General features: G+C 48.2%; 1 protein-coding gene across 5 annotated transcripts; it reads right to left on the bottom strand.

The window, feature by feature from the left end:
• Positions 1 to 24,492: 24,492 nt before the first annotated feature.
• On the bottom strand, positions 24,493 to 91,082 carry CACUL1 (CDK2 associated cullin domain 1). Of its 5 annotated transcripts, none has more exons than XM_040992035.1 (9): positions 90,531 to 91,075; positions 64,934 to 65,060; positions 63,094 to 63,196; positions 42,580 to 42,675; positions 38,697 to 38,799; positions 36,164 to 36,253; positions 32,398 to 32,536; positions 26,992 to 27,035; positions 24,493 to 26,629 (listed from the first exon to the last, which is right to left on the bottom strand). In XM_040992035.1, the coding sequence occupies exons 1-9, from the start codon at positions 90,889 to 90,891 to the stop codon at positions 26,442 to 26,444; spliced, it is 1,251 nt and encodes a 416-aa protein (XP_040847969.1). In that variant the 5' UTR covers positions 90,892 to 91,075; the 3' UTR covers positions 24,493 to 26,441. The 5 variants fall into 5 exon arrangements, with proteins under 5 accessions (XP_040847969.1, XP_040847973.1, XP_040847971.1 ...); XM_040992039.1 differs by lacking the exon at positions 90,531 to 91,075 and adding an exon at positions 67,924 to 68,615; XM_040992037.1 differs by having other exon boundaries at positions 26,361 to 26,633; positions 90,531 to 91,074.
• Between the last annotated feature and the right edge of the window lie 53,097 nt (positions 91,083 to 144,179).

The raw sequence follows: 144,179 nt of genomic DNA, 5'->3' as shown, positions 1-144,179 counted from the left end.
GGTCTGAGGTAGAGAGTCTTGTCCCTGGGCTCCCAGCAAACTGCATGGATGTGTGGCAGGAGAGGGTTGCAAGGCCAGCAGGACCTGCTATGCAGAGGGTGGAGGAGGGGTGCCAGCGAGGAAGGCAGAGACACCTGTACAGCCACTTTAGCAATACCAATCCTGAAGATTGTAACGGTTAGAAAACATGACAAGGAAGGGTCAGGCTTTGTTCCATTTCCTAGCCTGGGACCCAGACTGACCTGGGACCAGTGGGGTGAAGTGTGAGAACATCACACAGAAGCCAGGCAGGAAACTGAAGGCACGCACGGTGCATCAGTTAGAGAAACAAAGATGAACAGAGGAGACTTGAGGGCCCAGGAAAATAGATGGACAAGATGATCTTGATTATGAAGGTTTGTACAAATATACTCTTCATCTTCATTAGTTCATTATTTATGAACTAATGAAGAAGAGCATAGCCCAAATAATTGTTTATACCCCAGGTTTCTCTGTGCTAGATGTTTACTTCTGAGCAGATGCTATTCAATACCTCTTGTCCTAAGGCCATTGCTTTACCAATATTCTCTGATGACTACATCTGTGCCTCCCAGCCTACCCTCCCATCCCCTGGGGATGCCCTCCACACCCCCTGCCTTCCCTTGCCAAATTAGGCTGGTGCTGAGTTATACGGAAGAGAAATAAGGCATGGGGATTATTGGCTGGCTACCCGTCCAGCTGGCATTCACTGCAAGGGGTAGTTAATAATCAGGAAGCTAACTCATATGCAGACATCATCACCAACAATAATGCCCCTTGCCCTTAACCTAAGCTAGCTCCAGAATTCTCCCCAAAGGTTTCAAATTGGTAAAGAGAGACTTCCTGGGGTTAGAAGCCTTGTCAAGGGTTTTGCTCCCCACTGGGCGAGATCAGCCCCCACCGCAGGAAGAGACCTGCACCGCCCACCAGAGAACAGGGGCAGAGAGCCAGGGAAATGCTGGCCACTCTGCAGCCCACTCTTCCTGAAGCCCTGAGGAGGAAGTGGCCAGGTCCAGCCCACAGTGTGCTGATGCAGGTCAGGCCTGGAATGAAAGAGACAGGGAATGCAAAGACCTAACAAACCTGAGCAGCTGCTCCAGAAGAGCTTGGACAAAGTCAGCCATGAGGAAGGACAGGTGTGCAGGGAGGACAGCTGGGGACAGGGCCGTGCTGGAAGGAACCTATCACAGGACTAAGGGATCTGAGTTTACTCCCTAAGACCTTCTGGGGGATTTCCAGCCAGCAGAGTAGAAAGGCTGAAGCCTGGAGGGTAAACAGAGCAGAGCATAGCAGGAACTGGTGGACCCCTCAGGAGGTTTTTGAATGGTTCCAGGAAAGAGATGAAACAGACACGCAGGAGAAGAGAGCCAGGGTGTAGCTGACTCGATGGACCAGCTGCTGAAGGGACCAGCATCCCAAATCAGAGTGCCAGGAGTCCCTGCTGCTCTGCTTCTAATCCAGCTCCCTGCTATTGCACCCGAGAAAGCGCTGGAAGATGGCCCAAGTGTTTGAGCCCCTGTCATTCACATGGGTGACCCAGCTGGTGCAGTTCCATGCTCCTTGTTTCACTGGGTCCAGTCCAGAACCAGCCACTGTGGCCATTTGAGGGGGTCAACCAGCACATGGAAAATTTGTCTCTCCTTCTCTCTGGCTTTCCAAATAAATGTTAAAAATAAATAAGAGCAGGAGCCTTTGGCAAGAAGATGCTTGTCAGTAGGGCAATCCCCTGCCCCACTTCATGCATCTAACCTTCAGCCAGGATCACATAGTAAGGCAAATGGACCAGTAGAGAGCCGTCACTTTCTCTTACTGGCCTTTCGTTTGTACTCAAGTGAGAAAACCAAAGTGGGATTGTTGTTTCCAACTTGGCTTCTGGTTCTCAGTTGTGGCCATCTCCACGAGTGGCAGCTCACTGTCACTGTCTTAACTCAAAGGCCCCCAACAAGCAACCCCAGAAACCCAAATGCCACACGTTTAACTACTTCTCTCAGGTCTAATACCCAGCTATGTCTTCTTCTCAATCTCCTCCTCTAACTCTTTCTCCCCTTCTAGGCTTGCTGGACCACCAAGCTTCTCCCGAATTCAACACAGAACTTCAAAGAATTTCCGTTAGCCATGTAGACACCATCCTCTCACCCACATCCTCATTATGGCTTATCCTCAATTGTGCCAGGTAAACAGGCCACAGCCAGGAAGGATGGAAGAGTCCAGGGAAGGTGCAGTGGCTGTGGTGCTGCTGCGCCCTGGGACAGGTATGTGAGAGTCACTGGCACTCAGCACGGATTGCAGCACGGATTGTCTCCTACGCAGGTGGCATGGACCAAGCAGGCTGCTGCACCATGACGGCAGAGAGAGCCTAGGCGCCGTTGGGCTCAGCCCATTCTAAGCAAGGGAAGGAGGGGGAGAAGGGTGAGCCCCAGAGTTTCGCAAGGGACACCAGCTGAACACCCTGCGCTGCTACCCTTCCCCTGTGAACAAGCAGCAGAGCCAGCTCCCTTCCAGGTCACAGTGACCTCACATGGTTGCTCTCCACACCATAATGAGGGCTCCCTGGAAACAACGCCGCCATCATCATGTGGTCAAGCACTCACCGAGTCTGCTGCATGGAAACCTCACGGGCGAGGGGGCAGAGGAAGCAGGCCACAAGAGACCCAGCTGAAGGTGGAGCTCAAACAAATCAGCCACTCTGACTCAGAAACCTCCCTGCCTGCTAGAGACATCAGAGTCCCCTCCCCCTGCCTGCCCTCACACACATACTGACCCCTGGATTTGTCAGGACACAGTGGGAGCGGCTGTCCAGGCCACCCTGGTCCGAGAGTCAGCCGGAGCACGAGGAAGCCCAAGCAAGACCAGGGACCATGCGAAGGTCACTGGAACCCACGGCTCCCCTAGCCTAGGAGACCCTCCTGCCATAGTGTGGAAAGAGCAGAGAGAAAAAGAGGCCTGGAAACTGATGCCACATCTGATCCACGTGCTGTGTGACCGTGGGCAAATCACTGCCCCTCTCTGGACTTCTTCCTGAGATGTCCCAAAAGCCGGTCGCAGCAAATGCTCTGTGAATATTAACTATTTTAAGGAAGAGAATGCTAACAGTGTTAAGTGAGCCGGCCCCATTTCCAAGGTTCTTTCCTTGGATAAACAAATCACCTATTTCTAGCACACTGATGAAACAGTAAGAGCAAACGCTTGCACCACCCACTGTAGTCACAGCATTTCTTGTTAAAACAAACAAACAAAAACCAACAAAAACCCTGCAAAGTAGATATATTGTCCCATTTGGGAGGTAACACAGGGAGACCCAGAGAGGTGGAATAGTTTGCCAAGGTCAGCTAGCTCATTGGGGTGAGCTTGGATGGAAAGCACATGCTTTCATTAAGTCACAGAGGCGACTCCCCAGAAAGAGAGGCGCCCTGTTCCACTTAACTCACAGTGCAAACCAAAACATCTAGAGGGTGACCAGCTGTCCCGCCAAGACCAAGTGTCCAGCCAAGGGACTTTTTAAAAAGATTTATCTACTTTTATCTGCAGGGCATCTAGAGTGCTAACAAATTTACAGAGAGAAGGGGAAACAGACCCAGAGAGGTCTTCCATAAGGTGCAACAGTTGGAGCTGAGCCAACCTGAAGCCAGAAGCCACTTCTGCGTGTCCCACTTGGGTGCAGAGTCCCAAGGGCTTACGTCATCCTCCACAACCTTCTCAGGCTCTGCACAGGAAGTGGAGCAAGCAGCATTCACACCATCACCCATATGGCATGCCAGATCTACAGGCAATGATTAGCTTACCACACCATCATGCCAGCTCCCAAGGGACTTTGAATGACAAGACTGGTGCAGTCCCCCCAGACAGACACAGTGGGTCACTCTACTTTCACAAGTGGAGGGGCACCCTATTGTCATTCAATTTCAATCACTTTTTAATTGTCCTTGTGATTTCTTCTTTGGCCAATGAATTGTTGTTCTGGCTCTTGTTTTTTATTTCAAGTATAATTCCACAGTTGGGGTGGTATGAAGAAGATGTTGTATTGCATTTTAACCTGTTCATATTTCTTGTTGAGATTTGCCTTGTGGTACCACTCCCCAGCCACGTGGCATATGCTACACCTGTACATGGAAGGGTGTGTGTTCTGTTGTGGTTGGCTGGAACATTCTAGAACATTTCATAGATGTGAGCTAGGTCACACGGAGTGCATGCATTGTCCAGCTCTTCTCTGTTCATTGAAGATTCTTTGTTCCATCGATCACTGGAGCATTGGGGAGAATTTCCCTCTTGGATAGTCAGCTCTCTCTCCCGCAAGTGCTGTCCGTCACTGACATTTTGAAGCTCTGTCGCAAGGTCCAAGCACATTGAGAAATGTTTTGTCTGCCGATGATTGATTTTGGATTTATTTTTAGTCCGAATGAAAGGTCTCTCTGACAATGCTCTTTATCCTGAAGTCTAGGTTAACTCATTCATGAACTCCTTTCCACCTCTCCAAGTGAGAAAGAAAAGGAAGTTTGCAGGTCCCTGCATTGCCTGACTTCCTTAAGGCAAAGATTTCAAGCCCCCTCCCCTGCCCCAGTATCTAGAGAGCCTTTTATACATCAATGAATTGTCTACAAGGTTCAGTCCTCCCCAGATGTGAGGCTGGCTCTGCTGCAGGGGGAAGCAGCTGTTTCTGTCAGCTCAGCTGAAGAGGCTGAGGTCTGGGGAGAGGGTGACAAGCTGTCAGCTCCCAGGCCCCAGAAGGCTGGGCTCCTGATAGATGTGTGCCAGCAGACGCTATGCTAATGCTGTCCTCTCAAAACCTCAGGCACACAGGCAACCTGCTTTCCCGTGTCTGCACGGGGATAAGGTCAGATAGGATGTGGCCCTGAGTTCTTGAACCTGGGGGAACGGCCCTGGGGGAGAAGTGGCAAGAAGAGGAGGTGAAGGCCTCTGTTTCGCAGACAGAGAGGGAGGGAGGGGATGGTCATTGGGAGGAATGGGGAGCAGAGCCCGGCACACCACCAGAAGCCAGCCCTTGAGGACTGGCACCGTGCCTTCTGCTCCCATCAGGAACTGAGGCTGCAGAAAGAGACCTCTGGCTTGGGGGTCCACACCATGACTGATAGGGGTTCATATGCACGAATGTCAAGATCTTTGTGCACCAAAATAAGCTGAGAGAGAGACAGAGAGAGAGAGAGAGAGAGGCAACGCAAAAGCCTGCAACAACCAGAGCCAGGCTGGGTCAGGTCAAAGCCAGGATCCGGGCACTCAATCCAGGCCTCCCACAGCAGGAACACTACAACTTGGGCCATCATCGCTGCCTCTCAGGGGCCGCATTAGCAGAAGACTGGAGTCAGGAGCCAGAGCGTGGAATTGAACTTGGGCACTTGGATGTGAGATTTGGATGTCTTCACCTCTGTAGGAAACATCTGCCCTCATCTGATTCCCTGTCCCTCCTCACTCCACAGGTGGGCAGCACCCAGGGCAGCCTCCATCTAGCTCTGCTCTCGAAGTGAACTTGGAGCAACTCAGATCAGTGACTCGGCTTCTGTTGCCAAATTTATTATTTATTTTTTTCTAAGTGTGTTAGAAAAGGGAATGTTAACGGCTTCTACATTTAAGTGGAACCAATGTGAGTACTGATTACATCCTGTTTCTAGTTTTCTGTGCAATTTTGTTTCTGGAAAAGCAGGTTTCTTCAGGGAAGAAGTGATTCTGAAGTGGTGTTTCACACTGAATGAGGTTCGGCAGCGAGCATCTGTCTCCTGCTGACACATTTACGTTTGCCTCCCAGGGGGCCCTGCCTCTCCTGAGGACTAGGCAAGCAGGGGCTTCATCTCGCTGGGAGTCGCAAGGAGAACAGCCCCTCTCAGCGACAGCAGGGAGCAGGTGGTTGCGTGCGGGGCAAGTGACAGTTCCCCCAATTCCCAGCCCCTGGAACCTGGCTCTCAGGACCAGCGGCCCCTCCAGCCTCTCCCCCAGGGTGTTCCCTCCAACAGCTGGGAGTGAGCCAAGGAGCTCAGAGGCAAAGAGAGGTCCCCCCACCAGAGCACAAGGAGCGTCCACCCTGGCCTGCTGCAGCATTGGCGATGTGTCTCACGCTGTCCCCGTGATAAACTTGGATAAACTGCCCGCCCCGCAGAGATAAGCGGGCAGATCCTGGCTGAGAACATGCCAGCTCCCGGGCAGGTGTCTGGTGCTTGCAGTCTCCATCTCAAGCCTGCACGGGACATAGGGCTTTTTGCACCCCTGAATGTAAGCCAATGACAACTAGAAGGAGAAGGAGGATGGTGAGCCCAGCACTGCAGAAATGGGGTCAGGAGAGCACCCAGAACTAGGAAGACCCTAGGGACTGTACAAGCGTGACTGCTGGGAGCCCCACAAGGGTATGACACCACCAGCCGGCCCCAGGACCCCTGTGATCATACAACACCACCCCCAATGGGTGAGGCAGGGCACTCGGAAGAAAACTCGCCAAAGGAAGAGCTGCACAGTGACCAGGAGCCACTAGTGCCTCCCAAACAGATGAATGGGTTGGTTTTCATCATGACCATTTTATAAATTAGAAAACTAAGTTCCAGAAGGTTAAATCACGGTTCCAGAGCCATTTACCTGGGGTAGAACCAGGGTCCCAGCTCCAATCGTTGGGCCTCAGAGTTTCTATCGTTGCACTGGCGAGTCTCCCTAATCAAGGGACCACACAAGGCCTCCGCATCCCCACTCCCACCCCGGCCCCAGGACAGGCCCTGCTTGGCATTAGCTCTGGACACTGCACATCTGAGATCAGCAGCTCCCTGCCATGTCCGTGTTCCCTCAGCCCAGAGGGAAATTAGGGCTGTGACCAGGCTCAGGATGTGCTGCTGTGCCATGGGACACGGCTGGAATAATTGTCCTATTACAGCAGGTCCAGAGATGTAATTTCTCAGACCGTCTGGCTGCCGTACGTGCTTGGGAAGAACAAATTAAGATGCCCTTGGAGAGACTAATCAAATAAGAAACAGCGGACACACTCTCGAGAGCGCTGGTTCATGGACAAGCAGCCCTGGAAGCTGTTAAGGCCCCGAACCCAGGACACACAGGCTGCGTGCACCTGCCTGCAGCCCTCGGTTCCTGCAGCCATCAGCTCCCCAAGAGCCAGTGGCAGTGGGAGGCGGCGGGGGTTGGGGGAAGGGAGGTGAAGCTTTCAGCATACACGAAATGGACACATTTGTTTCTCTCCTGAAGAACCCAATTGATCACTCGTGGAATAAAACACGAAGCAATCCCCAGTCGTTTTGTGGCCGTGAAAGTAACGGGCATTCAGGCCATACTTCTCTCTTCCGGAAAGCCGAGAAGGCCACACATCTGCAGATTCACCTTCTGAGCAGCAGGTGGCTTGGGTCATCAGCTCTCAGGGTGGAGCAGCAGCAGAGCCACCAGCACCAGCATGGTACAATGCATGGGACAACCGTGACCAAAACCCAGGAGTTTCCACTCCCTGCGCGACTGTCCGGCTCTGCTGGGCGTTGCTTTGTCATGGGGCTTCTCTGTGCACTGTGGATGGCAGAGCAGCATCGTGGGGCTCCGCCCGCCAGAAGCCTTAAGCATCGACATGACCCGCCCCAGCCCACTCTAACCGCATCCTGCCCAAGCCAGCTGTCCAGCCATTGCCTGTGGTGCGGCAGGCTGAGTAATCTCTTGGGACACCCAGATTTCGTGTCCAAGTCCCGGGCAGTGAGTGTCCTTTCCACTTCCCAATGAGCTTCATGCTAACACGCACCCAGGGAAGCAGCAGTCTCTAGGGCCCTGCCACCCCCGGGGAAGACCTGGCCTGATTGCTGCCCCCTGCCTCCATCCGGCCTGGCCACTACTATTTCAGGTCTTTGTGCAGTGAGCCAAAGGATGGAAAAGTTCTCTCCCTCCCACCCCTTTTTCCATCTCCCCATCATCTTTCTATTTCTGTTGGGTTTTTTTTTTTCAAACAAATTTTCAAAAATGTTTTATAGAAAACTAAATTGCGGGTAGTCTAATTTGCTATGGGTTTTTGATACTTTAATCGTCTGCCCTCTGGTTGAATCTAGTTTCCAGGCTAGACTCCTCAGCTGGGGCAGACTGGGCTGGGACACCTGCAACCACGGCAACCCTTCAGTGTCCAGCCCCACCCTCTGCAAGGTGGCTGCTCTCCTTCCTTCCTACCCAAGGTTGCCCGAGACCTCACCAGCTCAGCCCTGCCCTCCCCGAACCAGCCTGAGGCCATGTGGGGGCTGGAATTCTCCAAAGCAGACAGCCAAGGCCCCTGGGACTGTGGGGGTTGCGGGACGGGTTGCTGAGTCCACTCTTAGCCCACACCAGGGCACCAAAGGCTGCTGGGCTGAGAGATGGCACCGACCAGAGCCCACAGCACCTGTCTGGGCTGATGGCTGGGCCTGTGCAAGCTCAGGCAAACTTGCCTAACTTCTCTGAGCCTCCTGACTCTCCAGCATTTGGATAAAAAGCAGCACTTTTTTCAAATAGAGCTTGGTGAACTTTGGGGGTAGGGGGTGGAAATGCTGACCTGGTTGGGGGCTCACCCAAACACTCACCCATGTGATCCTGTCCCCCCCACATGGCAAGGCCAAGAAGACTTCTATGTAGATACCAAAAGCAGCCGTTCACCAAAAATCATTTTGCCAAGTTCCAGATAATTAGAATCTCTTAGATGTGAATTTTCATCTGAATATTTTCCATGAAAAATTAGGATGAACTCTAGAAAAATCTCAATTGGAATGCAATTGGCAGCTTTCTGCTAATAGCTTCAGCGGGCATGAATTTCCCTCTACAAGCTACTCAACAACGGTGTAGCAGGATCTCCCAGGAAATCGGGTCATCAATGACTCTCAGGCTGTGTTAGGGCGAGAGATCTGGAGCTCCACCCCAGGGTCAGGATTGGTACTGCAGCAAGACCCCGAGCCAGGATGCCTTGGGAACAGTGGGCTTGAGCCACATTATCAGGGCAGGAGGGATGGGCAGAAGCTGATCGGCTTTAGGTGCCATGCCCCGAAGGTCCTATTTCCAGGCCTGGGCATGGCTCAGATGCCAGGTGAGCACCGGCCATACTGGCAGCAGCATCTCCCCACCCCTGCTGAGCCGGCTTGACTGTGGTTTCTCCATCTTCTCCCTCCTTCTCCTTCTCTTGGGGACCCTCGAGCGCCAGCTCTGCAGACAGCCTCGCTGGGCCCTGCTGTCATCAAAGGCTGACAGTCATCACAGCAAGCTGGGAAATGCATCCCGGTCCAGGAAGCCTCCCACGGGGCCAATTACTTGCAGGAGAAGAACTCTGAGGGCTCGCAGGGACAGGTACATCCAGCACCCCACCAACCAAGTGGATGAGCAGGTCTGACCTGTCCAGGCAGAGATCCCAGGGTGGCCTCTGAGAAAACCGGGGACCCCCAGGCTCTGTTGGCTCCTCACTGGAGGATGCCACACAGTGCCATACTCCCAAAAACAAAAGAAACGCCACTGCCTCTGGGAAGCAACTCCACCTGAGCCCGGGGAGGGAGCCTGAGCTACCAGCAGATCTTTCGTTCCCAGGAACCTAGCTGTCACCAGCATGAACCAGCAGGGGTGTGTCTGTGCCTCTGGCACTTGCAGGGCTCTAGGGCAGCTGACCCAGTTCTCACACATTACAGTGAAGGGGATGCTAGTGATATTGCCATTTTCCACAGCAGGGAGCCTGATCAGAGTCCAAGGTCACATGGCCAGGAAGGGATGGAGTCTGCCTGTGAAGCCTGGCTGCTGCCTCCAGGGCCTCACGGTCACCCTGTTCACAGCCACTGCACTGCTGGGGCCTCAGGCCAACAGCACAGGCTCAGGGCTTGTGTCTAGCAGGATCCCTCCCCCCCCCCCGCCCTTTTTAATAATGTTTACATAGTGCGCCTCTGATTAGGCTGGGAGGTTCAGCTATGGAGGAAGGATGGGCCAAATGGTTCACTTTTTTTTTCCCTCCCATGTCTGCAGGTGAGGAGGTGGACGGGGGCACTACATCAGACCCAGGCATGGAGGACGGTCACTTGCTGATGCCTTAATGACCCCAGTGTGGGGAAGAGCATCCTGAGGGTATTATTTGAGTGGTTTGGATAGTTCTGAGATACTGCTGACTTTGTTGCTTCAGGCTGAGAAAATCTTCCCAAAGTCCGTTGGTTGACAAAGTTCACCTTAGTGTAGCCACAGACCCCAGGAATACGCTGCAAAGCTGGGCTGGGAGAGTTGTCCAACATATTCTGCTTTCTATCTTCTAACAAGGCAGATGATGTCTCCTGCTGGCCCAGATGAGCTGGCCATCATGTGCCCTATGTACATCTGGACATGCTGTCCACCGCACAGGTATGAGCAACTAGGAGGCCCCCTCCCAACACATATACACCAAGGACCACACATCCTATGATTTTCCCTGTGGCCAGGGTAACAGAATCTTGACACACTAATAGGACAAAATTCCTTACAGTGAGGAACTCTGCAGTCAGACTGTCCAATAGCCACTGGCCATAGGTGGCTTGGACAAGCAGGAGGGACTTGGACTTGCGCTAGCCACCTGTCAAGGTCTCCACACCCACAGGTGGCTTACCCAATCTGGCCAGTGCAGATCTAGAACATTCTCCCCCTGTTGGATAGCAAAACTCTGAAGCTCTGTCCTGTTTTTCATTGTGCTTCCCTATATTTTACATCTTTCCCATTCTACAACCAAAACTGAATTGAAGTCCACTAGATTGTGTATCACTCTACCCAAGGGTTGAACACCTGGTCCATGGTTTCCCAACTCTGACCTCTGGGAGGTCAGAGTGAGACCTCTGGGAGGTGGTGAAAGCTGGTCCGTCTGTCTTGTTTCACAAACAAAATTGGGACCTCTCTGCCTGCAGGCACGAGGACCAGAGGCTGGAGCAAGGCTGAGGCTGGAGCCCTGGACCCATGCTCAGAAGCTTTGGGACCTGCACTGCTTGAAGAACAGTCCCTGGCACACGATAGATGCTTGGTCAGCAGCTAGTTTAGCGGGTGTGGCTGCCAGAGCTAAAGCACGCACGGAGGTTTGCATCCTCTCTGGCGGGCTGTGTGACTCTGGACTGGTGCCTCACCTTTCCAGGTCTCTTAGAGCTGCTGGGAGGATGAAAGCAGGCTCCAAGTGCAAGGATGGGGCTTAATATGGTTGTCAAGGAATTGCAGGGAGGTGAGGTGCAGACCACCAATTCTGGAAGGCTGGGTTCCGATGTCCAAGCTGAGCCAGCCATGTCCTTAGGGAGGACTCTAGCAGCTGGCTACATGGCTCAGAGCCTCTCCAGGGTCTGCTGGCCAAAAGTCCTCCCTCCAGGGTATCCAGGCTCGCCTATCTGTGCACTGCCAGCAACCCATCCCTGGCTCCTGCTTTGCCTGCAGTAGAAGATGGGGCCTGGTGCGCAGCACCCTGGAAGGCGCCCTCAGTCCCAGCCAGTGCCCTCCTCTCCAGCCTCCAGCTCTCTGTAAGTCATCCCCATGCTGTCCTCACATAATTGATGAGGCTATTTCTAACATTCATGGCTCCAGGTGACCTGTCCCACCCTCCTGTCCAGCCTGGCACTTCATGGGCTCAGGGCCTGTCCTGTCCACTCACTGCCTATTAGCTCATCCCTAGACCTGTTCTATCTCTCCTCAGGCCTGACCTGGTGCCAATGGGGCAGTGGCAACCCCTTCAGTGACATCCTGGTGCCCACACACTCACCGGCATCCTGCCGTGTCTGGCCCAGCTCCCTTTGGTAAAGAAGGGATCCAGGTCTTGTTGCCAGAACAGCCACCACAAAGCCTTCAAGACTCCCATTCCCACCCTCAGCTGCAGAGGGCGCCAGAGGCTCCATGTCACACACATTGCCAGCAAGCAAGAGGCTCCACTGGGCTGAGCAGTCCCAGGGTCATGAGGTCCCTGCCCGAGCTGCCCAGGCCTTGTGCGAAGGAAGAGGGTCCCAGTCAGACCCCTCGTGGGATCCCCATCACACGGCAGGAATTGACAGTACCTGCAGACCCAGCTCTCTGGACCCTCATTGAAGCACTCAGCTCTCCTACCACCACCTGGCTGTCCCCCAGGTTACCATCGTGTGAATGTGCAGGAGGCCAGGGAGCACCATGGCACCCACTCACCCCCAACCCAGGCCTGTTCCGCAGGAGGACTCAGCACGGAGCGGCAGGATGGAAGAAAAAGGCTCATGACACAGAGATTCAGACGTTGACCTGCAGATGAGAAAAGCTAAAAGATGCTGTAAGAGCTAGTCTGCAGTCTGGTGCAGGGATTTGGCACAATGGTTCTGTCACTGCTGAGGACACCTGCATCTTCTGCTGAGCTACCTGGGTTCCAGTCCCGGCTCTTCCACTGTTCACCTGCTCAGATCACAGTTCAGGAGCTTGAGTACCCACCACGCACATAACAGACCTAGACTGGGTTCTAGATTCTTGGCTTCTGTCTGGGTCAATCCTGCTGTTGGGGGCACTTGGATAGTGAATTAGCAGAAGGAAGATCTCTGTCTGGTCGTGTGTGTGTCCACCTTTCAAATAAAGCTGAGTCTCGGGGGTTTTCTGACCAGCAGGCCCCGGCGACCACTGAGGGGACAAGTGGCAGTAGTGTTCCTCAACACAAACCACCAGACAGTCTGATCAGACGCAGCTGTTTAGTGTAAAACAAGCACAAGCTTATGGCTAAAAAGGGGGCAGGCAGAAGGGTATCTGATAGTCCTCCCACCAAACAATGACGCTAATTGGCTAGAAGGTATGTCTATCTCTCTGGACCATCCAGTCAAGTCACAGGTCACATACTACATTTATGGCAGGCAGATCTGTTGCAGGTCAAGCTTACCCCGTGTGGCTGTGGGTCAGCTGAAGATCATGCATACCACGTGTGGCTGGCAGGCAACGCGGGACCACACCAACTTCTCAGAGTTGCTTATCAAGGAAGTCCCAGCACAGCTCGTCCAAGGACAGAGAGACTTGGGGTGCAGCCCACCACTCTTGCCTGTATGGCCAGTGATCAGGCCAGGTTGAGGTCTCAGTGAGCCAAGACCACTGTCAGGGGGTTTCCACACAGGTCAAACAGGCAGAGACAACCTTCCACAGCTGAAACTAAATTTTTTTAAAGAGTCAGTCTTCAACTAGACAACATGGAAGCTAGAACCAGAGACCTTGTCCAGCCCACGTGTGCCCACAAGCAGCAAGTGCCCCTATGCACAGCTGTGTCCACTGGAGCATGAAGCTAAACAGCAGGTGGGTCATAGTCTATGCCCACTGTGCCACCCTTAGATCAAAGGCGGCAGCCCTTGGGGTCAGCCCCGAGCTGAATTCAGCTTTATCCCTGGTGTAGGGACCCTAAACACTGCTGGATTTCTCTGGACACCTGTCCCATTGGTAGCTACTGAATGCCACCACATCCACGGTGCTCAGCTTGACAGCACCAGCTCTCCCCAAGGACATCCCTTGAGGGCCCACAGCCATGGCCAGGTGCCTTGGGGCAGAGTAAATGATGTGTGGGGGCCCTGGGATGACCATGGGCATGTTCTAACCACTGCGGGTGCTGCCCGGTGACTGTGGAGTGAGTTGAGAGCAAGTAAGAATCTAGCTGTATCCCCAAGAGCAGCAAGCGAATGCTGAAAATTCACAAATGTGAACGCATGTTGGTTTGGTAAGTTCAGACCCTCTGATTGGAAGGCCAACATTCAAATCATCTCAAAATAAGCTTTAAAAAGCTGTTTGTTTTCATTCTTATTTTCGAGGGAGGGAGGCAAAGCGGGAAGGGCATTGTCTATTCCCTGATTCACTCCTCAGACATCTGCAATAATCAGGCTGGACCACGTGGAAGCCAGGTTTTCAAGTACTTGAGTCGTTACTTGAGGCCTCCCAGGATGTACAACGGCACAGCGCTGGAAACTGGCATCTGAAGCTGGTGAACCAAGACTCAAATACGACGTTTTAATATTGAATGAAGGCACCCCAACGGGTGGCTTGACTGCTGTACTAAATGACAACTCCTCAAACCAGGACTCCTTATGACAGAGTTGGAAAGCCCAGTCACCAGGAGTCACCGCCACACACACACACTGGAGTTGCCGTCACTCCCCAACGGCTTCTGCAAGAGGAATCCGACATCCCGATTCCAGGGCTGAAGCAGCAGCGTAGCATGCTAAGCACATTGGGGCACCACTCCAAGTCTTGGACGCTCCATTTCCCATCCAGCTCCCTGCTTGTGGCCTGGGGAAAGCAGCAGAGGTTGCCCAAGTCCTTGGACCCCTGCACATGTGTGGGAGGTCCGGAAGAAGCTCTGATGGACTCAGCTCCAGCTGGTGTGTTCATCTGAGGAGTGAACCAGCAGATGGAGGATCTCTGTCTCTCCTTCTTTCTGTACCTGCCTCTCTAATAGAAGGAAGGAGTTCAGGTGCCACTGAGAACTGTTACTTCACACCCTTTTAGAATCTTCTCAGGAAACCATGGTATTGTAAAAGTAAATAAATAAGATTTACACTAAGATTGCAAACAGTTCCTGCAGATCTGCCAGCTTCCTTACGTCATTGTGGTCCATTTATCACAGCATGAGATGCTCTTTGGAGGCACTCACCAAGCCATAGGCTTTACCTGGATCCTACAGTTCCCACCAACAGTCTTTAGCCACTCCAGAAGCTCACCTCGGTCTCCCACCGACATCAGCCGTTCATTCCTTCATCCCCTTCACCCGTGGCAGCTTTTGGCTCTGCCCGGGTCTTCCAAGGCTTTGGCTTGGACGCAGAGCCAGTGGTCACGGATCTTGGAAGCACGATTTATCCCTGGCGATGTTAGCTGTCTGGCAGATTTCTCCACTGTGCGTCAACCATTTGTCCTTTTCTGGACTCCACCTGCTAAGACACTAGACACGAAGCCCAGTCTACTCTCAAGGAAGGCTAATTAAGCTTCCCCTCTTGGATGAGAATCAGAGGATGAGCAGACAGGGTTGGTGCTGTCACGATTTTGCACCTGGAGACATAACTCGTGCCTGCTGATGAAGCATCCATGAGCCAGGGTGGCCACAGCAGCGCTTACAATAATGGTTTGGTTTTCCTCACGTCTCCCACATTTATTCTTTGGAATCCTCCTGTAAGTAAATTTGATCTCTTCCTCCCCAAGCCTGCAAGAGTTTGAAGGCTGTAGACTTTCACTCTCTTTCCAGCTGGCTCTAGGCATTCCACCTGACTTTGTTTAAACCGCAAAAAGCAGGGGCCAGCACTGTGGCATAGCAAGTTAACTCTCAGCCTGTAGCACCAACATCCCCTATGGATGCCAATTTGAACACCAGCTATTCTACTTCTGAGCCAGCTCCCTGCTAACGTGCCTGGGAAATGCAATGGAACATGGCCCACGCTCGTGGCTCCTGCCATCCTGGTGGGAGACCAGGAAAAAGCTCCTGGCTCTGATCTGGCCCAGCCCTAGCTATCATGACCTTTGACTTCCTTCAGTCTTAGCTTCTGCCCTAGGTGTTGGTTATTGGCCCCAAGCTCTATCACACTGGTACAGATCAGCATGGACCAATGTGTTGATTCTGTATCTGTCCCGACTAACCCAGCACTTTGTCTACTATACCTGCTGCTCCACGTCCCCTACCGCAACTCCTGCAGGCCCCAGTCTCCTCCTTATTGCCCTGTATGACTGATAAGCATGACTTAGGCCCCCTCCTTACTGTCACTCTAATCAACTGCATCTCACAGGCAAGAGGGTTGATCGTAACAAGATGTTGCCATCCTTGTATCTTTGACACCAAAGAGAGAAGTCACTGGCTCACCACCTTGTCTCCTCCCATGGCTGTAAACACTTCTCAAAGCCTGCGCTCTGGCCCATTGTGCAAGTCAAAGGCTTCTGACAAATCAAACTCAGATGACACCGACAAGAAGCCTGGTCCTGAAGCCTCCATCGAGCCTCTTGGAAGGCCCTATGACATGATTTTACTGTCCCAAAACAGCAGCCCCTCTACCCAAAACTTGGCAGCAGGCCAGGGACCACAAAGAACTGGGGGAACCAGCTGAGGCCTTTGGCTGGGCTGGTGTGCAGCTGTGGGTCTCAAATGCTTGGGGGGATCAGTGCCTGGCACCATGTGGGGGTGACCTCACAGCTTCTCCTTTTATGCTCAAGCAGTTTGTGCCTGGCTGGGTGCAGGGGCCGGATGACAAATAGAGGCCTTGGAGACATCAGGCCCCCCTACAAGCATGTGGGCACATGCTAGCTTGGTGACATAGCCAGCATATTCACACTGCACGAGCTCAGGGGGAGGGAGCACACTCCCCAAGACCTCTCCCTGTGTGAGCTCCCTTGGATTACACACCGATGGGTCAGTACAGGGAACTGCAGTTCTGGGACGGGAAACAAGGCAACAGCCACTCAGAAGCCTTCTCATGGGAGGTGGCAGTGAAGCCATGGAGAATCCAGCAGTAGGCCAGTGCATGATGTTCCCAGAGTCCCCACCTACAACTAAGTAGGGTAGGACCCTCAGGTGTGCCAAATCACTCCCCCTTGATCCCAACACACCCACATATCCAGTGACACTGAAGCGGGAACAGGATTCTGCAGTCACAGCACCAGTGCCTGCTGTGGACACAATCACACTTGGTGCTCATGAGCACAGGCACAGATCACCCTTTGCTTGGCAGAGACAAGGATGCTCTGTCCAAGGATGCTCTACTCAGAGAACAGCTGACACACACCTGCTGGGCAGCATGGAACTGCCTTTTCTTTGTACGCCCTCACATCAGCCTTGGAGACTACCCAACAGGAGACAGTCAGGAAAAACGTGACAGAAGCCTGCAAAACCCTGCCCCTCTCAGGATTGCTGAGCAGGACTTGGACACCTAAACCAGCTAGGGACACTCCATCATCACAGGGGCAAAACCATGGGCAGGTCAACAGCACAGCACAGGCCTGGAGCTGGCCCTAGCAGTCCCCGGCGATGCATGGAGAGTAGGATCAGCAGGGCACAGGCCTAGAGCTGGCAGTAGCAGCCCTGTGATGCATGGAGGGTGGGGGGATCAGCAGGGTACAGGCCTGGAGCTGGTCCTAGCAGCACCCTGTGATGCATGGAGTGGGGCAGGATCAGCAGGGCACTGGCCTGGAGCTGGCCCTAGCAGTCCCCTGTAAAGCATTGGGGGAGGAGGGGAGATTGTGGGGGAGGTCCTTCTTAGGCTACCTGAAAAGCAAAACCCTCTTTCAGGGGATAGCATGGAAGCAGACACCCCTTTTGTTTTAAATTCACTTGCAACATAGTTACAGAGACAGAGGAAGAATTTTCCGTATGCTGATGCTCTCCACCTGGAGCTGCTGGTTGGGGCTGGGCCACCAAAGTCAGGAGCCAGAAGCTTCCTCCAGGCTTCCCCCATGGTACAAGAGCCCACGCACTTGAGCTGTTCTCTGCTCTGCTGCTTGTGCCAGGACATTAGCAGGGAGCTGGACAGCAAGTGGAACCCCCAGGACATGTATGTTTTATTGGCAAAAGGACAAATGTTTGGACTATCCCAACCTTTCCTGCAGTGAAAACTGCTTAGAATAATTTGTAATCTAGAAGGATTTTCCAAAGAAATGAAGACTTCATGTGACCCTTTCAAAATAAAGATGACATACTAACAATGATAAGGAAGCGATTATGTTCTGCGGGAGATTCATGAACAGTATTCTGAAATGTGTAGACACATTTACAGCTTTATAAAGAAAACCTGCTGCCAAAATTGTCATTCATAAAGTTTCTTCAAAGTGTACATTTAACCTTGGGAATGAAATCCAAAAATAAATTCTAGCAGGTTTTTAACCCAAATGTTAGCAACGGTTAAAAAAAAAAATTTTAATAACTCAATAACAAGTTACTGACACTGGGAAAGACAGAAATTTATTATAAAGATTCCAACAAACATTTTTGTAAAATTCATGGAATTGAAACTTTTTTTCAGTAGCCACTGGGATCCACAAATCTTAATGAAGTAGTAGCTTTTCAGCTACAATAGGCATTTAAAACCAAGCATTCTGAAAGAAACTTACCTGGAACCTGAACAGTTGTTTTTATGGTGTGAAACTAGAAGTTTCAAACATCACAAAAGCATTTGTAATCAAATGGCTGTCACAAAGGAAAACTTTTTTTTTTAGAAAGAACAAAATGTTTTTAACCACAAATACCACAAAAAAATATTTTTGAAGTTTTACTTCATCTTTCACATTTTCTATTTCTCCTGCCTCATGTATATTAGTTTAGTAGCACATGTCCACATTTAAACATCCAAAAATATATATGTATGTATATATGTATTTATGCACAGACACACACACAGACATACACACACACACCTGCTGCCAGGGCCGCGCCCTGTGGCGTTCAGAGGCAAAGGGGCAGGTTCACATCAGGTTTTCTGTTCCTTGCCAATGCCGGCAACCTTAGAAAAGCACATTGTCTCTTGATTTTTATAGTATGTTCTTTGATTTTTTTTTTTAAAAGTCCATCTGGAGTTTCTTTTGGTAGATGGTATGAAAGGAACCAATTTAGCTTTTTTCCAGTGAGACCTTCACTGTATAATCCATTATGGCAGGAGTGAATTCAAAAGCTATCCTTGATGCATTCTAAATTCTTAAAAGTATTTGAGTTCATTTCTATTTTAAAACTATTTCCATTCATGTTTACACCAAAAAAACTTTTTAAACTTCCCTTTAAAAACACAATTATTTTTGATGCAGCGGTTCCTTCTGTTTTTTTTTTTTTTTTCTTTCAAAGACTGCCTTATTTTTATACTTCCTTCGAGTTTTGTCTTGGTCTCTGGTTGGCTCTGCATCAAATCTGCACCCAGGACAGCAGTGTGCACGCACGAACAAAGTGCTCTCCAGTGTGTGTGAAGGCCTGAATGTTGCTGGTCATTCTGCTCTCAATGTTTCCTCTTTTTGAACTCAGCCTGGCCCTGTTTTAAGTCACTCTGCCATTCGCGCACACTGCTGCCCAGAGCCGCATCACACTCTCGCTGCTCCCGGAACTCGCGAGTCCGCACTGCACTAGCAGCCAGGCATCCGGCTCCCTCCCTTTCTCGTTTTTAGAGATAATGCTGTTACACACATCCTTGTGTGTTTCCAAGCACACACGCACACAAGCTTTGCTAAGTATAAACAACAGCCATTTGTCACAGATGTCTGCATTCAACTCCACTAGATGATATTGTTTTCCCAAGTGATGCTATTTATTTGCCTGTTAAAAGCAACAGATGAAGGTGCCTGCTGTCTTACCTCCCCAACTGTTGAGCATTTTCTTGCTACAATTCCTGCTAGCTTGGTAGCTAAAAGATGGTATGTATACTTTCTCTCTCTCTCCCCTGCCCGCTACCCCTTTTAAACACTTATTTACCTGAAAAAGCATAACTACAGAGAGAGGGAGACTTGAGATCTTCCTTCATCCCCAAATGGCCACAACACCCACAACTGGGCCAGGCTGAAGCCAGGAACCAGAAACTCCGTCCTGGTCTCCCCCACATGGGTGGCAGGGGCTCAAGCACTTGGACCATCTTCCACTGCTGTCACAGGTGCTTTAGCAGAGAGCTGGAGAGACAGTGGAGAATGGATCCATTTGGGATGTTGGCACTGCATGTGGTGGCTTAACATCTGTGCCACAACAGCACACCTACTTAGGATGTTTAAAGTGAGTTTCCAGGACTCACCCCCTTGCCACATGTCTGCTGTACTCACAGAGTGGCCTTCTCTCCCAACTGGTTTTCCATAGGGATTTGCATTCAGGTATTAACGGTTAAATGTCTACCAGGAATATATGTATCTCCATCCAGATTTGGGCTTTTATTATTTTTTTACTACAAGCATGGTAGAAACATTTAGAAATGAATCCAAATTATCTTTTCATCAGAGGCTTGCAGTGTGTCTTCATTACGAAATTCTTCCCTCCCCATAAAGCTAGTGTCTCCACCCTGTACAACAGGATGCTGGACTCCTGCAGCGCCACGCCCCTAGCACCTCACTCCTGCTGTAGGTATATGGGTGCCCTTGACCCTTGGCCCACCCAGTGTTTCCGGACCATCTTGTCAACTTCCACAAAGAAAATCTTTGGGATTTTTACAGGAACTACAGTGATTTATGAATCAATTTAAAGAAAGAATATCATCCACTATATCCTCTCCTTTTATTTACGTCTATATCTAAAGTTTGATTTTTCTTTTTAACACTGTCTTCTCACTGAGGTCTAAAACTTTTTATTGTTACATAGTTTCCTATTCTTATTGTAAAGTTTATTTCTTAACAACATTAAAGCTTTTAACTCATCACCACAGGTAGCTGGCACATGGAAGTGAAACTGACGTTAGCACCAGCAACACTGACAAAGTCTTATGTTTTCTAATTTGCCCTGCACATTTTCTGGCCTTTCAGCAATTCTGAAATTTTCATCTATTAATATGTGTCTTATTATTGATCCTCTAGTAATAATAAACAAAGCTAGAATTCCTATAAAATGGATTTGGTCAGTATCTGCTATATTTCAAATACACTGTTTTGCAAAAAAAAAAAAAAACAAACAAAACAAACCCCATTTATTTCCCTAATGAAGGGTGCAAGGTAATGTAACATGTCTTTTGTCTGTATGTATTCTTACATATATGTACATATATTCATCAGATTAAATTGATTAGCTGTGCTACTTCAATCTATGTCCCAAACAATTTTAATAATTTGTTTTTCTTAATGATCTATTAAAATATAAGGTAGGTGTACTGAAAACACTCATATTGCTATATTAGACTATTTCTCCTTGTAGATGTGTCCATTTACATTATAGACAAACTGAGGTATATTACTAGACACAACACGCGCAGTATTTGCTTCCACCTTCTGAGTCTCCACCACGAGTAAGGGGGAGGACTTAGCATTGATACAGGGAAGTACTGGGGAACAAAAAACAACCTGCTCAAGACAAAATTACTGCTCTCAAATTTCATGCAAGACACTCGAGAACCATGCTTTTTGAAATTCAACGTTTTAGAATTTGTATTACTGAGAAAAAGGACAGTAGATGGATAAATGCACATAAAAAACACATAAAGCTGGTTTTAGCAGAAGAGTCCTGTACACAGTGAAAAACAGAAAACAATTTACTAAAAGATGAGGCTGCGTGTAAATAGCACCCTACTTGGCCAGGCCCAAAGAGAAAAGAAAACTACCAGGCGATTTACACGCAAAGGAAAAGAAAAAGACCAAATCCCTGCCTGGCACGGTCTGTGGTCACCTTTCAAAAGGGGACATCACCAGCACACAGCATCCAGGACACTCCAGCCACGGACAGATATCAAGAGATCCTAAGGTCGTCAAGTAACGCTTTAAAAAACCTACAGGGAGGGCCCAGCATGGTAGCCTAATGGCTAAAGCCTCACCTTGCATGCACCAGGATCCCATATGGGTGCCGGTTCTAACCCTGGCAGCTGCACTTCCCATCCAGCTCCCTGTCTGTGGCTTAGGAAAGCAGTGGGGGGTGGCCTTGCACCAGCATCGGAAACCCAGGAGAAGCTCCTGGCTTCAGATCAACTTAATTCCACAGCCTTTGTATTCACTTGGGGAGTGAACCAACAGATGGAGGATCTTCCTCACTGTGTCTCTTTCTCTCTGCACATCTGCCTTTCCAATAAAAATAAATCTTAAAAAAAAATCCAATGTAGATTACTAATTCCACAGTGAGAGAAAACAATTACAGAAAAAACACATTATAATCAATGAAAAAAATTCAACATCAGTTTTAGGTTAAAAAAAACTGTCTAAAAAAAGAAACCACATCAGCTGAGCAAGAGGAGAGAACGCACATGGCTGTGTCTGTGTCCACTGCGTCTGTCTGCAGGCTCTGTAACTGCACATGCGCTTACACACACAGTCTGCCTTTATCAAGATGGACACTCACCAGCAGCCTGACTGTGACGCTCAGAGCGATTACCATTGAGGAAATCTCTCAATCTTCTATAGTATAACAACGCACAAAGCAACAAGGCCAAAGACCTCGGCACAACATTTCCTTAACCACAAGGTTTTAGAGTGATAGCACACACCTTAAAACAGAGGATGATTCAAAACCTACTCAGAGTCCAAGGTCAGGGCCAAAGGCAGTGGCTTGGTACTACTGGGATGTGGGGTGTTGGTATGATATATGTGTGGGTTTTTAGTTAGTGGTTATATAATGGATGATGTAAAGATAAGCTGGAGAGGTAATCAAGCGCGAGAGAAGAGGAGCTCGAATAGAAAGAGAGAGAGAGATATAAATAAATATATAATTAATAAAATAAAAAATGAGGGGTTTATATGATGGATAGGATAAGAAGGGATGGAATGGATGGTGGGGGAAAGTTAATACTGACTGATTATGTTAGAAATTGGATAGATTTTGATGTAAAATGTAATTAATATGAGTAATTCAGGGTATTTTGGGGTCACTTCTCAATGGGTGATTGGATTACACAAGGTGGTTTCTCTCTACACACACTCACACTCAATGTTTTTGAAGATAAAAGAATTCACTAGTTTTTGAGTATGAAGTTGGATGTGTGGTATGTGGATTATATGGCTGGTATGGGGTGTTATTGTATTTATGGGTGGGGAATTTATATGTTGGAGGTTGAAATGTGAATATAGTGTTTGGTGAATGTTGGGTTGAGGTCAGGGGAGAGTTTATGGATGGAATTATGGGTGGGAATGAATGAGGTTTGGGGGTGAGGGGGAAATTGGTGGTGGAGGAGGTGGAGGGAGAATAATAGAGGAATAAGGTTTGAGTAATGGGTAGGGGAGGGAGGGGGGGTTGGTGGGAGATGAAGGTTTGAAATGGGGTATGTTGTTAGATAGAAAAGGAGTGGAAGGGGGAATGGTTGGGGGGGTGGGGTGTTGGGTTATGTGTAGAGGGGAGGGTAATTAGAGAAGTAGGATGGTTTTAATAGGTGTTTGGGAATTAGGTGATGGTGGAGTTGGGTTGTATAATGTTGATAATGTTTGGGAAAGGTGAGAATTTGAATGATTGGGTAATATTTATTAAGGGTTGGAGATGAGAAGTATGTGAAATTGTAATAATTTTTGTTTTATTTTTTTAGATTGATTTTTGGATTGGTGTTTAGGTAGAAAAAAATCATGTCAGAACACCCCACACAATGAGCGCGCAGATAGCTAACCGTGGAGTTTTTGCTTTGCTTTGTAGCTATAAAGTTTTCTAATTTCTCAGATTAGTGTATATTTATAAAACAATGCTCAGTTATTTTAGTAATAGCTGCTTATTAAGAGGTTAAATTTTACCTCAAGGGCAACACCTCCTGCACAATAATCATAAAAATATGGGGGTCGGACTAGGGAGAGGAGGAAGCAGATAAAGAAAACACAGCCAGCCTCAACCACAAGACAAATCTGGAAGGGCCACTGTTCACAGGGAAAGGAAACAGGATTATCTTACTGCTATGCTACAGGTGCTCCTGCTTACTCTATAACTGCAGAAACCAGTTCTGCTTTCTGATCACCATCCTCTCTGCCTGTATATGTACAGCCCGCAGCTCTGCAGTCATCCTGTGCCGAAAAACCTTCAGATGCCTTGTGTGGTCAGTACAAATACTGCAAGGTGATCCAAGTGCAAACTCTTCCTGAGCAACTATTCATGTGTGCAAATCTGCAAATGGACAGAAAGCATAGTGTGCAGCCAGGGTGCAGCAGGTACAGGTGTGAGCACTGGAAATGGGAGTGCAAAGCTCATGGCCACAGACATCACTCTCCAGCAACCTCGTCTGCCCTAGACCCACATGAAGGAAACAACTGCCATGAACTTGGAAAAGGGGCAGAAGCAGGTATTCCACAGAATAATACACAACACACGTATGCAGGCTTCTGCCTTTTCTCTACCACTAACTCAGACTGGGAACTATTATGCTAAGAGTCACAGCACAGGCTTTTCCTTTCTGTCCGGAGATGACAAAGGAGTAATTCTTTTGGATTAGGGCATGGCTGGTGACAGCAAAGGTCATGAGGTGACACCATGGCAGAAGCTTAAGGCTGACCTTTAAAATCCATAGCATCTCTCAAAACAACCATCTGTGCATCATTATTGCACGATGACTGACCTGGTCTTCATTTTAAGGGTTTAGTTTCAGGTTGAACATACATGGGTCAGTCAGTTTAGCCAAGTCAACTGCATGTGCTGACTAGCCAATCAGCCTACATGCACAAGATTCTGGCTTTAGTAACCGAGGCCTGCAGTGACCGGGTACCGCAGCCAACAGCTAACACGGATGGGCAACTGCACACTATGTCGGCAACAATACAAGTCACCAAGGGAAGCAAACACCTGCGGCCAACAGTGCTCCGACAATACGAGGCAGGGACACAACTGATCCTCTTCTACATTGCAAAATAAGAATTTTGGCAAGAATCCCAGTAAATAAGGAAAGTCATTTTCAATTTAAAATAATTTTAAAAAGGGGTTCTTCATACTGTCATGTACTTCCAGGGGGCAAGGTGCTGGGAGAGTTACCTCCAATCACAGCTTGGTGGGAGCAAACCCCAAACCATATCACAGCCACTCTGCAAACATTTAGGGAAAATAAGTTTTGCAAACTTTACTTCATCCGCTTTTTGTTAACACAAATAAGAACATCAACTATTTCTCTATTCACTTGATGAAAAAACATCCAGAGATTTCAATGCCAATTGACAAATTATAATGCTTTATAGGGAAAATTCTGTTATTGGCCAAAAAACACTGCTCTCTCCGAGAGAAAACATTTGGGTGTGAGCATACTGAAGCAGTCATCCGCATTTAAAGGAACATTAAATTTTCCCTCTTTCAAAATATTTGCACAGAAGAAAATTCTGTGAGGGTGTTATCTGTAAGTCTGCAGAAAGCATTCCATTGGGAAGTGAACTTGGACTGCATGATAAAATGAGATGCTTCTTGGTACTACGATGTTAAGGATGCAGCAAATCGAGCTGCACAGGCATAATCAGAACTTGCTATGTTCTCCCAGTTAAGTATTTCAGAGTTCATCAAAACAATGCAAGACGCTCATGTACTTAACGAGTACAATTCAAGTCCTTTGCAAATACCACAATTCTGGTGATAAATACTTAAACTGGACAATCTTTACTTTCATTTTTTTAAATCACTAGATGTCCCATTCCCAGTTCTAATTCTTCTACCACCCCCTCCCCAAAATACTCAACAGAATGGGCAGCGGCAGTCAGGAACCCAGCACCTCCTGTGTGACAATGCTCCTGGTCTGTCTGCCCTCACCCCACTTCTGAGATGGACAGTACTAGTCTGATGGAGCCCCCAGGAGTGAACCCTGTGTTTCACTCAGATACTAAGAAAACTTCGAGCAGTATGTTTCTCCCTTTCCACAGCTTCCTCTTTCCTTTGTCTTTCAAAAAGCACCAGAATAATCTTCAGAGTCATCTAAAGAGACTGGAACAGCACTGTGGGTGTGGGGAAACAGGAAACAGCTCAGCCGCAGCTGGAAGGCAGCCTCAAACAACAGAGCTACTACTTCCCCATTACAGCCAAACGTAACATACAAGAGATGCAGACTACAGACTTGCCATAAGTACTCAGACCATCCATTTAACATACAAGCTCTCGGGAACCCCGCAGCACTGCTTTCATCTGGATTTAGGAACTACACTGCTTCTCACGGGTCACAGCACACAGTTCTTACTGCTGGATAATTCCCCGCAATTTTGAAAGGAACATTTTCATGCTGGAGTACCGTCCCCTAAACATGAGTCCCATTCCCCCAAAACTACGACAGCTGACAGAGGGAATGGAAATGCTCTGGTCCCCAACATGACACGACCTGGCAAAGCACGGGGACACCTGATCACTGCGAAACACCTCTCTATTTCCTCACTTAATGAGCATCTTGTCACAAAGTCATACTTGACATGTTAGTGAGTCTGGGATGCCACAAACTTCTCCAGGAAGCATGACAATACGGTCATACAGCTGCAAAGTGCACAAAGCTCAAGGCACAGAGTAGAAACAAGTTGTGAACTGATGGGGGGAAGTGGAGAAAGCGGAGTTAGCATTTTCCTTTCACAAGGCTTCCTAATGCTGAACAAAAACCAAGTCTTTGAAAGGCAATTGCTTTGATTATGGGTATTGTATATCTACAAATACTGTATTGAAATAACCTGCTTGGTTTTAAAGCAAAAGTATTCGTCATGGGAAATCAATATGTTGAAGTGCCAAGTCCACACATGAACAAAACAAGTGCTTAACAACAGCAACAACAAAAAGAGAGAGAGAGAGAGATTCTTCCACTCAAATTCTCATATTTTTGGAGGAAGCTGCTGAATTTGGCTGTCCGATTTCACTTAGCAAGGGTCACTTTCCAAGATGCTTGCTATTCACAGACTCTGTAGTAAAGTCATGAAAAGATTGTCCCATTTCAAAATCACCCCCAAGTCTAGCAGCAACTGTTTTATGTTTTTTGTTAGTTTTTTTGTTATTTAAAATTGCAAACCAAAGTAAGAGGTCCGGCATCTTCTTCTGAGAGCATCTCTGCGCCTGCGCGCCTGAGCATGGCAGGCCCCGCTGTGCTCTGAATAGTCTCCAGTGTGTCCTCCTCGGGACGGGAAAAAGGCTCAGGACATTCACTATCTGTAACCCCTGGAACTTGCACATGCTGACGAACTGTCTGGAAAAAAAGCACAGCAGACACGAAAAAGGGTGCATGGCAGATAGCATTTAAGAAGGGCAAGGAGCTACTCAGTCAATGCCTACACCCCTCCCAAAAGAATCTGGAGAAAAAAGAAAAAAAACCTCAAAACCATGTGAAAAGATATCAGGATTATCAGGAATCGAGTCATTAGCACGAACCAGTCATTATCCCTTCTGGGTGGGAGCAAAGAGCTGTGGTGACCTCTGGCCTCTGCCTGGAACCAGCATGACCACACTGATTGCAGGGCAGCCTGTGCTGACCACCACGGTGCCCCAGACACTCTACACACCCATCCCACCAAACACTCAAGGACAAAATGAACGCCATTACTTACTATAGGCCAACTCATCCCCAGCTCTCTTCCGGGACTGGTCACCTCTAGGGGTAGGAAAAGAAGCAGCAGTCAGCAAAGCGACAATCTGATTCTGCACACACCAACAGCACAAGGAATGACATCATTGATAACACAAATACAGCAGCCATCTTAGTTCTAACCCAGCAACTGTTTTAAAGCAGTTCAACCTGAGCAGAGTCATTTATCGCCTGAATAAAAACAGTATGGTTTTTGAAGTATGGAGAGAACATCTATACAGATGCTTTATAGTAAGAGGCAGAAATGGATTTGGACTAACACCGCGTGCTGCTATCAATACTTGTAGGGAACTGCATACAGTGAAAACCTCATACACGCAACAGAAAGGACAACATCAACTGTTACTCTAAAAGCTCCAATGGAACCAAAACTGCTGAAAGTCTTTTAAAATTCCCAGAACTTCAATGCACCTTAACACCTTTTGTGGATGAGGAACATGAACCTTTACATGTATTAACCACTTCACCCGCGAACAAGGACATACGAATCCGCTTTACAGTTAGGGAAACAGAAGCCCCAATATGGCTCTGTGCTACGTGTCAGCCAAAGTTTTGTCTCTCTGGCTTCTTACCCACTAACCAACTGGTACTTGAGTGAGTGCCAATGTTCGTGTCACTAGCTTTTCCTTTTGGCTCTCCTGGCGGCATGTATGCAGCTGATCTCTTCCCCTGAATCACTGTTTCCCCTTCAGGACCCCCCTTACGGTGGCTCTGCCAGCACTCTGTGTTAGGCCGGCCAGCCTTCTGCATGCATGTTCCTCTTCAGTCCGAGTGACACCAGACCTGTGGCTTTAAATGCTCTCCCACGCCAGTACTTTCCAGAACTATATTTCTGGCTCTGACCTGTAGTCCTACTGCTACATCATCGTTTCCCTGCAGGACTTAGATACATTGCCAACTTTTCATGGTCCAGAAAACAGGGTTGATTCCACTCCTTGCTCAGTACTCCACTTTCAACCAATGGTGTCACCATTTACCCAGCTACTCAGGCCCAAACACAATCCAAAGACAACCAACCCCTCAACACCCCAGCTACCGGTCCAATCTTCATCCAACTGCACGTGTCTCATGTTCATCAAAAGCCCAGGAGATCCTACACAAAAACACCAGTGAGGTTAGCTCACACCTCTGATAAAAGTCCTTTGGTGGCTAACCAACAATTCTAACTCATCTTCCCAGCCCTGACCCAGCTCCCTGTTTCTCACCAACCTCATGGCTTCCACTCTCTAACCCTACTCACAACCCAGCAGCCTCCTTGGCTCTCAGTCTCAGCATCCTTAAACACCATTTCCTTCACTTGTGATGCTTGTGTCCCCCAGGCAGCCACTTGACCCTAGCATCATCTTCTATGTGTCCCCAACCAAACTCAATTGTCTCTTCCCAAGAAGCCTTGTTATTAAGTTAGCTAGACCAGCACTCACTCGTGCCCACACCACTCACTCACTACTCCTTTAGTTTTCTTCGCACCATTTATTACTAGTATTTATATTTTTACAATTACTGTCTCCCAGCAGTATGATATAAATTTCATGAAAACAGGAACTCATCTGTCATATTCACACAGTGCCTCCCACACTACCAGACATTCAATAAATATCTCGCAAATTAAAAAATTACTGAGCAGCCTACACTATGGTGCAGTGAGGCTCAGCTGTTGCCTGCAATACCAGCATCCCACATTGAAGCACTGGTTCAACTTCCTGCCGCTCCACTTTGGATCCAGCTCTCTGCCCAAAAGCCTGGAAAGGCAGTGGAAGATGGCCCAGGGGCTTGGACCCCTGCCACTCACAGGGAGACCCCAATGGAGCTACGGGCTCTTGGCTTCTGATTTCAGCTTGGCCCAGCCCTGGTCATTATAGACATTTGGAAGGTGAATCAGCAGATGGAAGGCCTTCCTCATTCCGTCTAGCAACCTGACTTCCACTAAGAGTAACACAACTCTTAATTTACACAAAAGTCCCAGGCATTTTCTTGACTACAATCAAGTTGGCTTTGGCTGTCCAGGGCCATGCTGACCAGCTAGTGCTTGTCAATCTTGCAAAGATAACGCTGTGTGAGGTTACCGAGAGAGTCACTTGCTCATCACATCCCAAGTAGGCCTGACATGAGAACGACTATATACAAATAGACCTGCCCTCTGTTCTCTCCTTCCAGGTCCAACACAGGATCAGAACATCTCTGGACATGTTTAAACACAGCTTGTCCCCAAAGGTATATTAGGATGCTCAGGAAGGTGCGAAGCTACAATCCCAAGACTTCTCAGAAATATCTATTAATAAACTCAACTCTAAAATAAAAAAAGCATTCATATAAAATATGGATGAGAGCATAAAAGACTTCAAAACTATGGCAAGCCTAAAAATACCAGTTACTTCTGTTATTTGGATTTTCCACATCTCCCAAAGGCCCAGGTATTAGGTTTGGGCTCCAAAGTCTTATGTTAATGGCACTGGGGGTGAAGGAACTTAACCCAGTGATGGTATTTGGAGATGGGCCTTTGTGAAGTAACTTAACTATATAGGAATTAAATTCTGGTGGCTTTTTTTTTTTTTTTTTTTTTTTTGGTATATCTGCTGGTTCACTCCCCAATAGCCACAAATGGCTGGGGCTGAGCTGATCCAAAGCCAGGAGCTTCTTCTGAGTCTCCCACGCGGGTCCCAAGGCTTTGAGCCACCCTCAACTGCTTTCCCAGGCCACAAGCAGGGAACCAGAAGGGAAATGGAGCAGCTGGGATACGAACCGACACCCAAATGGGATGCTGGTGCATGTAAGGCAAGGACTTTTAGCTACTAAGCTACCACACCACCCCTCATCCTTAGCTCTTTAAGAGTTATTTATTTAAAGATTCAGATTTGTGACAAAGGCTTTTTTAAAAAGATCTATATATTTAAAAAAAAAAAAAAGATTTATTACAGAAAAAGGCAGAGGGTCAGAGAGAGAGAAAGAGACAGAGACAGAGAACTACTCAATGGTTCACTCCCCAAACGGCCACCAGCAGAGCTGAGCTGGTCTGAAGTTAGGAGGAGTCTAAGCACTTAGGCCATTTTCCACTGCTTTCCCAGGCACTCTAACAGGAAGTTGGAATGGAAGGGAAGCAGCCAGGACTTACACAGTACCCCACATGGGATGCTGGTGCTGCAGGCAGCTTCACCCACTATGCCAGCCCCCGTGGTGGCTATCTAACTGACCCCCACCTGGAGACTGCCGACAACACAGCCATCATCAGGGCCCAAGGCAATAGGGTCTGCCCAATCTTGGGCCAAGAACTTCCAAACCAATGAGCCAAAACAAACTGTTTCTCTTTATAAAGTTGGGTACCTCCTAGTTTCATTGTAATATTTCATTGGGTGTTTCATAATTTCACTGTAACAGCAAAAAGCTAGATGACATGTTTATATGTAAATTACTTTGAATTTAAAGTAACTTAAACAGTTTTTAAATATTTAAGGAGAAACTTCTAACTATAATTCAAAATACATAAGCCACAAAAAAAAAGCCCTGAAAACCTGATGCAGTTGCACAAAAACAAAAGTACTTCTGCATGACTCAAAATAACTATGCAGCCAAAGTCAAAGGCCGAGCTGAGAAGGTCTCTGGCCTAGAGTAGACAGTCGATGGCTTCACTGGGCAAAGCTCCTGGAATCAAGGAAGGAAGCCTGTAAACAACCAGGAAGATGAACAAAGCACATCAACAGTTTGTTCAAAAAGAAATGGAACAGAGGAAAACGTGCTGAGTCTCATTCACAACAAGAGAAATGAAAACTAAACTAATTCGATTACATCTGCTTGACTGGCAACAATCCAAGTGTTGAAAGAGTCTGTGAAAGCAAGGCCAGGTCGACAACCACTGAAGCTCTGCTGGAGGATGTGCAAAACACATCACCCCTGCAGGGCAATTCAGGCAAGACTGATCAAAATTACAGCTGCATTTGCCCTTGACCTAGTCGGAGACAGTCACGCAACAAGTGCAAAATTATGTATATTCAAGGTAATTAACCAGAACATCATCTCTAACAGCACAAGGCTAGAAACAAATCATGAATGGTTATTCTTCAAAACTGACTAAGTAAAATTAACAAGGCATTAAATGGCTTCACTCTGTATATGAAAATAATATACTCCATTTCTGCTAGAAAACTAGCTGTTTCACACTATTTCCCATGGATCCACCCTCCCCAACCACAAGAAAGTCAAGTATCCACGGCCACCAATGCAGCTTCTCCGAGCCTTTGCAGGAGGCTGCCAGTTCCAGGTAACTGAGCCTGCTATCACACAAATCCAGATGCTACCACAACAGAAGAGGAATAAATGGTAATTTCTGGACCAAAAGCACATCATCTGCTTCTGTTATCACTCTGTGCCGAAACTGGAGACTTACTGACCTGAATCTGGTCAAGGCCAGCTTTCTCAAAATTAATTTGGTCTCCGAAACTTTGAATGACAAGTGTGCATCCCAGGTCCTAGCCAGGCAACTAAGTCAACACTCAGCCTCCTACACGTGGGAACAGACACGCCCAAACAGCCCAGGTGTCTTCTTTCCTACAGTTCGCTTCCATGATGCCAAGAACACAAATAGATCACATAAAAGTGCCAAGAGTCCAGAATCTGAAAATACATGACATTACTGCACCTCCAGTGATTTGGTGACAAAACAGGGTTGTTTTTTTCTACAGGGAGTCACAGGAATTTTATGTTTATTACAGTTGCAAAACGCACTTTGCAAGATTTTCTGGAATGTGACCAAGATAACAGATTACAAAAATTTTACAAAATTGGCAAGCTGAAACAAGGGAGGCAAATGTTCTAAACAAGTATGCAGAAATACCCTATTCTTCCAACAACAAACAGCTAGAAGTTAGGGGAAACGTAAAGCAAAACAAAGCAAAAATTAAATCCACTTTGCTATTTTCCTCCCAAAGCATAACTAATCACACAGCTTCAGCTGTGTTTTTCCACACGTAGGCCTAGAGTACAGGACCCCACACTGACCACAGTGGAGAAGCCCTTGGAGGGCTGGGGAGCACGCAGATGGAGGGGCACAGGACCACACCCTGACAAGGAGCTCACAGCCCAGACGAACACACAGGATCACACCCCGACAAGGAGCTCACAGCCCAGACAAGCACACAGGATCACAGCCCCGACAAGGAGCTCACAGCCTGACAAGGAGCTCACAGCCCCGACAAGGAGCTCACAGCCCAGACAAGCACACAGGATCGCAGCCTGACAAGGAGCTCACCGGCCTTGCCACAGCTCTGACCCCTGCACAGCTTTGTTTCCTATTCCAAGGACCCAAGCCTCTCCCCCTGCATGTCACCCTGGGCTCAGGAGGGACATGCTTTGTCACTGAGGAAGAAGATCCACTTGCCTTGTGAAACCGTTCTGAATGAGTTCTCTTTGAAGCTTCTGGTCTTGAGCAGCATATTCTGAAAGTTCAGACTCCACCGCCGGAGGCAGGATATTGGGAATAAATTTAGAAAAAAGAGTTGGAGCCATCTGAACCCACTCTGTGAGGGAAGAAAAAAGATTCACCAGAGAAATTACACACATTGACTTAAACGCTAAACAGAAAGTTTCAGTTTTACTCAAAAACAAAAATTAAACTAAATCTAAAGGGGACAGGGATAAGCAGTGCCATTCTAGCACAGAAAAAAAGTTAAATTTCCTTTCTGAAAAGAACTGACTGTACAAAGGACACAGACATTTCTAGATTTCACAGGTTTAACAACTTAGTGAAAATCTTTAGGAAATTTTTCAATCTGAACATGGAGGAGAACATGAATGGGTTCTGAGTTCTGAGTAGGAGGGTCCTGGTAACACAGCGGGCCGGGGGAGCAGCAGCCCCCAGCCAGTCACGCCAACTCGGCAGGGGCCTAACGAAAAGCGGAAGCAATGACAGTAGATCTGCATTACAACAAGGAGGGTGGGGGTGAACATTTAAGTGAGCTGGAGATAAACGGTTAGATTTCTCTAGAAATAAACATTTTTCTATGTCAAATAAAAGCAAACTAAATGTATATAACCACAAAAGAGAATTAAATATTTATCAAATTAGTAAGAATAAGATCCACATGATAACCTATAAAAAATAAAAAGGCAAAAAGATGACATGGGAAAATATTTGCACCAGACATGACAAAAACAAGTTAGCTCATAGAATTTATGGGCCCTGCATGGTGGCCTAGTGGTTAAAGTCCTCGCCTTGAACGCGTCACGATCCCTTAGGATCACTGGTTCTAATCCCGGCAGCTCTACTTCCAACCCAGCTCCTTGCTTGTGGCCTGGGAAAGCAGTCAAGGACCGCCCAAAGTCTTGGGACCCTGCACCTGTATGGGAGACCTGGAGGAAGCTTCTGGCTCCTGGCTTCGGATTGGTGCAGTTCCGGCCATTGAGATCACCTGGGGAGTGAATCATCAGATGGAAGATTTTCCTCTCTGTCTCTCCTCCTCTCTGTATATCTGACTTTGTATTCGGAAAGATAAATAAATAATCTTTAAACAAAAAAAGAATTTGTATAAACCAATATAATTAGGTAAATGAGTGAAGGCAGGACTCAATAGTTTACAAGAAGAAAGTGAACAGAACTAAGTTACCCAGTTAATATTGAGAACAATTGAAACTGAAATAAACCCTGTGAATGTTGAATATACACACCGTCCCTCCACATGGGTGCAGGCTGCACCCAGCACTCCCTGCTACCTAGCTATCTCGCTACCATGCTCTCCCCTAATTTGTTTTCATCTAGCCCTTTCAAATTGGAAAATATTTTAGCTGGACATATCAAAAATTGTAAAAAGGGGATAAAAGCCAATGCTAGCCCAGTAAACTCACTCTAAAAAACTGTAATCTGAATAAAAAACATAAAATCTGAATATACTACAGTCACTGCTGTGTGTCGGAACAATGAAAGTGCAAGAGCAAACATGACGTTCTGAACAGCTAATTCCAGGAGGGCGCGCATGAGGCACCGTGCATGGCACCACACATGGCACCACGGCCAACTCCCGCCCTCCGCACGAGCTCCCAGCCCACCACTCCCAGCAGCACCAGCTCAGCTCAGAGAGCAGCCCACAACACGCTCACGGCAGCAAGGCAGAAGCCCAGGCTTTCAGTCACCTTACGGAACTCACTCAAACTAAGATGCAGAAACAAGCAAATGATGGGTTTTTTCTAACTGAATCTCTAAAATCCAGACACAAACACATCAAAAATTTATTTTGATGACCAAAAAATCATCAGAGTCTGCGGAAGGTGAAGGTCCAGGAATCTACAATTTAAAAAATGCTCTGAGGGCCCAGCATGGTGGCCTAGCAGCTAAAGTCCTTGCCTTGCAAATGCCAGCATCCCATATGGGCACCAGTTCTAATCCTGGCAGCCCCGCTTCCCATCCAACTCCTTGTTTGTGGCCTGGGAAAGCAGTCGAGGACGGCTCAAAGCCTTGGGACCCTGCACCCTTGTGGGAGATCCAGAAGAAGCTCCTGGCTCCTGGCTTCGGATTGGCTGGAGCACTCTGGCCACTGCAGCCACTTGGGAAATTAATCAACAGATGGAAAATCTTTCTCATCTGACTTTCCAATAAAAATAAATACATAAAAATATTTTTTAAAATGCTCTGAGGCAATTCAAATGAAATCACACAAAGACCATCACCTGAGACTCAGGGCAACAGAAGAGATTTCTTCATTTAAAATTCAGCTCTTAAAATATTCTAACCTTAATCTGCTAGGTGAATGAAACTGCTTTTATAAGCCAAGAACATAGCAGGTACTGGCAAGACATGAAAATGTCAAAATATGTTTGAAATATCTCTGAAATTGCCCAGGGCGGCAAAAGGTTAGTCTGTGATCAAATTCACCTTTTTAAAGTGACAATTCCCAACTACAGATTCTCCTCACAAGCAGTGTAAATCCTACTGCTCGAATGTGAAGGTAGATAAAGCAGCGTTTACATAAACATGTCTTCTGCCCTTGGTAATCTTGATTTTGCTATTTGATTCCTTGGGAGTGTGGCACGGCTGCCTTTTTGGGAGGCACACTGGTTACACTGCACTTGAATACTTTCTAACATAAAAGAAAAAACCAAATTATCCATAACCTAGCATCAAAAAAACTGTCAGCCATTTTCACAGCAATTCATTAAAGTAAAATCCAAAATTCTAAGAAACTAGTTTATGGGACACATGCAAGTATTTTTGTTATTTTATAAAAGCAATTAACTCACAGAAGAAATTCCTATTAAAAACGATAACAATAGCCCCAAGATCTGACTCCAATTCAAGTAACAGCAGTTGGCTACTCTAGGAGTCGCTGGCCGCTTCTAACAGCCCAACAGGAAAGAAAAGAATTTCTCAGATCTGGTTTCTATTGCAGCAAGTTAAATTTTGACATACCTTTTAAATTAAGCAAGGAAATAATCAAGCTGTCACTTAAATCATTAAACTTACATGTATTATAATAACAGCAGTCAATATTTACACGGTTATTTTGTTATCAGACACCGTGTTAAGCTCTTTATATCATGTTTGTTTCGCAATTAGCTCTCAAACAACAAAATTTTCACAAAAAGCACTTCTGCAGAAGGAGTCCTTCATGGCTGCTGAACGTGCTAACAGCCTACCCCAACAACTTCCACTATCTGTCCACACATTTTTTTTTTCAACTGGTAGACAAGTCTGAGGTTCCGGCTTATAAACCAGGAAGAAGCATACAAAAGCACTTCTGGATTTCTTTAAATTGACCAGTTTTGATTCTACTACTTTGAACACTGTGATGAAATGAACGCGCCTTTACTAACACTCCTGACTCCGCCAGCCACAGCACAGGCCCACTGGAGCCGAGACGGCGCTTCACAGTGCTGCCACGCCGAATAAAACAACATTTTATACAAAGTGCACCCTACAAATTGTTTTATTTATTTCATTCCCAGGTGCAGTAAAAAAAACAAACCAGCTGATTTTCACTGGCAGAGAAAGAACTCACAGGGAGCTTTCTGTTCACATTCACAGTGATGAGTACCTTTCTTTCTCTCTCTCTCTCTTTTTTTTTGCTATAGCAAGTCCACACCTGTGTCCACACCAACATCTGGGATTAGACTGCAATGCTATCAAAATCCAGAGAGAAATGTCGAGTGTTTACCTGGTCTGAGAGTATACAGGCCTTTCACAATATTCGCCATAGTTGAAGGTGTGACCTGAAATGGTGTTGACTGGGCTTCTAAAAGTAAAGCTGAAAAAAGAAGAGAAGATAGCTTAAAAAGCAGCTAATACTTGTTAAAATTCTTCTGTTCCCATTTCTCCAAAGATTAACGGGTAAACAAGTGCACAACAGGAACAGTTCAGGAACACAAAGCAGATCATAAAATAAGATTTCTTCTTTAAACAAAGAATGTCTGCTACATTTGCTCAGGTTTATCTGTCAGGTTTATCATTCATAGATGGTTATAATTTTGAACAAAATAATACATTTCAAAGAGGACAGACGTCAAACACATAAAATCACTAAACGGCAACATTTGAAACTTGAAATTATGAATGTTAAGTTCAGAAAGTCTCCTCCGCTCAGACTGTGTTAGCACGTAGTCAAATCCAAGCTCTCTTCACTAACCCATCTCGCCCCAATCCTTTTCCAAGTTGTAATTATGTGAAAGGCAGCGTTCACAGAGAGAAAAAGAGACAGAGATCCATCTCCATCTGCTAGCCTGATTTCCAAATGGCTGTTTCAGCCAGTCAGTCTGGTCTAAAACCAGGAGCTAGGATGTTCTTCCAGGTCGTCAGGGTCACCATCCACTGCTTTCCAGGCACAACAGCAGGAAGATGGATCAGAAGTGGAGCACCCAGGGCCGGCAGCCCTTGGGAAAGCAGGTGCCACCTCACCTCTTTTCTGACCAGCACTAAGGCCTTCAACTAGCCTTGTTCTTACCAGAAATTCCTGTTCAATCACATACTGATTATGTGGTCAAATGTCTATCTGCAAACTCCCCCTGGCATAATTAACCACCTGTGCCAAACAGCTATGCAAGGACTGACAAACATCAAAGATAAAAACATACATAACGTGCATACAAACTGATCTGGGATATAATAATTTCATTGAACAGCAGAAGATTACAGCTGAGAAGGTTTGTTAACATTTCACTAAATTCCTTCCATGAAACTGAGAAAAACTGCTCAAAACTTAAGGTTTTCTGGCTAGTCATTTATTCCCATTTAAGCAAAACAAATTTCGGTTTGGGTGAAGGATGTGAAAATATTAACTGAGTTTTCAGCAGTACTAGGTATTTTTATACACCAGAACACTTCAAAAAAGTTTGTGGAGGGCCTGGTATTGCGGGGCTGCTGAGTTAAGGCAAAGACTGCAACAGATACATCACAAAGATCCAAGTGCTATTTTAAGTCCTGGCTGTTCCACTTCAGAACCAGCTTCCTACTGGTGAGTCTGGAAGGCAGATCACGGCCCAAGTTCTTGGGGCCCTGCCAGCCATGGTGGGAGACTCTTGGATGGAGTTCCAGGCTCCTGGCTTCAGCTTGGCCAAGCCCTGGCTGTTGCAACCATCTGGGGAGTGAACCAGTGGATACAAAGTATCTCCCTTTTTCTCTTCTCTCTCTCTCTCTTTTCAAAATGGCTGTGTGCTATTGCACAAAGAAAGTAAAAGCATGATGTCAACATTAGAGAGCATCCTTAACAAACCAACCAACCAACCAGAACATGCCATAAATATGACATAAAAAGGCAGATCATATTCCCAAGATTCTAGGCTTCCATTCTACTTCTGGGATCTTTTGGAAACTTACTAACAAAACATATGTTATCTTCATCTGTATTATTTCCCTTCTAAAACAAACTCACTCAATATTGAACAATTATTTTTCTTCATTTAAAATGAAGAGTTTGTGGTCAAAGAAAAATTCTTTTGTAAATTCTGATAAAAGTTTATTGTGACAGAGAATAAGATTAATAAGAAAGCAAGAAAAAAACAGTCTGAAGACTCAAAAATAGGCTAAGTTCTTAAAACCTGATTTGATGATATACTGCATAAAATACGAGCTTTGAGAAGATATCAAAATTTCTAAACCTCACTTGGAGAGACCTGGTCCTTTAGCGAAGAGAAGAGGAACTGCCATCTACAAGGAGGGACACTGGGAATGGGGAAGAAGGAGAAACCTACTGAGCTGGCACTTAGATCCGCTTACTTCATATCCCACATGGCCACATGGAGCAGTCTAGAAATCCTAATTCAAAGAGGAACCAATAGAGTTCTACAAAAGGTCATGATGCTTGCCTAAAATATACACTTCATAAATGACGAAGCCGGGTTAGCAAGTGGCTTCTGAGCTACAGATGGAATCTGCAGCAGCGCTGCAAAGACAGAACACTGTCCTCCTAAAGCCGATCTCCTAGGGCGGCCAGGCTGGGCCAGGGGACAAACACTGGCCCAGACACAAGGCCCTCTCTGATAACCTGGCTACACACTGCTCCTGGCGCACTTGGCAGTCTTCACTCAGATTCACAATGCCCCAATGTTCCTCCTTATAGGAGAGTGGACTTCAACATTTCCAGGCAGAAGATGTTAATATCACAGTTCATTTATATGACAACGCTCTCAGAACAAAGAAAAAGTAAAAAATATTGCCAAGTGTCATGACAGCCCGAAGTAGGTTGAGTCACTCACGCATCAGGCTGTAAATGTGCTTTTCTGCAACATGTTCCGTAAACAGCTTTATAAGGTCATCTCTTAAGTCTCTGTTAAGCTTGGTTTCGATGTAAAACTTATTCTGAAAAAGAAAATAAAATTTTTTGTGTTTATCAGGTAGGAAACAATTAGTCTAACAAATCGAAGTAGAAGATATTTCAGGAGAAAATGCAAAAAGGCATCACACAGGACCAAAAAACCCACCATCAGAGAGCATGAACTCTGCCAGCCTTAGTTACACACCCTGCATGGAATTAACAGTATAAAAAGATCAAACGCCTCAAGAGAAGACTGCAAACACTAGGCAATCACACCCTGCATTACGTTTGTACCTTCAACATTCTATCACAGCACCACCGTCCAAATACTGGTGCTGCAGATCAGTGTCACGAGTCCCAGTGCTCCAGTTCCGTCCTTGCTAACTCATAACTTGCTTGGGAAGACAGCAGAGGACGATCCGAGTACGTAGGACTCTGCCACCACACGGGAGGCCCGGGAGGAATTCGCGGCTCCTGGCTTTGGCTGGGCGCAGACCTGGCTGTTGTGGCCATTTCTGGGCATTAATCAGTAGATGGACAGTTTCTGTCTCCCGCTCCTCTGTCCCTCTGCCTTATCAACAAGTAATTATTAAAAAGTAAAACTACCGTTTCATCTAAAGACAACATCTGGAAACTCTAATAAAAAGTGTTCCCCGTTTGTCATGATTCTGCCGTGCTCGAGGCTCGCGGACACGGTTCATCTGGGAGCACTCTACAGGGACCATCTTTAGCTCACAGATACAGGGTAGCCCAATCAAACTGAAAGAAACCTAGACTTGAGAAAAACTTTTCCTTTTCTCCAAATTTACCCATCCTCCAGTTCACTCCCAAATGGCCAAAGTGACCGGAACTGAGCCGACCGGAAGCCAGGGGCTTCTTTCGGTTCCCGCAAGGTAGGTACACAGGCCCCAGCACTTGCAGCATCCTCTGCTGGTTTCCCTGGAACATTAGCAGGGAGCTGGATCGGAAGTAGGATAGCTGGGACTCAAACGAGTCCCTCATGGGATGTCAGTGCTGTTTCTGAACAAGTTTCTTATATAACAAAACACGTTTGGAAAGCAAAAACAAAACCTGGGTCCTAGTACCACTGCTGAATCATAAACTCCAACAGCCTGGAAACGGTCTCGTTTCTGCAGTTTCATTACAGGAAACAAGACTTTTCCTTACTGTCTCAAATCACTTTAAATCCATTTTCTGGGCCCAGCACTGTGGCCTAGTGCCTAAAGTCCTCGCCTTGAACGCACCGGGATCCCACGTGGTTGCCAGTTCTAATCCTGGAGGCCCTGCTGCCCATCCAGCTCCCTGCTTGTAGGCTGGGAAAGCAGTCAAGGACGGCCCAAAACCTTGGGACCTTGCACCCACATGGGAGACGTGGCTCCCGGCTTCAGATTGGCTCAGCTCAGGTTGTTGCAGTCACTTGAGGAGTGAATCATTGGAGGGAAGACCTTCCTGTCTGTCTCTCCTCCTCTCTCTATATCTGACTTTCCAATAAATAAATCTTTTTTTTTAAAGATTTATTTTTATTATTTTTTTATTGGAAAGGCGGATATACAGAGAGGAGAGACAGAGAGGAAGATCTTCCGTCCGATGATTCACTCCCCAAGTGAGCGCAATGGCTGATACTATGCTGATCCGAAGCCAGGAGCCTCTTCCGGATCTCCCACGCGGGTGCAGGGTCCCAAAGCTTTGGGCCGTCCTCGACTGCTATCCCGGGCCACAGGCAGGGAGTGGAAGGGAAGCAGGGCTGCCGGGATAGAACCGGCACCCATATGGGATCCCGGGCGTACAAGGAGAGGACCTTAACCACTGCACCAACCGCGCTGGGCCCCATAAATTATTTAAATATTTAAATTCCAGTGGCAATTCTTCAGCATTTATAATGTTCTTCTCTCCCAGCATCAAGTGCTATTTAAGATATTTGTGCACAGCCGCTTCATGTGCCCTTCCTACGCTTTAGTAAACAACCACAAGTGCCAATTAGGGACAGTATGAGAACACCTGAACCTCTAACCTAACCCCACCTCTTCAAATAAGAGGGCACTTAACTATTCAGTGGCAGTAACATCAGGTTCCAATATTCTAAACAAAACACAGGTATCTGAGCTCTGTGTCTTTCAAAAAGAATCTATTATGGCAGGCGCAGTGGCGCAAGTGGATAAGGTTCTTGCCTTGCAGGTCCCGGGATCCCATATGGGCGCCAGTTCTAATCCCAGTGGCCCCGCTTCTCTTCCAGCTCCCTGCCTGTGGCCCGGGAAAGCAGTCAAGGACGGCCCAAGGCTTTGGGACCCTGCACCCGTGTGGGATACCCGGAAGAAGTTCCAGGATCCTGGCTTCGGATCGGCATAGCATTGGCCGTTGCGCTCACTTGGGGAGTGAATCATCAGATGGAAGATCTTCCTCTCTGTAAATCCGCCTTTCCAATTATAAAAATAAATCTTAAAAAAAAAAAGAATCTATTATGGCAACAGAGTTTCAATTTATTTTCTAGTTTAATGACCTGATTGCTAAAATCTTCAGAGCCAGATTATCTTTGATAATACTTAAAAATATTTCTTTTGGTATCTGTGATTACACAGGACAGTTTGATTATACCCATGATGGTCTAACATTTCAAAATATGTTTTAAAATAATTTATTTTTCCAACAATGTAATGCCAAATTAAGCCTGTCTATCTTCCGGACAATAAAAATAATGTATATAACAAAATTTCACAAGTAACTCAGAGGCAAAGCCACACCCTTGACCTAAATGGAAAGTTGCGGCCAAACTTGTTTTCACAATCAAAGATCCCCTGGGGATTTTGCTAGGTGTGTGAAGTCCAAAGTTCATTTCTTGTTAAATAACAAAACACCCAGAATATTTCTATAAAGATTAAGAGGGTAACAATGGCACTATAGGAATGTATAAATCACTTTGCTGTCTTATTTTATCTCAGTTTTGTTTTTACAAATTAACCAGTTAGCTTCTTCCTTAAATTCAAGCCATGACAATCTGGTCTTTTTTATAGGGAGCCACTCACCCAACCTGCCTCTTGGTAAATGCCGTGAAATGACAGAGAAGACAGCACGACAACAGAAGGGTATTTCATTGTTCTACTTATCGTGGGTAGACTTACTTGCATTTATCACATGCATATTTTTAGATACTCTGCTTTCTGATGACAAGAAATACATATTGGGCCCGGCACGGTGGCGCAAGTGGTTAAGGTCATCGCCTAGCACGCCCGGGAACCCATACGGGCGCCAGTTCTAATCCCGGCAGCCCCGCTTCTCATCCAGCTCTCTGCTTGTGGCCTGGGAAAGCAGTCGAGGACAGCCCAAAGCTTTGGGACCCTGCACCCGCGTGGGAGATCCGGAAGAGGCTCCTGGCTTCGGATCGGCATAGTATCGACCCGTTGCGCTCACTTGGGGAGTGAATCATCGGACGGAAGATCTTGCTCTCTGTCTCTCCTCTCTGTATATCCGCCTTTCCAATAAAAACATAATAAAAATAAATCTTAACAAAAAAAAAAAAAAAGAAATACATATCTTTGTTTTTCCAGAGCCACGGAAAGCATCACGCACACGGCAGAAACTAAACAAATGCTTACTGGGCGAGTGCTGAGCATGAATGTCTTCTTGTCTGTTTAGCAATTTTTACTTAGGACATTTTAAAGAAGGGGGAAAAAGAGAATTCGTCATATAGCTGTAACTATGAAGCATTACTGAAATAACTTACTTCAGAAAATGCAAATCACATAAAACATACAAAAGGAAAACAACAGACCATGCTTAACTTTTAAGCACTCCGCCAACGCTTAGAAAGAAGGAACCCTCCAACTTACCATATATATGAAAAGAGGCACAATGCTCTGCAATGCTCCCATGTACTGCCCGAGAGCTATATTAAATCTTTCAATATAGAGATCTGGTGGGCTGGCCTGCAAGAGGAACACAGGGTCATCACTCCAGGATGCCGAGACCGCCTCCCACCTCAATCCGTAAGGCAGAGACTAAAAGGAACCGCAAACCCACACTGATGCTCAAGAAAAAATGGGGTGCTTATATCCAGAAGACTTCCTTGCTTCAAAATCTTCTACATAAAAACCAAGGTTTAGTTGTCTATCATAAAGACTCCGTAACCTTAATGCGTTACATACAGATCTACTTCTTAAGTAAAAAGATGCATTCAAATTTTAAAGTAAACAATGTGTTTCTAAAATTACTGCTGAATTACATCGACACCCTCTATGTGAATCGAACTACATCTGGGCCTGGAATGGAGGCAAAGGGAATCCAAAGAAGTGGTAAAAGGTTAATATGCTATTAAGCTGGTTAATAAATCTTTATAATCATTTTAGGCACAGCAACATTCTGAGTTCTGTGCAAACTTGATTTTAAACTACTTGTGTAGCTAACCAATCACAAACATCAGCTATAAAGCAAGGGCCCAAATGGTGCACAGCTACCTAGAACAGTATACTACATGCCTCCAATTTAAATTATTCCTACAAAGTACCATGTCATAAGACCATCACAAGAAAACACTTCTGACCTCACTGTGTGTCTTCTATCAATGGCTAGGCTATGCTAAAACCGCATCTCCTCATTCGGCCGTATTGAGATGGAAGTAATTAAGATTACATAAAGTCATACGGTATGGCTCAGATCCCACAGGATTAAGAAGAAACATTCCAAGTGGGTGGTCAGCCCAGCTGTTAGGGTGCCTGCACCCCACACTAGAATGCTGAGGCTCAGTTCTCAGCTTCATCTTCTCTCCAGTGCAGGTCCCGAGAGGCACGTCGTGATAATAACCTCAGTGTGTAGGCTCCTGCCACCTACGGGGGCGACCTGGATAGCACGCCCGGCTCCCAGCTCAGTTTGGTCCTGGTGCAATCCTGCAGCTCACAGTCAAAGCTCTCCCCTGCCCTCATTGTGTGGCTCAGAGGAAAGGCTGCATGGAAACTGCAAGTGAAGACGGCCATCTGCGAGCCTGGAGCCCAGTCCTCCCAGGAACTGGAGCACTAGTTCCTTGACCTGAGACACACATTTCTGCTGTTTAAGTCACCTAGCATGTGTTAGGTTATTTTAGCTTTGTTAAGGCAACCAAAGCTAAAATACTGAGTTTTATAAGTGAATTCACGTATCATTTCACTTTTTCTCTAAAGATCAATTGAGTACCATTTCAATATAAAGCACCTAAAAGGGCCAGTGATTTTCCTAAGACTTACAGTGTTAACAAATGAAACACTGAGACCTTCCAAACAAGAATGTGTTCTTGGGCCAAGGTTTTGTCGGATGAATTTGGTACAAAATATCATGCCAACACAACTGGTTATACAAGGTCTGATCTGTAGCAGTCTCCTAATCTGATAATCACATCTTACACAGAAGCAAAGATATTAAGAAATGTCATAATGAAAGATTTCTGAACTGTAAATGAGATTATGAAACTACAGCTAAGCAGCTTTAGAAATTTCTAAGTGTTCCAAATATTTTAAAATCAAACTTCATTTTTCTGGTAGCACTTGGCAGCACAGAACATGTACAGGAAACCACCTTCCCATGGCTAGTCTCCTCAAGAATGCAGGAGCCCTGCAGCCTGTAGGGGGCACCACACTTCCTTCCCCGGTGGGAGACGTCTGCCACTAACGCCAAGCTCCTGGAAGGCGAGGCCATGCATCTCACCTGCTTATCTCCAGTGTAAGTGGAGAGCCTGCAGCAGGGCAGATACACAGAGAAAATAATTTTTCTTAAGGACAGATTGTTATCCAAATCTATTTTTTGTCTTTTTTTGGGTCATTGTTATTTGGGGTTTTTTATTATTATTATATTTTTTTACAATCTTTACATAGTTAATTAGGGTAAAAAGGTCTAAGTGCTATAGGAAAGTGGGTAAGACTATTATTTCCATATTGTTTCCTTCATGTTTAAAGGGGGGTATTAAGGGAGAAGGCCCACCCAATTTCCCACCCTCCCCAGGTCCCGCATGTAGGGCATGCTCCGAGGTTCTTGCTCAAGTGGTTCTGATAGTTCACCAGTTATGAATCGCTGCCAGTCTTGCCACTCCAAGCACCATGAGGTCTTTGAAGAAGCCTGGCATTATAGAAAAGTAGGTAAAACCTGCAGTGGTTTGAGTTTTGGCCGTCCCACTTCTGAGCCAGCTCCCTGCTAACAGGCTGGAAACCAAGTGCTTGGAAGACCTTGAAGAAACTCCCGGCTTCGGCCAGCCCAGCCTCGGCAGTCATCTGGGAAGTATTATAGCCCGCCTATTTTACTACTTAACAAGGCTGTGGATTAATCAGTTTGTTTAGCCCTCTGGATTTCTATTTCTATACTCTAAAGAGACAAAATACTAATTGTTCCATTTTCAAAATCTACTGCTAGGACATGGAAAATGTCAAGTAAAAATAATATACCAAAAGTTCACAGAATTAAAATTTTAACAATAAAAATATTAAAAAGGATAGTTATTTTACATTAAGTCTCATTAAATTCAAGCTATTTCTCTAAGTGACGCCACCAGCCATTTAGCCCATCCCTGAAGAACTAAGGGCCCTCAGAATTTCACCACGCCACTGCAGTTTGCTTTCCACATTACTAAGGAAAAATGGGCGCCCTGTCCCATCAACACTTTCATAAGCTCACCCCCATTTGGAAACAGGAATGAGCGACAGCACTGTTAAGTAGACAAAGACGCTGTAGAATTTCCAAGGTTTTTGTGCTAAAGCTCTGGTCTTCTTAGATATTCTCAGAACAAGCAGATGTTGTGCTTCAGCCCTCCAGAAAGCCAACAAGGACAATGCTTTGGGCATCACAGCCTCACTCCCGACCTTCACACTGGCTCTGCGCGGATGCTGCCCACAGCGGCCGTGAGCCTCACTCCCGACCTTCACACCAGCTCTGCGGGGATGCTGCCCACAGCAGCCGTGGGCCTCACTCCCGACCTTCACACTGGCTCTGCGCGGATGCTGCCCACAGCGGCCGTGGGCCTCACTCCCGACCTTCACACCAGCTCTGCGGGGATACTGCCCAGAGCGGCCATGAGCCTCACTCCTGACCTTCACACTGGCTCTGCCGGGATGCTGCCCACAGCGGCCGTGACCCTCACTTCTGATCTTCACTCTGGCTTTGCCTGCCCACAGCGGCCATGAGCCTCACTCCCGACCTTCACACTGGCTCTGCCTGGCGACAGCTTGCTGCTTCGACTATTCTTTGTCCTCAGAGTCACAATGCTTCAGCCACGCTCCAACTCCTCTGACTATCCTTGGGAAAGACACTTCAGGATCTTGAACCTATGGGTTAAAACTGCATCCTAAGTTGTGCTCTTCCCTGCACTGCTCTGGTGCACTTGGACAGCCACTAAGCAGGAAGCTTGCTCTGCTCAGTTAGAACTGTTCAAGTATGAACCAACTGAGAAGATGCATGACATTGTTTCTGCTGTTAATGACCCAACTTCAATGACCAATAACCGTGAACGGTCAGCCACTAAGGGCTTGCTTCATCACCAAGTCAGATCATCCTTCCCCCCGCCCCCCCCCTTTTTTTTTCCTTTTTTTAAACTTTTCATTGAAAAGACAGATATACAGAGAAAAGGAGATACAAATAAAGATCTTCCATCCGCTGGTTCATTCCCCAAGTGCCCACAACGGCTGGAGCCAGGAGCCAGGAGTCTCTTCCAGGTCTACCACAAGAATGCAGAGTCCCAAGGCTTTGGGCTTTCCCAGGCCACAAGCAGAGAGCTGGATGGGAAGTGGAGCAGCCAGGATTAGAACTAGCACCCACTGGGATCTCAGCTACTAGGCTATGGGTGCAGGGCCCAGCTCATCTCTTCTTTAACACAGGTTGTCCACTGGGGAACTGTCCTCATAAGCAATGGTTTTACCATTCTCCCACTCAACCTTCACTATAAACTTGATATTCATTCTCCATCTCGCAGAATTCACATTGCTCTGAAAGGGTCTCTTTTCAACTGCCATCTTGTACTTCTCTGGATCCTAACCAGATACGTGATAGCAAGTTAATGTTTTCAGTGTGAAAAAATCATTTTGCTGTGAAAATTTTTTTGAAATCCGATCTTATATTCATTATATATTTTTTCATGAATGTTTTGAAGATTGGTTATACATACATATGAATCAACAGTAAAAATTATTTTCTGAATTAACTGCTCATTTATCTAATATTTAGACAAAAATCTACAACTGTATTTTTACTTGAAAGGCAGATTTACAAAGAAAAGGAGAGATGGAGAGAGGTATTTTCCATCCAGTGGTTCATTCCCCAAATGGCAGGAGCTGAGCTGATCTAAAACCAGGAGCCAGGAGCTTCCTCAGGGTCTTTCATAGGTACAGGGGCCAAATACCATGAGCCATCCTCTGCTGCTTTCTCGGGCCACAAGCAGGGAGTCAGATCCTTAGTAGGACAGATGGGACACAAATCAGCACGTCCACATGGGGTGCTGGCACCACAGTGGAGGATTAGCCTGCTAGACTACCTTGCCAGCCCCCAAATCCAATAAATTTTAAAAAGCATACTTTGCTAGCTAAAAAGTTGGGAAAAATAAGTTATACATTATAAATCACAGTTTTAAGCACAACTAATGCACAGGATCATATCTAATATCTTCCTCTAAACTGCTTCACAGATCACTGGAAATGAAAACCCAGCATTCAAAGAATAAACTTTGAAGTATTATTAAAAAGTTGTTGCACTAACATTCCCCTTTCATAAGAGATATCTTATCGAAAAGTTTTAAAGTAAGAACCTCACGGCCAACATCGTGCTATAGCAGGTTTAGCCAGTCGCCCCATACAAACCGGGGGTCAAGTCCTGGCTGTTCCACATCTGATCCAGCTCCAAGCTAATGCACCGGAAAGCATTAGGTTCAAGTACCTGGACCCCTACCACCTGTGTGGGAGACCTGGAAGAAGTTCCCTGGACCCCTACCGCCTGTGTGGGAGACCTGGAAGAAGGGCCCCACTCCTGGTTTCGGCCTGGCCCAGCCCTGGCCATTGCAGCCTTTTGAGGAGTGAACCAGCGTACCTCTTTCTCTCCAACCATGCCACCCCTTTTCTCTGTAACTTAGCCTCTGAAATAAATAAGTTTTTAAAATAAAATTCCTTCTTTCTTCACAAGGTCTCAAAGGTTATAAGAATTAAAAAGTTACCACATATACTGAATCAAATGTCAGAACACTTAGCTTTTTTTTACTTTCACATTTAATGTAGTACTTATTCAAAACCTTTTAAATGATGGCACTATAAATTATGTAAGTCTTCTAAGACAAATCCAATTTCTTTCCTAGGACTCTAGAAATGTCATTTTCAAAACCTATGAATTATTCCTCCCTAAATGTTAAGTCCAGTATGCCCTGTGTCTCAATGGGGAAACTACTACGGATTTGATTATTTCAAGACAATAGTATTTAGCTTAGATATTAAATGTAATAGCTAATATAAGCAAGATTCCCTTTTTCTCAAACAGGGGGGGAAAAACTACCAGAAAAATATTTTTACTCTACTCTTGTTTTAACTTTCCCTCAGATATCTTGAAATCTAATAATGGCAGAAGGGCACATTTCCCTTCTTACCTGTGATAATGAATTGATGTGGTACAATGAGTTGAGACACCACCTAGGACACTGGCATTCCATGTGGGCAGTGGTTCGAGCCCTAGCTGTTCACTAACCATCTAGCTCCCTGCTGATGAGCCTGGGAAAGCAGCGGAAGATGCCCCCACACACAGGATACGGGGGCAGAGTTCCAGACTCCTGTCTTCACGCCAGCCCAGCCCCAGCAATCAGAGCCATCTGGGGAGTAAAAACAGATGGAAGATTTCGCTTTGTCTGTAACTCCGCCCTTAAAATTAAAACAAATAAGAAGGAGAAGGAAAAAGCGTCAAATGAGGTGGGAAATGAGTACTATGGCACAGTGTGTTAAGCTGCTGCCTATGAGGCTAGTGTTCCATAAGAGAACCAGATTCAAGGCCCAGCTCTTCCAGTTATAATTCAACTCCCTGATAATGTACCTGGGAAAGCAGTGTGAAATGGCCCAAGTACCTGGATCCCTGCCACCCAAGTGGAGGACCAGGACAGAGTTCCAAGTTCCTGGCAAATGTGTGACCGTTGAGGGAGTGAACAAGCAGACAGAAGACTCTAACCCTGCCTTTAAAAAAAGATTTATTTATTTTTATTGGAAAGGCAGATATGCAGATATACAGATATACATCTATGGTTGACTCCCCAAGTGTTTGCACTAGCCAGAACCAAGCTGATCTGAAGCCAAGAGAGAAGAGCTCCTCTCAGGTCTCCCACATGGGCGCAGGGTCCCAAGGCCATCCTATCTACTGCTTTCCTAGGCCACAACAAGGGAGACGGACCTTAACACTTGTATAAAACTATGAATGAGACACCTGTTTTCACTCATAATATTAAAACCTTACCTAATCTGTTACTTTGAACAAATCTTTATACATACATATTTTTAAATATTTATTTTATTTTTACTAGAAAATCAGATATACAAAGAGGAGAGACACAAAGATCGTTGGTCCGCTGATTCACTCCCCAAGTGGCTGCAAGAGCCGGAGCTGAGCCAATCCGAAGTCGGGAACCCAGAGCCTCTTCTGGATCTCCCACGTGGGTGCAGAATCCCAAGGCTTTGGGTCGTCCTCGACTGCTTTCCCAGGCCACAAGCAGGGAGCTGGATGAGAAGCGGGGCTGCCGGGATTAGAACTGGTGCCCATATGGGTTCCTAGCACATTCAAGGTGAGGACTTTAGCCTCTAAGCTACTGCACTGGGCCCTATGCGTACATTTTATAACTTCATACATGAGTCATTACACTGATTCACCTGAGTTAAATCCCAACACAGCTGCACAGAGCAACACCATCTCAGGTGTGCTATAGTGGTGGACACAAATATTCCTAAATCCTAAAACCCACTGCAAAGTTTAAATTTCATTTATTAGTAACAAACACTGCCAGTTGAAGAGATTTAATTTCACTCGTTTGTGAGCCAAAGCTAAGTCTCTAGATCAGTCTGACAGTCATTCAAGTAACAGAAGTGTTTCAGTGTGGGTGGGGTACTCAAACGGAAACTCACACAGCCATGCAGTGCTTCTCAAGCAACCACTGCAGTTTGGTCTGCACTTGCCCTTCTTGAGAGAGTATCTGCAAGTACACAAAGCCACAATTTAATAAACACCTTCACCGTTCCGTCCAGTGCATTCCTAGGTGCGGCTAGCTTTTCGCTTTCACCACGGGAAGGCGGCAGCCCTTCCCACTGCACCTCAGCACCCGAGCTAACAGCGACACTGCGGCCATACCAGCAACTTCAGAAACCCTGCAGGGATTTCAGGAGCGCTCCCAAGTTCATAAACAAGTGAGAGAACAGACTTCAAGGACACCTTTTCTTGTAAATTCAGTGTCTTGATTAATGTTTACTTAGATCCCATACTGACACCTTGTCACTAATCTGGATACTAGTCAATGCTGCAACGAAGAACTTCATAGAAGTTTTTTTGTGAACAGTAAAATTTTATAAAAGAAAAATTTTAACCTGAAAGAGAATGTATTTATCCTGTTCATTTTAGAAGAAAACATATCTGATGCTATCTATACACACATATGTAAATGCACACCACACACTAGGGCATTTTTACACTTCCGTTTTCCTGTGTGTATGTGTGTTTTTAACCAACACGGATTACACCGTAACCTCCTCCTACCTTAGCTATGTATCAGCATCTCTCCCAGACCAAGTCTCCTTATGTGACATAAGCCTAACAAGTGTCTGGCTGTGTCACTGCCCGCCTTGCCAGGCTGCCACTACCGACCCTCAGGCTGCACCTGGCTGTTTACTACTCAGAGCTGCAGGGTCACTCTGAATCCAGATAAGCACTGGGATTCAGCAAAACACCATCATACTATATTTAACTTAAGATGCACTGTGCTCCTTTGGTGGGAACAAAAACTGCAGCCTCTCGAACGGTGTGGCATTTCCACAGGCCCACCGTCCTCAGGGAGAACCGTTTTCCAGTTCTCAGCAGGGTCTCCTTAGCAGCTGCACAATCTCTGGCCGCATTTCAAGGCCCCGCCTGGGAACTTTCTGAAAGTGTTTAATGAGAACTCCAAGGGCTTCAGAGAATAGCTGGCCCAGCAGCTACAAGGCCCTTCAGTCCCTCAGGCTTCTTTTTAACTCGGAAAGGAGACAACAGGAAGGAACTGCGCAGGGGCCGACAAGGATGACAGGCGGCGCCCGTCCACCTACCCAACAGAGCGCACGGACTGGATGACAAGAAACAATTTAGCACAAACCGCACCGGAATTAGTAAAACTACCTTGCATCACCTGATGTCAGACTACAGTGAGTTTTCTTCTAAAGTCAACAGCTTCTTGCCTAGTGTAAAAATTTTCTTCTAAGTCATTTAAAAAGCTGTGGAGTTTCACCCAGCTTAGAATACAGAAGCTCAAGACATCATCACTTCCACCTTTATGATCAGAAAAGGCTGGGGAAGCCTAAATCATCAGGTTTGAACACAAGTTTCTTTATCTTACCCTCACAATGTCCAAGTGAAATGAATTTCAATGAGCAGGCAGCTCCTCTGAGGACAGGAAGACTATACTATTTCACTACTGGTACTGGCGACCATAAAAGCAGGGGAAAGGGGGCCACCACAGCAGTTTAAGCCATGGCTTCTGATCTCGGCATCACATTTGGGAGCACCCCTGAGCCAGCTTTCTGCTAATGCATTTGGGAAGGCAGAAGCAGGCCCGAGTAGTTGAGACAGCATGGAGCTCTGAGCCACTGGCCTGTCCCAGTCGCAGCTGTTGCAACTATTTGCAGAGTGAACCAGCAGATAAAAATTCTCTCTCGGTCCCTTCCTCTGTCACCCTAACCTTTCAAACAAATCAATGTATATAAGTAGGCAGAAAAAAGAGATGAATCTTAAAAGCCAAGCATGCACCAAGAGTATAGGATTCCTAGAAACTTCGACACAGGAAGGCCCCAGCTCCTCATCAACTTTCCCACAGGCTTCCAAGATCATGGAGAAAGCTGCAGTGGTAAAGAGGAACTGAGAGCACCAATTTCATGGACAGATGTGCTGGGCCTGTTCAGGAATGAAGCTGATGTAGGACCACTGAAGAAGTCCACGAATGCTACACTGGGTCCACCACTGGTTTAAAAAAAAAAAAAAAAGGTGGCGAGAGGCTGCCAATGCCAAACACACAGACTGTGTCTGAGAACCTTCTCCTGTTCAAAGCAAAAGCCGGTCACTGCAGGGAAGGGGGAAGACAGCCCTGCACCCTAGTGACCCTTTTGTGACCTGAGGTGAAAGCTGTCACTGCTGCAAGATGGGCATAACCCAGCAGCACTCCTGGGCTCATATGATCAGCAAGGTCAAGAATCCATTCCCGCTGTGTTCCTGCACTATTCAAACCAAAATTGCACTTCTGTGCAGACAAGGGCAAGAAGCTGGCTCACTCCCAAGGGCCATTGTAGACAGCTGTTTTTCCCAAAAAACACCAAATAGCAGGTGACACCGGTGCAGCAGGAGGGCTGGAGGACCCATGGCAACAGCCCACAGAACAGCAATGTGGCCAGAGGCTGGGCCAGGGCAGAAGCTGCAGTTAGAGTTGAGGGCCAGCACAAGAGGCACTCCTTGCCATCAAGTTGGGCTGCCTGGCCAAGGACATGAAGCTGAGCTTGTGAAGGACAACTCCCCCCGCCCCCAAGTTCGTCAGGGAGTCTGGGGTCTCCCTTCAAGGAGGTCCTGAAGAACAGGCCAGTGAAGAGGCCTATGCTGGCCAACGAGGCAGGTTCAGTGTAGCTGCTGCTGTTGAAGACCACAATGCCCATGTTAGCCTGAGGGTGAAACACTCCCAGGAGCCAACCACCACCACCCTCCCAGGGGCCACCAGCCTGGTTAAGTTCTCCACTGTGCCCAGATTCGCCACTGGGGAAATGGAACTGGCAAACTTTGCAGCATGTCTTGCAAGGTGACCACAGGCTCTGGCAACGCATAGGCCTCTGCCCCCAAGAAGCTGGGGCTCATGGCTGGCACTGAGGACCACCACACCTCAGCCAGGGGTGCACTGCTACCCTAGGCAGGTTTGTCAAAGCCATCTTTGACAACCATCCTCAAGATCTGAAGCCACCTGACTCGCACCTCTGGAAGGAGACTGTGGTCACCAAGTCTCCCTAGCAGAAACTCACAGACCATCTTGTGCAGAATCACACAACAGAGGTCTGTGTGGAGGACCCAGGCTCCAACTGTGGGTACAACCACAAAGGGGGAACTAAACCTTTTTTTTTTTAACTTACCAGGCAAAATTTGGTCACCCAGGAAGCAGAGAAAGGAAAGCGTCTTAATCTAGGCCAGGGACCAACAATCTAGAGCCTGCAGGGTTAATCTGGCCGTCTATTTTTACAAATAAAAATTGTGTTGAAACAGAGCAAAGCACACTCATTCACATGGCACAACAGCAGCCCCAACTCTTCTGACAGCAGCTTGTGAGACCCATCAAGACATTTACTACCAGTCCAACTAATTGCTGGACAGACCTTCAACCAAGGAGGAAGCGACTACATGTAAATAGCCTAGGTGGATAGGAATACTGAGAGAGCCCTGGCCTCAGGGAACGGGGACTACCTGTGACTAAAGGCATGTGCAAGACAGCTCCTCAGATACACACACAAAACCTGCCCCGCCTCTGCCACCTTCATGTCACATTAAGCATGTAACAATGACCATTCACCGCTAAAGGGAGACAACACAAAGACTCTCTGCCCACTCCCTATGCAGCCAAGGCCTGTAAGAGCCGAGAGCAGAGCAGAAGCACCAAAAAGAATCCACCTGAATCATACTAACAAGGCAAAAAAAGCCCATCACTGGCAATGTTAGCGTAACACAACAATAACTCCCAATCCAGCTCAACACTGATATACTAGCTCAACTCCTCACGCTAACAACCTGGCAGAACAGTGTAGCCCTTTCTAGGCATAAACATTATTCATTCATCTCAGTCTCTACTTTATACACAACGTTCAGCAGTTAAAAACTAAGCAACACCAAAAAAGCAAGAAAATGCAATCCTCTGTCAAGAATGAGCATGGGACAGGTGCTTGGTTTGGCACATAGAGGTTAAGATATTACCTATGGGACCCCTGCACAATAGCCCCCTGGCTAAATCCTCACCTTGAATGCACCAGCATCCCATACAGGTGCCGGTTCGTATCCTAGATGCTACACTTCCCATCCAGCTTCCTGCTTGCGAAAAGCAGCGAAGGATGACCCAGAGCCTTGCGCTCCTGCACCCACGTGGGAGACCTGGAAGAAGATCCCGGAAGATCCTGGCTTTGGATCAGCTAAGCTCTGGCCCATGCGGCCACTTAGGGAGTGAACCAGCAGATGGAAGATATTCTGTCTCCTTCTCTCTGTAAAATCTGACTTTCCAATCAAAATCTTACCAAAAAAAAAAGCATTCCATTAAAAAAAAAGATACTATTTGGGACCTCCTCATCCCTAGCAGAGTCTGGTATGCATGTCAGCTCTGCTTCTGATCCAGCTTCCTGCTGATGTGCACCCTGGGGAGCAGCAGACGGTGGCTCCAGGACTTGGATCCCTGGTACTAGTGTGACAGACACAGGCTGAGTGCCAGGCTCCTAGCTTCTGCCTGGCCAAACTCCAGCTGTGGTACACCTCTCAGGAGTGAACCAGCAGATGGAAGCTTCAGACGCAAAAGTGATGCTCATGATGACACTGTCTTACAGACTTCAGAGTAAATACACTTCATATTTAAAGCGACCCAACAGACAAAGTAGACAACATGAGCAAGAAGATGGGGAATTTAACAGAGACAGAGTCAAACGCAAATGTCTGCTTTATCCACTTTCTTCACGATCTTTCAGCATTTATTGCTAAAGGACCTGGTCTCAATCTCAAGGATCCTAACACTGTTTTCCACATCAAATTCTTCATCTCTTCACGACCGCTTTAGCACAATCAACCAGCGTTCTCCATGGCTGAGTCTAGCCAGCTTATTCCATGAGCCCAGAGCAATAAAACATTGGACCCCCTCTGTTGAGGCCCCAGAAGCAATCCATGCCATCTGGGTCTATCAATGTGATTACACACAAGTGGAATTCCTTCCCAAAGAGACAAATACATCTAACATTCCATTGCTGCTCTTGCTGTACTGATACTTCCTTAACAAAATAATATCCAAAGTTAGTAAGCTATAGAAAAGACAAATCAATCAAAGGCTTTGTATTTAAGATTAAAAGAAAGAAGGTAGAAGGACAGAGACAAGAGTTAACACTAAGATTATCTAAATGTGCATCTCGTCTCTCAATGGCTCCTCGGGCCTGGGGGTTGTAGTGCGGTGCTTGAGCAACACTTGAGATAACATACACCACACAGGACTGCCTGGTTCAAGGCCTGGCGACTGGACTACAGCACCTGAAATGATGGCCCAAATCCCCAGGTCCCTGCCACCCACAGAGGAGACCCAAATGGAGCTCCCAGCTCCAGCTTGTCTGCCCCCAGGCCCAGATGCTGGGCTATCTGGAGAGTGAGCCAGTGGAAGGCTGAGTCTCTATGTGTCTGCTTCCCAACCTCTCAAGTATAAATAAAGAAGGAAATCTGTAAAAAGTTAACTACTACTGTAACTTCTACTGCAACCACATAAAAAACTGTTCCATGTATTTCTAAAACAAGGCTTTTCTCATTTCCCAAATACTACTGAGGCTTTAACAATGAACTGACCTTTGGTCTGGCTTCTGGGATCCTTTCTCCATATATTTGTGGGCTGTTCTGGGTTCCAATTCTAACACTCCCTGAGTGGCCAGGAAACACTGAGCAGCTGAATAAAGTTTAAGGATTGAATGGACAAAATATCATCAAAAATCAGATAAATCAGGATAACTGCTTGTTTTTCTAAAGAGCTCATCTTCTAACACCCAGCAGGACACCTGGCAGGTCACGTAGGCAGACCACTCCTCAGGAAGGAGGTATCTGGTGTTTGATAAGATTCATAGCCCAATGGCTCATCGATTTGTACTTTTTGAAAGTTGCTTGTTTCAAACCCACCAATAGACGCCTGCTAAATCATGACTGTATAATTAATAGTCTGAAATGTATAAGAACTGGGGGCTTGGGCTCTCTTTCTCTGGCTAGCACTTCTTTTTGTCCTCCCTGTAGATTCTGCAGCAGCCTGGGCTGCAGCTGCCCCTCCCCCGCCCCACCATCCTGGGCTGAGGGGGTGGCTGGGAGACCTAGGTTAACCTGAATAACCCACCTTTATGCCTCAGCACAGACTTCAGACTTGCTGATTATCTGGAGATTTCAAAATCCGGCACAACAATAACAACAACTTGGACAACAACAAGTGCCTTCAAAGTTCTGGTTTCAACTGAAAAATCAATCCCCAAGGGCCTGCACTGGGGCATAGCAGGTAAGGCCTCAGTGTGCCACCTATGACACCAGCATCATGTGGGCACCAGTGTATGTCCTGGCTGTCTCTCTTGTGACCCAGCTCCTTCCCTGCCTACAATCAACTAAAGCAGCACAGGGGGGAACCAAGAATGTGGGCCCCAGCCTACCACAAAGCAAACCCAAACTTCCACTGACCTAGCCCTGGCCATGGCAGCCATCTGGGAAGTGACACAGCTAGTGGAGGGTTTCTCTCTGGGTGTTTCTTCCTCTAACTCTGACTTTCAAACAAATAATCTCCAAATAATTTCTCAGAAAGACTTCCAATAAAATATACATGTGAAAATGAAAAGCTGTTTCATTTTTCATTTTACTTAAAACTAGGAAGATCACAAATAACAGCATATTTATAGGAGGATAGCCTAAAAAAATTCCATAATCCAAGATCACAAGTTACATGCATTTAAAAAAAAAAAAATATATATATATATATATACAAAATTTCAGATCACCGGTTGAGTCATGCTGCCACCCACAGGACATAAAGCAAATAGCAGAGCAACCTCTGCCCTGGTTGTAAGCGCCAGGACTCCGCTGGGCTCAGGAGCAATCCTTCAAACTTCAATCTGGTGTGTGTGGAGAGAACAAAGGCTAAGTATAACTGATCATGATTCAGCATCCACCCATTTCCACTATCATGATTAGTTTCAGAGAAAAAAGGATATATTAAGCCTAACCCAAAGTTAGCAAGTTACCAAAATTACTTGTTTATGAAAAGGAATAGTTTAGATGTAATTGATTGACATTTTTAATTAAACACAGTTGACAATTACTCAAACTACTGTAAATTTGTCCCTATCTGAAAAGCAGGCCCAATAAATAGCCCACCTCTTCGCGGGACCGGGGGGATAAACTCCGCCACGCCCCTCCCAGTGCGGTTGCTCCCTGGAATGTGACTGCCCTGGCTTCAGAACCAAATGTCTCCTCACACAACGCTTGCAGGGTTTGTGCACGGTGCAAGTCCCAGAGCAACACCCAGGAAACTCCTCGTCAAATGTGCCACTGAACTGTAAAGCCACTCTACCAAAACGAGACAATTTCACTTAGTGAAAGTGAGAACGCATTCTTAACAAGCATATTAACAAACACACTACTTGGGGATTGCCCCAGGGGAATGGATGCAGTCAAAGGAAATGTCACCTAAGACAGTTTTAAGAGCTAAGGATTTCACACGTGTTCAACTCAATCTCCACATTAAAGGGCGCAAAACAAAATACTCGGGATGGCCACCCAAATGCTTACTGCTATGTCAGAAAAGAAAAGAACAATTTCTCCGTGACTTAAAATAACGAACTTAGATTAACAAAATGTTCCATATCCACTTACTAGAATATTATTTCACCACTAAAAAGGAATCAAGTATTAGTGATGCTGTAACTTCGTGAACCTTGAAAACATTATGCAAGCTAATGGAGACGCGTACATATACACCACATGTTAAGCAAAATACGCAGTGGAGATGGAAACAACAGGCCGCTATTTGTGGGAGAAAACATACAACTATTCCCATGAAGTTCCTCACGAGTTCAGATCACGTCGTGTTATCACATTACTTCCTCTAACAGAATTACGAGGGGATGAGAAACTGCCCTAGGCCCTCAAAGCTCAAGTTGGACTCTGGCACTGCAGGAAGCGGCTGGCACCGGAAAGCCCACGTCTGCAGACTCGCTGCCTCACGTCTCATCCTTTCCTACTCCCAGCAACCTCTTCACCCCATGTCATCTTGAAGCAACCCAAAGCATTAAAGGGCTTCTGTAATTTATCTCCGACCTGCTTTTCACCTTTTTCTCCCAACCTCCCTGTAACATCGCACAACCCACATCTGCAGGATCGCTCCTGCTTACCAGTGTGTCCCTCTGCTCAGCAAGCCCTCCCAGCGCAATACGTCTCCCCATCCCCAAACCCACTCCTTCCTCACTTACCTAGTTATGGCTGCATTCCCCTTAACTTCCTGGCTCTCATCATTCCACCCTCACTTTTTAAAAAAATTTATTTAAAAGGCAGTTACACAAAGGAGAGACAGGAAGATCTTCCATGCATTGGTTCACTCCCCAAAAGACCACAATGGCTAAAGGTGAGCCAACTGGAAGCCAGGAGCCAGGAACTTCTGCTGGGTCTCCCAAGTGGGTGCAGGGTCCTAAGGCATTGGGCCACCCTCCACTGCTGTCCTAGGCCATAAGGAGGGGGCTGGATGGGAAGTGGAGAAGCCAGGACACAACTGGTGCTGCACATGTAAACCAAGCCTACCATGCCAGTCCACCTTCCTACCATGCCAGCTGCACCTTCCCTACACTGCTTCACTCACAGTTCCCTATTTTTTGGCCTGTCTACTACTAACAGAAATTGTGAATTGGGACTTTTAATTTCACTTGCTAATCTTTGTCTAATTCCTTGAGGCACCACGGAAACAGGAGTCACAGATGAAGATGCAATCTAAAGCGTGAGACAGAAACAGCTTTGAACGAAGGGGCATCGAGTCAGACGTGAGACCTTCACAAGCAGCCACCAAATGCACAGGCAGGGAGGGGGAGGGCCGAGCCCGCGCCATTCCAAAACTAACCAGTGTTATTTACTCAACTGGAGCCCAATTTTCTCTCCATGGTCACCCATTTCCATTCATCTGTACACAGAAAAATAGAAAATTCGTGCTTTGAAGTTCTGCAGATGATAGGCAAAAAGAAATACAGAACTCACGATCACATTCAAAGAAAAGAGGAACTAAGACTGGAGAGGAGAATGACAATTGAAAAAAAGTTAGGACAAAATATATCACCAGTTTTAATTAATCCAGCAGGGCCTGGTGCCGTGGCCTAGCACCTAGTCCTCACATTGAACACGGTAAGATGCCATGTGAGCCCTGGTTCTAATTCCGGCAGCGCCGCTTCCCACCCAGCTCCCTGCTTGTGGCCTGGGAAAGCAGTTGAGGACAGCCGAAAGCCTTGGGACACTGCACCCGTGTGAGACCTGGGGAAAGTTCCTGGCTCCTGGCTTCAGATCAGCACAGCTCCAGGCATTGTGGCCACTTGGGGAGTGAATCATTGGATAGAAGATGTTCTTCTCTGTATATCTGCCTTTGCAATAAAAATAAATCTTTAAAAAAAATCCAACAACAAGCCAAAGGAAAGAAAAACATCCAGTGGAACATAACAGAAAGAGAATACTGAGTTTAGCTATATGTGAAATGATTCTATTACTGTAACAACAAGAACGACATTTTCTAAAGTCACCAAATTATTGGAAAAGGAATTATTTCCAGAATGAAAGAACTGTGTTTTTTTTTCAAAGACACAACAAGACACAACAAGTTAGATTATGCATTCATATAAAATAATTAGATCTGATACATTAATATTGTAAAAATCACCAAAACCGGGCCCGGCGGCGTGGCCTAGCGGCTAAAGTCCTTACCTTTAACGCGCCAGGATCCCATATGGGCGTCGGTACTAATCCTGGCAGCTCCACTTCCCATCCAGCTCCCTGCTTGTGGCCTGGGAAAGCAGTCGAGGACAGCCCAAAGCTTTGGGACCCTGCACCCGTGTGAGATACCCGGAAGAAGTTCCTGGATCCTGGCTTCGGATCGGCATAGCATTGGTCGTTGCGCTCACTTGGGGAGTGAATCATCGGATGGAAGATCTTCCTCTCTGTCTCTCCTCTTCTCTGTATATCTGCCTTTCCAATAAATAAATAAATCTTTCAAAAAATTCACCAAAACCAACACTCTGTTTAATTCAACAGCAGAAGTTAACTGGGAAACATGAAACATTCTTTCACATAATATTCTGCATTTCCCCCACAAGAGGACGCTTTGGGATAGAGACACAGTCTGACATAAGAACTGTTCCCCCCGAAGCTGGTTCAGATGCCCTCGGCACAGGCTCACATCCTGGTAGGGTCAACTCACTGATTCATTTAACTCCGTGACTAAACTTAGGTTATGTGCCAAATGCAGTGCACCCCCACTCCTGCACTGGGTCACAGCTCCATTTCATTATGAAAACCAGAGCTATATACAAAACGCTCCACCTGATCGTTTCTGGTTGATAAGGACAGCCATGTCCTCTTGTCCCCTTACAACAGCTGCCCTAAGGTCTCCATGAAACAAAGCTCACAGTGTCAGGCCACATACTTGAAATGCTGCATGAATTAAGAAAGCACCCAAGCGTCTGAAAAACAGAGATAAGTGGTCATCTGAGCCTGACTATTCTTCTCGCTCTACCGTGATAGGTCAAATTTAGCTGCTAAGCATTCATCCAGTAAACGTTTGCTAAGTTGTAATCCTGCCAGACACCAGGGAGAAAACAAGACCACAGGCCCCGCCCTCAGAGGAAGGCCTGTGCGGCAGAAAACACAGAACCAGGACTAATCAAACCCCATCACTGTCCGCGTAACACTGCACTGCCAAGATGCCGAGTTCACAGAAAAAAATGCCAAAAATGCGTTCTGTTCTACTTTGTGGGCAAGGCAGGAGTTCCAGGACGACTTTACAAGGGTGCACAAAAGGGAGTTTACTAAAAATGAATGAGAAAGCATTTGCCAGGCCAGAAGCAGAGGGGAAAATGACCTCACAATTTAGTATAAGGAATTACAGATATTTTAGTAAAGCCATTTCTTTTTATTTAATTATTTACTTATTTTTATTGGAAAGTCAGATATATAGAGAGGAGGAGAGACAGAGAGGAAGATCTTCCATCCGATGATTCACTCCCAAAGTGGCTGCAATGGCTGGTGCCAGGCCAATCCGAAGCCAGGAGCCAGGAACCTCCTAAAGGTTTCCCATGTGGGTGCAGGGTCCCAAGTTTTGGGCAGGAAGTTGGATGGGAAGTGGGGCAACCGGGATTAAAACTAGCGCCCATAAGGGATCCCGGTGGGTTCAAGCGAGGACTTTAGCTGCTAGGCCACAGCACCAGGCCCAAGCCATTTCCTTTTCATGTTGACAGACTCCGTAAGATGATGTTAGCACACTTAGACAATAAGCACACAATTGCTGAGTGACAGGACTGAGGTCAGAGTCCCACCCAGGCTCTAGTGTTTCCGGTCACTCTACTCTATTAAGAATAGTTACAGACCGTATAATCTTGCAAAAGAGAGCATTTTGAAGGAAAACAAACATTTGTATAGGGCAGCACTGCTCAAATCAGACACATTCTGATTCCAGAAATAAACCACACCCTCTGGTTTCACGTCATTCATCACCTGTACCTTTATTGATAGTTGTGATCCACAAGATACCAATTTATGCTTTAATCTTTAATAAAAAAAATCATCCCCCTCCAATATAAAAGTAAAAATTACTAAATTTCATCACATGTTGCATCACCGGGGTGAAGAGGAACAGACACTGCCATGGGAGTGGTGGGAGCAGTATCGTGAATGGCACGATGTACAGGACTCACCACTCACTGCAGCACTCTCAGCAACACCCCCAAACCAGACACATGTAAGCACTCCACCAAAAACTGGTCAAATACATCAAGGCAAATTAATAAGGCAGGGCAAGCAGCTGAGACAGGCATTTTCCTAAAACATCTGAGATGACGGTGACCCGGACGAGGGCACTGCCAAGTAAACAGAAGGTCACAGTCAGCAGGGAATGAAGGAGCTTGGGCAAGGGTTCTGGAGAGGACAGGAGGCGGACCAAGTGAGAACCTATGCAACATCCCTGCTCCTCGCTCAGGCACTCTTTCACAACAAATACATAAATCTGAAAGCATGAGTCTATGAATAATCTGCAAGTTTCACCTATAATTTATATACAATGCCTAGGTTCAAAATACAAAATTACTAAAAACTTTGTATTTAGTGAATACTAACAACTGTCAAACCATATATTTGATTGATTTACTGAAGAAAAATAAAAGCTAGTTAGGACAAGAGTTTTTGGTAAATCAGACTAGGATACTTCAGTCTATAAAGTAAATGAGGAAGAGTATTGAAGCCCAGAAACACTCTAGCACTTGCTAGAAATTGTGATTATTTCAGAATTATTACAACGCCTTCTGATTGTGGGTGTGGAAATTTACTGCCAAAGTGTATCTTAGATATCATGTTACTTCTACACCACAACTAAAACAGGATCTGGTGATGACATAAACATAGCAGCTGACCTTCAAGCCCTGGGAGCTTTACTCAGAGGAATCAAGAGTCCAGATGCTCCTTGAAGCAAGAGACCCTCTGTCAGGGCCGCCGTTGTGGCATTGAGGGTGAAGCCACCCTATGTAGGCACCAGTTCACGTCCCAGCTGCTCCTATTCAGCTCCCTGCTAAAGGTCTGGAAAAAGCAATGGAAGATGCCCAAGTACTTGGGCCCCTGCCCCCCAAGTGGGAGACCTGAAGCAAATTCGTGGCTCCTAGCTTCAAGTCTTGCTCACACCCAGCTGCTGCTGCAGAACTTGGAAAATCTCTCTCCCTCTAACTCTTTCAAATATTTTTTTAAAGACCTTTTATTATGTATCCTAGATTTAGAGCAAAATCTGTTCACCTACAGGGACTGGCAATAAAATATTACCTTTGGTTATTTACCCCAACAAATATTAGAAATTAAGGAGGCAGAAGTTTCAGAGAAAAGTTAACATATACACATATTCTTATAACAATCACAAAATATTAAGAGAAAATTAAGGTTTTAAATAAAAGAAATGATGACATGTTAATCATTGGGCTCAATAAAGGTCTGGAAATATAGTCAATCTAAACATCTCCACAATTTGTTAAACCTTTAAACGCACAATCTATTTCAAGATTAGATGATTCGGTCAACACTTATTCAATGACATATAAACCTGCACCACAGTCAATGTATTAGACAGGATAATTCCAACCAGTGAAAAGGCCCAAGGAAGCAAGCATCACGCAGCCGTCCTTTACCTGCAGCTCCTTGGAGACTCTCTCTAAGTGATCGGTTATCTTCTTGATCAGATCACTGTACATCTGTTCCGAGTGCTGCTGGCACACACACTTATACACACAACTGAAAACAAACAACAACCAAGTGAATGACAAAGCACTTAACCCAGGCCAGAGTTAAAGCACTATACTGACGCACAGCCACTGTTCAAATCATCAGTTCAGGCCTAAAAAGTGACTGGTTACAACTCTGAAATTAAAATTGACTCTCTCCCAATCAATGTTCAGGTTGAAAAGAGGAAAAACAAGGACAAATGATATCTTTGCCAAGAGTCGATTACATTTTTTAATCACTACTAGGTAATCTAACAGCGGGTGATAAATCTATAGTCTGAACATAGCAACAATTCAGCCAGGTGCTCTCCTTGCTTTTCTAATGAGCATCAGCATAAGAAGGTGTGTCACACAAAGTTGCCCACCCCATTCTGTTATTTACTCATTCCATTTACCAGGAACTGAGGAACAAAACAAACAGAGTTAGAACTATTTGTCCATATCGAATTTCTCATTTTTAAGTTGTTGGAATTTTGTGCAGTTTGCTCACAGGTAACACAGAGTAGCAAATTCTGAAAGATAAAATTGATATAAATCTAAGAAATCTGAGCCAGGTAAGAGTTGCAAATAGTGACTTAAGGAATACCCAAAGCAAAGTTTTAAAATACAGATTCTAAATGAATAACTGAATACTTAAAAATTGTATTCATATAAAACAGTATTTTTGAAGACTAGTGAGATTTCTTTAAAACTCAGTGTTAAGGTATTTTCTTTTTCTATTAGAAAATATTAAGATAAACATTTATTTGATGAACAGATGATTTCACTCATTTGATTCATAAGTGAAATATACTAAAAAATATGTATGTGAATATATACAGCACATGTGTATTTCAGATACACATTCAGATATTATATGTGTACACACATGCACATTTATATACTTGAGTTTGTCAGGCTGAATTTCTGTCAAGGATTTTAAAAATGAGTTGGCAAAATGGGACTGAATTATTTATCAGATTTGATATATAAATTCTGTGTATCACTAAACGTTTAAAAAAGTCAAATGCTATGTGGTTTAGTTGGCTGGTATTACATATCTTAAGACTTGAGTTTACACACACCAAATTACCTGTTTAAATGCTGCTCATTTGTTACTTTCACAAGAAGCATGACTATGATAATAATGATACAGATTCTACCAATCTGTTTCACTACTTTTTCATCGAAACTGGGTGCTTGGTATTCTACTGTGACTCATAAAGTACTTGTGGAAGGCAAGGATGAAGAGTGGATCACATGACATTCCAAACCACTGCACTGTTTACACTTTCTTTTAAAACACTAAATATAAAAGAAAATCGCAGTAGTTTGTTGCTTTTATATATACACACACATATTGTTTAAAAAGGTATATTTTGGTTTTGTTAAACCCTTATTCACTTTCCTACAGTGAACTTTTAACTTGATTTAATAGAAACATTGATTTGGGGAAAAAAAACTGTGTGTCAAGAAGCAGCAACAGGTTAACCTAGAGTCTCCCTCTGAGACAATCCATGTACCCCTGCACCTAGCTGACCTCCACAGTGTCTGCCTCCTGGGCGAGATGAGTGCCAAGATGAGGCGAGGATCTCAGACTGGTTGACTCTATCATGACCTGGAAATCACTCCACTCAAAAGGTATAAGGCACACCTCCAATCAACACACAGAGGGTACAGGCATACACAGCCTCACTAACAACACAGCTGTGCTGTTAGTTACACATCCGTGCATCTTCCTGGCCACGCCCACTCAGTCCCGACTTACCTGTATATCTGCTCATAGGAGATGGGGATGTAGTCGCCCGGACTCTGGGTTAACAGCTGATCTATGGCACCATCCAACTTGGGCCAGTATGTGCTCTTGTAATCTTCAATAGTTATAACATTCATCACTGAAAGTCAAAGGAGAAACAAACATCACGAGGTGCCACACAGAAAGCACCACACATCACAGCATTCTTGCAGCCTGACTCCACAGTGACATCCATATCTAATTATCCCACTTCAAATTAAGAAACACCAGCTTCCCACCCATGCAGACCCTGGTACACCCTGTACAAGAGCTGGCCTGTGTGCTGAGCCCCCGCCAGCCAGCCCTGACAATGTGGGCATCTGGAGCGTGAGGCAGGGATGGATGGGAGCTCTGTTTCTGTCTGCTTCTCAGAAAAACACGAAAAAATGTATTTTAAACTTTGTGAAAAGCCATCTGGTTAGACATGCTAAACAGCCATTAATCGTGAGTTTAAAAGGAATTATTATGAATCTGCCCATCTTCCAAAGTCACAATTAAAGCAGCAAATATCACTGGTTTCCATCCCAGGTTTGTTTTTTTTTTTAAAGGTTCTGTCACCATCATCATTCTCAAACATGCTCTGTCCCCCAAACACACAGACCCTATGGTCAACCAGTGAGCCACAGCCAAGTTCTAGGAAACTGAATGCCATGAGCAATCACCGTAGACATCCTTGGGAAAAGGTACATTAACAAAGGACTATGGGGAAATGCTATAGGCACGAGAGTGACAACACTCATGCCGAGACCCGTGGCAGCACCGGCACCTCTGAGACCCAACCAGAGCTGCTCCATCTGATTCTCCCTTTCTTCAACTTGCTGAGCTCCCAAAAGCCACTGTCTGCAACCTTCCATCGAAGGCCTACCCTACTGTGCTGGACAGGCTCTTACTGCTTCACCGGCACAGGCTCCCAGAACAGTTACAACAGCTGCTCCTAACCATCAGGAGTGACAGACACTCCACAAGAGAAATATACCAATGTTAAGAAAGGGACACCCATGGACAAACTATATCATCAGGAGCAATCACCCCAGAAGATGGGAGCCAACAACTGAGGAGTCGAGATGAGTGTGACTTCTCAAAAGAGTATATAGCTAGGTCTCGGCACAGGCACCAGGCAAAACAGCGCTTTTCCCAGCAACCTCCGCTTACAGCACTATTTCCAAACCTCAGCCATTCAGACCCATGTCTTTTCCCTGTGTACCATCAGCATCATTTCTAGTTTAGTTTTGCTTTTACTTACAATTATTTTAATGGTTATTTGAGGAATGGGGTACCAATTCATACAATATGGTATAATTTTAAATGCATTGTGCTAAGGAAAAGACTGCCAGACCCAAAGGTTGTAAGATAGCCACAAAAGCAGAACCACGGGGGTGAGAACTGCAGCTGCTAGGAGCTGAAAGGCTGTACGGGGACTGTATGGGACATTCCAGTGCAATGGAGCGCTCTGTGGGGACCTTTGGGAGTGAATATAAAACATCATACACTTCTCAACACAACCGTACTGCATTAAGTAAATCAATGCATGCAAAATTTTTTAAAAGCAGCCAGCCTGTGGTGGTAAAGATAGAATGCAATCTATGAGACATAAACCTGATTACAATGAATCACACAGCCCCCACTGAAGAGTATGAGAAGGAAAATCAGAAAGAAATGTTCATGGACACACACGTGTGCAAACACATGAGGCAGCAAACAAGAGGCTAGGTGACACAGGGCCTTACAGGACGCTACATTCACTCTGCTTTACTCTGAGCCCTGGAGGCCTCAGGAAGGTTCTGAGCAGAGTAAGTACTCTGCTTGGGCTGCACATGCAAACTTCCAGCTGCTGGACAGAGAACAAACTGTGTGAGGAGAGGGGAGCTGACGGCAGGACTGGGCCAGGTGGTGGTCCTGAGGATGACAAGGAGAAGGCAGATTCTGAAATGCTTTTATTTTTATTGGAAAGGTAGAACTACAGAGAGGGAACACACAGTGAGAAAGAAAGAGAGATCTTCCATCCACTGGTTCATTTCCCAAATGGCAGCAAGTAAATCAGTCTGAAACCAGGAGCCTAGAGCTTCTTCCAGGTCTCCCTCATTGGTGCAGTGGCTCAAGCACTACTCTGTCCTGTGCAGGACACTAGCAGGGAGCTAGACAGGAAGTGGTGTGGCTGGGACTCAAACTGGTCCCCATATGGGATGCTGGCACTGCAGGTGGAAGCTTAGCTTGCTACACCCCGGTGCCAGTCCCAGATCCTGAAATGTTTACAGGTAAAACCAACAAGATTTCCTGATGGGTTACATATAAAAATGCAGAAACGTGTCAAATTTCACTCCAAAGTTTTTGGCCCAAGCACCAGAGGATGGAGCTGTCACGCACAAGGATGAAAAAGACTACAGGGAAAGCCTGTTTTGTCTGAAGTAGAGGAGACCATGTGGGTGCCCTGGCTGTTCAGCCTGTTCACTCCTGGGAGCACCGAGCCTCAGGGATCTGACCGCAGGATGATCAAGGCCACACAGGACTCAGGATGACAACCACAGAGGCTCTTCCTGCCCTTATGGGAGACAGTTCTGAAACACTGTCCAGTGCAACTGAGCTCCACAAGGGCCTCCCAGGGCCCTTACCTTCCCTGTCTCACTTCCTCAAACAGCCCTGAGGGTACTTCCTGGTTCCCTCAGCACTTAAAAACCACCTGTGCTTAAAAGGCAGGGGGGAGGGTTACAACCTATTAAAAACACAAAGTCTATCATTTGCACCAAGAAGAAAGCATTACCAAAACAATTACAGTATTATGAAATACTAGCTAACATTAAGCAGTGCTCAGCCGCCTGATAAAGGTACAAAGTCTGAAGGCTGTTTTGCCCAGTTGAAAAGAGATTTGGCAGATGTCGATAAATGTTACAAACAATAAGTATGCTCCAAAATATATATGTCATCAAAGGAGCCAAAGACAATTGAAAAAGAAACAGCAAACTCACAGTATGATTCTCTGTTCTGCATCCCATAAGCCGCATCCAAGCTGGGACTGCAAAGAGGTAAGTGAAACGCTAAAGAAAGCTGCAGGTGCAGAGAGGTCAGGAATTAGCATGCAGTCCCATCGCTTAGCCACCTGTGGAGGTGACTGGGCGGGGCAGCGAAGCACTGCTCCTCCTTTAGCACAGGCTTCCAGTCTTGGCAAGTCCTCAGTCAAAGGAGGAGACCTTCAGGTCTGCAGCAGCAAGGACAGCATGCAGACTCCCACCGGGGCAATGACTGCTGGTGTCCCCAAGATCCCACACACAAGCTTTAGAGCAGGTGCTTAGCACAGCAGTTAAGACATCACTAGAGATGCCTGAAGCCTTAGCGCATGGGTTCATTTCTGATTCGAGCTTCCAGCTAATTTGTACCTCTTGGAAGAGAGGCAGCAGGTGACAGCTCAAAATGTCCCTTGCATGGGAGACCTTACTGAGTTTCTGGCTTCAGCCTGGACCAGAGAAGTACTTGTGGACCTTCAGAAAAGAACCAGCAGATGGAAGATTGTCCATCTCCTCCATCTCTTTTCCCCTCCCCACCCGTGCCTTTCAAATAAAAACAAAGGTTTTAAAAGTTAATGTTCCACTTTAAAATACCTTAACAGGGCCTGGCAGCATGGCCTAGTGACTAAAGTCCTTGCCTTGAACGTGCCAGGATCTCATATCGGTGCTGGTTCTAGTCCTGGCAGCTCTACTTTCCATCCAGCTCCCTGCTTGTGACCTGGGAAAGCAGTAGAGGACAGCCCCAAAGCCTTGGGATCCTGCACCCACGTGGGAGACCCAGAAGGGAAGAAGTTCCTGGCTCCTGGCTTCAGATTGGTGCAGCACCCATTGTTGCGGTCAGTTGGGGAGTGAATCATCGGACGGAAGATCTTCCTCACTTTCTATCCTCCTCTCTGTATATCTTTTTCTCCAATAAAAATAAAATAAATCTTTTAAAAAAAATACCTATAACATTTTTTAAAACGTGAAAAAATCATGAGTAACAGTAGAGAAGTTTAAGAACCATTTGTTTACATACACAGAACCAACTGAGTTGTAGCCGCACGCTAGCTGCCCCACTCCCCATCCAGCTCCATGTGTGGCCTGCAAAAGCACTGGAGAATGTCCCAAAGCCTCGGACCTGCCACCATGTGGCAGAACAGGAAGAAGGTTCTGGCTCTAGACTGGCTCAGCTCTGGCCGCTGTGGCCACTTGGGGAGTGAACCAGTGGATGGAAGACTTGTTTGTTCTTCTCTCTGTAAATCTGTTTTTCCAATAAAAATAAATCTTTTTGAAAAGGAGACCTGAAATGTTTCATCATTTGACCAATATTTATCAAACTACTGTTTCTTGATTTCAGTAGTTAGTATTAAATGTACATCAGAAACCAGACCACCAAGAGGGGAAACCCCAGCTCCACGAGCAGCACCAGCCCTTCTTCATGCATAGTCTAGGTGCTTAAAAATACATGCAGATTTCCAGTGAGCTAAAACATTCTTTAAATTCTAACTTTTGACAGTTAAATAATTTTTCTATATATAATGTAGCAAACCAAAATTAACACATGGAACCTAAGTGAAAATGACATTACAATTACTGAATTTTATTTAGTAACTCCCTAGTATGAAAATAATGGGCTAATTTTCAAGGCACTACACATGCTTCCCTGGGCAAGGCAAGCAGCAGAAATGGGGAAAGCAGGCCTGGTGGAACTTCAAGAAACAAGACAGCAGAACGCCTCCTGGAGACATTCAGGTGGAAAACATCTACTAATCTTTATGTAAGCCATCATGCCACCAGGCTCAGGCTTACACATATCTGTAACACAACAAGCTCACACAACGTAAATCCTACTGATAAAGTGGTCTGACTTCTACTATAATAAAAAGGAAGCCAAGACTAAAACACACAGGGCCCGGCACCATGGCCTAGGAGCAAAAGTCCTTGCTTTGCATGTGCCGGGCGCATATGGGCACCGGTTCTAATCCTGGCAGCTCCACTTCCCTTCCAGCTCCCCCGCTTGTGGCCTGGGAAAACAGTCGAAGACGGCCCAAAGCTTTGGGACCCTGCTCCCGTGTGGGATACCCAGAAGAAGTTCCTGGCTCCTGGCTTCGGATTGGCATAGCATCGGCCGTTGCACTCACCTGGGGAGTGAATCATCGGACAGAAGATCCTCTCTGTCTCTCCTTCTCACTGTATATCTGACCTTCCAATAAAAATAAAATAAATCTTTAAAAAAAAGACTAAAACACACAGAATAGTGAATATTCAAGGTTTACAAAATATTACTAATTGCTAGTAAATAGGAAAACTACTGCAGATCCATAATTCGTACCAGGAAGGGATAAGCAATCAAAATCAGCATCAAAACATGACAGGTGTTTATTGCCGACATCCCTCTAGTCCGACGGAAGTCCCACAGTTCTGAGCTGCAGCTCTCAGCGCTGCGAGAGCCGTGCGAGGCACATAATAACGTCTGTAAGGGGAATGACTTCCTGAGTCCTAACAAGCGCCTAAAAGACAATCAGCAGCAAACACAGGCTAGTTGTTTCAAACTTTAAATTATATATGATTTCACACAAGCTAAAGCAAATCAGGTTTGCCTTACAAAATAATCCTTGAGGTTTTTGGCCAAATGATTTGTTTGGTAAGGGAGGATGGAGTCAGACATTACAGCAGGCATTCATTTACACTCAACATGCCCTGAAAGCCCATTACTACCTTCCGCCTGCTCCTCTCCCATCACGAGCAGCCAGGGCAGCCGTCCCAGTGCACACCGCCAGGCCCAGCCCCAGGCGCACTGGGTTCAAAGCAGCGCCCAGGACTCTTGAATAAGCCTTCCCCAAGTGACTGCCAACCTTCTGCAAGTGGGGACCACTGCTAATGGTACAGATACTCATATCAAAGAAAATGTTACAAGGCTGGCTAGGAATTGTTTAGTAGTTAAAAATTTCTATAATTATATTCTTCTAGACTCCTCCTCCTATATAATAAGCCATCATAATTTAGAATAAACTAAGATTACAATAGCAATTATAAAACAAATGAAGGCTAATTTAGCAGGCTCAATTGTGTCTTAAATGTAAGAACATTTTAGTTAAATTGTAACTAATGACTAGACAATCTGGAAGAAGGGCACAGGAGAAAAGAGCCGCTGGCTCTCTAACCCCAGGCAGTGTTACTAGAGGAGGACAACTCCTCCTTACCGCGCTGTGCCCAGCCAGGAAATCTATGTTGTCCAAACATGAGCGCTGGGCAGAATGTTCTGGACCCGTTAGCACAAGGAGATGGCTAAATTCTTTCAAGTACTACAGAGAAAGAAGCTGAAGGCGAACAACAGCACCTGCGGGACAGGAGGGAAGCCCTGGGTGATGCAGAAACGGAATGGTCACAGCAGAGCAGCAGCAGCCGAACACAGCTGTGGACTCCAAAAACAAACGAGAGAGGGATGACAAAAAGAAAACTCCCAGGGTGCACACTGGGTCTAGTGGTTAATACACTGAGTGCAATGTTCGCAGCTCAGAGTACTGCGGTTCAAGTCTCAGCTGCGCCTCCAATCCCACCTTCCTGTTGATGCAGACCCTGAGGGACAGCAGGGGACAGCTGCCACTCCCATGGGAGCCCTGAACACAGTTCTTCTGCAGACATCCAAAGGGTGATCTAGCAGAAGGGAAAGCTCACTCTTGCATGCTCTCTCTCTAAGGGAAAACTCACTCTTTCTCTTTCTCTCTCTGCCTCGCAAATAAAAATAAATAAAAGGGAAAAGCCTTATAAATAATGAAAAACTTTACAGAGGAAAACTATCACACATTTTCTCAAAAGGAAGATAACTCGATAGTAGCAAAGGAGACAGCAATGCACAGCTGCTAAGAGAACTGACTAGTTAAAAAAAAAGTTGACAAATAGTTTTAAATCTTATTCTTTAATTGAAGAAAAGAACAAAACCTGCATCACCTCTCCTGGTACATTCTGACTTGCCAACTGAAATGGATAGTGAATGCTAACTCCCAATAAAGGGTAGTGAATGCTAACTCCCAATAAAGCAACTGTTGGCAAGCAGGCCAAAGCCTGTGAAAAGCTGTGTGCTTTTGGTGGGTGTTGGGGGAGTTTCTAGCCTTCCAGGTTCATGGTTTCCACAACTCAAATGAAACATTACGAGTGCAATCTCTATCTGCTGGTCACCATGAGGTCACCTTCCAGCATCAGAACAATCTGGTAAATAACTAAACACGCTGGTCTTGTTTTGATTACGTTCTCATTAACTCATTCTTCAAGGGTTTATGTTCTCCACCCTCTTGGCTTGCAACATACCAACTATGATTTGCTTGGCCTTGCCTCAAAAGCAGCACACTGCAACTCAAGGCAATGCACTGCCTGGACAGCCACACACATTCAACTAGTGGAAACGTAATACAAAAGTTAAAACTTCCTTCGTATCTATTACTTAACAAAACAAAACAAACAATTCCAAACCTGACTGCAGCGGTCTACTGGCGAGATTTCTCTGTTCCTTGAAATATTTACTGGCACCCCTTTCACAAATTAGAAACAATTTTAAAATAAGCAATAACAGTCATTCTCAGAACTGCCAAATGAAAAAATAAAACATCTTTACCAAATGATTTTCATGTTTTTAATTTTGCATATCACAAAATTCAAGTTATTCAAAACTCAAGCTAAATAGTATTGGCTCAACTGAGATTACACAGGTATAAACCATACTAACTGCAAGTCTGTAATCATTTTTAAATCTTCTGATAGCTTCCAAGATGTGAAGACAACCATCTCTGTTGGCATTAAGTCCGTGAAGCAGTGGAGGGAGGGAAGCTGCTGAGCTGATATCAACAATGCATCAACTACTGGCCCTACGAGACTGAGAAGTTCAGGACTTAATGACAGCACGGAACAGCCGTCACAGGCACTTGGAATGCACAGAAGTAGGTGGGTGCATAAAGTCTGTAGATTTAACAATAAAAGAGAGGAGACAGAGCAAAGTATTTAGCTATAGAAAAGTGAAAGACAAAGGCTTAGGATTTAGAGACTTGGCATATGAGAGGTAGGAGGCATATGACTGGCGAACAACAGAAGTCAAAATTCAACACAAGACAACAAACGGGACACGCTGTGGTTTGGGACACAGACATCCCACATCAGAGGATTTGTCCTGCTCTCTTCCCAAAAACAGCTTTCTGCTAATGCACACCCTTGGAGGCAACAAGTGATGGCCAATGGGTCCGTGGAACCCTCAAGAGACCCGGATGGAATTCCAGTCCTAGCCCAGCACTGACACCTCTGGGTATTTGGAAACAGAGTGGAGGTAGTGTGGAAGGGAGCAGTTTTCTGTCAACTTCACAAATAAACTCATTTAAAAAATTGCTCAAACATCTATCCTTGTTCCTTCTAATTCCAGAATGTTAACAGCCAAAGGAAACACACTTCACATCTATTCCACTTACCCACCCCCTCACTCTCTCAGATGAAGATCCTTCTCAGGGAAGCTCATCAGTGCAGGAGAGATGCCCGCGTCCTAACCAGCCTGGACGGAATCCTAACACTAAGCCCGCAAGCTCCGTCCGAACACGAGCGGCCAGCCAGCCCTTCCACCACCAGGACTCACACTCTCAACCCCAAGTGAGCTAAACAATACCTGAGAGGCCCAAGCAGACAATTCCGGGACTAGAAGGAAACTGTTTTCTTTCCAGTTAGATGATAACTTAATAAATAAATGCAAACACTGAAGGAAAATGCTTTAGACTCTTTAACAATTTGATCTATTTGGAATTAAAAGAGGTCATTCTGTCTAATCTTCCACAATCAAGGAACAATACATTACAATTGTATCACAAAAAAACTTCCGTTTAAACTATAATTACTATCCTCCAAAAGATAACATTTAAAAAACACAGTATAAAATAATCCAGATAGTCCTTTCTCAAAAAAGATTTATTTCTATTAGAAAGTCAGATATATAGAGAGGAGGAGAGACAGAGAGGAAGATCTTCCATCTCTTGATTCATTCCCCAAGTGGCTGCAACGGCTGGAGCTGAGCCAATCCGAAGCCAGGAGCCAGGAACTTCTTCCTAGTCTCCCAGCTGGTGGCAGGGTCCCAAGACCCTGGGTTGTCTTTGACTGCTTTCCCAGGCCACAAGCAGAAAGCTAGATGAGAAGTGGAGCAGCTGGGACATGAATCAGCACCCACATGGGATCCCAACACTTGCAAGGTAAAGATTTAGCCACTGAGCCATCACACTGGAGCCCCAGATGCTCTGAAAATTTTAAATATGGCCAGTGCTAAAAACAATACATGGGAGAAGATTCAGGAACAGCTCCAGCATCCTGCTTCAGCCTGGTTCCAGCCCTTGTGGAATCTGGGAGAGTGAAACAGACAGAAGATTCTGTCTTCCCCACCCCCCACTCTAGCCCCAGTCTTTCTCACTGCTCTTCAAATAGATAAAAATACACCCGCAGATGAACCATCCTCCTCTGCTTCTCAAGGAGCAGCAGAACCTGTGCCCACACAGGATGGCAGAGACGCAGGGGTGACTTTACCTGCTCTGCCACAGCACTGGCCCTTCTGTGAACCTCTTGAAGACTTAGTATATGCACGAATTTTTTTTAAATTATCAAAATAAAAACTGTTATTTGCAACAAGTTGGGACAGCCCCAAAACACTGCTTTGCCAGGTGTACTGGCAGAAAGTTGGACAGGAAATGGTGCAGTGAGGACTCGTATCAGCGTCCATCTGGGATGCTGCTGCAGAGAGCTCACTACACCACAATGCCAGGCCCAACACTTTTACATTTTTTATAACAAAATAATCTTGGCTTTCAATTCACATTTTCCACACATTTTGAAATCCCCTCAAATAGTTAACACTTAGAAGACCAAAACAGAAAAATGTATTAGTAATTCCAAAGAGAAGGAAGAATACAGAAATGTAGAAAGACATAATTAATTACTTAATTCTTAATTAAATACTTAAGAGAGAAATACATAAATATAAGAAAATATCCCAAAAGTTTTTTCAAGAGAGAAAACTGTCACACATGGAAGAACATCACTGGGCTGATGCAATTGATCAATTGGCTAATCCTCCACCTGTAGGCATCATCAGCATCCCATATGGATGCCAGTTCATGTCCCAGTTGCTCCACTTTCAAACACAGCTCATGCACCTGGGAAAGCAGCAGAGGACAGCCCGAGTTTTTAGTCCCGACTACCCGGGTGGGAGACTCAGATGCAGTTCCAGGTTCCTGGTAGTTCCAGCCCTGGCTGCTGTGGCCATTTCAGAATGGAAGATCTTTTTCTCTCTGAGTTAGTAACTCCTTCAAATAAATACATCAATCTTAAAAAAATGTTCAGTGAATATTTATACAGTTTTAAGTAAGGTACAATAGCAAAGTTCCACGTGAAAGAGAATGTAATCTGAGTACACTTCTGGCCCCACGGTGATTATTTACATTGCTATGACGTAGACACGGCTTACCGGATAAACAAAAGCTTCTGCCACCAAGAACTGGAGAAGCAAGGTATGTAAAAGTGTGATCAAACAAAATTAACTTAATGATAGAAGTCATCCGACAACATTTATGACTAATTAAACAACAGCAACATTAACAATTGATATGTGAATAAATTCTAGAAAAAACAGCTAAATGGATCACAAAACACTAACTTTGGTAGCAGGCCCAGGAATGGGAAGGAGTAAGGCAGTGAATCACAGATTCTCATCATGTCATATAATTTGAGTTTTTAAAAGACAAGCTGGTACACTTCTAGTAAAGGCAAGGTTTCCTCAGTTTTGCTTTTTAATTGTAAAGTCTGATTTACAAGAGTAAGATCTTCCATCAACTGGTTTGCAAAGGCCAGAGCTGAGCTGATCCGAAGCCAGGAGCCAGGAGTTTCTTCCAGGTTTTCTACGTGGGTGCAGGCTCCCAAGGCTTTGGGCCGTCCTCAACTACTTTCCCAGGCCACAAGCAGGGAGCTGGATGGGAAGTGGAGCAACCAGGATATGAACCAGTGCCTATATGGAATTCAACACACGCAAGGCAAGGACTTTAGCCACTAGGCTACTAAGCTGGGTCTCTCATTGTTTTTGTTTGTTTGTTTGTTTTTTAAGATTTATTTTATTTTTATTGGAAAGTCAGATACATAGAGAGGAGGAGAGACAGAGAGGAAGATCTTTCATCCGATGATTCACTCCCAAAGTGGCTGCAATGGCTAGTGCCAGGCCAATCCGAAGCCAGGATCCAGGAACTTCTTCCGGGTATCCCACATGGGTGCAGGGTCCTGAGGCTTTGGGCCATCCTTGACTGGTCTCCCAGGCCACAAGCAGAGAGCTGGACGGGAAGTGGAGCTGCCAGGATTAGAACTGACACCCATATGGGATCCCGGCGCGTTCAAGGAGAGGACTTTAACCACTATGCTATCATGCCAGGCCCTCAAACTAGCTAGTCTTGTGACTCCATCAACTTCCACATTGTGGTCTGGGAAAGCAGTCAAGGACGGCTCAAAGCCTTTGGACCCTGCATCCACATGGTGAGAGACCCAATAGAGCTCCTGGCTCCTGGCTTTGGATTGGCTCAGCTCCAGCCATTGCGCTTACTTGGGGAGTGAGTCATCAGATGGAAGATCTTCCTTTCTGTCTCTCCTCTTCTCTGTATATCTGCCTTTCCAATAAAAATAAATCTTTCTTTAAAAATTAGCAAAAAAAAAAAAAATTAGCTAGTTTGATCCACCAAGAAACACTACAAAGAACTATCAATAACAAACTTTTATACAGACTGAACAGTTTACAATGTTACAGAGTAACACTTTACAGAGGAAGCAAGCAGCATATTTTCTTGAGGGATTTGAAACGGAGTGTCACATAAACATTAAATATGGCTTTCTCTTCCATTTTCAATCTCAATTTGTGTAATACATGGCAAAAAATAAACAAAAGATATTCACTGAGATCCTGAGGCTCAGGGACATGCACAATGGCACAGCAGGTTTCATGGGGCCCAGTGTCCTACATGGGCATCACCTTGAGTCCCAGCTGCCCTGCTTCCGCTCCAGCTCCCTGCTAATATGCCTGGGAAAGCAGAAGGTTGCCCAAACACTTGGGACCATGTACCTACTTGGGAGACCAGAAGAAGCTCCAGGCTCCAGGCTTCAGACCAGCCATTCAGGAGTGAATCAGCAGATAGAAGCTTTGCTATCTCTCCTCTCTTTGAAAATCTGCCTTCAAGTTCATCCAGTGCATCGGTGTCACTGTGGTGCTTGGCACAGCACAGCTCTGTCACACTGGGAGGCAAGGAGACACCAAACCACCCCCGGGGATGCTGCTGTGCAAAGACCTAACTACACTGGCAGGTAGGACCCAATCAACTAAAAGACAACTTCATTCAGGAGTGAGCTGAACTAGTTAGCACTTTGAATCAATTCAATCACCAATCTTAACACACTTTTGAAAGCAGGTAATTTTAAAAAAAAATGATTTCACTTCACTAAGTTCAACCTAAACACTATGAAGCTTTCATTCACCTAGGGAAGACAACTGCCCCCCGTGCTCCGGATCGGGTACATGAGCCGGCTTGCGTCACGGCACATATCCTCCATCAGCACAAGAGCCCTTCATTCGGGCATCGCTTGCATCCTCTGACTCTGCCCCCAGCACAGGCAGGGAGCCACTGCGCCCTGCGAATCCATGTGGAATATGAGTATATGCAGCATTCTGACACGCTGCATCTGAATAAAAACTGAATCCCACGTGTTCTTGTCGCTTCTTTTTGCCTCTACCAAAAATGGCAGGACCAAGAAAGAGCTGCCTACTCTTCAGAAATGACATATGTAGAGGCCTAGCCAACAGCCAGCCACCAACATAACCTTGGAGGTTCTGGAAACTCCTGAGATTTGGAGGTATTCTCATAGAACGACTAAGACAGAGTGAAAAGTTAAACTAAATGATCATACTTTCCAAATTAGGGTCCACCAAAAAGATGCATCTGAGTGCAATTGCAAGGCCAAATTGAGGCCAAAACAATATTACTATTGCTGCTGGTTCTGCAAAGTATAGCCGTGACATGAAAAGTTGTCTCCAAACCTGGGGCAGGCAAGTCCTGCTATCTGCCCACCAACCTCAGCTAGGAGGGAGGCCACTGTGACGAAGCAGCTTGGAAGAACAGCCAAGGGCCTTTTTCCTCTCCCCCCTCATGTTATCTGAAAGGCAGACAGCTCTCACCCCCTCATTCCCCAAATGCCGACATAGCCAGGCTGGGTCAGTCAAGACCAGGAGCCCAGAACTCAACTCAGGTCTCCCAGGTGGATGGCAGGGGCTCATCACTGAAGCCAGATTTTTAAAAAAATATTTACTTTTTATTTGAGTTACAGACAGGAGGGGGAGAGGGCATGAGGGGAGGAGACAGACAAGAGGCAGAGATTTCTTCCACCTGCTGGTTCAGTCCCCAAATGGCTGCAAAAAGCAACAGCCAGATCAGGTTAAAGCCAGGTGCTTCTTCCAGGTCTCCCTCATGGGTGCAGGGCCCAGGCACTTGGACGAACCTCTCTACTTTCCCAGGTACATCAGCAGGGACCTGGATTGGAAGTAGAGCAGCCAGGTCTCAAACTGGCACCCATACGGTATGCCAGCCACCACAGATGGTGTCTTAACCTGGTATGCCACAACGCTGGCCACTCCAGTGGGATTTAAAGGCAATGATGCCACTGCCCACCACTGGAAAACAAAATTCTAGAAGTGCACAGCATGTAATAACTAAGTTACCTAATTTATCACCTGTGGACGTCTAAAACAAAGCTCTTGAAGACAATTCGGCAAACTGCTTTGGTAATTATGAGCCATGAAAAATACAAGGACTCTGCAGTGAGCTGTCTGAGCCGATAAACAGAAAACTTAAAAGAGCACGAGTAAGAGCTCAGAACGACCAACCAAAGAGTATGCATGATTACACCAATGGCTCTCTTAATTCTTACAGAAAGCAGATTATTACAGTAAATGAGGAACATGATGACTAAAGAATACAGAATCAGCTAAGAGACTAGGTGTCTCTTAGTGAAAGCAAAGGCATTGACTGTGAAATCAATTGGACACTGAGACTCAAAAATGGACCCATTGTGCATTAATCTAAGAATCCTGACCTCACCAAAAAACGCTGATCCTTCCACAAAACCAAGCTAACCCAACCTGAGTGACGGCACTGGCATATTATCAGCAACCTGGCAAGGAAGGTTCTCTCATGCCTTACCTCTCATTAGTCTTTATGTTTCTAGATCCCTGGGCCAGATCAGTTTCCCACAGAGGCAAGCACTAGACCTAAAGCAACAGGAGACAGTTGACATTCCTAATAAACTGTAAGATTTAAGTCTCTTATTCTGGCAGAAACCTGAGAATACATGTGGCAATGGATTCTGAATAAGCAAGAAACGACCATGGATAACACTTAAGTTACCGGAAGGAATGTACTTCCTGAAGATCTTTACATTGTACCACGCAGGGGATCAGCAGGGAGCTGGACAGGAAGTGCAACAGCCAACACCCATATGGCATGCTGGCACCACAGGCAGTGGCTTTACCCACTATTCTACAGCTCTGGCCCCTAAAGAAAGTCCCTAAGATGAATGCAAAAATAAGAATGCAAACCAAGATCCAGGGCCCGGCGCAGTGGGCTAGCGGCTAAAGTCCTCATCTTGCATGCACCAATATCCCATATGGACACCCGTTCTAATTCCAGCAGCCCCATTTCCCATCCAGCTCCCTGCTTGTGGTCTGGGAAAGCAGTCGAGGACAGCCCAAAGCCTTGGGAGCCTATACCCACATAGGAGACCCGGAAAAGGCTCCTGGCTCCTGGCTTCAGATCAGTGCAGCTCCAGGTGTTGTGGCCACTTGGGGAGTTAATCAACAGATGGAAGATCACCTTCTCTATCTCTCCTCCTCCTCTGTTTATCCAACTTTCCAATAAAAATAAAATCTTAAAAAATCCGCTCAAACATAAGAAATGATTATTTATATACATATAAATAACTTATTTTCTAGTTTTTTTATTATCCTTTATTACTATTCTGTTCACATGAAATACCTAAAATAGGTCCACCTATAGAGATAGAAAGTGGACTGGTAGATTTCAGGGCAGGGAGAAGAAAGGAATGGGGAATAACTGAGGGTGTGGACTGTTATTGTGGAAACCAAATTCTTTGGAACTAGATAGCAGGGTGGTTCAGTTCTGTGGATATTCAAAATGCCACTGAATGATTCACTTTTAAAAAGGTTAATTGTTGGGCCCGGTGCGGTGGCACAAGTGGTTAAGGTCCTCGCCTTGCACGCCCGGGATCCCATATGGGCGCCGGTTCTGATCCCGGCAGCCCCGCTTCCCTTCCAGCTCCCTGCCTGTGGCCCAGGAAAGCAGTCGAGGACAGCCCAAATCTTTGAGACCCTGCACCCGCGTGGGAGACCTGGAAGAGGCTCCTGGCTTCGGATCGGCATAGTATCGGCCATTGCGCTCACTTGGGGAGTGAATCATCGGACGGAAGATCTTCCTCTCTCTGTCTCTCCTCCTCTCTGAATATCCGCCTTTCCAATAAAAATAAATCTTTAAAAAAAAAAAGGTTAATTGTTACATGAAATTTGATTTACATTTTAAAAATGGTTTCAAGGAAAATAACAGTATGCTTCAGCAACTGTGTTAGTATAAATAAGTAAAATATGACATATAAAAGTGAAATCTACATTATCAATGCCGGACAACAGCATAAAGGACAGAAGCAGCGAGATGGAAGGATGCCACTCAGGCTTTCACACTGTGCATGAAGTGACCTAATGCTATTTAAATGCACAACGTCACATAAATCCTAGAGCAATCACCAAAGGATAAAAGAACATGCGCTATGCTGAGGTAGAAATCAAAAGGAAGACGAGAGAGGAAGAACAGAGAGAGAGAGAATCCACATGACAACAGACTTCAACCCATTTACACTGGCAAGTACATTAAACATGAAGCCCAGAAAGTTAAACTGTCATTTGCAAGACAGGCATCCCAGGTGAGCATAGGTTCGAATCCTGGCTGCTCCACTTCCAGTCCGCCTTCCTGCTAACATGCCAGAAGACAAGAGAAAATGGCCCTTGCCACCAATATGGGAGCCACAGAAGAAGCTCCTAGCTTTGGCACGGCCCAACTCCAGCTGTTGCAGCCATTTGGAGTGAACACTGTATAAAAGATATCTCTCTCGCAGCCCCTCTTCTCACTCAGTAACCCTACATTTCAAATAAATTTTAAAAATCGTATAAACTATAGTAATCAAAAAACTCCAGAATGCATATCAGAAACAGTAGTAAAGACAGATATTTCAATACAACAAAATTAACTCAAGAAGCTGATTCTAAATATGACACACTTACCCATCACAAATCATGGGTAAGTGATACCAATACACACACAGTTATGGCCAGCCACTTGCTTTTTATAAGCTGCCTAAGCAACTCCATAAGGAAGGGACGGTGCCTTCAGTAAACACTGCTGACACAACTGAGTATCTACAGGGAAAAAGGGAACTTCAATCTTTATCTCACACTATACACAGATAAACTCATAACTCAGACACAGATCTAAACATACAAGCTTTTAAAACCACATAAAACCGAAATAATTTCTGACTTTGAAGATAAACAAACATGTCTTAGGACACAGAACGCAGATGCCAAAGAAGAAAAAAATCTTTCATTACTGGCATATAAGTAATCTGCCCTTCAGGAAGAGGGAGGGAGGAAATGAGAGAAAGAGGCAGCGAGGGAAGGAGGAAGGGAGAGAATGAACGCAAGAGTAGTGACCGACAGATGAGTCCTCTGCCCTTCGGGAGGGGCGCCCATGTCCCCGTCCCCCCAGGACGTGCTCGCCCCTGGTTCTCTTCCCCTTTGCCTATTCACTCCACAAATAAAATTCCTCTGTTTACAAGCAGGGGGAAAAAAAAGGAGGAAGTAGAAGAAAGAGAGGAAGGACGAGGGGAAGAAAGGGGAGGGAGAGGCAGAGAAGGCAAGGGAAGGGAGAAGGAAAAGCAAGCCATCAGCCAGCCAGCTACAGGGAGAAAAATAGCTATAACACATATTTCCTGAAGAATGTGTACCTAAAATTTACAAAGAATTTTTTCAACATAATAACAGACAACCCCAAAACAAACAAAAGATTAAACAGATTCTTAAAATTATAAGGCAGGCCAGTAATCTCAGAAAAAGCCAACAGTACATGTAAAAGGGAAATGCAAAACAGACCCGCAATGAAACACCCACTATTCAACCTCGAGCCAGCACAGTGCCCCCAAGTGTGGAGTCCCTGGAACTGCTATTCATCAACCGTAGGAACACGCAATGTTTAACTATGGAACACTGCTGGGCACTTTCTCAGAGCTAACAGGTAACTGATACCTAACCAAGGAATTGTACTTGTCAGTATTTCTAGGAAAACATACCTATTTCCATGCTAAATGTAACACATGGCTGTATGTTGCAGTTTTAATCATAACAGCAAAACTGGAGACAACTGAAATCATCACAAATAACACACGACATGTCCAAAAAAGGCTACTTTAACTCACCCATAAGGAAAAGCAATAAATTAATGGGACATTCAAAAACAGGAAAGAATAAAAAGTAAGGTAAGGGGGAAAAAGCCAAGGAACCAATAATACAGATGATACCATTTTGTCCACATAAAATCCTGCAGGGACACATAGTGCACGCGGGGGGTGGGGTTACTGACTGCAAAGGGACATGAGGAAATGCTCATCTCTGCACTGCCGTGGCCGCTGCCGGACACACAGGCCTCCGTGGGCTTAGCACTCCCTCATGACACTGTCATGCCAAGAATGCAGGGCCTGACCAAAAATGCTTAGACTTGGGCCATTCTACATCAGATAATCTTCAAAGCTGAACTAACATTTCCTGCTCTACTTACCACTTCCATAGAAGCAGGATTCCCTGGGTGCAACATTTCTCCAGCTAACACCCACACCCATATGCCACACAGCATTACTTGGGCCACAGCACCGAGGGGGACTTGGTGCAATGGACGCCGATGCACACACAGTGATTCTCAAGTACCTGCTTTGTCTCTGACCAGGTGTCTCCCAGGTGAACTTCCACCAGTATCCTGTTAGTAACAGGTTGGGCCCGGCACAGTGGCCTAGCAGCTAAAGTCCTCACTTTGAACGCGCTGGGATCCCATATGGGTGCCAGTTCTAATCCCGGCAGCTCCACTTCCCATCCAGCTCCCTGCTTCTGCCCTGGGAAAGCAGTCAAGGACAGCCCAAAGCCTTGGGACCCTGCACCCACGTGGGAGACCTGCAAGAGGCTCCAGGTTCCTGGCTTCAGACTGGCACGATTCTGGCCATTGTGGCCACTTGGTGAGTTAATCAGTAGATGGAAGATCTTCCTCTCTGTCTCTCCTGCTCTCTGTATATCTGACGTTCCAATGAAAACATATAAATCTTAAAAAAAAAAAAAAAGTGAGCATGAATAATCATGCAAGAAGCAGCAGGGCCAGAGTGGTTAGCAAAATGGCTTGCTGTGCTGGTGCCCAACCACAGCATATAACCAGGTCGTGCACAAAGCGATCACTTGATCAGGACAGTGGGAGGGGAAACTCAAATAGAAGTCTCCTTGGAGCGACCACAGTGGAGAGCCAGGGAACTAACACCTAGTTAGTTGGTTCACTAACACCCAGACTGAACCTACCACCAAACAAAATCTAGTGTGAATTCCATTAAGGAAGGACCCCATTCAAGTGCTTTAAGAGCACTTTAAAAGCCATCGTCCTAACTTTTTCCAACAAAACATGCAGCTATTTATTAAACGGTACACTTGGAAAATGGAAACTGTCCAGACTTATCATTTATTATTTATTTTTACTTATGTGAAAAGCAGAAAAATTGAGTAAGCTCTTCCATCTATCTGCTGGTTCACTCAAATGCTTATAGCAACCAGGACTAGGCCAAACCAATGCCAAGAGCCCAGAACTCCACTAGGGTGCCCCACCCAAGTGGCAGGACCCAACTACACGGAACAGCACAGGACGCCCAGCTGTAGGAAACCAGACCGAAACCAGAGTCAGGACTCAAACCCGGGCAGTCCAGTAAGGATGTGGGCAACCCAAGCGACGTCCTAGCCTGCTGACAAGCGTCCATCCATGCTGCTCAGACCTTTCCAAGATTACTCCACACTGCAGGCCAACACTAACCCTTACAGCCCAGCACATCACTGCGTCAGAGCAGCGGCTTACAGGTGTCACATGAGAAACAATGTTTTGACCTTGGTCCACCTCACAGTGGGGCCGCTGACTCTTATAATCCCATTCTGTTAATTTTTTCTGTTCGTAAACAGTTAATGACTCCTTGGTCTACAATGTTATCAGTGCAGAATGAGTCAAATGGAATCCCCCAGATGTGCACCAGAGCAGCAAATAGCACATCACAACGGGAGTTAGAGAACACTACTGAATTCAAAGACTTCAACGATACAAATTATTAGGACATTCTAATTTTGCCAGTATGTTTGGTCAGAGAAGATAGGTTTTAGAGGAGTGGATTATAGGACATCAAACCCAGGTTGGTAGGGTCATGGCTAGTGAGTCACCACCTGCAACAGCAGCATCCCACACGGGCAGCAGTTCAAGTCCCAGCTAGAGAGTGAAGCGGTGGACAATCTCTCTCCATAACTCTAAATAAACATTAAAGAAGGAGAAGAAGGAAAGAGAAGGAATATAAAACCAACAACACTTGGAGCTCATGCTGTAGTAAAGAGGTAAAGCTGCCTCCAGCAACGGCAGCATCCCAAAGGAGTGCTGGTTTGAGTCCCAGCGGCTCCATTTCCAATCTCGCTACCTGACAGACCAAGCACTTGAGCCCCCTGCACCCACAAGGGAGACCCAGATAAAGCCTGGCCCAGCGCTTGGCTGTTGCAGCCATCTGGACAGTGAACCACTGAATAGATCAACCTCTCTCTCACTCTCTCTCACTCTCTTGCTCTCAGTCTCACCCTCTATAACTCCCCAGGAAGGGCACCATCTGGCTGCTGGTTCAAGCATGGCTGCTCCACTCCTGATCCAGGCTGCCTATTAATGTGCCTAAAAAAACAGTGGAAGATGGCTCATGCCCCTGGGCCCCTGCATCATACAGGAAACCCAAAAGAAGCTCCTTATCCTGGTTTTGGACCAGAGAAGCCCCAGCAATAGCAGCCATTTGGGGAATGAACCCAGCAGATTGAAGATCTGTCTCCCTTCTCCTCATCCCCAATTCTTCCCAGTAAATCTTTGAGGAGGGAAGAAAATAGTGGTTTAGTAGGTATCCAGTTGAGTAGTTAATGTGCCATTTGGGATGCCTTCACCCCTTATCAGAGTGCCAGCTCCCAGTCCTGGCTCCAACTCTGACTCATTTCCTGGCTCATGCCTTGGGTCCCTGCCATCCACACGGGAGATGTGGACTAAGTCATGGCTTCTGGTCCTGCCTAGTCCCACTGCTACATGTTGCTGGCATTTGTGGAGTGAACAGTGGATGGAAGAGCCTTAGTACTTCCTTGCCTTTCAAATATTATATAAAGCAAAAGGAAAAAAAAAGCCAAACACTCAGGTAAGTCCTGTTGTAGTGGCTTACTGTTCATATAAGCCCTATTCATCACAGCAAATCAATCCCAACCTGGTACCTGCTATGAATACACCAAGGTAACAAATGCCCTCCTCTATTACAAAGACCACCAAAAGCTATGTCTACCCTGTAGTTCACAACAAACCTTCACTGTCAGAGCTACAGGAAAGCTGCAGTTAGCTGGGTGCCACCTCTCACAGCCTCAGGGTGTCAACATGGAGGCTGCCATTCCTACCACAAAGTACAATCTCCTATATTTCCATATGTCCACGACACTTAGCATTATTTAGCTTTCTAGTTCTGTTAATCAAACCAGTAAAAAAGACATTCCATTCCTTAATCTGCCTGATTATTAATAATAATTGCATCACTTTTTAAAATTTGTTAAGATTTCTATTCTGTAAATGCCCTATTAATGGCCACTGCCCATTTTTCTACAGCGGCCACTGTCCTCGTATTGTTGATATAAGAACCTTATCTAGTTACAAATTAATGTCTTGTAAATTGCAGGTAGCACTGTCTCCTCTCATCCTTTCGTGTTAATTGCTGAATAAAAATACTTATGTTTTATATCAAAATCATTAAATCTTTACCTTTACAAGCTTCCAACTCTGAAAGTCCTTCCTTGTCCCTAGTCAAAGAGCTTCCTTACTATTTTCTGTTCAGAGTAACTCTGTCCACAATTATGTCTTTAATTCAGACTCCATCCTATTTATGGTATTTTTAAAGGACATTTATTTTTATTGCAAAGTCAGATATGCAGAAAGGCAGAGAGACAGAGAGGAAGATCTTCCGTCCAATGGTTCACGGCCCAAGTGACTACAACGGTTGGAGTTGAGCCGATCCGAAGCCAGGAGCCTGAAGCCTCTTCCAGATCTCCCACACCGGTGCAGGATCCTAAGGCTCTGGGCTGTCCTCTACTGCTTTCCCAGACCACAAGAAGCAAGGTGGATTGGAAATGGGGCTGCTGGGATTAGACTGGTGCCCATGTGGGATTCTGGCACATTCAAGGCGAGGACTTTAGCTGCTAGGCCACCGCACCGAGGCCCTGGTTTTTTTTTCTCCTCCAGGTAACAAGCCACTCTAACCTGACTTCTCCAGTGGATTACACCACCTGAATCTTCAGTTCCCACTCACAGGCCCCTTCACCTACTTTTCTGTTCTTATATGTCTGTCTGTTTTTATTACTACAGCCTTGAAACATGAATTCTGATAAGGCAAACTTCCATCAAAACAAATATTTTAGCTTTGGTTATATGCAAACTTATTCCACCTGCCACAGATGTTTTAGATGTCAATTACCAAGTTTCTCAAGATAAATCAAATGTAACTTGATGAGACTAACTATGAGCAAGTTGATGACCAGAAATATGAAAACACGCACCATTTATTTAGACTCATTCCTAGTTCTTTAGTCAGCTTCGAAATGTTTCTCCTTGGGGATGACACTGTGACTCAGGGCACTAAGCTACCTGTAATTCCAGCATCCTTATATGGGTGCCAGTTTGAGTCCCAGCTGCTACACTTCTGATTCAGCTCCCCCACTTTCTTTTTTAATTCATTTTTGGGGGGAAGGGAGAAAGTCGGATTTACACAGAGGAGAGAGAAACATCTTTTGTCTGCTGGTTCACTCCCCAAGTGGTCACAACAGCCGAAGCTGAGTTGATTCGCAGCCAGGAGCCTTCTCCACGTCTCCCATGTGGGTGCAGGGTCCCAAGGCTTTGGGCCGCCCTTGACTGCTTTCCTAGGCCACACGCAGGGAGCTGGATGGGAAGTAGAGCAGTCGGGACACGAACTGGCATCCATATGGGATCCCGGGACACACAAGGAGATGACTTTAGGTACCAGGGTACTGCGCTGGGTCCCTCCAGCTCCCTTCTAATATACCTGGAAAAGGAGAAGATGGTCCAAATGCTTGGGCCCTTTGCCCACATGGGAACCTGGATGAAGCTCCTGGCTCCTGGTTTCTGCCTGACCCAGCTCTAGTCATTGCGGCTCAGCTCCAGCCCACGGCCACTTAAGAGTGTGAACCACCAGATGGAAGATCTTTCTCTCTGCCTTTCCTTCTCTCTGTATATCTGCCTTTGCAACAAAGATAAAATCTTAAAAACAAAGAAACAAACAAAAAACCAGCATAAAAGAAACTTCTTAAAAAACTATGAACTTTAACAGTTAGTATCAGATTAAATGGTTTGAACTCATATTTTGTAAACTGAAGTGTTTTTTTTTTCAAAGATTTATTTTTATTATTTTTTATTGGAAAGGCAGATATACAGAGAGGAGAGACAGAGAGGAAGATCTTCCGTCCGATGACTCACTCCCCAAGTGAGCGCAACGGGTCGATACTATGCCAATCCAAAGCCAGGAGCCTCTTCCGGGTCTCCCACACGGGTGCAGGGTCCCAAAGATTTGGGCTGTCCTCGACTGCCTTCCCAGGCCACAGGCAGGGAGCTGGAATGGAAGCGGGGCTGCCGGGATCAGAACCGGCGCCCATATGGGATCCTGGGCGTGCAAGGCGAGGACTTAACCACTTGCGCCACCGCTCCGGGCCCCAAGAACCTCGTGTTTCGAAAACTCTGGGTCCAGGTATGCTTGTAGTGAGCTGTTCAGAGGTAAGCGAAGACCCCAGCTTAGAACAAACTCCACGGAGCACCAAACTGTGACACACTGCTGCTTGAGAAGGCAATGTCTTGAGTAAGATTTTCATTCCTACGTTAAGTGGAAGCAGACCTGTACTTATTTCTTGTATGCCCCTGTTTAGATTAAGAGTCGAATTTGCCATCTCCTCCAGAACCTGTAGGATTGTTATTGGTTCTAGGACACAAAGCATGGGTCAACATCCATCCATTTATGTAATTCATCTCCTTAACAGACTAAAGAATGATCACAGTTGAAGCCATAAAATCACTGTGATGCTATTTATAATTAAAACAAAAGCCTCTAATCTTGGACACCTTCCCTAAACTCATTAGCCAAACCTACCACAAATAGTACTTACTGAAGAAATTTGATAATTTGCTTTAAGATTGGTACCACTTACTAACTAGCAATAAACAGCTAATGAAGATAACTAGAAGTAAATACAATAACAAAGCTATACATTGTAGGAAATAACCCAAGAATACCTGATATCTTTTTTAAAAGACCCCTGTGCTAAGGAAGCTGGCTTCAGCGCTGAGAACTCATTCAGTGTTCGAAAAACAGCCACCGGAGACTGAGCACAAAAGGCTTGGTCAAGCCCAACAACTGTTCTTACAGATTTAGGCAGACCATCTTACAAAAGTGATCAAGGAAAAATGATGCAAATGAACGAAAAATAAACTCTAACTGCAAATGCCAGATTTTAAAAAAAAAGAAAAAGAAAAAAAACGGGGCCTGGCACGATAGTGTAGTGGCTAAAGTCCTCGCCTTGCATGCACCGGGATCCCATATGGGCACTGGTTCTCATCCCGGCGGCCCCGCTTCCCATCCAGCTCCTTGCTTGTGGCCTGGGAAAGCAGTCAAGGACAGCCCAAAGCCTTGGGACCCTGCTCCCGTGTGGGAGACCTAGAAAAGCTCCTGGCTTTGCATTGGCTCAGCTCCAGCCATTGCACTCACTTGGGGAGTGAACCATCAGATGGAAGATCTTTCTCTCTGTATGTCTGCCTTTCCAATAAAAACAAATAAATCTTAAAAATAAATAAATAAGAATCTTATAGAGCCCAGCGCAACAGCCTAGTGGCTAAATCCTGGCTTTGCACCCACTGGAATTCCATCTGGCTGCCAGTCCATGTCCTGGCTGCTCCACTTCCTATCCAGCTCCCTACTTGTATTGTAGCCTGGGAAGGCATTCGAGTATGGCCCAAAGGCTTGGGACCCTGCACCCACATGGGAGTCCCAAAACACAGCCTACCACGCACAAACTCTACCACATCAATATTATTTTCATTTCTACACAACAGAGACAAATCATACAAATCCTATGAGTCCATTTCTACGCATCTATGACTAAAGCATTATTTGAAGATAAGTGTGCTGTACACACACACAGAGAAATCTGTGTGAAGCTGGAACTATGAGAATGTATCTGAACCACAGCAGGAGTCTTCTGTGCACAGCTAACTGGACCATTACTGGTACAGCTTGATAACAGTACACAGAAATAAGACCGCCATCGTTGCACCAGGTCCTGTTGGAAACCTGCAGTGACGAAAACCCAGCTCCGGTGGCCCCATTATTTTACCATCCCACCGCACCAACACTGCCTCTAAGAGCAGGTTCTTGCCTCACTACAGAAGCCCACAGCGTAGCCGGGGACCATCTCCCACTGTGACACCTTCCTGTCCACACCAGGCACATGAACCTTGCGTTTGGACACTTGCTCTGTGGCTTCCTGGGACTGCCGACTCTAAAAAGTGATCTTACACAGCAACAGCCTCCAGCCGGGCGCCCCAGCCCCCACTGCAATAGGAAGGAACTCGGGCACTTCCCCAGCCCGAGGGGAAGGTGTGTACACGGGGGGCGGGGGGATGGCCACGCATATTCTACACGTTAACTTCCAAGTTAACACACACTAGTTAAAACCACAGGTGCACAGCTGCCACGCTGCGCCCACCCCGGCTGCGTACACGAGCCTGTCCCCCTAACGGAGCTCAGACGGCCTTCTTCACCCCCTCACCTTCCTGGGCACAACTCTAGGGGGTGGAGAGGGGGCGCAGTAAAGGAAGCACTTCCTAACGTGGGGGACAGCCAGCGGTGGTCAGGATCGCGTCTGAGGGGCACCTGGGGGCTGTGTGATCGCTGGCCAGGGCAGCAGGCACCCGAAGAGGCAGGAAGGGGGAAGTGGAGGAGCCCCGAAACAAAGAGAACGGGGCTGCTCCCGCCGGGGGTGGACAAGGTGGACTTGGGGTGGACGGGGTGGACGCGGCGCGCGCATTGGGAGCAGAAAAGCGAAGGCGGCCGGGGCCGAGGGGGAAGGCCGGACTCACAGAACTTGGAGGTGGAGGTGTTGATGTTGATGGTGGAGCTGGGATTGGGGGCGGGCGCCGCCTTGGCCACCGTGGCGGCCGTGTCGCAGCTCTTCAACATCATGATGACCCCGTTGGCCTCGGGCGGCGGCCCCATCGAGAGCCCCTCTTTGGGGCCTTTCCTGTCCACCGAGGCCGCGGGCACCGCCAGCAGGTGTCCCCCCGGAGGCTCTCGCACAGGGGCCGGGATCGACGCCGGCGGCGGCGGGGGTGGCGGAGGCTGCCGGAAGCCGTCCACGGCGGCCTCCCAGTTGTTGTGGTTCTGGTCGTCCATCATCGCCTCGTAGCTGCCCCCCTCCTCCTCCTCCATGCTCTCCTCCATCCTGCTGGGCAACCCCCCGGCACCCGTCCGCCTCACAGGCACCTGCCGCCCGGTCTCAGCCCTGGGCCACAGGGCACCGCAGCCTCCTGGGCCTCACATGGCCGGGGCCGGGAAGGGAGCGACGAGGAAGGCAGAAGGGCGCGGGGCCTCTCGCAGTGCGCCGGGCCGATGCGCTCCAGCCGAAGGCGGTGGGCGCTCCCGGGCGCTCGCTCTGGGAGAGGCAAGTCGCAAAGCGGCGGCGGCACCTTCACGACATTTTACGGCAGCTTCCCACAGCCGTCGGCGAGGGCTGGGGGCGCGGCCGGCGGGGCACGTGGTGCGCGGGAGCAGCGGAGCGCTGGCCGGGCGCAGAGGGGCGGGCGCTAGCGCGTCACCTCACGCCGCAGGGCCGGGGCACGCCCGCCTGGGCGCCGCGCGACGGCTTCCGACCCTAGCGAGGCCTCACGTGATAATGCGGTGTGGCTGCGCACGCGCGTTCGTAACCTGGTTACCAGGACAACGGGAATCCGGCCGGCTGTGGAGGAGGCTGCAGTCGGTGCCTCGCCGCCCCACCTTGGCGTCCGAGTGTCGTCATAATCAACGACGGGACCGGGTCGACACCGGTCTCTGACCCGCAAAGCCAAAAAAGAAATATGTCTGCGGGATTCGTGAATATCTTTTATAGTCCCTTAATAATTCCTGCACGCAAAAACTAGAACTGTAGCAACTTCAGAGGGATGATGAAGCGTCCTCAGGTTCCCCACAAATGTGTCCAAAATTGAAGCTCTAGTGTGGGAAAGCACCGAAAGCTGAAGGAGAAAATGTTTGCCGGTTATAATTCATTCCGCAAACACATTTGGGTTCTTCAGTCTCAGCAGGAGCGGCGTGGGGGAATGGGGATAAATTTTTAGAACAGCACCACGTGAAGGGAACCACGAAGTCACTACCGCTGGGGGATGCAGCACCCACGCGTGTCGGACGCCTCTCGGGCGCTTTCCCACTTCGTCCGCACCATAGGCTAGTGGAACGCTTTTACTAATCACTTGGGACGATTTAATTCCCGGTGTAGCTGGCGTTGAACAAATCAGCACGCTTTGAATTCTCTGCCTTTGACATATTTGCAGCTAAAAATTTTTAGAACTGCACTAAATGCTGGGGGAGGGGAGAACATATCACTTTAGAATTCCATCTGAGAGCCGGGCACGTAGCCTAGTAACTAAAGTCCTCACCTTGCACGTGCCAGGATCCCATATGGGTGCCGGTTCTAATCCCGGCTGCTCCACTTCCCATCCAGCTCCCTGCTTGTGGCCCGGGAAAGCAGTGGAGAACAGCCTTGGGACCCTGCACCAACGTGGGAGACCTGGAGGAAGCTCCTGGCTCCTCGGATCGGTTCAGCTCTGTCCATTGCAGCTACTTCGGAGGTGAACCAACAGATGGAGGATCTTTGTCTCTCCTTCATTCTGTAAAATCTGACTTTCCAATTTTAAAAAAGAAAAGTTGAGAGAGAGAGAGAGAATTCCATATGAAGCAAAAGAAAGAAAAGGAAGGGAAAGACAAAAAAAAAATTTTTTTTTCAAACAACTGATTGCCAAGTCTGGCGCAATGGCCTCATGGCTAAAGTCCTCGCCTTGCACGAGCCAGAATCCTATATGGGCATGGGTTCTAGTCCCGGCAGCCCCACTTCCCATCCAGCTCCCTGCCTGTGGCCTGGGAAAGCAGTCAAGGACGGCCCCAAACTCTGGGACTCTGCACTCATGTGGGAGACCTGGAAGAAGCTACTGGCTCCTGCTTCAGCTTGGCTCAGCTCTGACCATTGCTGTCACTTGGGGAGTGAATCATCAGATGGAAGATCTTGCTCTCTGCCTCTCCTCCTCTCTGTATATCTGACTTTGTAATAAAAATAAAATAAATATTAAAAAAAAAAAAAGACTCCAGGTGGCAGGAGGGATGAGGAGTGACTAGGGATGAGGAGATGTCTCTACATAACAGAAGTTCAGGACACAGGGAAATCACATGTGAGACCCTAATAACATGGATGGCTGGAAATACACAAAGAAATGACGGAAATACAAGGAGCCATCTGCCCTCAGAGCTGGTGATTTGTCACATCATTGCACACACACTAACATTGCAATGCGTGATGCCCCTGAAATGTATATCCGTGTCCTAGCCCTTAAATGTGTGAATGGGGTCTCATTGGGGACGGACGGGAGGGGGGCGGGGCGGGAGGGGGCAGAGTTGTTGAGATCAGCTCATTCTGGATTGTCTGGATCAATCCAATGACAAGTGCCCTTGTAAGAAAAAAGCAGAAGAAGAAATGTGAGAAGACACCAAGAAAGAAAAAGTGTCCACAGAGGCAAAGCTGGGGGTGATGCCTATGAACCAAGGGCCCCGCCCCCAACACCCACTCAGAAGTGTTGACCAGTGCTGCATTTTCTCCTGGAGCCTCCAGAGGGCACATGACGCTGCTGACACCTTAACCAGATTTACAGCTTTCAGAACTGAGCAAGAACACACTTGGGTTGCATGGAGCCCCCCCTGCGGCCATTTGTGATAGCAGCCTCGGGGAAACAGGTCAAGCAGAGCTCAGAAGTCCTTCAGGGAAGGGACTGTCAGAGTTAAGTACCACGATTATCAAGCTTCATCTTATCTGTGTAGAACATTGCTCCACCAGCTGCAAAACACACATTCCTCTTCAGAATCTGGAAAAGGCTTACAAACATAGAACATATAAGACCGCAAAGCAAGTCTCCACATTCCTAATGACTGATGGTGCAACCACAGCCTCTGGTCTCTGTGCAGCTGAGTTAATCCTTAACCAAAAGATAACTAGTAAACCTCAGTATTCGTATTGAGAAAACATTTAGAACTAAAGGGACAGATACTATCCTAGTGCTTGTATATCATCCTCACTAGGTCCTGCTCTGAGGAGTTCCAGCAGTGCACTGGGAAACACTGTGGAACAAGCTAACCAGTTGGACCTCACTGACAAAGGTGTAACATCCTTAGTAGGAAACATAGCCACTGAAGCAAATAGACACATCCATAGCCAATTGATTCAATGGTATTAAGAGACATTGTTATTTTAAACTTTAAAAAGTTACTAAAAATTTTTTGGTTTGCTCTGGAATGTAGAGACAGAGCACAAACATTAACGACACTAACGCACCAGTAGGCACAGTTTAAAAATGACTACAACCTTCCACAGTCAGATATTTGCCAACTTGCTTGGCTTTCTGGTTGGTTCCTGGTTCTCTCTTGGCTGTGCATTTCATTAAAACAAGTTATGGGGCCCGGTGCGGTGGCGCAAGTGGTTAAGGTCCTCGCCTTGCACGCCCAGGATCCCATATGGGCGCCGGTTCTAATCCCGGCAGCCCCGCTTCCCTTCCAGCTCCCTGCCTGTGGCCTGGGAAAGCAGTCGAGGACGGCCCAAATCTTTGGGACCCTGCATCCACGTGGGAGACCCAGAAGAGGCTCCTGGCTTCGGACCGCATAGTATCGGCGTTGCACTCACTTGGGGAGTGAATCATCGGACGGAAGATCTTCCTCTCTGTCTCTCCTCTCTGTATATCTGCCTTTCCAATAAAAAAATAATAAAAATAAATCTTAAAAAAAACCAAGTTATGATATGTAGATACATGTCAGTCTATACAGAAAGAGAACATAAAGGATCAACATTAGTTCTGTAGGGATAATGAGTAAATAGACACTTTTTAAGGATTTATTTATTTTTATTGAAGAGGCAGATTTACAGAGAGAAGGAGAAATAGAGACAAAGATCTTCCATCTGCTAGTTTACTTTCCAAGTGGCTACAAAGGCTGGAGCTGAGCCAATACAAAGCCAGGAGCCTCTTCAGGGTCTCCCACGTGGGTACTTTGGGCCATCCTTGACTGCTTTCCCAGGCCACAAGCAGGGAACTAGAAGAAAAGTGACACAGCTGAGACATAAACCAGTGCCCATATGGAATCCCAGTGCATGCAAGGTGAGGACTTTAGCCCCGAGGCTATTGTATCAGGCCCTACAGATGGTTTTAATCCTCGCATCTTTGTTGTTGTTTTTGTTCACAAAGAGTGTATATGTGTATTTTGTAAAGATTTATTTGTTTTTATTTGGAAGAGAGAAAACAGAGATCTTCCAACTGCTGGTTCACACCCCAAATGGCCACAATGGCCAGAGCTAGGCGGCAAAGCTGGGAGCCAGGAGCCTCTCCCACATGGGTGCACAAGGACTCGGGTCCTTCTCCTGTGACAGCCCAGACAACAGAAAATGACAACAGTAAGGCTGGGTCTTCTGAAGCATGTCTGGGACACATCCTTAACCTGATGTTTGCCATGGTCTTTGGTTCTTGGAAGGGGAATGAGTCCATGGCACAGGATGGTATCTCACTGCAGGAGGAGATCTTGCTTTTCTTTCACAGTCCAGGCAGCAAATTGATTGACCCAAATTGTTTTCCATAAATAGAATTTGAAGGACATGTTTGCTTGGTTCTGTTGTTCCTTACTAGGTAGGTGTTAGAGACAACCAAGATGTTAAAAGGTCTATATATTAGAAGTGGGTTGAGTAAGTCAAAAGTAACTTGAATTTAAAGTAAAAAGAAGTTTCTACAAATAACTTGGGCCACACTCCCAGGCTTAGGCTGTGAGGGTCAGTGGGGTTTTTGCAGGCACTGATAAGAGTAAGAGCAAGAGCCCATTGTCCCCCGCACCCAGGCTCAGGACGTAGGTAAGGGTCAGTGGCCCTGATAAGGGTGAAATAGCCCCATGGTCTGTATTTCACAGATATGTTACCTATTGCTTTGCATCTGTAACCCCTTAGCTTAGGACAGTTTTGTCTTGTCATGATGAATAGAGACTTGAGGCATTTCGCGGGCTTTTAGTTGATTGGAGTGTTTCATATTCGCTTTAAAATGATTGGAGTGCTTTTCGTGGGCGCGGGCTTTGCTGTAACGGCCAAACTGACCTATAAGAATCTGGCTTGTCCCTAGCTCACGGTCTTGCTTCATCCACCGGTCCTGCATGTCGTGTGAAGAGCTTGACCCTGGCTAGCCAGCTCAATAAACTCTGCATGCTGATTGCATCCATGTCTGGTTCTTTGCTATCCAACAGAGGGGCAATTTTGGACCCTAACAGTAGGATACATATCTTACTGGTTGGATAGCTCATAGTGCACAAAGCTGGGCCTGGCACGATGGTCTAGCATTTGAAGTTCTCACCTTGGATGCACCAGGATCCCAGATGGGTGCCAGTTCTAAACATGACCACTCTGCTTTCCATCTAGCTCCCTGCTTGTGGCCTGGGAAAGCAGTGGAGGATGGTCCAATGCCTTGGGACCCTGCACCCGCTTGGGAGCCCTGGAAGAAGCTCTGGGCTCCAGGCTTCAGATTGGCTCAGCTCTAGCTGTTGTGGCCACTTCAGGAGTGAATCATTGGACGGAAGATCTTCTTCTCTGTCTTTCTTTCTCACTGTATATCTGTCTTTCCAATAAATAAATCTTTAGGGCCCAGCAGCGTGGCCTAGCAGCTGAAGTCCTCGCCTTGAACACCCCGGGATCCCATATGGGCGCCGGTACTAATCCTGGCAGCTCCACTTCCCTTCCAGCTCCCTGCTTGTGGCCTGGGAAAGCAGTCGAGGACAGCCCAAAGCCTTGGGACCCTGCACCCGTGTGGGATACCCGGAAGAAGTTCCTGGATCCTGGCTTTGGATCAGCATAGCACCGGCCGTTGCGCTCACTTGTGGAGTAAATAATCGAATAGAAGATCTTCCTCTCTGTCTCTCCTCCTCTCTGTGTATCTGACTTTCTAATAAATAAATAAAATTTTTTTAAATCTTTAAAAAAAATAAATGAAGTGCATGAAGCTTAAACTGAGTATCTGTGCTCCATACCACTACAGTTGATTGGATCATTTGTATTGTGCACTGATGTAAGCTTGGTTGATTGAATGATTTGCATCATGTACAAGTGCTCTCTTAGTCAACCGGATGATCACTGCTTAAGAACCCCTGAACATGGCTGATCAGGGCTGCTCCCCTCTTTCATTGTGGTGGTTTGAGACAGTCCATTGGCCAATGACTCACGAGCTTCTAAGAGTCTGCCTGGGACACATTTCAGGGATAGAACCATTAGCTCACAACATTCCACTGCCTGGTCCCAGGCCATTAGCAGGCAGCTAGATCAGAAGTGGAGCCACCAGGATTTGCACAGGCACCCATAATAGATGCTGGCACCACAGTGAGAGGCTTAGCTTGCTATGCCACATCACCCGTTCCTATTATTTTTATTATCAGACAAAACCTTCCAAATCTTCAAAATATCTAAAAATAAGAACAACATTGCAAAAGTATGAATTAGAGTTTCTTTTGCTTCTATTAACAAACCTCAAGTTAAAAAATGCTTGAAAAGCAAGGTCTAGGCAGGGCAGAGGTGAGGCATGGTTCAGCGTGTGCCAGAGCTCTGCTTCTCCACCATTCCTCTACCTCCTGCCTGATGCATCTGCATATTTCTCCCTAGGGCTGATGCAAATGGCTGCCACAGCCCAGGCCTCTTGTATTTGGACCACAAGGTTGTTGCCATACCCCTACCGACAACACAGCTTTGATAGGCAGCAATACTGAGCAGAAGAGGGCCCGGGGATTCCAGAACAGCTCTCTGTTCTGATTTTCTCCCCAGTTCACAAACTTCTCAGTGTCCCGGTGGCCCAGTTCTGACGCAGCCACACAAATGTACTTGAGTCAGATTCTGGGACCAGGGTTATGGGGAGATTCCTGGGCAAGGCCCACCCCAGGATCCCAGAACACAATGTGCTTCAGTTGAGAGTGAAAGGGGGCACTACAAGAGCAAACACTGCCATTCATCTGGGAGGTTTCAAGGGTTCCAGGAAAGCAACAATGCCTGTTCCAGGCCTTCAGGCTGGGCAGAGCAGAAGTGACTCCACCAGCTTGCAGAAGTCAAACTGACACTCCCATCCGGGAATGTCTGGAATGCCAAATCACTCAGACCTTATCACTGCGCAGGTCAACACCCAGCACAAAGAGGACACTCCTGCACAAACCAAGGAAGGCCTGCCCTCTCCCAACCCCCACCTCTAAGATGTGTGAAAGCCCCATGCTGTCAACCTGGGTGCCATTCCCCTCACGTGGTCACCCACTGTGTGGCAGTGAGCCTGGGCCATCTCCCACCAGGGAGCGCTTGTTCAGGCTTTCTCCTGGCTAATAAAACTGTGCCTGAACTACAAGCCCACCTCTCCCACTCACTCTCAATCACCTCTAAACCCAACAAGGTCCAAGTCCTTAAACCCTTAAACCCTTGGAACCCTTCTGCCGCCTGCCCTCACCTGGCTTCCTGACTGCCTCACCTTCGTAAATTCTTTCCTAATCCGTTGTACGCAGAAATCAAGAAAGATATAACTGATAAGCATTTAATTACAAAATCCATATGTGACCAGTTGTCTGATTCTCTCCCTAAGAACTAGCTTTTGTGTGCATAACATAGAAACAGATGATTTCATTTGATTGCCATTTTACTAGGGATTATGTGAAAAAATGAAGGAAAATGTTAAAATGCAACTTTGAAGGAAGTAAAACTCTACCTGGATAAAGGAGAGTGAATACTTGAAGCCTTAGACTGCACTGGATCACACAGAGATGAATGTGTGTAATGCACTTGGATCACTGCAATGATCTTGATTAGAAGGTAAGACGGTCGCATGTGTGTTGATACTTCCAGACTGTAGTTGCCCCTGAGATTGCCGCTCATGGCGCAGCCACTCGGGGAAGTCTCCTCTCTATTTCTTTCCATATAGGACTTTGTTCCTTCCCTTTATAAAAGTTGTAAGGAGTTATTTGAATATCCCACCCTGGACCCGGTGTTGTTTCATCTTCCTCACAGCTCACGAAATTTGTGCCAGTCCAGCCGTCCACCAATCAGATGTAGCCCGGATTTCACCTGAGCATCCCACCCCCAATCTCCCAGCCCCTTCCCCAACTCCACCTGCTTACCAATAACTCTTAGGCAATCACTTGTGATGGCCAATCCCTTGGAGCCTGCCCTCAATCCCTCCCAACCCCCACCCCCCACACACACACCTTGCAGGCTCACCTGAATGACAGAAAGGCCCCCGGGTGAGGCTCTGTCTCCCTCTCTTCTCCTTCTACTCTCTCTTCCTCCCTCTTCCTCCTTGCCCTCCCACCACCTCTGCCCCGTTCCTGCCCCGCTGAAGTAAACTTCCTAAGATACCTCGTTGCATCTGGTGTTTTCAGCTCATGGTAAAAGAACCAGGCTGTAGGAATTAGCTGTGTGTAAAAACGTAAATCTAGAACTTTCTAAATAACTAATAAAAGCCCATCTAAACCCTAAATTCCATCCTAGCAGGAGGACAGAGATCATGTTGTACAGTCTCTCATACACTTGGTGAATTTAGGAGCTAGCGAAATTCATGTAGTCTGTAGAAGGTGACCAAAAATAAGGCTTCTTTTCTAACACCTTGTCGCAGGCCTGTTCCACTCAAACATTCACAAGCATTTCTGTAGCCAAGCACTGAGCTGGGACCATACAGTACACAAGAGAAAAGGCACTTCCACCCCTCATGATGTTTCCATTCCACTGAGGAATCAAGCATTGAACAATCAACCACACGCGCCAAAGCAGGACAGGGCTACTGACTGCTATGGTTGGGGTGTGGCTTGCTCCCTAAGAGTTCATGTGTTAGAAGGTTGGTCCCAGAATGATGCCATTGGGAGTTAGCGTGGAACCTGCCAGGAAATCCTTCGGTCAATTGCTCCAGTGAGGGTCTCCTGGGACCCTAGAATCCTGTTTTGTAATGTGGTTTCTGTCTTGCACACATGCTCCCACTATTGTGACACCACCCGTCCGTGAAGTTCTGACCAGAGTGGAGCTAGTGCTGGCACCAACTAAACTAAATAAACCCCTCACTAATATAAAATTTGACTCCCTCAGGTACTTCATTTACAGTCATGTAAAATGAACTAATACAACGGTGAAGGAAAACATTAGGTGCTGTGACTCCATACCCTTCCAATGAAACCCTCTTGTGTCTTAAACAGAATTAATATGAAAAACACGAGACTCATTGGGCCCATGGGCTTGTCTGGCCAAGAGAAGGAGGAGGCAAAGTCCTTGGAAGCGAGAAGCTCTCCCCTCAGAGAGGCCACTTCCTGCAGCTGCAGTTCAGAGAGCTCTGCAGGGTGATACACACACACACACACACACACACACACACACACACACACACACGGTCAAGCAGCAAAGAGGCACCTTTGCCATTTGGGATTCAATGCTGACAGCTGACACAGCACAGCCACACAATCGTGATGAGGAGCTTTTCTGCACTCTGTCCTCAGAACAAGCCGACCTCATCTGGTCGCCATGGAGCCTCTGGGTGGGGCGGGGGGCGGGGGGACCCCCGGGCAGTGGCTGCCTCAGAGAGCAGGAAGGGCTGTGCAACTGAACACTTAACTGAGAGAGAAAACAAATTCATCAACTTTGCAAATCCTTTTCACTTGGCATTTAATGTGATAGATCCTTGCATAATGAAGTATCATATCCCAGTTGTGCCAAATGTCCATTTTTGTTTTCTAAGAAATGGTCCAGGAGCTACTTGCTGTGTTAAAGCAATTTAATTTAATTTAGACAAGATTGATGAGATGCACTGGAAGACTTGGTGAAACAATAGAAGATCCTCAAATATGAGTAAATTGTGGTTTGTGTGGGAAATGAAATTACTTTAGAACATACACTATCTCCAAGTTGTTTGGTATGGACTGTTGCTTTTTTTTTCTTTTTAAGGAAAATTTTAAATTTTTGTATGATCACGAAGAAGATGCATACGTAATTTCACCAAAATCTCCCTGAATTCTATAGAAATTATTTTTAGACATTATAAATCAAACTGTAACCTGGATAAATATTTTAGCAAATTGAGTAACATGCTGCTATTAATTTTCTTCTGAGATACCAGCCTTGAATAATTTGAAAGAAAAATATTTTTAAATACTGTACGGATCTTAGTGTTACATTAAGAGACAGTGAAGTCCATGATAACGGAAGCATAATTTCATTTACATAATTTACATAATGAAATTCAAGTATTTCTTGCTATTTTTGGTGAAGATAGATGATGGTTTACAGTTTCGCTCCATCAAAACCCTTGAGCATGATATACTAAGTTCAAGGTTCATTGCTCATCTCAGTATTGCTTTGAGAAATCAATTAGCAGTGCTAGCTGTTCTGGCCCGAGTGAAACAAAGCTTTCCCATTTGGAAATTAGTTTCCATTTGGAAGTCAATGAAAAACATTCTAAGAACCACAATGTCCCAGAAAGGTGGTCTGATTTTGTCAAAATTGCCTTTGTGACGACAGGCAGGGGTACAAAGACAGAGGTTATGCAGAAATGGAGAGACATGGCTGTGAATGACCAGATCAGGAGCCAGTCCACACAGAGCAGGTGGAGGGCCCGGGCAAGGAGCCTCCTGGAGCCGGAAAGGAAAGGGCAGGAACATAAAAGCAGCAGCGACGCCGACACGAAGAACACCAACACAACCCCCTTTGCTAGGAATACAGGACACGAGGAACAAGTGCTCTTCCAAGAGATCACAGGGTAGGGCCTGGTGCAATCGCGTAGTGGTTAAAGTCCTCGCCTTGAACACACCCAACGCCGGGGACACTGCTCCCATGTGGGAGACTTGCAAGAGGCTCCTGGCTTCGGATTGGCTCAGCTCCAGCTGTTCTGGCCGCTTGGGAAGTGAACCATCGGACAGAAGATCTTCCTGTCTGTCTTTCTTCCTCTCTCAGTGTCTGCCTTTCCAATAAAAATAATAAATCTTTTTTTTTTAACAAATCACAGGATAGTCATACTTGCATGATAACTGAGTAGAGGTGAGGACCAAGGACCAGCAAGAAGTATTTGAAAAAAAATACATTTAAAAATACACTGATGGGGGACAGTGCTGTGGCATGGTGGGTAAATAAGGCTGCTTACCTATGGGTAAGGCTGCCCCACTTCTCATGGAGCTTCCTGCTAACACAGCAGAGAGAACAGAAGATGACTCAAGTGCCATGGCCCCTGCACCCATGTGGGAGACCTAGAAGAAGCTCCTGGCTTCACACTAGCCCAGCTCAGCCACTGTGGCCATTTGGAGAGCCAGCCAATGATGAAAGTTATCTGTCTCTCCTCTCATTCTTTGTAACTTTTTCAAATAAATTAGAAAAATTTTTAAAGATTTATTTTAATTTTTATCGCAAAGTCAGATATACAGAGAGGAAGAGAGACAGAGAGGAAGATCTTCCGTCCGATGATTCACTTTCAAGTGACCACAGCAGCCGGTGCTGCACAGATCTGAAGCCAAGAGCCAGGAACCTCCTCCAGGTCTCCCACGTGGGTGCAGGGTCCCAAGGCTTTGGGCCATCTACTGCTTTCCCAGGCACAAGCAGGGAGCTGGAAGTGAAGCAGGGATGCCAGGATTAGAACTGGCACCCATATGGGATTCTGGTGTGATCAAAGTGAGGACTTTAGCTGCTAGGCCACCATGCCGGACCCTCAAATAAACTAAATTTTTAAAGAATGTGTTGATAGGGCCCAGTGGCATGGCCTAGCAGCTAAAGTCCTTGCCTTGAACACCCCGGGATCCCATATGGGCGCCAGTTCTAATCCCGGCAGCTCCACTTCCATCCAGCTCCCTGCTTGTGGCCTGGGAAAGCAGTCAAGGATCGCCCAAAGCCTTGGGACGGACCCTGCTCCTGTGTGGGATACCTGGAAGAAGTTCCTGGATCCTGGCTTCAGATCGGCATAGTATCGGCCCGTTGCGCTCACTTGGGGAGTGAATCATCGGACGGAAGATCTTCCTCTCTGTCTCTCCTCCTCTCTGTATATCTGACTTTCCAATAAATAAATAAACCTCAAAAAAAAAAAAGAATGTGCTGATCATGGAGCAGAGTTCTAGAAGGCACAGTGAGAAACTGTATCAGATAAAGACGTAGATGAGGATTCACGAGTTTAATAAAGGGCATTGCTTTGGGGCCTGGCGCAGTAGCGTAGCGACTACAAGTGCCTGTCTTGCAAGCACCGGGATCCCATATGGGTGTCCCAGTCACCCCACTTCTCATCAAGCTCCCTGCCTGTGGCCTGGGAAAGCAGTCAAGGATGGTCCAAAACCTTGGAATCCTGAACCCAAGTGGGCGATCTGAAAGCAGCTCCTGACTCCTGGCTCCTGGCTTTGAATCAGTGTAGTTTCAGCTGTGGTAGCACTTGGGAAGTAGTGAATCAGTGGACGGAAGATCCTCCTCTCCATCTCTCTTCCTCTCTGTGTGTATGTCTTTCCAATAAAAATAAATCAATCTTTTAAAAAATGATGTTGCTCTTCCCAACCGTAGGCAATCGCCTAGGCTGACTTATACCTAGGCAAGTGTTACATTGCCAGAAGAAGAGCAGCCAACAGCTGATGGGTACTCTGGGCCTGGCTAATGCCAAGTATGTGTTAACTATATCAGTGTGCCAACACAGTTGCTTATTTTTTTTTAAAGATATGTGGGGAAGGCAGGGACTCCTGGGCAATACATGCCACCCCAATCACCAGGCGGCGAGGGGGAGAGGGGGCTGCAGACATGTTAGAATGGGAGTAGCTGACGGCGTATTTGACAGGAACGGAATGACTTCTTGGGGGCTTGCATGGACCAGACCACTGCACTTGCAGGTAAGCGAGGGAACTGAGTCAGAGTGATTTAGAAGAGGAAAGCTGAAGACCATGTCTGGGTCAGACCAAGATAACTGCCCACATGGGAGACACAGGCTGGGCTAACTAGTATCACCCACCACCACTGGCCCATGCAAAAGTTGGGACCAAGGGGCATGACAGGTTGGGCTAGGTCATAGTATCTGCCAGCCAGTATTAGGGCAGGGGGTGGGCCGTGTCATGCTAGGCCGCAGCAAGCATGCACAATGATTCTGTAGGGGACTTCTGGGCTCACTTCTGTAGGACTGCAGCACTCGCTGGTTTGAGTGAGAGGTGGGGGTGGTGACAGGACGAGCCAGGGTGGACAGCAGAATTCACATGATAGGAATTCCCCTGACACAGGAGCTGGGGCTAGACCAAGCTACAGCACCCACTAGCCAGCATTTTGGTTAGGTTGGGGAATGGGCCAGGCCGAGCTAGGCTGTCACACCTGCTGGAAAGAGAGCCAGAATGGGTGCAGTACAACCAGGCTAGGCCACAACACCAGCTGGAAAATGCCAGGACTTGGAGCAAGCCATGTCAGGGTCAGGCTGGACCCCAAAACCCTCATGGCAGGTACAAGATCCAGAGCTAGGAATGGGCCTGGTAAGGGAACTGTGGGCATTCCCTTGCTGAGCTGCAGTTCCCACTGGTGAGCATAAGATCCAGGACTGGGGGCTGGCCAGACTGGTCAAGATGGCAGCATCCATCAGCTTATATGTGAGCTGGGTCTGGGGGCAAGTTGGGCTGAGCTAAGCTGCAGCATCCATGAGTATGTATGAGATCCAGATGAGACGTGGGACAGGCCAGGTTAGGCCACTGCACATGTTAGCATATGCAAAACCCAGGACTGGGAGAAGGCCTGGTGATGGATATTGGGAGGTTGCCCCAACTAGGCTGCAGTACCTGCTCATGTGCTTGAGGACTAGGCACGTCACAGCCTGGGTTAGGCTAGGTCACCAGCACATGTCAGTTCACAGGAGACATGGTGCTGAAGGCAGAACTGACCAGGCAGCTGCATCCACTGGTATGTGTGCTGGCTGGTGCAGGTGACAGACTGAACCTGAACCTGCACTAGCTGGCACACATGAATCAAGTCTGAAGTCACCGCAGGCAAAGTACTTTGGAGGACTCTCCAACTAGATTACTGGACTCAAATTTCAGCCATAGGGAAACTCACAAGATACGTGTTCCCACCTTGGAAAGCATGTATGGGACTGGAACTCCTTGGCAGCTGATACCTGTGCAGTGGACAGCATGCCCAGATGCACACAGGGAATATGGTAGCCAGCTCATTAGGCCAACAGAGGATGACAAGGGCCTCATCAGAGGATGGAAAGCAGAACGGTTTGGACAACTCTCCTGCCAAGCTTTGCAGCCAGTGTCTTTGTCTATGGATGCACACGGAGGTGGACTCAGTCAGCCAGGAGACCTTGGAAAACTTCTCTCAGTCCTGGAACAATGAAGCTGATGATGTCTAAGAACTATCAAAACCACTCAAGTAACACCCCGGAACCCTTCTCCCCACAACAAGGCATCTAAGGCGCCATTTGACGACTGTCCCCCACCCCTTGGGTGCTGATGTAGTTGGAGAGGAAAGAGTGGCCCTCGCTGCATCCCCACCCCCAGCAGATCAGGAGAATAAAAGGAAAATAACTAAAACATCTGCCCCACCCGCCTTCCTCTGTACCTTGACCCTCCCACCCTAATCAGATGCTCACACGCGCATGCACCCCTCTCAACAATATTAAAAATAAAATTAAAGATTTTAAAAGGCAATGGGTGATGAAAGCATTGAATGGCTCTGTGTGTCCAGTCCTGATGGAATCTAAGAGGAAGAGGGTATCTGGGCTTAATGCAGTCAGCAATGGCCCACGAAAGAGGTCCTGACTGGGTTGAAACACTGGGCTGGCCCTCTGCCATCAGCCAGCACTGGTAGGTGCCATGGGCATGTCTGCGATTGGCAGCAATGAGCACAAGACACCTGCTTCTTCACGGCCAGTCAATCCAGGAAATGCTCATTGGCATTCCAGGTGGTTGGACCAAGAAATTTCATGAGTTGGCGCCAACACTGTCAATGAACTAGTCCTGGGAGAGACCGGAGCAGGTGGGAGGATGGGTGACGCTCTGGCCGCACTGATTACCCCCAGGGAAGTTGGTATCTTCTAGCTTGTCCTGTTGAAGAAGAGGCAGATACAAGCGAGTCTCGACTTCCTTCGTTTCACCCGCCATCAGCACGCTCATATACCGCGACACACATGGCTTCCACACGCTAACCCTGCACACCGCCGCCCAGGGCAGAGTGGTGCTTCCTGCCAGCACATAGCTCAGCTTTGGCAGCACCGCAGGCCTCATCTGATCAACAGTAGATGTTGATGAAAATTGCACATTGCTGCCTCATTGTCTCATAAAGATGAGTGGAAAACAGTGAGGTGGGTGAACTGATACCAGTGATTTTTTTAAAAAACTATAAAGTTAATTGAGTTCAGCACTGATAAAAAGCCATCAGGAGTGAGGCAAGCAGGGATTCCCATCTCTAGCCATCACTCACTGGAATCCAGGGGGTCACTTTTGCAAAGAACAAAATTCAACTCAAAAGCAATGAAATCTTGCTGAGAACTAGTGGTCATTTTAGCTTTTTTGAGAATAGAGCCACTGCTTGTGACCATGAGATCCACCTGTTCAACTGGCAGACATCCGGTTGTCCTCAAAATTTCAAGGAGCATGTTTTGTGAGGAAGCAGGGGCCACTGGAAATGGAAACCTCTCTGCTACAGCAATGTCTCTGGACCTGATCGGGAGGCGAGTGGCAAGGGCATTTAGGGTGGTTGCGTGACTATAGACTAGGGAAGGCATGTAAAAGCCACCGTGCACCCCCACATGCGCCTTGGCTCACAGCAGGGGGTTGTCCTCTGGCCTAGGACCTGTTCTTAAAACCAGTGCTGGTCCAGGAGCTGTGACAGCCAAAGCCCAAGACAGCTTGTCCACAAGGCCAGGATGCCACGAATTCCAATGTTAGCCGTATTAAGACCCCGACGAACACTGATGTGTAATCACAGCAAGCAAGCATGCAGGACACCTCATCTACATGACAGACACGACGCTGAGCACCCTCTAAAGGCCATTTCACCTCACCACGTCAGGGCCTGTGAGGAGGAAGCCGAGGTGAAGCCAGAGGATCGGTCATCTTCCTCCACCATCTCAGGTCATAAGCAGGAAACTGAATCGGAAGTGGAACAGTCCGGGACAAGAACCGGTGCACATATGGGTTGCAGGGCCGTGTGGTGGAGAATACACCCGATGAGCCGCTGTCCTGGTCCTGGAAGGAGTGTTATGTGCCTTCCCCGGCCCCATCCTTTCTCTCTGCGCTCCCTGGTGCAGGCGTCAGGATTCTGTGCTCTCGCCTTTCTTTCTGCCTGCCTGTGCTTTATCCAGTTAACAACACTACTTCTGTCATGGGCAGAATTACCAAGATGGAATACAGATCTGACGGAGACTCAAGGATCAGTTATCTGTGGCTGGATTCCCCTGGCCATTTCATTGCAGATTTATACAGGATTCAAATAGACCTGCCTCGGGTATGGCCATACTGGTTGCAGGTGAGGACTGCAGGTAGCCTAGCCTACTCCTTCTACCCGTGACTCTGAGGCAACAGGAACCACAAGAAATCCAGGAAAGACTCATTAGATGAATCTTGATCTGCCTCAGCCAATCATGGTGATTCCTTGGGAATAATGTTTGGCTTAAGAACAGGTCTACGTGGCCTGGCATAATAGCCTAGTGGCTAAAGTCCTCATCTTTCATGCACTGTGATCCCATAGGGGCACCAGTTTGTGTCCTGAATGTTCCACTTCCCATCCAGCTCTCTGTTTGTGGCCTGGGAAAGCAGTTCCAAAGGCTGTGGAACCCTGCATCCACATGGGAGACCCAGAAGCAGCTCCTGGACTCAGGCTGGCTCAGTTCCGGCTATTGCGGACACTTGAGGAACAAACCAGCAGATGAAAATCTTTGCCTTCTCTCTCTCTCTCTCTCTCTCTCTCTCTATATATATATATACATATACTTATATACATATATATACTCTCTCTATATATATACTTGCTTTATATACATACATAAAGCAAGTCTACGTTGAGACCAGAGCAGTGGCATAGCCAGCTAATGCTCTGCCTGAAGCACCAGCATCTCATATGGACACCGGTTCTAGTCCTGGCTGTCCCACTTCCATCCAGCTCCCTGCCAATGGCCTAAGAAAGCATTAGAGGATGACCTGTAAGACACTGAACCCCTATATTCGTGTGGAAGACTGGGAGAAGCTCCTGGCTCCCCCTTCAGGCTGACGCGACTCTGGCCTTTGCAAAGAGATCTTGTGCTTCCCCTCTCACTTTGTCTTCCCTCCACCGCTGTAACTTTGACTTTCTGTCTCTTTTAAAAAATTTTTTAAATAGGAAAGTCAGAGTTAGAGAGAAGGAGAAACAGAGAAGAAAGATATTTCATCTGGTGGTTCACTCCTCAAGTGGCCACAGCAGCTGGACCTGAGCCGATCTGAAGCCAGGATCCAGGAGCTTCTTCCAGGTCTCCCATGCGGGTGCAGAGTCCCAAGTCTTTGAGGCGTCCTCGACTGCTTTCCCAGGCCACAAGCAGGGAGCTGGATGGGAAGTGGAGCAGCCGGAATTAGAGCCAGCGTTCATTTGGAATATCACCACATGCAAGGTGAGGATTTAATGCTATTGTGCCAGGCCCATAACTTTGACTTTCAAGTAAAAAAATAAATCTTAAAAAACAAAAACCAATACCAGGTCTGAAAATCATGAGAAGTCTGCTAGGGTCCACGAGATACAAGGAAGGACTGTTCCCTGCTGGGGAGCAGGAGAGCTTGGAGCTGTAATGACCATCAAAGGCAGAGACAAGCCTGAGCAGGGAAGCCAGAGAGCTGGAGTTGCCAAAGCAAGAAGACGGAGTAAGTTTGGGTCCTTGAGGATGCTCTGAAAGCAAGCCGCCACCCTTACAGCTGTCTTACCTCTTGGCTTTTTCTTGCATGAGGTTTTAAGTCCCTTTGACGTTGTACCGTGTTCACTTGGATTCCCTTTTCTCTGCAGCTGAAAGTACCCCCATACAATAGCCCAGCAATTCCAGGGTCCTTGCCACCAATGAGGCACAGACTCGGGGGAGCAGGGGCAGGGGTGCCCGGGGAATTCAGCCAGCCCCGTTACTGCATCCCAAACCTGGAGTGCCACATAAAAGTGAGTGGGATGTTACTTGTCTAACGAACTTTTTCTGAGGCCAGAAAGTGTCAAAGCACTTTACAATCAAGCCTAATTGAAAACAACAGCTCTTTAATCTAAATTTACAACATAATCAGCCTCCTGGTTTCCCAATTATAATTAAATTAGATTGGCAGTGTATTTCATAGATGCTAATTAAAAGCACCAGAAGAAAAAGCTCCCTTTGGTAAGCACAGCATGTGCTCGCTCCCTGCTAGAGACAAGGATGAGCGCGCTTCCAGGGCCGGGAACCAGGAGCCCTGGGTTCTGCTCCCACCTCTGCTCCAATTGGCTCTGTGACCTTACGCAATTCCTGACTTTGTCCTTCAGAGTCTCTATCTTTTTACTCAAAATATTTCCATCCAAGGGATTCTTGGGGGAAAAGCATTTGACATAAGACAAAGTGTCATTGATTAATTCTGCCTGTCCTTCTGCGTCAAATTACTAAAATCCTACAGTTCACACTTTCGGCGGGGGGCGGGAGGGGGGAAGGAATACAGGCATTGATCTCCAAAGGATGAAAGAACCCAAACAGGCAAGATATTGACTGCTGAAGCATTACCCAACCCCAACAACCCATGGACCCCCTAAATTTCCCAGCAGGAAACTGACCTCAGCAGCAGGGCAAACTCTTCAGTTCTCACTTAGTATGTGGTCTAGGAGGAAATGAGCAATGTGGCTCCTAAGAGGGTGGAGGAATCTTGGCCCAGGAATCCAAGTGGGGTCTGATGGAGCGGCAGCGCTCAAGTCTTCTGGGCACCTGCTAAACAGAGTATCCCAGTTGCAGCTGGCTGCATCCTGTACACCTGGGAAACACAGCAACGCAAGCGTTCATACCATACAGGTGTGGACAAGTGTCTGTCTCAGGCTGCTCTCCGCCCTCTGTTCCTCTCCAACCCCCTCTGGCCTGCTTGCTGACGTCCATCCAAAGATTAATGTGTCCAGGCCTGAGTGTTATCTAATCAGGATAAAGCCCGGACAGGTGATGTTTTGTTTTGTTTGGTTTTGTTTTCCCGTTGGAAAGTCAGATTTACAGAGAGGAAGATCTTCTGTCCAATGGTTTACTCCCCAAGTGGTTGCAACAGCTGGTGCTGCGCTGATCCAAACCCAGGAGACAGGAGGTTCTTCTAGGTCTCCCACGCAGGTGCAGGGTCCTAAAGCTTTGGCCCATCCTCTACTGCTTTCCCAGACCACAAGCAGGAAGCTGGATCGGAAGTAGAGGCAGCCAGGACAGGAACCGGTGCCCATATAGGACCCCTGTGTATGCAAGGTGAGGACTTTAGCCACTAGACTACCGCACCTGGCAGGTTCTTCAAGACAATCTTACACAACCTCTCCCATCATTGGGCTTAGTGGCGCAAGGAACATGGTGGGGGACGGGGGGGCCGGCAGGCAGTGTATGGGCCGTTCATTCTTGCTTTACCCCCTTCCCCCTCTAGGCCCAGTACAGGGTGACTCCCTGTCCTCACCAGCCTGTCCAATAGCCAAGCACTTTGCTGCTCAAAGCTTCTAGCTTGGGAACTCTGCAAGGTGCAGTAAGTGCAAAGGCCTTGTGAAAGCCAAGCTTTGGGAACAGAACTACTGTTTGTCCCTGCCTTCCTTCATTCTTCAATTCTACTGGCTCAAGGAGAAAAGCTGAAGTACTGCATCTGACTTTCAAGAATGGTCCTTCCAAAGACAGGCGGCATTTCTCTTCTTCCTGATAGCTAGAAGATGGACAGGTGGACACGATGTCTAGAGCTGAAGCAACTAGCTTGGGCTAGAAGGTCAAGTTTGCAAAATGGTACCAGAATGGCATGGAAGAAGTCTGGTTCTTGGTAATCAAAGGATTGCCTTTCTAGCCCCTGAAATGCCTGCCTCTGATCCAGCTACGAGAACAAAGCATACCTTCTCCTGTCATACCACTCTTTCAAGCTTTCTGACTCTCACAACCAAACCCCACCTATAATCTGGCTCTGAGCTTGAGGCCTGCTGGTACTTGTAAAGATTATTTTCTTGAGATATTTAGGACTATAAAGGTAAGTGGAAAGGAAATGACCTGGCATTAAGTTGTGGTTGAATATGGCTTGAATATGTTCCCCAGTGCTTCAAGTATTGGAAGTTTAGCGCCCAGTGTGGTGATATTAAGCAGTGGTGGAGGGCCCAGCACAGTGGCTCAGTGGCTCAAGTCCTCATCTTGTACATGCCAGGATTCCATATGGGTGCCAGTTTGTGTCCCAGCTGCTCTGCTTCCCATCCAGCTCCCTGCCTGTGGCCTGAGAAAGCAGTCAAGGATGGCCCAAAACCTGGGGACTCCGTACCCTCGTGGAAGATCCGGAAGAAGCTCCTGGCTTCGGATAGGCTCAACTCCGGCCATTGCTGCTGCTTGGGGAGTGAACCAACGGGCAGAAGATCTTCCTCTCTGTCTCTCCTATCTGTATATCTGACTTTACAATAAAGATAAATCTTTTTTTTTAAGAGGTAGTGGGATATTTGAGAAGTAGAATCTAATAGAAATTGACAAGGCCATTGAGACACTGCCCTGGGAAAGGTGGCCTTGAGTTAGTTCTCCTGAGGGTGAGCTGTCACATAAAAGAACACAAGCCCCACCTACCCCAGCTCTGCCCACCCAGTTCTTTCACCCTAGCCCTGCCTATCCCAGCTCCCCCACCCCAGCCCCCACCCCAGCCCCGACCCCAGCCCCCACCCCAGCCCTGACCCCAGCCCTGACCCCAGCTCCCACCCCAGCCCCGACCCCAGCCCCGACCCCAGCCCCCACCCCAGCCCCGACCCCAGCCTCCCCACTCCAGACCTTGCTTCTGCATCCTGAATCAGCTGTGCTGAGACAATCTCTCCATGTGCAAGTACTCCCACCAAGATGCCACTGACCTTGTGATGCAACCCAGAGTCCTTCACCAGAAACAACACCATGCTGTATGTACTTTGAAACTCCAACACTGGGGGCCACACAAACCTCTTTCCTTCATATATCACTTTTATCTTATTACAGTGACAATGTTATGGTTTAAATAGGATTTGGCTCCCCAAATTAGTACACATTAAATTCTGAAGTTTGATGTTAACAATGAATGGGTGAACGGATGAAGTTTGAAGACTTCATCTCATTATGGTGGCAGGAAGGTGGGAGGCCTGCAGGCCACTGGGGTGGGCCTTTACTGGGCAGACTAGCACTGGTTTTAAGGACGATTCTCCCAACAGGGTGGGTTACATCAGCAAAGCATGCTCCCTGTGCCTCTCTCTGCTTCTTTGCTCACCGTGAACTTAGCCCTCCACCATCTGTGGTCTCACATGATGCCTGAATCCTTGGCACTGCGTGACCTCAGACTAGGAGCTTCAAAACTCAGGGCCCAGGCACTGCTTCCTGACCAAGCAGCATCTCTCATTAGTTTTTAGCTAATGTAACACAGATGGGATGCAGATTCATACACATTGTAAGATTTGGTATTCTGGGGCAGAGTTGTGACATGCAGCTTAAACTGCTGCCTATAGCATCAGCCCCCCATCAGGGCCCCCACTGCCCCACTTCCTGCTATGTGCCTAGGAAAGCAATAGAAGACAGCCTAAGTCTTAGGACTGCTGCACCCATGTGGGAGACCTGGAAGAAGCTCCTGGCTCCTAGCTCCTGGCTCCTGGCACAGCCTACCCACCCCATCCATGGTGGCCATTTGGGGAGCAAGCCTAAAGATAGAAGACCTCTCTTTCTTTCTTGTAACTCTACCTTTCAAATAAATAAAATGCTTAAAAAAAAAAAAAAAAAGATATGTTGGGCCCAGCACAGGAGCCTAGCAGCTAAAGCCTGGCCTTGCATGTGCCAGGCTCCCATATGGCCGGTTCATGTCCTGGTAGCCCTGCTTCCCATCCAGCTCCCTGCCTGTGGCCTGAGAAAGCAGTGAGGACAGCCCAAAAGCTTGGGACCCTGCACCTGTGTGGGAGACCCAGAAGAGGTTCCTGGCTTCGGATCAGCTCAGCTCCGGCTATTGTGGGTGCTTGGGGACTGAATCAACAGACAGAAGGTCTTCTCTGTCTCTCCTCCTCTCTGTATATCTGACTTTCCAATAATTATAAAACATAAATCTTTTAAAAAATAACTATATTATTCTTTAAAGATTTTACACCCAACTTAAAAAATTATCTCTTACTGCAGTCAGTGTCTACTTTGTGGTTTAGGAAAAGCTTGCAAGTTAAAAGGCAGTTGAACTTGAGTTTGACTTTGGTTTGATTTACTGTGTAACTTCGAGCAAGTTATCCAACATTTATGAACTTTAGCTTCCTGATTTACTAAATAATAAAAACCTATGGTTTCAAGGATTGACCTAACAAATTTTTGCTTCATATTTACTATGACCTGATGTCAGAGATGGGGCCGAAGAGGTGGAGGATATTAATCCAAACATTTGTAAAGAATGCAATTTCAAAACACTTCATTTTAGCACAGGCTCTTTTTTCTTTAACACGGAAAATGTATATCATGAGAAAAGTATGCATGGATTTTGCACCCAAAATGTTTGCACCCAAATCAACTCATACTTTTAATTCCATTTTCCCACAAATGTTCTGAAGTAAAGTCACAGCAGGGGGAGGAAAAGGCAGGCAAGGCTTCCACCCGGATGGAGCTTGTTGTCCGATGGGTGGGAGCCGATGAGATAAACAAAGAGGCCAAGAGAACATGCAGCACACCCAGCGTGCTGCACGGAAAGCCACAGCATCAGTGGAGGACTGGTTGCAAGCATAACCTCATGCAAGGATCTCAGCCCCCGCCCCCCGCAGCTGCCACTAGCGTCTCCTTGCTCATCAGACAGGAGCTCGTCCTTAGCAAGGCCCCATGGGCCCAGCAGGCAGTCTGTGCACAGATCCCACCTGTCTCTCTGTTCTTTGTCTGGTCTGTTCTTTGTCTCTCGTGTCTACCTGCGAGTGGCTGGGGGGCAGGATGGACACCGACAGCAGGCCTCACGTGGGCTGCCATCAGCAGGCCTGTTGGCGGCAGAGGCCCTGCCTGGCACAGACCCTCCAACTGAGCTGGCTTTGCTCCTTTGCTTAATGAGCACCACCTGGGTCCCAGGGACTGTAACTGGCATCGGTTGGTTCTCATTGAGCCCAAGCTGGAGCAGTACCCTGGCTCCCCTCCCAGGCGCCAGCCTCAGAAGCTCCCAGGCTGTGGCTTCTCCTTCTCATGACCAGCACTGGTGACCCCTGCCTGACCAGGTAGCGCCCACAGTTGCCACCATCGTGAGAAACCTGGTTCCTGGCACTAAGCGACCAGAAGGCAGGTACCAGTGTGCACTCACACACACGGAATGGCCTGATAAACTCGGGACAACTGAAGCAATGGAGAGACTCTGACAATGCCATTCCTAGTTTTCATTCTGTATAGGACAGGCAGCCTAGAATTGGCAGTGTTGCATGCTATGTAAGAGACAGCTGTGCAGACAGGTAGTGTGGGAGAGTTCAAATCCATATGTCGGTTGTCTCTGGGGTTTTGAATCTGGGCAGATAACATAACCTCCTTAAGCTCTGACCCTTTTTGAATGCGTAAGATAACATAGTAACCACCTCAGATTCTGGAAAAAGGACTCAGTGCAACAATCCATGTAAACACATATAGGGAATGTTCAACACACACTTGCTAGAAATCACTTTCATTCATTCAACAGATGGTTTTGCATATGGTAAAATGAAGGCTCTTTTAAAAGTTTATGGAAAATAAACATTATAAGAAAACAATGCATGGACTTCACAATTGCTTTGTACCACAATGCAGTGATCTTTTAGCTCTGTTTTTCCATAAACTCTTGTTTTTTTAAGATTTATTGTATTTTTATTGCAAAGTCAGATATACAGAGAGGAGGAGAGACAGAGAGGAAGGTCTGTTGAATCACTCCAGAAGCAGCCGCAATGGCCAGAGCTGTGCTGATCTGAAGCCAGGAGCCAGGAGCCTTTTCTGGGTTTCCCACGAGGGTGCAGGGTCCTAAGGCTTTGGGCCATCCTCGACTGCTTTCCCAGGCCACAAGCAGGGAGCTGGATGGGAAGTGGGGCTGCTGGGATTAGAACTGGCGCCCATATAGGATTCTGGTGCCCATATGGGATCCCATCGCTTTCAAAGCGAGGACTCCAGCCGCTAGGCCATGCTGCTCCTGTATTTTCTGTCTCCTCCAACCTAGGGCCAATCACATAACACATCCCGTTTCTGACGGGCTGGCCTCCAACTTCCCCAGGCCAAGGGCCTCCAATCAGAGACTCACGGAGTCTTCCTCTTCCTTTGTTCTGAACTTCCCCGTTTGCGACCTGCCCTGGAGTTTGTGCTCTAGGGAGTCTGTGTTCTCAAGGGAGTGAGTTTCACATGTTTCCGCAGTAGAGATGGCGGCTTTCTGAGAGGGGGAGGGGAAGGTAGGTAGAAACCGCCACCCTAAGAGAGAGTGCTAATGTCACAACAGACAGTGGTGGCCTTCGGAGCCAGGGAAGTCAGCTTTCAAGACCTTGAGCAATCTTGCACACATGCGTCACACACTTCCTAAATGTTTATGTATACCTGAACATTCACAAATCCTTTTGTATTCCAAAGAAAGGCTTTGACTACTGAACCTGGTCTCCACGCAGTATTTCTACAGCTGGGCTGTGTTTTAAAATGTACGTAGTTATCTGATAGGCACAGAGAGACAGAAATTTCCTGTTTGCTGTTTCTCTCCCTGCTGCTCCCGCTCAATCCAGGCATCCATGTGGGTGGCAGGACCCCAATCTCCTGGTCCCCAGAATCTGCATCATCAGAAAGCAGAGGGCAGGAGGTATGGCCGACCAGCCAACACAAGTACCCAAATGAGGGGGTCACAGATGACTGCAAACTCTGGCCTGTCTACCCCGTGAGCCTCTGGATCCAGCAGTAAATCCCCCTGCTCCTTTTCACTGACTTCGGCCATGAGACAAAGCCAGTGGTTTGTGGGCAGTCCTGATATAAGCAGAAGTGTGATATAGGCTGACCCCTGGCGCTGAGGCCCTGGCCCCACTGCCATCTCCACAAGGACAATGGATACAGGCCAGGCTGGCCACAGAGGAGCCTGGCTAGCTCCAGTCCAGGAAGGTCACACTAGACAGGTTCCTATGAACCCACCAGCTAATACCTGCAGCAAACAGCTGTCTTTCCCACGCCTCTGGTCACTCTGAGAAGCACCAGTCCGTTCCCCGCTCAGGAGTTGCCCGTTCCGCCGGACACGCACTCAGGGAGCCCTTAACGAACTGTGGTTTGCTGACTGACATACGCAGCAGCACATCAGGTGACTGTAGCCAAGGAGACGTGTTCCTTCGGAGGCCACGCTGCCTGTGGCAGGCACAGCCACGGCCATCTGGGGGCCGTCCTTCAGCGGTCTCAGGGCCATGCCTCACTGTTTAGCACACTTTCCCCTTAAGATTCTGTTCCCAGGCCTGGCACATTGGCTCAGTGGTTAAATCCTCACCTTGCAAGCACCAGGAATCAATATGAGTACCGGTTCATTTCCCGGCTGCTCCACTTCCCACCCAATTTTCTGCTTGTGGCCTGGCAAAGCAGTGGAGGATGGCCCAAAGCCTCGGGACCCTGCACCCGCATGAGACCTGGAAAAAGCTCCTGGCCTCTGGCTTCAGATTGGCTCAGCTCCAGTCATTTGGGGAGTGAACCATCTGATGGAAGATCTTTCTCTCCGTCTCTCCTTCTCTGTAAAACCTGATTTTCCAATAAAAATAAATAAGTAAGAAAGAAAAATACTGTTCCCTACAGCTTCAGTTCCTCCACTCAGAGCACTCGGAGGGAAGAGGGAGATGCAGGAATCCTGTTTGCGTTCTCATACTTCTACCCAGGTGCTGCCTCGCTGTGGCACAAAGCTTCTAAGAGAATCGTTGAAGATGGGCTTAAAAATGTTTACCACAGCGGCTGTCTCTGCCCCGTGGCTGTAACAGGCATTCCTCCCTGCTTTACCCAGTGAGGTGGGGCCCCCTGGAGGGCAGCGGCAGAACTTCACATTCAACTCCTTGGTCCCTTGGCAACAGGTAGTCCTTTCAAAGACATTGCCCTGGGGGTGCTTCGGGTAGCGAGGGTGACCTTAAGCTTCATTTTCATAGTAACAGCTAAATTACACAAAGTCGAATGAATGCACAAGTGTTGCCCACTGGAGTGCTTTCCCAGGTTGGCAGGGATCCCTTTGGCAGGCAGCACTTTCAGGAAACACATTCAGGAGTTACTGGGTTCCATCTAAACTTGCTGATGGCTTACACAACTCCAGCTCTCCCCCTCCTCCCACCTGGCACTCAACAGAGCAACACAGGTGACCCAAGATAAAAACAAACCAGCAAAACCGGAAATGCCAATCAAACTTTCTCCTGCTTTTGGACGCCTCCCTTGGAAAGTCCCTCCCTTGCCCACTGCCTCACATATTCCTTTGTCATCTGGCAAACCTCAATGGCCGACTCCTCTCCAAAACCTTGCCATGGACCCAAAGACAGAACTGCTGTTCTGAGTCTGAGAGTCCGAGAGAGCGGCCAAGAGGGGCAGCGGAGTGCCCCTGGCTGCGGGCAGGGAGATTCTGTCACCCAGCACAAGTGCCCGGGAAGGGCTATTTGTACTTGGCGAATTTGTGTCCTCCACCGCGGAGCCACAGGCCCGCCCGCTGGAGGGAAGAGGACAAGACAGACACAGCAAAAACAAAGGCATCAAGGAGACATGAGCAGTAACAGGTGGAGACACACGACCTCAGGGCGGGAGCTTAGCTGGAACAATCACTGGATTTTACGTTTCTCATAATATGCTTAGCAATCCACATTTTCCAGAAGCATTGTAAAGCCATTGCTTTGGCAACATGAGAGAATTTCCGGATACAGCATTAGGGGAAAAACACGACCTGTTTCTCTGCTGGGTGGAGAGCAGCTCCTTCGGACGGCACACTGAGGCCGGTCTTGCAGCGGCCCTCGTGGGTTATTCCTTGCTTAGGAGCGCTTTGCATTCCATTCTGCTACTTCTGGCTGCTGTGACCTCCACATCCTCTCTCCCACACTTGCCCCTTTCCCCCATTTGGCTCACCCCAGAGCTCAGCCTTGCTGAGGCCAGATAGGAACCCAAGAAAGGCACCACTCCAGGCAAGAGCCACAATGCGCCTGCCCAAGGCAGTCCTTTAGAGAAGCCGCGTCTCCAATCAAAGAAAATCCGATACTTCGCCAGTTTTCGTGAACCTCATTGACATCCACAAAGGTCTTTTTCCATCAACTTCTGGAAATGGAAGCAAATCAGCTAGCAGGTGTCATGTGTGGCTGAAAGTGTATAGCAATTCAAGGATTACAATAATTCCTGCAATTCATGTTCTTTTCCATCGAAGTGAAATTGCACTTTGCTTGAAATCCGAAGAAACTAAGAGATGCCTGCTTTCAGGAGTTGCATTCAGTAGAAAAAGTGAGACCAAATTGGCGCAATAAGGTGAAGGGCAGCTTCCACCACTGAAGCGGGGAGGAGGACCCCTGACAGAGGGCCCGAGGATGGGGGAATATCTGAACGACTTCCAATTTAAAGACTAAATGCACAGGAAACACTATATGTAGACAGTCTTCCATCCTTGTAAGTGTGAAAATGGGTATAAAATGAACGGTACACAGGTAGAGCTTACACGTTGTAAGCACTGTACAGTTGAGCAGCGTGTGCACTGGAGCAGGGTACCTGACCTAGCGTAAAGCAGGGACTGCAAGCCAGCTCCGTGCCCTGCTTCAGGGCTGTTCACACGGAAGACCCGGGGTGCCTTTGGCAGTGACCCTGACTCTGAGAGGTAGAAAGTCCGTTGCACTGAGATCGAATATGGACAGTGTTTACTCTCCTGCGCTTGGTCATCCGTGAAGTCCGGTGAGATCCAGCCAGGGACGCCCACCTGGGAAGCAAGTGGATCCGGCGAAGGTAACCGACGCTGTGTATCCCAGCACCCTCTCCTTCTTCTGGCTTCCCACTTGTTTTTGGAGAATGACCTGGGCAGTTTGAACACAGACAGCCTGGCAGGTCACACTCTGGGGGCAGTTCAGAGCAGGTCTGACATGGTTCCGGAAGGCAGGTTCAAAGTATCCATCCATAAAACACTCATGCAGCCGTGTTTGGGGGAGCAAACCTTTGACACTAACACGGAACACGAGGAACGGAGACCCTGCTTGCTGCAAACACTGGCTACATCCCCCAGGGTTCAACCACTACTGCCTTTTTCCACCAGCCAGCAAGACCCAGGGCTCCCCTTGGTGCCCGTCTTTCTGGTTGCTCCCCACGTCTCTGCGCCTCCCTGGCCTCGCGGGAAGTCCCCAGGAATCCTCTCCCAGCTCTGCCTTCCCAGGGTGACTGGGAGGGTGGTGGGGAGGCTGTGGGTGTGGCCTGCTCCCTCTCAGAAGGTGTCCCTCTCTGCTGGGACCTGGAGAGGGGACTCACTCCTAACTACGCACCAATAGCACACACCCCTTGGTTCTTCTCTTACCCCCACATTTTCCTCAATCTGCTCATTCAGTCACTCACAGACACTCATTTACTCTGCAATCTCCTTGCGCAAGACTCCATGCTAGGCACTGGGCAATGTACTCACAGCTGACACCCAGCGCCACGAGTGGGGACAGCAGACAACAAACAGCACATGGCCTAGGTCAGGAAAGGACAAAATGAAACACCCCTCAGAAGAGTGGTGCTAGGCATGCTGGGGCAGAGCGACCCTCAGGCCAGGCCAGAAGGAAAAGCGGACTGGAGTGTGCAGAGCAGATTGGCGGGGCCCAAGGCCAGGCAGAGCAAGGGTGAAGGTTCCCAGGTCTCCCCATGGTCTGGGGAAGAACCTGGGTGTCGGAAGCCTGGTGAGAGAGCAAGGCTGCACACAGAGCGTAGCCTGTGAAGCAGTAGCAGGTGCAACTTTCCCACACCCTCGCCCTTTGACCCCACAGTTCTATTGCAAGACACCCCCCTCCAAAAGCACTCACAGGAGAGCGTCAAGTGTCTGCCATCCCCCTCAAGTTGGAAACAGAGTCAGTGACCCTGAGCTGGCCCCGTCGATTCTAATCTGTCAGTACTGTGCAATGACTGAAGCAAGGAGTCAGGTGTCTTGGGCTGAAGCCACAGTAAATGGAATCGTGGCCCGCGTGGGATCCCATAGACTGCACTCTGCTGACATCTGAGCATCCTAGACACACGTAGACTCAGGTGCAATGTGTGGGGAACCTCAAGGAGAAAAGTTGTGGACCAGGGAGGGCCAGAGGAACTTCTAGCCTGTCTTCTAGATCTTTCTGAAACTGTTCTAACATTTTAAATCATGTGCAGGTGTTTTATTTAAAGAGTCACAGGAAGGAAGGCAGGCAGGCCGGCCTGACAGGAAGCAGCTCAGTCCTCCCCAGCCCTGGCTACTGTGACAGATGCCCCAAAGGGAAGTTAGCCAGGGGGCCCACTTGCAGGGCCACTTACCTGGCTTGGACATTTATTCACGGGAGAAAGATCTTTGTGCCATGGGGCATTAGGACACCAGCTGTCCGTGGACCCAAAGTAGGAAAGGCGATCTCTTTTCATCAGAAATGTTTGTCTCCATTCAGCAACTCAACTGTTGAATACATTGGACTGGCACACTGTTTTGAACACCCACTACATGCTGGCACAACACCAGGCCTAAGGCAGAGCAAACACAGATGCCACCAGGAGCAAAGTAAACATGAACACTGCTCAGAGTGGCAGGTGTACCCGGAGGAGGGGAGGCAGGGACACCGTGTAGCCTGAGACAGAGCAGCTTCCTGGAGGAGATTGGAGCGGATGTGTGGATGGTCCAGGCCAGGAGGACAGCTTGAGAACTGGCATAGAGGGTTAGGTGGGCCCTGCCACCCTCTTGGGAGACCCAGGTTGAGTTCCAGGTTCCTGGAACTGGCCCAGCCCTGGCTGTTGTAGGCATTTGAGGAGTGAACCAGTGTAGTTATTTGAGGATAGAAGATCTTGAAGATCTTTCTCTGCCTTCTCTCTCTCTCTTTCTCTCTATCTCTCGCCCTTTTTGTCTGTGTGCCTTTCAAATGAAATAAAACTAAGTACATATTAACACCTTTTGTAAATTCCCAGGATTATACCTAGCTCATATCGAGGATTACATAAACACCAACTTCTGTGATTCAGAGCTGAGGAACAGAAGCAAACAAGATGGGCAGGTGCACGCTCTGAATACTGATGTCCACCCAAATTCACAGGTTGGAATCCTAGCCCCCCAAGAGTGGGTTTGAGAGGTCCAGTCTCTAAGGGGGGTTAGGCTGGGCGTGTGTATTGGGGTTGGTGGAGGCAGATCCTTCAACTGTGGGACTGGTGTCCTTATCAAGGTCCTAGGGAGACCCAAAGGCATGGGGACACATGAGCCAGGAACGGCCTGCAGGACTTTCCATTGCCCACATGGTGCCCAATGGCGCCCTCTTGCTACAGTGGACTAGATGGGCTGGGACAGCAGGTGTCCTGTTCCCGAAGCAGTGTGCCTGGCATGCAGCTGGCTCAGGGCTGGCATCCCCCTCACCTGGTTGCTCCCTGTGAAGAGGTGACTCAGGCTGTCCACCTGGCCTTCTTGTCCCTTCATGAACTCAGGCTCTGGTGACCCACACACGAATGCACCATTGAGCTGAGCTTCTGTGCAGGCCACTGAGCTCTGATTTCTGCTCATTTTGCTACTGGATCCCCTCAACTCCTGGGTTCCCACTTAGTCTCATGATCTTAGAAGTCTGGGATCCGGAGCCAGCATGATGGTTCACTGGCTAATCCTTCCCCTGCAAGTGCCAGCGTCCATATGGGCCAGTTCATACCCTGGCTGCTCCATTTCCCATCTAGCAACCTGCTGTGGCCTGGGAAAGCAGCAGAGGATGGCCCAAAACCTTGGGACCCTGTATCCAGGTGGGTACCTCTTGACTCCATGCTCCATCTTGGACTTCACAATGCACCTGCTGCTCCAGGTTGAACCTTCAGCTCTCCTGCAAACACTAGGTTCCACCCAGGGATAAGAGAGTGACAATGAAGTGGGACCACTCTATCCTCCAAGGTCACTGCCAAGGTCCCAAGTGCACCAGTCCCTGGAACACAGAATGCAGGGGACTGTGAATGGGAGATGAACCAAGAGTAGAGCTTGTCCCTAGGCCACACACAGGCTTCCCTCCAGTTGCTGGTGGATCACATGTTGGCTTCTGTGAGAGGCTCAGGGCAGGTCGGGGAGGTGGAGCAGCAAGGTGCCACCTCTGGGGCACCCCAGGAACAACCCTGGTGCCAGGTAAATTGCAACAGCTGATCACTATGGTTGCACAGCTTAGTGAGAGAGGAGCCCTCCCATGTCGGTTCTCCCAGGAGGCAATGACTTCCTGAGCGTTCCCCTTCTTCCCTCCTCCTCCCCTCCTCCCTCCTGCTCTTTCTCTCCTTCAGTGCTAGTAACAGAGTTAGCATAGCAACAACAATGATGGGAAAAGAGCAGGGACCCTGACAGCCAGCACTTGAGCGCATCCCAAGCCTGGGGAGCTGTGTCCCACGAGGACCTGCGCAGGGCACCTGCCTCCCTGCTCCTGGGGACACAGCCAGCTCCCCGTCCGTCTGCACCTGCCACAAATGCTCTGTCACCCCTCGTTTGTGCCTCTGAGTAACACACCTGCTGGGGTGACAGCAGTCATCTATCTTCCAGCACAGACAGCCAATGGTCATCAGGTGGAATGAAGCCAGCGGAATGGAGACAGGTGGCCACAGCTGCAGGTCAGGGCCAGCGTGGTGGGTGCAGCCAACTCCTAGCACCATGGGCTTGGGAAGACAGTGATGACACCACACACAGGAGCCAGACAGCCAGAGCCATCAGCATGTGGCAAGCAGTTGGCTTTCCTCCCCGTCCCCATGGCACTTCCTGGAGCCAGCCGGTCCATCTGGAAGGGATGGGCCACAGGGTGTGAATGCACAGCAGGCTACGGCTGCCAGGGACAGGTACCCACGAGGCGAGTGGGATTACAAGCAGGCCTGTGGTGCTCTGGGGTGGGTGGGGCCTTTGTCCCGCCCCTCAGAAGGGGTCATGAACCTGTCTATTGTGATTACTGTGACCCAGTAGGTGTTGCCCTTGAACTTGTCTCTCTACCCTGCCTTCTTGTGTTCCTCTAGGAGGTGGGACAGTGTGGTTTCACAGCTAGACTGTGTGCTCACTTCCTCTGTGAGGTCAGAGAGCGCTCCAGAGGAGCAGCACGAAGTGCATGCTTTACTCGGGGAGGAGTCGGAGCAGGACGGGAAGGGGCACGAGGACAGCTGTAAAGAGCCGGATGCTGACAGATTCTGCACAGTAAACACTCTGGATCTGGTATCGGACTACTCAGGTTCAAATCACCTCAGGTGGCCTTGGATGAAATGACTTAACTTCTCAGAAACTTCAAAGGGTTACAATCCAAATGAAGACAGCGTACAGACAGAGCCAGAAAGAGGAACCATGATTCCTACTGGAAATTGTAACCGTTCCGCTTTGGTATTAGGATTATCATCTCTAGGAAGTCCTTGAGGCTTTCATTCAGGCTTCCAAGAGCACCTCTTGGGGCAAGAGATAGTACGGGAGGGTGCGTGAGGTGGACTGAAGATGGAGAGCAGGAATAAGCATGCATGCTGCACATGCCTGGCTACACCTTGCCTCATTCTGTCCACCCAGCAAACCTCAAAATGAGGACTTCTGCTTGACCCAACAAAACCGTGACGCAGTCACTGGACTGTGGTTGGCCTGTTTGCTGTTGGAACTTTCAAGGCCACAGAACTCAGCAAGTGGCTACTTGGCAAGGACTTTGGTTGCTGAGCCCTGTTGCATGTCCCTGCAGCTATGGAGGGCTTGGAGCACTGTACTGTGCTCTCCCGGAACAGTGAGGACAGGGGAAAGCTGTGGCCAGGTGGCAAGCAGGAGCTGGTACTACCTGTCACAGGTGGGCCAGGTGACAGATGTGGCTTTTCCACTGGGCAGACTTACAGGGCAAGCAGTCAGGGTGGGGCTTCGGGAATGATCTGTGTGGCTCCCACAAGTGGCTGTTGGCCACAGCAAAGGGAAATGTGGAGCTCTGCCCCTGCCCCAACGGGAGTCAGCCCTAGGGGGACTTTTTGAAGCTCCTCCCCTTGTCGCACAGAAGCTGGTTCCAGGCAGAGAAGCCCAGTGCTTCCCATTTCTCCTTCCCAGCATCAGCCTCTCTCACCCTCTTTTCCTGTCTCTGAGAGTCTCTGGTCAACAGAGGGGAGAGTCAGTACAGCCACACAGTGCCCAGCTCATAGCAGCTGGCCTGAGGATTCACCTGGCACAAAGTGTCTCTCCCTGTGCCCGCCCACCCAAAAGTCAGCAAGTCCACGGTGCTAGTCCCTGCCCCCTGCTGAGCCAGGTGCCAATGCAATCCCACACTCTCCAGCCCCTCATCCATGCCCGCTCCACTTACAGCCAACAGGGGACAGCAGGGTTGGCAACAGGCCCTGGACACCCGGCAGAGTGAGGTTCCAAGAGGCTCTCACAAAGAAAGATAGACTTGGGCGGGAGTTAAGGGGCAGAACTTTCTGGAGATGTCACCCTACCACCAAGTTACTTCTCTTGTGGTCCTCTCACTTCTGGGGTGCAAAGCCCATTCTTCCAATCATTCAGGCCAAACCTTTGCACCAGAACCTCTTTCTGGCATACCCACTTGCAACCTGTCAACAAATCCTTCCAACTTCCCCTTTCAAAGCCATTCCCCCTCAAGCTGTCCACTGGTGCAGCCTCCCACAGCCACTGTGCCGTGTAGCAGCCACAGTGAGCTCTTGAGACATTAGCTATGCCATTCCTCTCCAGCGGCTTCCAATCCCAAGTCATACCCCTGACTTCTCAGGACCCATGGGCCCTGGGCCCTGGCAGCCCTCAGACCTCCTGCTGCCATCCCCACCAGCCAGTGCCACAGCGTCTTCTGCAGCACCCTGGGGTAGAGGCTGTGATGCTCCATTCAGACACAAAGGAGCAGCTCCAGCCGATGGATGGACCACTCTGCCCAGTGCAGATCATGGCTCCTCCCTGACAGCCCCAGGGGCCTGGGCCCTCCCTGCTCAGGGAAATAGGCCTGCCTGGGTCAAGCTGGGCTGCTGTTAGGAGATGCCACAAGGCAGCTGGCTTATTGGCAATGGGAATTAGCTTGGGAAGTTCGAGATCAAAGCCAGCCGACTCAGCATCTGGGAGGGCCTATTTTGTGCTCACAGATGGCAGCGTCTCAGTGTGGGGAAGGGGCAGGGGTCTTCTTTGGTCTTTCTGAACTGGATGCTGATCCCATTCCTCCCAAGGGCTCACATACCTCTCCCTGAGATGGAGGGAGGGTGCAGTGCCCTCGGGGACCACCGAGCCCTCCCATGGGGCTACATCTTGAAGTTCAATCCCTCCTTCACTCCTTCACCTCTTGCAGGTGTCCATCATCAGCCTCTTGGGACCAGGACTGCATCAGGCTTCTCAGAGCTGGCTGCTGCACACCCTCCACACGGCCCAGCTGTGGGCACCTTCACTACTGTTCCGTGCCTCAGTTTCCCCAGCTGCACAGATGGCTGGCTATAATAGGGCTCTTACAAGGAGTAAACCAGCTCACACCCAAAGCCCTTAGAGCGCTGCCCAGGACCTGGGAAATTTTCAGAATCAATAAGTATTATTATTTCTTGGTTGTCCCCTCAAGAGTTCTGGGGTTTGCCCTACTCCCCTCTTGCAGGAGTCACTCCCTCACACAAGGGTTTGCACACAGTCTCTCTGGCCTCAGAAGGCCTCACTTGGTAGGCCTTAGGGGGCATTGTGTGAGACCAAAGAGAAAGGAGCTGGGTGGAGTCACAGGCACTTAGTCAAGGCTGAGAGCCTATGATTCCCCAAATGAGGGGGCAGGGCTTGTCCCAGGCTGAGCAAGAGCCCACACTAGGAATGCACTTCCACGGGAAAAAGCTGAGGTCCTGGGTCAGCCCTGGATTTCATCCTGAGCCTGTCACCCACCAGTGTGTGTGCCCCGACCAAGCCAGTGTGTTCCTAGCATCCTCGGTGTCTGCATCCACAAGCAGGGCTCGCAGTGGTACCTGTTTCTCTGTTGGAAGGAATCAGACATGCTTGCCTCTGTATTGTAATGAGCAGTAACATCCTCCTGTCACCTCTGTATCAGTCAGCTACAGCTGCGGAACAAATACCACGAACCTTGTGGCTTAAAGCAGCAGCGCATTCTTCTGTACTGAAGCAGCGGGGACCAGAGGGAGTGGCACGGAGCAGCAGCAGGGTGATAGCGCATCCCGATGTCTCCGTACCTGCTTCCATGTCTGCTGGCAGAGCTGGGACCCTGCATCAGCTCATGCTGCAGTGCCTTCTGCCTCTGTCTTCTGCCTCTCACATGCTCTCTCCAGCCTGGCAGCTTCGGCATGGCCAGGCCTCTTCTCTACAGGCTCATGGTCCTGCGAGCGGAGGACTAGCCGGAAGCTGGGCTCCCTTTTAGGATCTGGCCTTGGAAGTCGCTCACTACACTCAGTTAGTCGGGTAGCCACAGATGCCTTCTCAGGGTTCCTACTGCTCCAGCTGTCTTTGGAAAGTTCCATCTGCCCCACATCTGGCCCACTGTGGCTCTAGCTGGCACCTGCTCTCCCCAGAGGCTCAGTAGGAGACAGCAGAGCAATGCTGCTGCTCTCCTCTCTCTGCCTCCCCTCCCTGGGCCTGGTACCTGCTCCTGTGGAAATGGACAGGGCACATCCGAGTCTCAGGCTCCACTCCAGTCTTCCAGGCCCTGGCTGTGCACAGTCTGCCATGGTACTGCATCCACCAGGAATTGCTAGGGCCAACCTCTTGCCCTTGGCCTGCCAGAGTCTCCTGCCTGCCATGGGCTGGGGCCTGCACAGCTTGCAGGAGACCCCAGTAAGGCCTGCTCTCCGTCTTCAGGAATCCAGATAGATATCTCCATTGTCTGAAAGCCACAGCCACTCCCGGGGCTTCTAATTATTGCCAATCGCTGCCTGCCATTCGTCAGGGGAGGCAAAAGACCAAATAGAAGGAACACTCTCACAGCCCCTGAGACCCGGAAGGCGCGGTGGTGCCCACAGAAGGCTGCTGCCTCCCAGGCAGAAGCTGCTGTGCAGACTGCAGGATGTGCCTGCGCCGGAATCGGCTGGAAACCCACCAGGAAGACAGGTGCGCAGGCAGCAGAGCACACCTGTCCACCCACCACGGGCACTTTCTACATTGTGTGTAACAAGGGGCTCCTCTAAGGACCCTGGCCATGGGCTGACTGGGATACATGGCAGAACCTCAATGATGTCGCCAGACTGTCACCTGCTGCAACCAGACTGTGCAGCCTTCTCCATCGCCCAGGTCCTCATAACTTCAACCAGTCCTGTGCAACACCACAGCATCTCTCAGTCCTCTCTGGCTGCAACTGGCAACCAGCTCAGAAACTTCTTTGTGCTTCACAATGGCACATTGCCCTTACAGCGCCCCTCTGCACAGCCCAGCCGTGCAAAATGGGAACATCCCACATGGATGCAGAGACTCAGCTCAGAAGTTTTCCCACTGGGCAGCTCTGGCCCAGCCTGGCTCTTGCCTGGCCTCCCTCTCCTGCTCTTCCAGCCATGGTGGAGCTGAAGGAGGAAATGGCCAGGCCAGCGAGGGACTGCACTTGATTCTGAGGCTGGGCTCTTGGGCACTTTACTTGCAACCCTCAGGGCACCTAGAGGACATCAGTCATGGCCCTGCCAAGTGAGATCAACCTCTCTGGCCTTGGCAGCCCAGTCCCCTGGAAGCTGCACTCCAGGGACAGGGAGAAGGTAGATTAGCCCAGCTAATCTGTCTCTGCTGTGCCTCTACAGGCCAGATGGCCTCGGAGCAGCTGTCCTCCCTGGAGTACCCATGAGTGCCTCACCTTTGCTGGCCCTTCATGATGTGTGAGTGTCCAAGCAGCAGGTCCCTAGGGACAGCAACAAGGAGTAGAAAGGAAGGGTGGCTAGCAAAGAGTCAAAGTTAAAATTGGGTTGGCCTCCAGCAAGCAGACACCTGGAGCCCTCCCCATGGCCATGGTCACAGTGCCTTCTGCTTGGCTGGCCTCTCCCCACTGCCCTGTGCCCAGACCTGCCCAGGAGCTTTTTCACCCTCCGTTAGCTACCATCTGGCTATGTTGTTGGGAGCCTGGAGGAAGGCCAGGAGCTGGCACAGGCAGAGCATGGAGACTGCAGGCCTGTGTGCAGGGTCTAGCTCAGGAGACCTGGACTGTCTCCTGATTCGACGGCGGGGGCGGCTTCCAGCTGCATGGAGAGTGGCCTCCCAGGGCCGACAGATGGACAGCCCTGGAGGGAGCCACCTGGCAGGGCCATGTTGTCGTTAAACGCAGCTCATTAGGTTTTATCAGCAAGTTGCTGTGCTCTTGGCAGGATCACACCTGCCCCCAGCAGGCGCAGCCAACAGAAGCCCTAGGAAGGCAGGAGGGGAGGCCGGAGCGGCAGGCTTGATCCCGTGGGCTGTCACCCCTTTCCAAATCTCAGAGACTTCCTCTCTGCGTGAGGATCACAGGGAAACTCTGGCAGGAAAGTTGGCACACCACACTGATGACAGGAAACTCCACATGTACCCTCTCCGGGGCAGGTGGCTGAGAGGGCAGCCAAGACAGGAGGGCAGGGCCAGGGCTGTCCTCCCACAGATTTTGAGCAGGCCACACTGGGGACTCTGCAGTTCCTAATGCCCCAGAGAATGACGACCTTAGGCTTTGCAGGCCAAAAGCCCAAAGCAGGGACACTGTGGAGACAACTGTCTAAATATAAGATTTAACCATTTAAAAAATTCAGAAACCAGAACAGCGTTAAGTCACGGTATACCTGCAATGCCAGCATTCCACATGGGCAACATGTGGAGTCCTGGCTGCTTCATTCCCATCGAGCTCTCTGCTCAAGTGCCTGGGGAAGCAACAGAAGATGACCCAAGTTTTTGGACCCCTGTGTCCACCTGGTAGACTTGGAAAAAGTTCCTGGCTCCAGCCTTCAGTCTGTGCAGCCACAGCTATTGCAACAGTTTGGCGAGTGACTCGCTAGATGAAAGACATCTCTCTCTCCCTTTCTCTATCTCCCCACCATCACCCATTTCTTCCTTCTTACCACTCTCCCTCTCCTGGTCTCTAACTTTTTCAAATAAATAAATCTTGACAGAAGCATTTCTTACCATACATGTCTCCAAGCAACAGATGTTGGATCAGATCTGGGCATCAGTTTGCCACCCTTGGACTTCAACCTCCAGGGTGAGGAAGCCAGCAGAAGCAGCCATTGCAGCTCCTTCCAAAGTCAGACAAGCCCAGAAGTGGTGCCACATGGCCCCGCGGACATCTCTCTCAGCCACGACCCCTTCATGGGAGCACTGGACCTGCCCTCACATATGCCAGTCTCTCTCCAGCTCTAGCTTGGCACAAGGGGCCAGGAGAGCCTCTGTTCCCCAGACTTTGCACTGTGCCATGGCCACCCAGTCATTCCAGAGCTTACTTGTTCTGCTGGGTCCTCTGCAGCCACCTGACCTCTGTGTAGGACTTGTTCTCACTGCTGCCCATGGATGACAATATAACTGCCCCTGGAGACCCCCGCTGTGCTTGGGCTGGCCAGGGTCCTAACACCCCCGGCCCTGTGCTCTGGGCAGTGCTGGGCTGAGCACTCCCAGTAGTGACTCCCCCTACTGCAGCATTACACCTCTTAGTTCTAAGCCAATTCCTTAGTCCTCAGCAAAACCCACTTCAAGTTTCCAAACCCACTCTCGGCTGCTCTATGGAAGCCTCCTGCTGGGACCAGCACCTACTCTGTGATGTTGGGAATACCCAGCAGAAAGGAGCCTGCCACACTAGCAGGAGTCAGTGGCTTCTTCCTGAGTATTTGAAGACATACCGGTCACCAGCTAAAATTATGGGGACACACTTGAGTTCACTCTGTAAGCCAGACTACATATTGCATGATTCTGAAATAAGGATTCACTTGTTCTCAATCAATTCTGATGTTATCTGTGTAAAGCTTCAAGTTAAAAGAAGCACTATCATGTATCAGAACTGGGCCTCCTCAGTGGGAAAGACAGAACAGTGGATGGCATGCCCAGACGTACATGGAGGATATGGCAGCCCATACCATGGGTATGGCAGAGGAAGGGTACCATGGCAGAGGAAGGAGAGCAGAACAAACTGGACAACCACCCCAGCCAAACAATGACAGCAAATATCTGGGTGAATGGAGACTCTAGGGTGCACTGTGTCAGCCAGTGACCTTGGAAGGATTTCCCCATCCTTGGATCAGCAAGACCGACAGCATGTCAGAACTATCAAAACCACTTAAGCAGAACCCTTGGAACATGCTCACACTGGGGACCCTGGGCTGACATCAGGTGGCCATTCCCCATCTCCAGGTGCTGGGGCAGTTGGGACGCTGGATGTGGCTTCTCTCTCCCTTCTCCCAGGTACAGGAGGGGGAAAAGTAAGTTTGAAGACATTGGTCTCACCCACTTTCCCCTACCCCTCAATTTTTCCCATCCTAATCAACTATGTAAAAATCAGCAAAAATAAAAAAATTTAAACCCTGAAGCACTGCCCCAAGCACTCCGTGAGACCTTGTTCAGAATGCTCAAAGCATCACGAGTCACAGGAGCTCAGACAGGAAGCAGCTGGCTAGAGGAGTCCATCAGGAATAATTCTGTGATAGAATACTACTCAGGAATAAACAAGATGAACCAGGCCTGGCATGGTCACCTAGCGGCTAAAGTCCTCACCTTGAACATGCCAGGATCCCAGTGGGCGCCAGTTTTAATCCCAGCAACCTTGCTTCCCATCCAGCTCCCTGCCTGTGGCCTGGGAAAGCAGTCAAGGATGGCCCAAAGCCTTGGGACCCTGTACCCATGTGGATATCGGGAAGAGGCTCCGGGATCCTAGCTTCAAGTTGGCTCAGCTCCAACCATTGCGGCCACTTGGGGAGTGAATCAGCAGATGGAAGATCTTCCTCTCTGTCTCTCCTGCTCTCTGTATATCTGACTTTCCAATAAGAATAAATAAATATATATTTTTAAAAAGACAAGAGAAGCCACACATATGTATAACAGTGCGAGTGAATCGCATGGAATGAGGGAGCAGCAAAACCCAGCCAAGTGCCAAGTGAGCTCCGCCGTGCCTCTTGCCAGCCAGTGCCAGCCTCTGTGAGAAGGAGGCACAGGGGAGCCTCCTGGAGTGCTGGGAATAATCTAGATCTCTCAACAGTGCTGGTTCTACAGGTGCATGCACAGGTTTGTTTAGCTGTGCACTTAATATCTGAGCACTTGCAGGGGCAGAACTCTGTTTTGGGAGATAAAGCTACCACCTGCAGTGCCAGTATCCATGTATGGGAGCTGGTTCGAGTCCCAGCTGCTCCACTTTCAATTCAGCTCCCTGACAATGTGCCTGGGAAGGCAACAGAAGATGGCCCAGGTCCTTGGAACCCTGCACCCACATGGGAAACCCCCCCCCAAAAAGTTCCTGGTCCCTAGCTTCAGCTTGGCACAGTGCCAGGCATTGCAGCCCTTTGGGGAGTGAAGAGCAGATGAAAGATCTGTCTCTTGTCCCTCCCCATAATTCTGCTTTTCAAATAAATAATCTTTTTTTTTTTAAAAAAAAAAAAAAGGTTTGAGCACTTGACATTTAAAGTTCATTTCTCTTTGAAGTTAAACTTCAATTAAAAATATATTCTTCTACTCCTTCCTCAAAGAATCCTCTGAGAACTAAGTGACAATGAGTGTGGACAAGGACAACTTCAATGGCCACAGTCTCCAGAGAGGGCTGACAGGTGCCTTCAGAATTCTGGGCCCCTGTGGCCCCAGGCATCTGCCCTTGGGCCAAACTTCTCATCCTGTTCTTTGTCAGGATGGTTTCAACCGGGAAGGAAGGTGGTAGCCAAAGTTAGCCTTGAGTGGCAGCTTGCCAACCACTGCACTTTAGTTCCCTGGATGTGGAACCCAGCAGAAAAGGCTGCCCGTGGCCCTCTCCAAGGCAGAGCCCCTAAGTAGGGGCACCACGAAAGTGAGGGGTACAAGGGGCCAGCACCAAAGCCTAGTGGCTAAAGTCCTCACCTTGCATCTGCTGGGATTCCATACAGGTGCTGGTTCATGTCCTGGCTGCTCCACTTCCCATCCAGCTCCCTGCTTGTGGCCTGGGAAAGCAGTTGAGGACGGCTCAAAGCTTTGGGTCCCTGTGCCTACATGGGAGACCTGAAATAAGCTCCTGCTTTGGATAGGCTCAGTTCCAGCCATTGCAGTCACTTGGGAAGTACATCATTACATGGAAGCTCTTCCTCTCTGTATCTCCATCTCTCTGTATATCTGCCTTTCCAATAAAATTTTAAAACTCTTTTTTAAAAGGCTGTAAGTCCTACCAGCCCACACTGCAAGCAAGCCTTGTGGAGGCAGAAGGGTCCAGGTTAATTTACAACCATGCGACATCAGAGTTACAGGTCATACTTCTCAAATGACTTGGTTTGCCTTGCCTTCCTGTGGCAAGACAACTGCTACAGGCATCACTTTCTCTCCAACCACATCTGAGACCCAAAGCTTGGGGCTTCTCATCTCAATATTCTCTCAAGTCCCGTTGGAACAGACATCCACGCCTGGGCCTAAAGTCGTCACTGGCAGAGAGAGCCAGGCCATAGCTCATCCTCACCCCGCCCAGAAGGCAGATGCCACCCCATCCACGAGCACAGTCACGCTCTGCTGGAAGGAAGGAGGTGGGAATGGATACTGGGTTGGAAACCCACAGGCTACCAGGCCTCACGGGAGCTTCTGTTGCTTAACCTCAGCAGTATTTTTAACTGGAGATATTGTACTATGAAAATGAGTCACCACCTCCTTTTGCTGAAGGCTGGTGGATTATGCACACTCCATCAGGACTCCCAGGGAGACAGGGGTGTGAGGAGGGGTGAGGCTGGGGTTGAGGAGGGGTGAGGCTGCCCTCAGAATGGCTCAGCATCATCACAGCAAGGGCTGGCATGCTGTGCTGACGGAGAGGGGCTGGGTGATGGCTCAGCGCAGAAATCTGGTCATGGATAATTCCTGTTCATGTCACCGTGGGACAGGTGCACTGCTAAGACACGACGGAGACACCCAAACACATAGAGGGAGGAGACCTAATCGAAATGCCCGTTTTCCGGCTCCTGCTGGACACTGGAATGGTTCCGGAAGCCCAGGAATGCCTGCCCAGGGAACAGGGTCCAGCGATCAGACTGCAGCTGAGCCTCCTTGCTCTCGGCCTCGGCCTCAAGGCCAAGGCTCCTGTAGCTTTAGCTCTGATTATCTACGACTGTAAATTTTCACCACAAATAGTAAGCCAAACCCACCCAGAGAACTGACATGGCCTACCTCCTGGGTCTGAGCTCCATCTTTCCAATCAATTAAAGTAACACGGTGGTGATGATGATGGCGGTGGTGGCGGTAGCGCTCACCGAGTACTATCTCACACCCCAGCTCCTTGCTACACTCCGTTTGTTGCCCTGCACTCGTTATATCAGTTCATCGCATCCTCACTTGTGGGGCAGTTAGTTTTCTTGCTGCAGGGTCACAGACGAGGCAACGGCAGCTAAGGGGGAACACTAGGCGAGGCCACTTACTGTGTCCTAAACTGTGGCCCTCGCCCCCAATGCTACACAAATTCTGAACTTGTCATCTTTTTATTACTTTAACCAAAAAGCCCCAGGGGAGCTTCTGGGCAAGGACGGTGTCTATTTTGACTTATAGCTTGGAGGGTCACATCCAAGATGGGGTGCCCCCTGGCCTGGCATCTGGTGGAGGTAGAGCAAGTGCCACCTGGTGAGCTAGGGAACATGTTACTCCCCGAACCCTTGGGTGAGCTCCCCTTAAAATGCTTACAGCCTAAGTGATTACTTTCCATGGAACCCACCTTCAGACGCCCCTAACCCATCAACCATCAGCATACAACTTTGGGGGTTACAGTCTGCCTAAGTTTGGGGAGCCAAGTCCCACTGAATTCATAGCAAAGCTCTAACCCTCGGTGTAACTGAGTTCAGAGGTAACTAAGATGAACTCAGGGACTGGTGCTGTGGGGAGGCACGTTAAGCCACTTGCAACACCAGCATCTCATATCAGAGCACAACTTCCAGTCCCGGGTGCTCCTCATGCAACCAGGCACCTGCTCGGGCACCAGGGAAAGCACCAGAAGACACCGCAAGCAGCTGGGCCCCCGTCACTCCCGTGGGAGACCCAGGCTCCTGGCTTCAGCCCGGCCCCGCCCTAGGTGTTCCAGCCTTGTGGGGAGTGAACCAGCAGATGAAACATCTCTCTTTCTCCCTCCCTGTTACTCTGATTTTCAATAAACAAATCTCTCTTTATTTTTTTAGAAAAAAAAAATTCCAGGTGGCTGGCATCCTCCCAGGAAGTGAGAGAGATATCCGAATGTCCCCCTAAACAGGACACGGCCAGACTGTCGCCATCTGCAAGCCCAGGGGTCCTCAGAAGAAGCCAGTTTTCCCTACACTTACCTTGGGTTTCTAGCTTCCAGAACCAAGAGGAACTGTCTGATGTTGAAGCCACCCAATCCATGGCACGTGGCAGCCCATGTGGGATAACAACATGCGCCCCCTAAACAGGCAGAGCCGCTATTTGGACCGGCATCAGACCCTGGAGTCCTGTTCTTGAGGATCCCAGGGCCCATGACTCAACTCTTCGGAGAGTTGCGGAGCGGCTGGCTCGGTGAGCACCGTGCATACAGACAGCCCCTCCTGCCTCTGCAACAACAAAGGACACTGCGTGCCGCACTGGCCGAGACCCACAGTCGGGATGGGAATGGTCCCAGGGAAATATGGGCCAGTGCTCAGTGGGTGGTTAGACCATCTGGGCAATTTGCACTGTGGGTGATGCTTACAATGGCTGCAGGCACCAAGGAGATTTGGGTAAAAGATGGCCATTGTCTCACCATCTGCGTCCTAGGGAACGAAACCAAGCAGACCTGGGTTGACATCCTGCATCCCTCCCAGGTGGGGGACCCTGGACAAGCCAGTTTCTCCCCAGAGCCTGTTTCCCCATCCGTCCACACAGCCATCCGCATCACCACACTGCTGCTAGGATGCAAGGACGAAAGACGGAGCACACAGGGAACCGCAGCACCGATGGCCTGAGTTTGGTCATCCAGAGCCCAGGGACTGCCTCTTGTCCCCTTAGCTTCATCAAAGAGAAACTTGCAGTCACCAACCCCCTGGCAGGCAGCCACTGGCCCTTTCTGGAAGAAGCCATGTATGAATTATAGATCACAGCCGCTCCTCTCAGCTGCTGTTCTGGCACGTGCCTCCCCGCGGGCAAAGGCATATGCCAGCTCAAGGGCTGCAGAGCCCCCAGGGGCCTCTCCTCTCTCAGTAGTGCCCACCTCGAGAGCCTGCCCTCCTCCCAAACAGCAAATGTGTGCCTTTGGGCTCTAGTGCCCAGGGGCTGTTCCGGAAGGCCTCGAGTGGGCCTCTGGGGCATGAAGTTGGTGCTGAGCATGCCCATTTGCTGAGCAAGGAGGGCACAGGAAGGAAGCAGCAGGGGTCTCTTCAAGACTTCGAGAGGGAAAGTGAGAGCAGGTCTGCCTGCCCAGGGTCCTAAACAAGGTTGCTTGGCTCCTGTCCCGCAGCCCTGCCCTCCCCACCACCAGTCACCCACGCCCACATTTCCTCTCCTTTTCCAAGCCCTCTCCCAGGAGTCCCAACCATGGCAGGGCTGGGACAAGCAACTGCAGACCTACACCCCCATCAGAAGACTACCAAGGCCTGGGGTCTGGGGCCTGGGCCCGGTGCTTTCCCCACCATGCAGGGAAGTCCTACTCCATCTTCCTCATCACTGAAAAGAGACACCAACAGCCCCTGGGTGGCTAGGAGGAGACCACATCCAACCGTGCCATCCCAGATGTCAGCCACCTGGGCTTCCCAGGCATAAACTCACGAGGCCTGAGGGCGGGCACTTGCTGCCTGAGGCACCTTGCTGACCTCACCCCTGGTCTGGTTCTTGGGCCATGCAAGTGGGAGACCACAAAGGAAGCACACGTCCCTCCAGTCCTGACATTGGCACCAGCCTCCAGGGTGGTGAGGCAGAAGCAGGGCTCAGCCTGCGGAGGCGGGGCGCACTGTTCCTGGCTTCAGTCAAAGCCTCCACTCCGCTGGGGAGGCGGATCCCTCATCATTCCCACCCTGGGGGTGGACCACTCAGTGGCTGATGTTCACGGTATGGCACCAGCATGGCACTAGCACGCGCCTGGTGGGGCTAAACATCTCTCTGGTTATTTCAAGTCCCTACGAAACACGTCCAGTGTCCTGATGCTCTCGCTGCCATCTTGTCTTGGAAACAGAGAGTGGGAGGTTACCCCAAAGCCATGGGTCCTGAAGTACTCAGCACATACACCCCACCCCATCCTCCTCTGACTCCAGTGCTGAAACAACAGCCACAGTCACCAATCCCTGCTTCCACCAAGTTAAATGGTGAGGAAAATTAGGGAATGGCTAAGATGTTCATCAATGTTTGCCTTGCCCATGGAAAAAAAGAGAGATTCCTCCTCCTGCCTGTCCCTAATTGGGGATATTAATTATCTTCAGTTATGTGTTAGCAAATTAATTACAGACTAATGAAGTTAAAGGAGGTCATTTGTTAAGGAAAACTGATTACATATTGTTATCCCTGGGGGACTGCATGGATACCCACTGTCGTGAAATGGCTTCGGAAATGAGGCCTGAATCACGACCTATGAGGTCGCCCAGCCGACAGCAGGGGCTGCACACACGGGAGCCCAGGAGGACTCACCTGGTTAGCCAGCTCCAGGCCCAGAGGTGGGAGCTCCCATCCCCTGGTGCACTCCCCAAATGGCCTGGGTTGGGCCAGCTTGAAGCCGGGAGCCAGAAACCCCAGCTGAGTCTCCCATGTGGGTGGCAAGAGCCCAAGCTCATGGACCCTCTTCTGCTGTCTTCCCACGTGCATTAGCAGGGAGCCGGAATGGAAGTGGAACAGCTGGGACTCAAATCAGTGCTCTAATTCACCCATTGGGAAACAGCCTATCCCAGCCTCCTCCACATGCTGATCAGTGAACTACGAGGCAGAGGTTACCAGTGTGACTTCTGAGGAAATGTCTGGTTTTTGCTCTTACCTTCTACTCTCTTCCGTGTGTAGAATGCAAATGTGATGGCTGGAGCTCCAGCAACCATCGTGGAGCAGAGGCAACCTTGAGGACAGACCATTTGCCGATGATGGCAAGCATGGTGGGGTAAACTGCTACTTGCGGTGTCAACCTCCCATATGGGTGGAGTCCTAGCTGCTCCACTGTCACTTCTGTTTTCTGAAGGTGCCCCTGGGGAGCAGTGGAGGATGCTCTTCCCACACTGCAGACAAAAAGCACACTCTTGGCTTCATCCTGACCCAGCCCTGGACGTTGCCGCCATCTGCACAGTGAACCAACACATGCAAGATCTTGGTATCTGCACCTCGGCCTTCAAAATAAATAAATAAATATATCGTTAATTTTTTTTTCCAGTAAACACATTAAAACAAAAAGAAAATGGGCAGATTCATTTTAGTAATAATATATCTTAAGACCAACATATCCAATATATTAACTTATACTCAGTAGTAAAACATTATTTTTTTTAAAGATTTTATTTTTATCAGAAAGTCAGATATATATAGAGGAGGAGGGACAGAGAGGAAGATCTTCCATCTGCTGATTCACTCCCCAAGTGAGCACAACGGCTGATGCTATGCTGATCTGAAGCCGGGATCCAGGAACTTCCGGGTCTCCCACACAGGTACAGAGTCCCAAGGCTTTGGGCCGTCCTGGACTGCTTTCCCAGGCCACAAGCAGGGAGCTGGATGGGAAACGGGGCCACTGGGATTAGAACTGGTGCCCATATGGGATCCCAGCGTGTTCAAGGTGAGGACTTTAGCCACTAGGCCATGCCACCGGACCTCAGTAAAACATTATTAAGGAGGCACTTTACATTATCTTTGAAATTCAGTGTGGGCGTCAGCATTGTGGCACAGTGGACTAAGCTGTCACTTGCAATGCCAGATTTGAGTGTGAATTCTGGCTATACCGTTTATAACCCAGCTGTCCACCAATGCACCTGGGAAAGCAACAGGAAATGGTCCAGGGACTTGGGCCCCTGTCACCCATGTACAGGATGCAGAAAGAACTCCTGGCTCCTGGCTCCCACCTCGCCCAGCTCCAGCTGTTATGGCCAGTTGGGAAGTGAACCAGCAGATGGAAGCTCTGTGCCTAAGTCTTAGGCTGTCTCTCCCTATTTCTTTGGCATTCTGCCTTTCCAATAAATAAGTAACCCTTTAAAAACATTCTGGTGCATATTTGGCCTAGAGCACACCTGGACTCTGATGCAGCGTGTGAAGGGCCCCTCCGCTGCATGTAGCAGGTGGCCACAGGACCCTGCAGCACAGTTCTAGAAGGGCAGGTTACGGGCAGCCTTACAAAAGCAGAGCACGTTGGGGCCAGAAATGGCCAACTGCACACACTGCGAGGACGCGGGATGCCTTTGCCCTGCATCCCCACCTGCGCTGGAGCTCTTCAACCTGTGCAAACCGCGCAGCTCTGCTGACCACGTGGGAGATGGGCAGGTGCATTTTCCCTTCTTCAGTCAGTCCAGCATCTTGGTACTTTGTGGGCACAGTGCGATGGTTCGACACATGAATCCAGTGTGCAGGTTCCTCCCCATACGCTGCTTGCAGCTCCTTTAATCGTCTTAGCCACGGCCTTTGTCCTGCAGTTGTGTTCATTGACCATTTTGAGCCATCTCCGACAGAAAGAGAAGGCTTTCCTCCTGGCCATCTGAGGTTGTCCTGGGGTCAAGGAGACCCATCCGCCCCCTGCTTTCCTCTGGGTTTTGTGACTTACTGAAGAAGGCTTACACTCCCCGGGATACCAGAAACGTTCGCTGTATTTTCTGCAAATATTATTCTAGCCTGGTACCTCTTATTTGTTTAGCTCTTCACTCCATCTGGAATTTATTTTTTCACAGTGCTGCTTTTAGCCCAGAGAACGGGAGCCCCTGGAGCTGGCTGGGGGTAGGCAGGAGGTGGGGGGACTCCCTGAAAGGGGCCTGGGGGCCTAGCACACCTGGCAGTGTGGCAGAAGCACAGCCAATGGGAAGCCCTGGGGCCTATGGCTAACCCCTCAGAGCTTCAGGTACCATGTGCAAAACCTGGGCCTCACAGCAATGATGGGGAGACCAAGGGACCTGCCCCCTGCCTCTGACTGCTCTTCCCTATGGGCTGAGCTCCTAGAGGGCCATATCAGCACCCACCCAGAGCCTGCAGCCTCCTGCACCCCTGGGAGCTAGCAGCCCCTGGATGGTAGACCAGAGAGGGAAGGCAGGGCCTGCTTCAGTGGTGGGGAGTGCTTTTCTGAGGAGGTAACAAGCCAGCTGAGGCCTATATGATGAGACAGAATGCAAAGGCCTAGGGCAGGCCTGTGCTGGGGGGAGGCTCTGCTTCCAGGAGACCTCATCCCAGAGGCTCTTGTGGACTGGAACGGAAGAGTGAGTCACGGCTCTCTGCTTCAGCACTGAGAACCACAGAATCAGAAAAGGCGGTAGAGCGGCATGCGCAGAAAGCCTGGCTGGCACTGGCAGGACCACCTCACTCCCGCAGCCAAGGCCTTCTGACAGCATCGGGCCGTAGCCGATGCTTCACCTTTTAAGCTCACTGACAGCCCCAAGCTGCTGTCCCCAGAAGGCAAAGGGCACTGGGACGGGATGCAGAAGGCTCGAGAGCAAAGCTTCCTCCAGGCGCTGGGCACTCCCCTCGCTCTGTTTCCTCCTCCCCAGCTGGATCACCTGCTCCGATGTGCATTCAACCCACGCTCCCCTGTTAAGGTTTACTGACTGTTACCGCAGAGCAAGTGCTGAGTTACTGTCCAGGATGCAGCGCTCACAGCCTGCAGTTCACCGGCAGGGATGTGCAGTGAAACTCTGGGGAAGCCAGCCCACACTTCCATTTCCACAACGCAGCACTGCAGCCTGGACTGTGCTGTCCACATGTCTCCGTTTGAAGCAAACACAGAGGGTGACTAAGTGAGAGGATGGACAGAAAGCATCACATTCAACAGTTTCCCTTCCCCCTTTTAAAAAAGATGTATTTATTGTTTCTCATTTAAAAGGCAGAGTTACAGAGAGGAGAGAGAAAGAGATTTTTCCATTTACTGCTTCACTCCCCAGATGGCCACACAGCTAGAGCTGGACCAGTCTGGAGCCAGGAGCCAGGAGCTTCTCCTGGTCTCCCACGTGGGTGCAGGGACTTGGGTCATACTTTTGCCTTCCCAGTCCAATAGCAAGGAGTTGGGTCAGAAGCGCCCTGCCAGGTGGAAGCAGGAAGTCAGACAGTAAGCCACGCCCCCTCAGGAGAAGCTGTGGTGACGTGATAGCTCAGGGGTACACACAGCCACAAAGCAGGCCTTGGCCCAGAGCCTTCGATTTGTCTGAGGAGGCCACGAGCAAAGCACAGAGCCCTCAGCTCTGAGCAGTGGAGCCACCAGCATGCACACACCCCTGGAGGGGCTCCAGTCAGCTCCCCACCCAGGACATGGTGTGGAGTCACCTGGGAGCTCCCGGGACGCCACCTGCACACATCCCCATCCCAAGGCGGGGACGCAGCCGGGGATGGCTGGTGTGTGAAGGACATCAAGTGATTCTGCTGCATCACCACAGGACATTCATCTGCAAAGTCGATCCAGGCCAGCGCTTGGTGAAGTTGAAGCCAGCCACATCTGGCTACTTCCTGAGAATGCACGTTCTTGGGCCCGCCCAATGCCTTGGAGTCAGACCCTCGGGGTGAGGGGAGGACTTCTGAGCCTGTGTACCCACAGCTGTCAGGTGAGAGTGCTGAGTGGCGCTCAACAAATGAAGCGGTGGCCGAGGGTGGGGCAGGTGCCTCAGGTCGTCACAGGAGCATCTTCACACCTTCCTCTGACCCTGCAATAGTAACCACTGCCATGGATGGGGCACTTGTGGGACCCCTAGTCCCACGTGAACCTGCTTTAGCAGGAGTCTTCTGGAAGCACTTTGCCATCACTGCATTGCACAGAGAAAGAGCTGCTAAGAGCCACATGGCTCCTGCGTGGGGGGCCTCCAGAGCCGGAGCCTGGTGCCCCCCCCCCCAACTGCCCTCGCTGCCAGCTCTGTCTGCACCTGCTAAGAGCCACACAGCTCCTGTACTGGGCACCTCCAAGCCTGAGGCTGGTCCCTCCAACTCTCCTCGCTGCCAGCTCTGTCTTGCCCTGGCACCTGGCTGTGGTGTGTTTGTTAATCCCCTGCAGTGTGGGCACCGGGTGCAGCGCCTGCCAGGAGAGGGGCTGTGCAGTCTCCCATGGGGGAGAAATGCTCTTTTCACGCATGGGACACTCCCTTCATGGAAAGAGGACGCTGGCCTGGAGCCCCGAGACCATCTTACTCCATCTGAGCTGCTCTAACAGGGTGCTCCGGATTGAGTGACTCACAGATCACAGGACCATCCTCCTCACGGTCCGGAGGCCGGAAGTCATGGCACAGCCCCATGCCAAGAGGGCCTTCCTTCAGATAGCAGGCTTCTTGCTCTCCCTCCCCTCACACAGTGGGAAGAGAGCAAGCCGGCTCCTGGGCTCTTCTTTTTCATGCATGTATGTATGTGTGTGTTTATATGTGTGCATCTTATTTCAAAGTCAGAGTTACAGAGAGAGAAGGGGAGAAACACACAGAGGGAAGGAGAAGCAGAGAGAGGAAGATCACCAGTCTTCTGGCTCACGCCCCAATGGCTGTAACAGCCAGAGCCAGGCCAGTCCAAAGCCAGGATGGAGGAGCTTTTCCTAGGTCTCCCATGTGGGCGCAGGGTCCCAAGGACTTGGGCCACATTCCAATGCTTTCCATTGGCAGGGAACTGGATGGGAAGCAAGGCAGCCAGGACTCAAACCAGAACCCATATGGGATGCTGGTGCCACAAGCAGAGGATTTGTGTAACATGCCACCACATTGGTCCTTTTTTCATTTGTGTATTTAATTTGGAAATGTTTACCCCAAAACAATGAAATTACATTTCAGAGACAATGAGTGTCATTGTCTTACACAGCATTAGTGTATTGTCAGAGAGACATAGTGACTGTCTACATGACGGAAGATTCCAGAACTTAGTGCAAGGGGCAGTTTCACATGACGCCATTTCAAAGGAGATTTCTATCTACATGTTTCCCATGAATGGCACCATCTCTAAGTGGAAAATTGTCCTTGTCACTGAGGACTACATAGGCGTCTGCAGCTTCTGGAACAAAAACATTCTCCAACTTTCACACTCACTCACTGAATCTCCGCCCTTTCCTTTGGAACCTGACCCAACTGCTCGCGATGCCCATCCCATTTTCTCCTTACTCCTAGTCCGTTCTCCGAGGGTACTCCCATCATGCCCCATTTGGCCCCACAGAGGTCCTTTCTCCAAGCACTCTCACATGAGGGCCCATGTTTCAATTTGTCCCTTCAGTGCGTAACAGTCCCAAAGGAGGAAGGAAGTTGGCAAAGGCACTGAGGTGAGAGAGGAGGAGACCCCGGAAGCCAGGGGTGAAAAGTGAGGTCTACACCCTGACACCCTGAGAGCACTGGGCCAGTCACCGCAGAACAGGAGCACGCACTGCACGGCTGCACCATCTCCGGCGCTCACTGGCTTGCCGATCACATGGTGTGGAGGGTAGATGTGGCTAGAGCCAACATGGAAACAGGAAGAGGAGTTTAGCAGCCACCTCCAGGAGAGAAGTGAGGGTGGCTTAGGCCGCGGAGGGAGAGGTGCATAAGAGAAAGGGTCAAGCAGAAACACACCTGGGTTAGGCTCCATATCAATAGAGCAGAACAGGGGACCCTGGAGTGGAGGATGCTCCTGGCAAGGCGCACAGGGCCTTGGTACGACTTCCCTGGCTTATCGCCCATCCTGGTCCTTCCACCACCATCAGCTGATCCACTTTGTGCCAGCAGGAAAAGGCTCAGGCCTTGGGGCAGGCTAACCATCCTGTTTGCCCAGGACTGGATGGTTTCCTAGGACACAGGAGCCTCCAAGTGAGCCAACCCAGACCCACTCCTATTTCCTTATTGAGGTGGAGGTCCACAGGCTGTAGCTTGAAAAGAGTAAGAGTGCTATGGGTTGAATATGTCCCCCTAAAACCACCTGTTGGAAACTTAATCCCCAGAGCGATAGTGTTGGGGGTAGGGCCTCAAGGAGGCTCAGGTGACAAGGCCCTCTTTGCCCACCATGAATGGACAGTGCCAATTATCCCAGGACCTGAGGCTGCAGGTGGAGACTCTGGTGACTACCAGTGTTACCTTATGCTCTTGCCCTCCACCAATTCACAACATGGCATCAATGCCCTTGCTGGGGGCAGGCCCTGCACCTTGAACTTAGCCTCCAGAACAGTGAGAAAAAATTTTCTTTTCCTTGGGCCCGGTGCGGTGGCGCAAGTGATTAAAGGTCCTCGCCTTGCACGCCCGGGATCCCATATGGGCGCCGGTTCTAATCCCGGCAGCCCCGCTTCCCTTCCAGCTCCCTGCCTGTGGCCTGGGAAAGCAGTCAAGGACGGCCCAAGGCTTTGGGAACCTGCACCCGCGTGGGAGACCCGGAAGAGGCTCCTGGCTTCGGATTGGCATAGTATCGACCCGTTGCGCTCACTTGGGGAGTGAATCATCGGACGGAAGATCTTCCTCTCTGTCTCTCCTCTCTGTATATCCGCCTTTCCAATAAAAAAATAATAAAAATAAATCTTTAAAAAAAAATTTCTTTTCCTTGTAAATAACCCAGTCTCTAGTATTCTGTCACAGCAGCACCAAATACACCAAGGCCAAGGCCAAAAGCCCAGTGTGTGGGCCTGATGCACAGCCTCCAGCTCTGGGCCCTCGTGAACAGCACTCTCCATTCAGACTGCCCCTGTGCTATCGCCTCCCTGGATGACACAAGATGGGAGCAATCAGTCAGAGGGTCGGGGGGAGGGGCACTGCTAAACAGCTTGTCTGCATGGTCCCAGGAAGGAGGAGCCACAGCGAGACCAAAGCCAGCCTATTGTGACCACTGTGGCACAGCCCTCCACTCTGGGCTGGGGGTGGACAGCAGGTTTGGACGTTGGAACCAGGTGTGGGCTGAGCCTGGGCTTTTGTAGGGAGCCCAAGGATGCTCTACTCCAACCCTCCAACCCCAAGGAGCAAGGAACAGTATTGAGAAATCACGGTGCCACAGGGCCGGAGCTAACACAGGGACCACCGCAGAAACGCGGGCCTTCATTAGCCCTCAAGAAGCAGGAATGTGCATGAACCAACCACAGCGGACAAATGCCCAAGCATCATCGTGGCTGAACCCAGCAGGTGCCTGAGTGCACCCAGAGCTTC

This window comes from Ochotona curzoniae, unplaced genomic scaffold (genome assembly GCF_017591425.1).
Source record: "Ochotona curzoniae isolate NIBS_2020 unplaced genomic scaffold, NIBS_Ocur_1.0 contig_66, whole genome shotgun sequence".
NCBI lineage: Eukaryota > Metazoa > Chordata > Mammalia > Lagomorpha > Ochotonidae > Ochotona > Ochotona curzoniae.
The sequence above is the reverse complement of the archived record's forward strand: the minus strand, read 5'-3'. Positions and strand labels throughout refer to the sequence as shown.

What these genes read in the sequence shown, in the direction of transcription:
- CACUL1 (XM_040992035.1), bottom strand. Translation starts at nt 90,891, where the DNA reads ATGGAGGAGAGCATGGAGGAGGAGGAGGGGGGCAGCTACGAGGCGATG. An exon ending in TGCCTCTTTTCATATATATG is followed by an intron (nt 38,800 to 42,579) that starts GTAAGTTGGAGG and finishes TTTCTTTTTCAG; the next exon opens with AATAAGTTTTACATCGAAAC. An exon ending in CCTGTATACTCTCAGACCAG is followed by an intron (nt 32,537 to 36,163) that starts GTAAACACTCGA and finishes CTTCCCTCACAG; the next exon opens with AGTGGGTTCAGATGGCTCCA.